General features: G+C 44.9%; 2 protein-coding genes across 4 annotated transcripts; both read right to left on the bottom strand.

Moving 5' to 3' along the window:
* Positions 1-24242: 24242 nt before the first annotated feature.
* LOC145352909 (histone H4 transcription factor) lies at positions 24243-49912 on the bottom strand. Its single transcript, XM_080203209.1, has 10 exons — positions 49718-49912; positions 48527-48753; positions 47522-47524; positions 44547-44658; positions 41396-41548; positions 37963-38040; positions 33443-33563; positions 29707-29845; positions 27697-27821; positions 24243-26035 (listed from the first exon to the last, which is right to left on the bottom strand). The coding sequence occupies exons 1-10, from the start codon at positions 49899-49901 to the stop codon at positions 25522-25524; spliced, it is 1656 nt and encodes a 551-aa protein (XP_080059335.1). The 5' UTR covers positions 49902-49912; the 3' UTR covers positions 24243-25521.
* A 7754-nt stretch (positions 49913-57666) lies between these two features.
* prdm15 (PR domain containing 15) lies at positions 57667-122904 on the bottom strand. 3 transcript variants are annotated; one of them, XM_080203406.1, is made up of 25 exons: positions 122792-122904; positions 107148-107190; positions 104240-104333; positions 102832-102985; positions 101268-101420; positions 100244-100343; positions 98392-98505; positions 95520-95618; positions 92115-92324; positions 88682-88829; positions 86989-87107; positions 85622-85716; positions 82322-82409; positions 80273-80440; positions 79163-79251; positions 76887-77018; positions 75847-75981; positions 72283-72452; positions 69505-69584; positions 67757-67876; positions 66431-66562; positions 64830-64913; positions 63779-63954; positions 61991-62242; positions 57667-58578 (listed from the first exon to the last, which is right to left on the bottom strand). In XM_080203406.1, exons 2-25 carry the CDS (start codon positions 107182-107184, stop codon positions 58012-58014), a joined length of 3516 nt encoding a protein of 1171 aa, XP_080059532.1. In that variant the 5' UTR covers positions 107185-107190; positions 122792-122904; the 3' UTR covers positions 57667-58011. The 3 variants fall into 3 exon arrangements, with proteins under 3 accessions (XP_080059532.1, XP_080059533.1, XP_080059534.1); XM_080203407.1 differs by having other exon boundaries at positions 61991-62239; XM_080203408.1 differs by having other exon boundaries at positions 88697-88829.
* Between the last annotated feature and the right edge of the window lie 6537 nt (positions 122905-129441).

Genomic DNA, 129441 nt, shown 5'->3' with positions numbered 1-129441 from the left:
GTAGGGCTCAATGGGCTGAATGGCCTCCTCCTGCACTGTAGGGACTCTATGAATCTTAAGCCATTCAGTTGAATTCAGCCGCTACACAAAAAACAAATGGCAGTGGGAGTGTTGGAGTGGGCGGAGAACACATTCCTGCCGACCCTCTGGATGGTGGGCGCTGAGCTCGTAATCCGAAAAATTCAAGATGGCAGGTTTCCTTTCCTAAAGTGCATTCATGAACCAACAGTGTTCTCCCCGTGTCTGTATGGGTTTCCTCCCGGTGCTCCGGTTTCCTCCCACAGTCCAAAAGACGCGCTGGTTAGGTGCATTGGCCACGCTAAATTCTCCCTCAGTGTACCCGAACAGGCGCCGGAGTGTGGCGACTGGGGGATTTTCACTGTAACGTTGACGTAGGCCTACTTGTGACAATAATTAATAAACTTTAAACTTAAAATCAAACTGTCTGCCAATGTTAAAGACCCGGTTCTCAATTGAAGGGAAGTGCCTTGGACTAGACACCAGCATCCACTCAGTTGCACCTTAGCACGTGTCAGGAGAAAAAAGACAAAGAAAGTTTGGAGCTTTCCTGCCGTTACTCTGGTGGGATCTACCAGTCTTGCCAACGGCTCACCTCCGCCATGGGCTTCACGGCAGGAAGGGGCGCATTCAACTGGAACCACCATTGACAACAGGGCGACCAGAAGATCCCGTTGCCAGCCAATGACAGGCCGCACCCCGCCACTCTGAAACATGTGGCGGGGTGAGCTGTAAATCCCACCAATAGAGCAAAGATTCCCGACCCCACCCGCCAGTGGGATCTTCCGGTCCTGCCAAAGTTCGGATGTCAAACCATATCTGCTGTACTGGGGCCAGAAAATCCAGGCCATAGAATCATAGAGCAGTAAGATTGGCCATTCAGCCCATCGTGTACACTGAAATCTAACTGACAGTTATGGTGTTTACTATTCCATTCAAATTAGTAACAAACTAGAGAAGACTGCCGAACAAAGGACAGTACAGCTCAGGAAAAGGCCCTTCAGCCCCCCAAGCCTGTGGTGATCCCATTGTCCAGTCTCGACCAACTGCTGGTATCCCTCCATTCCCTAACTGTTCATGTGCCTATCCAGATAAGTCTTAAATGTTGCTAACTTGTCTGCTCCAACCACCTCACTTGGCAGTGCATCCCAGGCCCCCACCACCCTCTGTGTAAAAAACACCCCCGGAACATCTCCAGTGGACCTTTCCCCTCTTTAAGAACATAAGAACATAAGAAATAGGAGCAGGAGTAGGCCATCTAGCCCTTCGAGCCTGCCCCGCCATTCAATAAGATCATGGATGATCTGTCGTGGCTCAGTTCCACTTTCCCGCCCTCTCCCCATAACCCTTAATCCCCTCTCTTATCAAAAACCCATCAACCCGCTTCTTAAAAATATTTAGCGAGGCAGCCTCCACCACTTCAACGGGCAGAGAATTCCAGAGATTCACCACCCTTTGAGTGAAGAAGTTCCTCCTCAACTCCGTTCTAAACCGCCTCCCCTTTACCTTGAACTTGTGCCCCCCTTGTAATTGTCATTTTTGCCCTGGGGTAAAAAAGCTTCCAGTTGTTCACCTTATCTAAACCCCTCATAATTTTATAAACTTCTATCAGGTCGCCCCCCCCAAGCCTCCAGGGAGAACAATCCCAGTTTAACTTCACTGACCACCTTGATGCGCTGACAAAGGGTCATCTAGACTCGAAACATCAGCTCTTTTCTCCCCTTGCAGGTGCTGCCAGACCTGCTGAGATTTTCTCTTTTGATCTACGTGACACGGCCAGCTGTTAAACCATAAAGAGGTGTAGATAAGGAACTTCCTGTACTTAACACTGGTTGCAAGCTCAGAACAATTCTAAAACCACACAACAGAAAGAAGAAATGATAAATAATAAAAAAAAATGAGACTGAGCAATAACCAACCACAATGAGAGGATGTAAACACAAACTGAGTAATGTTGACTTCAGCAACTTTACACACAAAATCCATAGCTGGAAATTAAATTGAGATCAAGTCTTGATATGTTTGGATTTAAGACATCAGCAGTACATGGTGTACTTTCCTCTTTTATAGAAAAATGAGTTATGGTCAATCAATAGACTTTACCAATGTACAATGGTAAATAGTACATTGCAATTATACCATTACAATGCAGTGTAAGTTGTACTAATGTCGCACATATTCATAGGGACAGGAAAAAGTATAGGCCCCTCCAGCCTGTTCTGCTATTCAGCTCCACGAAGGTTGATCCGCCCCTCAACTCCAGCTATCTGCTTTTCATGCAGATACCCTGTTACAGACTTCCGCCAAACTCAGCACTGAAGATCTGAATCATCCAGGGACTTTTGGAGATTGGAGCCAAGCGCCCTGTACACATGTGCTTGCGACAAGAATTCACTTGGAGGCAAGCTTCTTTCTTGTGAACTAGACAAGAGGACAGTGGGCATGGATTGTTTGGTAACAAGAAAGAAATGGCACTAAGGGACACCAAGAGGCAGTGTACCCACTGGCCAGGGTCATATGTCAGAATCTGCTGGCGAGAACTGATCTGGAAAGTCCACAACAGAACAGAGCAGTGTTATTGTTAGCTCTGTACAGCCAGGGCCTGATGCTAACAGCCTACAAAAGAATCAGGAACAAAGCAGTATAATGGGCAACACAGTGGTTAGCACTGCTGTCTCACAGCGTCAGGGACCTGGGTTCGACTCCTGGCTTGGGTCACTATCTGTGTGGAGTTTGCGCGTTCTCCCTGTGTCTGCGTGGGTTTCCTCCAGGTACTCTAGATTCCTCCCATACTCCAAAGCCGTGCAGGATAGGTGAATTGGCCATGCAAATTGCCTCTTGGTGTCAGGGGGATTAGCAGGATAAATGTGTGAGGTTATGTAAATAGGGCCTGGATGGGATTGTGGTCGGTAGAGATTTGATGGGTTGAATGGCCTCCTTCTGTTCTGTAGCGATTCTATGATAATAACGATTTCTTGAGGCATGGTTTTGCTTATTCTGCCAACACAAATCATAATGCAAAGCTGATTTATATTACATGTGGGGAAATACTGTATAAATTCCATATAAAGTATGCATACTTTATAAAGTAGAAATTGTTGTTCCCTTTACAGTTATTATTCTTATGAATTGCCATGATGAGTGCAAGATGAAAAGCTTCAACAGTATGTTTCCTTTCTTCAGCAATGCTCAGGTTAAATAACTATTGCACCATTATTTTGTTTGCTTGTGAAAGGAAAATCTATTATCCACTGGGTATCTTTTTAGATGTTTTCACATAAAAACAAGTTTTGGTCAAAGTTTCTAAATTAACAATTTATTTAATTTTAATTGAAGTTCTCTTGTGTTTATAACTGGGTGAAAAGATGCTGGCAATTTAAGAGCGGGAAACTCCCATAATTGTGAAGTTTTACATAAAAGGTATAACACAGAACCAGGACATTCAGCCCAGCTGGTCCATACTGGTCTTTACACTCCACATGAGCTCCTTCCCAGTTTATTTCACCCAATGCCAGACGGTGGTGAATCTATGGAATTCTTTGCCAAAGAAGGCTGTGGAGGCCAGGTCAGTGAGACAGAGATAGATAGGTTCTTGATTAATAAGGGGATCAGGGATTATGGGGAAAAGGCAGGGGAATGGGGCTGAGAAAAATATCAGCCATGATTGAATGGCGGAACAAACTAAGTAGGTCGAGTGGCCTAATTCTGCTCCTATGTCTTATGGTCTAACCTTTTCAGTATATCCTTCTCTTCTGGCCTCCCTCAAGTACCTAACTACTCTCTTACCCATCTTTAACACCCCTTACAGTAGCCAATTCTACGCTCACAACTTTCTGCCAATGCGATCCTCATCTGCTGTTCTCCTACAATATGCACTTTCTATTTAAGGGTTTGCTGGACAAGTCAGGAACAGGAGGCTCTGCCTGACTTCACCTGTCCTTACACAAGGATGTGGTCAGAATTGGACTAGTTCAACTCAGATCATCAGTCATGCACTGGTCCCATGGCTTCCCATTCAGTTGCTCACTGGATCAATTTATTGACCCAGGAGGGAGCCTCACATATCCTGTGATGAAATGCAAACATACACTCGATAACCGTGAAGCAAACAGACAAATTAAAGAAAGACTTATCTTGGACCTTTTGCAACTTCAGGATATTGCAAAGCACTCAGTGACCAATTAAGTCTTTCTGAAGCAGAGTTACTGTTGCAATGGAGCAGTACAGCAGCAACACTGACAAGGACGCTCCTGCAAGTCACAGACGAACTTATTGACAGGGGCCACTGGACAAGGATCAGGAGCTGGACTACATGATGGCACAGTGGATGGCGCTGCTGCCTCACAGCGCCAGGGACCCAGCTTCGTTTCCTGGCTTGGATCACTGTCTGTGTGGAATCTGCACATTCACCCTGTGTCTGTGTGGGTTTCCTCCAGGTGCTCTGGTTTCCTCCCACAGTCAGAGGTCTCACAACACCAGGTTAAAGTCCAATAGGTCTATTTGGTAGCAGGAGCTTTCGGAGTGCTGCTCCTTCATCAGGTGAGTGCAGGATTTGTTTCGCAATCAGGGTACATACAGACACCGACTCAATTACAAGATAATGGTTGGAATGTGAATCTTAACAGGTAATCGAGGTGCAGACAACGTGAGTGGAGAGAGAGGGTTAAGCACAAGTTAAAGAGGTGTGAATTTGCATTCCCTTTTTGTTTTCCTGAAGAACCTTTTACCAATGTTTTGTTTGCACTTCTGTCCCACGGTCCTGATCTACGGACACCTGGTTCAGAGAGGGGCGGGTCGGGACGGTGACCTCCTCGTGAACCTGCTCCTGGGCCTGGTAAAACGCGCTATTAACAGGTCCAGACAGCGGGTGATCGATGGGGGTCATCTATCCTGACTGTCTGCCCCGCTATCACGGGTATGTTCGTGGGCAGGTGTTCCTGGAGAGGGAGCATACAGTGTCCACAGGCACACTTGACGCCTTCCGCGCAAGAGCTGGAGTGCGTTATAGACCCCGATAATCACATTTTGATTTGACGTTTTAAGATTCCTTTGCACTTTGTTTCTGTTAAGGCTGTTCCCTCTCCTTTTGGAGAGCTGCCTCTTTTACTTTGTCCCTGAGTTAATTTGAGTTAGTTTACTCAGTTTGCCCTTAAAAAAAAGAGGTGCGAATTGTTTCAAGACAGGGCAATTAGTGAGATTTTGCAAGCCCAGGCAAGTTGTGGGGGTTACAGATAGTGCGACATGAACCCAAGATCCCGGTTGAGGCCATCCTCATGTGTGCGGAACTTGGCTATTAGATTCTGCTCAGCGACTCTGTGCCGTCATGTGTCCCACAGTCTGAAATAGGTGCTGGTTAGGGTGCATTGGCTATGCTAAATTCTCCCTCAGTGTACCCGAACAGGCGCCGGAGCGTAGCAACTAGGGGATTTTCACAGTAGCTTCATTGCAGTGTTAATGTAAGCCTACTTGGGATTAATAAATAAACTTTAAAACTTAAACAAACATCAATCTGTGCACAGCAAGCTGCCACAAACAACAATTTGAAAATGGCTAAATAATCTGTTTTTGTGATGAGTTGAAAAGTAAATATTGATCAGGACAATGAGAAGATCCCTCCTGCCCTTCTTTGACGGAGTACCATGGGATATTTTATGTGCACATAACAGGACTGACATGTTTAACATGCCAGCTCAGATACGGCACCTGTGACAGTGCAGCTCTCCCTCAGCACTGCACCAGTCCGGATTCTCTACTCGAGTCTCGCACTGATGTGAGATTGCACACCAAATCACTGCAGGAGAAAGGCAATCCATGCAAGTAACAGCATGTCTGTGAACTACATTGATGTTTGAGAGCAAGCAACACAACTGGTTTTAAACTGCATCCCTGCTACTCCATTTCATAGGGAGGATTCATCCAGCTGGGAAATGTGCATGCAAAACACTGCCACTCCTGAATATATAATTACACTTTTCACCAGCATGTTGTCATGCTTTCTCATTTAAGTTTTTCCCCTAAACTCTTTTCTCTTATACGTTGACTCAATGCCCCAGGCTGCTGTTTGTGTGTCCCCTGTCCACCTCTAAGTCCTGTCAACTATTACAGCTGACAGCAGCAACATAGACAAAGTTATTCCTGCGAGTCGCACATGAATTTACTGACTTAGCGGCTGCGTCCCATCCTAACTCCTGCCTTACAATGCCCTTCACACCCCTCACCTCTGGCTGAATGCTGATCTTCTGACCTCCACTGTTGTTGGGTGTCTGCTAGTCTGTCTCTGAAACATGCCCTGAAACACTGCTTGGTGGTCAGTGCCAGGGTGCCTGGTGGGCAGTGCCAGGCTTCTGGCTGGTAGTACCAAGGTAGCACTGCCCAAGGGGTACTCTCTTCGCCCTGACCTCCGGGGAGGGGGGGGGGGGGCGGTGGGCGGGGGCTTTAGCAGCTGTGGTATGACCGGCAAGGCCATCACGTCTGGTCCCCATTGCTGGGGACCTGCTATGATTCTTGTCAGAGAGAACCTCTCCCGGCGAGGCCGCAGAGGTAATTGAGTCCCGGGCTCACTAAACACATGCAAAATAGATTTAATTTTAATTTAAATAATTTATTCCGCCTCACACCAGAAACGGGCAGTTCTGGCACGAGGCTGACTTCGCCGGATATCCAGTGCTGGTAAAATCGGGGGGGAGGTGAGAAATCGGACACAAACCTGATTTCTCGGCTGCCACACGATCTTACCAGCTCACCCCGCCCATTGGCTGGAGGGATGTGATGGTAAGATTACCCCCTCCAATTCCCTGCCATGTTCTCAACCATCAAAAACCTGCTGAAGACCCTCCCATTTAACTGTGCTTTCTGTCACATCTCCAAACACCCTGCAAATCCCTGACGTTCATTCTTCCTTGTCCTCAGTAAATTCTCATGGGATGATTTTATGTCCTTCACGGCCTCACTCCTTCCCCTCCCCTACAACTTCTCCCATCCCTGCAATTCTCTTCAATCTCCTCTTGTGCTACCCTCACTTTTTCACTCTGCCATTGGCTGCAGGGCTTTCTGTTCTCTAGGCTCTGGAATTCCCTACACAAACCTCCTCTCTTCTCCATCTCTTCTCTCTCTCTGTCTGTCTCTCCTTTAAGACTCTGTTGAAAACCTACATCTGGGATCAGGCTTTTGGTCATCAGTCATAACTTCTCCTCTTTGTCTCAGTGTCTACTGGGGGAGACAGTGGCATAGTCACATCATGTCACTAGACCAGGGACCCAAGGCAAGAGCTGAGGACCAGGTTCAAATCCCACCAGAACAGATGATGAAATTTGAATTCAATAAAAATCTGGAATTAAAAATCTAACATTGATCATCATAAAAACTCATCATTTTCGGTAAAGGAAATCTGCTATTCTTACCTGGTCTGGTCTACATGTGACTCCAGGTCCACGGCAATGTGGTTGATTCCCAAATGCCCCCTGAAATGAAGGGCAGTGAGTGATGGGCAAGAAATGCTGGCCTGATGTGTAATGTCCACATCACAAAGAATTTTTTAAAAAATATGCTGTGAATGCTAATGGAAGAGATAGTTGGAGTGAATATATTCTGCTTGCTCGTGTTCTTGACTTAACTTATTCCACACTCCCCACTCGGTATTAGTACCCTCTGGCTCTGGTTTCGCCACAACTGAACAGTGATAATAGTGTCAAAGTGTGGCTGGAGTTCAGTTTAAGTGAGCATTTTATTTATTCGTGTTTGCCAGTGAGATAATGCATCAACTGAACTTTAGGCAACAGATTTTCTGAAGGTAACACAGTGGTTAGCGCTGCTGCCTCACAGCGCCGGTGACCCGGGTTCAATTCCGGCCTTGGGTGACTGTCGGTGTGATGTTTGCAACTCTCCCCGTGTCAGCATGGGTTTCCTCTGGGTGCTCCGGTTTTCTGCCACAATCAGTAAGATGCGCAGGTTAGATGCATTGGTCAAGCTAAATTGCCTCTTTGTGTCAGGGGGACTAACTAGGGTAAACGCATGGGATAATGGGGGATAGGGCCTGGGTGGGATTGTGGTTGGTGGAGACCTGATGGGCCAAATGGCCTCTTTCTGTACTGTAGGGTTTCTATGATTCCAAGATGACTTCCAGATACATATTTACTGCATCATCAAGGACCCCCTATTTCTTTGATTTGATTTATTATTGTCACATACATCAGTGTACAGTGAAAAGTGTTGTTTCTTGTGCGCTATACAAAGCATCTTGTACGTAAATAAGGAAAGAAGAGGGTGCAGAATGTAGCATTACAGTCATAGCTGGGGTGTAGAGAAAAATCAACTTAACAGGAGGTAGGTCCATTCAGAAGCCTGATGGCAACAAGGAAGAAATTGTTTTTGAGCTGGTATGTGACCTCAGACTTCTGTATCTTTTTCCTGAGGGAAGAAGGTGGAAGAAGGAATGTCTGGGGTGCGTGGGGCTGCTTTGCTGGGGCAGCAGGAAGTGTAGACAGTGTCTGCCTCCATATCATTGCCTTACTGGGTCCCTGTTAATAAGTACATAAGAACTAGGAGCAGGAGTAGGCCATCTGGCCCCTCGAGCCTGCTCCGACATTCAATAAGATCATGGCCGATCTTTTTGTGGACTCAGTTCCACCTGCCCGCCTGCTCACCATAAACCTTAATTCCATTACCGATCAAAAATTTATCTATCCTTGTTTTAAAAATATTCAATGAGATAGCATCAACTGTTTCACCGAGCAGAGAATTCCACAGATTCACAACCTTGCGCACGAAGAAGTTCCTCTCAACTTACTCCTAAATCTGCTTCCCCTTATTTTCAGGCTATGCCCCCTAGTTCTAGTTTCATTGCCAGTGGAAACAGCTTCCATCATATCTATTCCCTTCATAATCTTACATGTTTCTGTAAGATCTCCCCTCATCCTTCTGAATTCCAGTAAGTATAGCCCCAGTCTACTCAGTCTCTCCTGATAAGCCAACCCTCTCAACTCTGGAATCAACCTAGTGAATCTCCTCTGCACCCCCTCCAGTGCCAGTATATCCTTTCTCAAGTAAGGAGACCAAAACTGTACACAGTATTCCAGGCGTGGCCTCACCAGCACCTTATACAGCTGCAACACAACCTCTGTTTTTAAACTCCATCCCTCTTGCAAATAAGGACAAAATTCCATTTGCCTTCTTAATTACCTGCTGCACCTGCAAACCAACTCCTTGAGATTCCTGCACAAGGACACCCAGGTGCCTCTGCACAGCAGCATGCTGCAATATTTTACCATTTAAATAATAGTTCATTTTGCTGCTATTCCTACCAAAAAGGATGACCTCACATTTACCAATTTTGAGCTCCATCTGCCAGACCCTCACCCACTCACTTAGACTATCTATATCCCTTTGCAGACATTCAGCCTCCCCTGCACACTTTGCTCTAGCACTCATCTTAGTGTCATCTGTGAATTTTGACACTACACTTGGTCCCCAACTCCAAATCATCTATGTAAATGGTAAACAATTGTGTCCCAACATTGATCCCTGAGGCACATCACTAGTCACTGATCACCAACCAGAAAAACACCCATTTACCCCCACTCTTTGCTTTCTGTTAGTTAACCAATCCTCTATCTATGCTACACCTTGCACCTTTATCTTATGTAGCAGTCTTTGGTGCGGTACCTTGTTAAATGCGTTCTAGAAACCCAGATACACCACATCCACAGATTCCCCATTGTCCACTGCACGTGTAATGTACTCAAAGAACTCCACCAAATTAGTCAAACATGAACTTCACTTCATGAACCTGTGACTTACCAATGGGACAATTTATATCCAGATGTCTCACTATTTCTTCCTTGATATAGATTCAAGCATTTTCCCTGCGATAGAAGTTAAGCTAACCAGCCTACAGTTACCCATCTTTCATCTACCTTCTTTCTTAAACAGTGGCATCACATTTGCTATTTTCAAATCTACAGGAACCACGCCAGAGTCTAGCGAATTTTGGTAAATTACCACCAGTGCATTTGCTGTTTATCCCACCATCTGTTAGTGCTGGAATGCATTCCATCAGGACTAGGAAACTTGTCTACTTTCAACACCATTAACTTGCCCAAAACTACCTCTTTTGTGATAATGATAGTTTCTAGGTTCTCACCTGCCATAGCCTTCCTGTCATCAATTTTTGTCATGTTATTTGTGTCTTCCACTGTGAAGACCGACACAAAATACCTGTTTAATGCCTCAGCCATTTTCTCATTTCCAGTTATTACATCCCCCTTCTCTTCCTCTAAAGAACCAATATTTGGTTCAGCCACTCTTTTTTGTTTTTGATATTTGTAGAAACTTTTGCTATCTGGTTTTATATTTTGAGCTAGTTTAGCCTCATAATCCATCTTACTTTTTTTATACCTTTTTTTGTGGCTTTCTTCTGACCTTTAAAGATTTCCCAATTCTCTCGGTTTCCACTAATCTTTACCACTTTGTATGCATTTTCTTTCAATTTGATACCCTCCGTTATTTTCTTACATATCCATGGCTGATTATCTCTTTTTCTGCAGTCCTCCCTTATCGCTGTACTACATCAAACAAAGCAACGAAGGTCAGGAGGAACAGTAATTGGAAAGGCTTTTGCAGAATCAAAGTGCCTTAAACAATCTTGGAAATTGTTGGTTAAATCACCTGGTCTCTAACAAAACGATATCAGGCATTGAGTAATATGTGGTTTAAACATTTGTTAATCACTGGAAGTGAACTCAGCCTGAAGGTGACTTATACCTTGGAATTCCAAACAATGTGAATAATATTAGCAATAGTTAACTGTGGTTGTGATGATAAATACATAGACTTGAGTAGAGTATCATAGAATCATATCATAGAATCCCTATAGTGCAGAAGAGGCCATTTGGCCCATCAAGTCTGCATTGACCCTCTGACAGAATATCTTACCCAAGCCCTCTCTCCCACCCTACCCCGTAACCTCATACATTTTCCATGGGAAGTCCATGTAACCTAAACATCATTGGACACTAAATGGCAATTTAGCATGGCCAATCCACCTAACCTGCACATCTTTGGACAGTAGGAGGAAACGGGAGCACCAGGAGGAAACCCACACAGACATAGGGAGAATGTGCAAATTCCACATAAAGACCCAAGGCTGGAATTGAACACAGGATCCTGGAGCTATGGGGCAATAGTGCTAACCGCTGTGCCATCCTGCCTTACTTTGACTATTATAGTTAATCCTGGTCTGTACTTTAAGATTTATACATTAAGGAAATGTATGTGGTGGGGGCACATTGTGATGTCACTTATTTGGATAAAGACTAACCTAGGCATAATACTCACCAGCACAACCGCAGCTAATAAATCATCTTGTCAGGAGTCTAACTATTGCTAATGAACCTCACAATGTTTAGAATTCCAAAGCATACGCCATCTTCCAACTACGTTCATTTTCTGTTATTAATAAATATTCAAACCACATATTACTCACTGCCTTATCTTTTAGCAGTTAACTTTCATTTATTCTGCACTTAGAAAGCACTGAGGTGGCATGGTGGCACAGTGGTTAGTTTTGATACCTCACAGCGCCAGGGACCCAGGTTTGATTCCCGGCTTGGGTCACTGTCTGTGTGGCGTCTGCACATTCTCCCCGTGTCTGCATGGGTTTCCTCCAGATGCTTCGGTTTCTTCCCACAGTCTGAAAGACGTGCTGGTTAGGTGCATTGGTCATGCTAAATTCTCCCTCAGTGTACCCAAACAGGCGCCGGAGTGTAGCAACTAGGGGATTTTCACAGTAGCTTCATTGCACTGTTAATGTAAGCCTTACTTGTGACACTAATAAATAATCTTTAAACAATTTATGTTTGCTAAAATAAAAAACAGAAAAAGCTGCACACTCAAAAAGTCAGGCAATATCCGGGTTAACAGATCGGATTTTCCTGCGCGCTTTGGGACTAAATGATGGTCTTGGTTCTGCTCTTGCCGGCAGTGAGACCTGCTCAGCAACATCCTTAGTAAATGTCATAAACAACATCTTGTGTGATAATGACAAATCTCTTCCCCCACTGCCCCCCCCTCTCGTCCTCCTTCCCCTGTCGGTAGTCTTTAACCTCGCTGCATTGGGGTGTTTGTCCACAGGCCTCTGAAGGCAGTAAGGCAGGTTAATAGGGTGATGAAAAAGGCATATGTCACACTTGCCTTTATCAATCGGGGTAAAGATTACAAAATCGGAGAGATTATGTTGGAGTTGTAAAGAGTTTGGTGACACCACAGCTGGAGTACTCTATGCAATTCTGGTCACCACATTACAGGAAGGATGTTAACGCACTGGAAGGAGTGCAGAGGAAATTTACCAGGATGCTGCTTGGGATGGAATATTTAAGTTGCCCAGAGAGGATGGATAGGCTTGGGGTGTTTTCCCTGGAGCAGAGAAGACTGAATGGTGAAAATAAAAATAAATTACTTCAGATGCTTAAACAAAGGAGAAAACGCTGGAAAATCTCAGCAGGTCTGGCAGCATCTGTAACGAGAGAAAAGAGCTGATGCTTCAAGCCAAGATGATCCTTTGTCAAAGCTAAAAGGCATAAAATGGAAGATATTTATACTGCAGTGGGAGGGAATGAAAAATGAGTCATAATCACAAAAACAAGGGGAAAAGACTGCTATCCACAAACAGAATAAAGGATGTGAATGGCCAAAGGCAGAGAAGCTGTAAGCTGTGACAGATAAAGATGTTAGGGGACAGAAATAGAATGTAGAAAAGGAGAAGCGGGGGTGGGGGGGGGGGAGAGAAAAGATATGGGAAGGGGGATGAAGTAGGGTGAAGGAAAGAGTAGCGGGGGGGGCGGGGGGAAGGAAAATGAAGAAAGACCGTAAAGAAATGAAAAGTAAAGAGCAGTAAAAGAAAAGAAAACAAAGAGGGTGGAGATGGGGTAGCGCAAATCATCTGAAGTTATGCTGGAATCTGAAACCAAAAAAGGGAAAATGTTGAATGGCAACTTGATTGAGGTGTTCAAGATTATGAGGGGCTTAGAGAGGGTGGATAGGGAGCAGCTGTTCCCCTTATTTGAAGGGACAGTTACAAGGGGACACAGGTTAAAAGTGAGGATGGGAGGTTATGGGTGTTTTTAAGAAAAACATTTTTACCCAGAGAGTGGTGACGATCTGTAATGCGCTGCCTGTGAGGGTGGTGGAGGCAGGATGCAGAGAGTGGGGGTCAATGGGTGCTATTCGGATTGGCGGTTGGTGACTAGTGGGGTGCCCCAGGGGTCGGTGCTGGGGCCTCAGCTATTTACCATTTATATAGATGATCTGGAGGGGGGAACTGAGTGTATGGTGTCGAAATTTGCTGATGACACCAAGATTGGTGGAACGGCAAATTGTGCGGAGGGTGTGGAGAGTCTGCAGAAGGCTGGGTGAATGGGCCAGGAACTGGCAAATGGAATTTAATGTTGGCAAGTGCGAGGTGGTCCACTTTGGTAGGAATAATGGTAGGAAGGACTATTACTTACGTGGTGAAAAACTGCAGCAGGCGACGGTGCAGAGGGACCTCGGGGTCCTTGTGCATGAGTCGCAAAAACCCAGCTTGCAGGTGCAGCAGGTGGTCAGGAAGGCTAATGGGATGCTGGCCTTCATAGCGAGGGGGATTGAATATAAAAGTAGGGAGGTCTTGCTGCGGCTGTATAGGGCATTGGTGAGGCCGCAGCTGGAGTACTGTGTGCAGTTTTGGGCGCCGTACTTACGCAAGGATATTTTGGCCTTGGAGGGAGTGCAGAGGAGGTTTACTAGGCTGATGCCGGAGTTGAGGGGGTTGAGCTATGAGGAGAGGCTGAATAAACTAGGCTTGTACTCGTTAGAGTTTAGAAGAATGAGGGGAGATCTCACTGAGACATATAAGATGATGAATGGGATGGATAGGATAGAGGTGGAGAGACTCTTCCCGCTCAGAAAGGACAGTAGGACTAGGGGGCACAGCCTCAAGATAAAGGGGGGGCGGTTTAGAACAGAGTTGAGGAAGAACTTCTTCACTCAAAGGGTGGTGAATCTCTGGAATTCTCTGCCTGTTAAAGTGGTGGAGGCTACCTCACTAAATATTTTTAAGACGCGGGTTGATGGGTTTTTGATAAGAGAGGGGATTAAGGGTTATGGGGAGAGGGCGGGAAAGTGGAACTGAGCCACGACAGATCAGCCATGATCTTATTGAATGGCGGGGCAGGCTCGAAGGGCTAGATGGCCTACTCCTGCTCCTGCTCCTATTTCTTATGTTCTTCACATCCTTAAAAATGTACCTGGATGAGTACTTGGAACATCAGAACATTCAAGGCTATGTGCTAAGTTCTCTGAGAAGCTGGCTGGGCCACTTTAGAAAGTGGAGGCAATCAAGCATAGTTACCACTGGGGTCCAGATCTAACCAATGTAAGGACTGCAAGTTTTGTACCCTAAAGATCATTAGTGAATTGATTTAAAAAGCCCAACCAATCTGTTACAGGACTGCTGCGGGAGAAATGGTGAAAATTGTGTAGGCATTCTGCAGGTTCTTTGTTTGCCTGTTTGGGTCAGTCCCACAAATGAAACATATTTGGAGCCTGAAAGATACTGACTGGTTGCTACAACAATTAAGCTTACAGTCAGCAAGCACTCCATCCTGCTAATCAGAGTCTACCTTTAAACAGTACCCAAGACCAGAGCAGAGAGCTGGGCAACATTAAGATCAGTTGGTTACTGGACCACCTGATCATTTCCTTCACTGTGGGAGAAGGATGCAGTTCTAAGAAATGTTGCTGTTTGAATCGAAAAGACTGCTAACTTTGGTACAGCGGTTAGCACTGCTGCCTCGCAGCTCCAGGGACACAGGTTCAATTCCCAGCTTGGATGACTGTTTATGCTGAATCTGCACATTCTCCCCACATCTGCTTGGGTTTCCTTTGGATGCTCCAGTTTCCTCCCACAGTCCGAAAGATGTGCTGGTTAGGTGCATTGGCTATGCTAAATTCTCTCTGTGTACCCGAACAGCGCCAGAGTGTGGCAACTAGAGGATTTTCACAATAACTTCATTGCAGTGTCAATGTAAGCCTACTTGTGATACTAATAAATAAACTTAAAACCTCCAAACATGCCTGAGGTAAAAACTGCAAGATTTGTCACAGGATAGGCACTGTACATTATTTCAGCGTGTATAAGTTAGTATTCCTTTAAGCTTACAAGATCTAATTCCGATATATTCACCCCTAATGTAGGAATGTATGGATGCCATCATCTCATCTGAGAACACCACCCGCCAGGTACACGGTACACACTCTTGTGACTCGGCCAACATTGTCTACCTGATTCGCTGCTGGAATGGTTATCCCGAGGCATGGTACATTGTCATGGTGTCTGCATGGTCTTGCCAATGGATGAATGAACACCGCTCGACAATCACCAGGCAGGAATGTTCCCTTCCTGTTGGGAAACACTTCAGCAGTCAAGGGCATTCAACTTCTGATCTTCAGGTAAGCGTTCTCCAAGGCTGCCTTCAAGACACATGACAATGCAGATAGCCAAAGTTCCACACACGAGGATGGCCTCAACCAAGATCGTGGGTTCATCATGGCAACCCCCATGACTTGCCTGGGCTTCCAAAATCTCACTAACAGTTCTGACTTGAGACAATTCACACCTCTTTAACCTGTACTTAACCCTCTCTCCACTCACATTGTCTCTTACTGTTAAGACTCGCATTTAAACCATTTACCTTGTAATTGAGTTTCTATCTATATATGCCCCGTTTGTGAACCCAACTCCCACTCACCTGATGAAGCAGCAGTGCTCTGAAAGCTTGTGCTACCGACTGAACGTGTTGGACTTTACCTGGTGTTGTGAAACTTCTTACTGTGCCTACCCCAGTCCAATGCCAGCATCTCCACATCAGAGGCAAATTAGTTCAGTTCAAATGATGACCTTTTTTCAGAAAATGGAGATATTCTCACTTTAAAACAGGTTATCTAGTCATTATTACATTTGTGTGGTGAAACATCTCACAAACAGTAAACATTTTTTCTGGTATATCACAGCTTGGTATAGCTCCTGCTCTGCCCAAGACCACAAGAAACTACAAAAGGTCATGAATGTAGCCCAAACCATCATACAAACCAGCCTCCCATCCATTGACTCTGGCTACACTTCCCGCTACCTCAGAAAAGTGGTCAGCATAATTAAGAACCCCACGCACCTCAGATATTCTCTCTTCCACCTACTTCTGTCGAGAAAAAGATACAGAAGTCTGAGGTCATGTACCAACAGACTCAAGAACAGCTTCTTCCCTGCTGCCATCAAACTTTTGAATGGATTTACCTTACATTAAGTTGATCTTCCTCTACACCCTAGCCATGACTGTAACATTACATTCTGCGCTCGTTTCCTTCTCTATGAACAACATGCTTTGCATGTGTAGCGCGAAAGAAAATACTTTTCATTGTATACTAATACATGTGACAATAATAAATCAAATCAAATATTGCTCTGTATAAATTGTCTACTGTGTTTGCTCCATTAAGTCAGTGACAATGCTTTAACAGTACTTCATAGTTTGTATTAAACCAAAGGTTGTCTAAGACAGACTTCTCTTATTGTGGTGACTTTCACCACCAGTGGATATCTTCTTCAAGTGCTAGCTTCAAAGAAATGTCAAGGAATCTTTTACATTAACCTCCTCTGACAGGTCCTCAGCACTGCACTGGAGCATCAGTTTTGGTTTCAATGCTTAAGTTCTGGGGCAGGACTTACAAACTAAGGGTCTTCTGGCTTTGCAACAAGCGTGCTACCGAGGGAAAGCTGACACTCAAAGGTACTTTAGAAATGCAAGTTATTATTTAAATGAAACTTGAATGAAACTGTGTTTTAAATAATAGTTGTCACATTATTAGCGGCAAGGGAAACCCATTTTAGGGATCTCCCCATGCTGCAGGAATGAGAAAAACCACACCTGACCATTGATGGTAACTGGCTTAGTTCCCTTGGATGCTGTTAAAATCACAAGCAGAGTTTGAACTACAAATTGGCCTTCATCTGTGTACGTGGCTACAGTCACGTTGGTTCTGGATTGGAAGAGAGGCATACACAAAAGCAATCCGGACAAATGATGACATGCAAGATATATTGTTCAGACATGCCCATAACAGCATCACCTAAATGGTAAATGAAGCTTTAAGAACTTAAAAATAAAAAAAGTACACAAAATTAAATTTAACTCTGACGGAAAAAGTGTGACACATGCAAAATGAAAATGAGTGATTGGCAAGTGAGGCAGAGGAAATGAATGAGGATGCAAGCACAATATGCAAGTCATTTAATACATCAGACAGCAACAAATACAAGAAAAAAAACACATTTTATTTGAAATATAAAAACATGAGAAATTTATGTAAACTTCTGTAAAAAAATCTGTATTAATTTAACTAAGTCAACGCACAACATTTGATTTTATGATCCAATTTAATGTAACATTTCAGATAACAGTAATAAAGTGTGGGATATGAAGATTATGTGGAGCGGGGGTAAGATTTATTCTCCCAATGTTTATTATAAAAGGGGTGTGCACAAAGAACTTCAAGGACAAAACAGGGAAGCTTCCCTCTTGCCTTAATCGCAGCAATCCAGAGATCAACAGATTAGTGACCTACAACGTTCCTTTCAATCAATTTGGCTTTTCCATGTTTCATGTTCTTTTTGCAGTAAAAGGGGCACGTTACAAGCTCATTACATTACACAGGCTATGCCAATACTGTACTGAAGACAACTGATTGCTGCAATTAATTAGCCAGCAACTCCATCACACTATGTGGTGACCAGGCTGCCTGAAGACAAACTAAATAGACCTTGGTCTTCATCTTGCAATTTCTTTTTCGAATTCAGTTGCCAAACTGTACAAGATTTTTTTTTACAGCAACACTGTTCTACTCTCGACTTAATGTAGATCAAGTCTGTAAGAACATGAAAGCAAACTGAACACATTGTTGGCACCAGATGATCTTTCATTTGCCTCCCCTAATTTTCTCTCTTGTATTTCAAAATACTCTCTCTCCAAAATACTTCAGGAGCAGAGGTACATTAAATGGACAAGGAAAATGAGAGAATACAGTATTACATTCTGCAATTAAAAAACTTTTACATTTCTAACTATATACATCTGCAATATGCACAAAATGATTTGCAAACACAAGCGTACATCTGTACTATAAAAGCACCAAAGATCTTAATGGAGAAACTAAGATACCAAAACATATGATTATTTGAAGTAATTAAAAACATGTAAAACATTTTTATTCGACCACTGTATGCAGCTCTTGTGGACACATGACATGGCTTTTCTATCATTGACAGCCTTTCTTTCTGCGTTGATCCAAGGGTCATATCGGGGGGCGGTAAGAAAGTTAGGGTGAATTTCAGAAATAACCATTTGGCATGTTAATGTAGAAAGCTGTGTAAACATTTTTATATGGGATAAAATTACAATCAGAAGTCAAGGAATTTCAGGAACATCCAAACTCATCAGCCATCGGAATCCATTTAAAATGCTGCATGTGTATGCAGTTTTGCATACAAATGGACATTTAAATCGGACAGCATTAACTCCAGAGTCAGATGTGCACTGAATCCAAGCCTCGCACTGCTCAAAGCCTGGATGTTTGTGTGACATTGAACCTGTGGGAGGTGTAAAGCTGGGTTTCATCAAATTGGACAGACCAATGTGATAACATTACAACTGGCAACTTCACTTTGCAAGCAATTCTGGTTTCCCAAATATTTAATGAGACGGGTCAACAGGAACCATGAAAAGAAACTGCAGAAATTCACTTGAATTTTAAACTTAAATGCTGAACAACATCAATACTTTAGAAACACACCCTAAATGTATGAAAAATAGACTCTGCAGACTGGTGTAGTACCATATACGAGTAGAGATCTCTCCCAAAGATTTGTAGTCAGTAATGTAAATCTGGTGTTGCGTGTGCACCGTGCATTGTACAGCCATGAGAAAGAGGCTTGAGTGCAGCTATAGCCTAACTCTATATTAAAAGTAGAAGATTAGACATGGCAGAAACTACTTCTGAACTCTTCTCCAAACTGCCAATGACATACAAGATGACAGATGGGTTAGTCAGGGCTTGCAATCCAGACAGTGCCATCAAAGTTGAACTGCAGCTAGCAACTGTTCATTATGAAGCAGAAAAAATTCCCAATGAATCCCTCAGAAGAACAGACACATGACCCTAAGTGAGATTCATTCACAATTACAAGAGTATTTTCTAACTCTCACATGCATGGTTAGGGTGCATTGGCCATGCTAAGTTATCCCTCAGTGTACCCGAACAGGCGCCAGAATGTGGCAACTAGGGGATTTTCACAGTAACTTCATTGCAGTGTTCATGTAAGCCTACTTGTGACTAATAAATAAACTTTGACTTTTGGTGAAAGGTCCTGCTAACACATGCAGTAAACCACTTGACACCTCCCGAGCAATCAAGGCCCCGTTAAAACTCAATGCTTTAAGGCAGGAAGCTAAGGGTACAAAAATTCCAAAATGAGCTTATCCCTTGGCAGTGAGGAGTTAGAATATAAATACCCCAACTCTAGGCATTTCCTTCACAGTACAAATCACATTTAAATTAATTTTTAAATAGAGAAAGCATAATGAACAAGTAATTGCATTAAAAAAATCTGCTTTACCAGTCGTGGCTCTTCAAAATACAGTAAGATAAGGTATAACATTTCCCATTAAGCACTCAACAGTACTTTTGCTGCTGATATAATGAACCCTGAGCACTCCTAAAATGCCAGGACTCGAGGAGCAGGAGTAAGCCATTTGGCCCTTGGCGCCTACTCCACTATTGACAAGTTCTGTTTATATAGTTCAACTCCACCATTCTGTCTGCACCCCACCACCCCCCCAAACAGTTAACCCTCAACACTGTCTATCAAAAATCTAATTCAACCTTGAATAATTTCAATGGCCCACTGCGTCGAGTGTATTTTTTAAAGCAATCATTCTTAGGTTAAGGGCATTGCTAATAAGTTTGGAATTTATTGTTCATCCCTCAATATCCTGGTGGTGACCTGACTGTACACATGGCTAGCAAATTCCTCCATGATTCTGGCAGAGACTCAGGTGGAAGTAAAAGTACTGAGTGGGTTTGTCAGTTAAAGTTGTGTCTAATAATAGTAATATTAATAAAGTAAACATTGATTTATCAAAACATTTATCAACAGTGAGTGTCTCTAGCTAATAGAGACGTTGTTATTAGTGTAGACTGTTGCCCCAATCAAAAGCTATGACAAATAACACAGTATTAAACATTTGGTGTACAAGTCTGCACTTGCCGAGCTGCGTGGCTGAGTGTACACAGGGTGGGGGAGGCTTTCTGCTGGGACATGCGGGCCCGTTTAAAATACCAACCCACCTTGGTTAACTCCAGATGAATCATACTTATAGCAGTGCTGTCACCAGACCGATTGAGCCCACTAACCGCAATAAGACAACAGTAAAATCATAATGAGGCCAGTGTAGCACACAGCCAAATGTTCCCCATTCACAACTGCAAAAATACATTGTAACCCATGCGAGGTGGGAGGTCCCACTCACCAGTAAAGCTCTAAGGGCTTGACTCATCACAAGCTTCCTTTTCAATTCCAGCAATTTAGGCCCTCATTATAAAGTTTTCATGTTTAGAATATCAGACTTTAGTTTTACAATACTGGGTGTGTTCCACAGATCAAGAGGACACAGTGCAGACAAATTAAACTAGCACTACGAATACTTTACCACAATCCTGGTGATAAAACACAGTTTACAACTTGTTCAAGTGACAGGATGTTCCATTAAAACATAAACACTCAATGTCAGTTCACAGTTTACAAATCTTCCATTTGATGGAACGTTTTACAGGCTCATTACTTATGACTTTCACAGGCAGCAGTTAATATCAGTTAATGTGGAAGGCACCAGTGTGTAATCTTGTCTGTTAACCAGACCCAAGGCAAGTAAAAATGTCAGAAATGGCTCTGCCACATTGTCCAGCTTATAAACTGCTTTTCCTTTCCAGTAAGCTTTTTTTAAAATTTCTAAAGTGTAAACCAAAACACCAAATATCTGAAGGAAAAAAAAAACAGAACTTTGTTCCGCTCACACTACCCTACACCACCATTTATTTCTGCCTCATTGCGAGAAAACTTCCACTGAACCTCAAAATCCCACTCCTAATCTGAGCTACTATCAGATTCTGGGAATTTGGCAACTTCCCTTGGAGAGGAGATCTAACCCTGCGTTTAAAGCTGTGCTGGCAGTATGAAAGAGGAGTTGTTTATCAGGGTTTCTGTGTGATCTGCTGCATTATCAGGACAAAGCGGCGCTGCCAACATTATGAGTGGGAGGAAGACATCCATTTGTGCCAAGTGTTATTGTTTGATTTACAGAAGGTGCAGTTACTGAGGGCTCTGTAACGCAACACTGATTAGAACACTGGGGCTTCAGCCTAAGTTGTATATAAATCCAGACTGGATGTCACGAGTCTCATGCTTTGTCCTCCATACATGCTCTGACAACATGGAGGGGAGGGGCCCCAAAATGGGTAAAACTGCAATTGGGCCCAGTATAGACTCTCCAGCCTCTGTCCAAGTGAACTGACCACACAATTCTGATTGAATGAAGTAAAACAGGTCTCACTGGAGCCTCAGTGAAAGTGGTCTCACAACGCAATGGGGCTGCTCTGGTCCAAACTGAAAATTATTCACTTTTGGAATCTGGAGTTTGTGAGTAAGACAGGCGTTTATTGCCCACCCCTTGCTGTATAAGTAACTTGCTGGGCCATGTCAGCTAGCAAATTAAGAATCAAGCACTTTATTCGGCTATCCCTCTATTCGAAAATAATGTCTCCTCAGGTTCATGATTTTCTGCCAGGGGTCTTTATTTGAATAAAGAGCTCAATTCTCGACCCACAAATCTTGGGCTTCAACTGGGCAGGACGTCCCACCAGGTAATGGGATCTGCATCTGAAGTGCAGGATCTGCTTCCTTTTCTTTCCTTCTCTACTGCCATTTTGCCTGATCATTAAGGCACTTCGACTCAAAAGCACAAGGCAGCTTGGTGGACAACTTGTCACCATTTTGGACAATTGCTAAGCAAGCCCCTCCCAGTCATTAATCTCAAGGCAGCCTGCTTCAAGAGCTCCAGCATCCCAGAAACATTTTCTTCCTCCTCCCCTGGCCAGTTGAAAGTTGAAAGACAGGACTGGGCGGAGGAGATATTTATCGGGCATCTGGACGGTGTCTAATCCATCTGTGTTTGGGATCTGTCTAATCCATCTTGCGCACGGATATTTTGGCCTTGGAGGGAGTGCAGAGGAGGTTCACTAGGCTGATATCGGAGTTGAGGGGGTTGAGCTATGAGGAGAGGCTGAATAGACTGGGTGTGTACTCGTTAGAGTTTAGAAGGATGAGGGGAGATCTCATCGAGACATATAAGGTGATGAAAGGGATGGATAGGGTAGAGGTGGAAAGGTTCTTCCCGCTCAGAAAGGACAGCAGGACTAGAGGGCACAGCCTCAAGATAAGGGTGGGGGGGGAGCAGTTTAGAACAGAGTTGAGGAGGAACTTCTTCACTCAAAGGGTGGTGAATCTCTGGAATTCTCTGCCCATTGAAGTGGTGGAGGCTACCTCGCTAAATATATTTAAGACATGGGTAGATAGGTTTTTGGTAGGCAAGGGGATTAAGGGTTATGGGGAGTGAGTGGGAAAGTGGAACTGAGCCACTTCAGATCAGCCATGATCTTGTTGAATGGCGGGGCAGGCTCGAAGGGCTAGATGGCCTACTCCTGCTCCTATTTCTGATGCTCTTATGTTGGTTTTGCAGCAGTTTTTCCTGAATGCTAGTGCAGTTGATTTCAAGAAGGGTACTGGAGTTTGTTCAAGTCCATCCACTGAATCCAATGAACACAGCAAAAGCAAGGCTTATAGAACTTCTCTAGTGTCACAAATTCAGGGTCTAGATTCACTGCAGTGCAGGAGTGTGGTGACAACAACTGCTCTGGATTGATTTGTGGAGATCTTTACTATCAAACATTCACTGTCAGTTTGTAGAAGACTAAGCTGGCACAGCAGACACAGCGTTGGATCTCTGTGTCAATGGTAGCCTTCAGAGAGAGGTGGCTGCCAAGGTATGGGAACTGCTCAACATATTCCAGAGTCTTTCCATCTACAGACATGGAATATTTGACTGACCAGTTGTGAGCTGATGTTCGGGTTTTGTTTTGGCAATGTTCAAGGACAGACTGAGTTTCTTGTATAGTAACAAGTCTCACAGCACTAGGTTAAAGTCCATTAGTTTTATTTGCGATCTCGAGTTTTTGGAGCGCTGGTCCCTCATCAAGAGTCACCTGATGAAGGAGCAGCGTTCTCAAAACTCATTCCAAATAAACCTGTTATACTTTAACCTGGTGTTGAGACTTCTTACTGTGCTGGCCCCAGTCCAATGCCACCATCTCTACATCAGAGTTGCTTGTATGCTGGGATAGTTCAGTGCCACAGATGGAGGCAGTACTGTGGTATAAATGGGGCATTAGTCTAAGCATCACAGCACAGAACAGTTCATTACTGTCTGAGAATGCAGGCTGCTCATCAAATACAGCAAGAAGCTTACAGCTAATCCCTACTGTTGGAAAGTTCTCAAAAACAAAAACCTGCAAAGATTTAGAAACTCATGCCCTTTAGTTTTATTTACTTGTTGGAAGAACAACAAAAGGTGAATCTGAGTCACACTCAGGTGAGGCACTTCAAGAAGCCTTTCTAAAACCTCATCATAAAAAAAGACTTTAAAAATATTCTAATTTCATCAGAATGGAGGAAAAAGTGATTGGGATTAAAGGCAAAGCTGGTTTCCATATTGTCAAACTGAGATCACCACACAGGGGTAGGTTCACCACACACTGTAGGAACTCAAAGACCATCGCAAGAGAAGTGAGGGCACTGCCCACTCACCACCGAGTTACCTCTGGAATAATCAGTCAGCAAACTTTCTCTGGCGGGTCTAACAGTAAAAAGTCTGACAACACCAGGTTTTAGTCCAACCTATTTATTTGATAATATACTCCAAAACCTAGTGTTGTCAGACTTTTTACTGTGTTTACGCCAGTCCAACGCCGGCACACCCACATCGGGTCTAACAGTGCCAGGGGCTGAGCCCTCAGCCCATCTGGCAGCCGGTTTCAACTTCAAGCGGTGATCAGGAGAACAGATCTTTCACACTTGACCCAATGTCAAGAGTCATAGCTATGCCGCGCCTTCGCAATTATGATTTTAAAGAGGGAAGGTGAAAAAGATATTGCTGAGGGACACAGCACAGTAGATACAAATCCACGTTCACATCAACACTGACTCTTCAGCCTAAAGAAAGACATCTCAAGAGAAGTACAGCATTAAAAAATATCTATATGGGATAAAATAAGCTTGTGTCAAGATGTTATACAAAAAAAAGTCCAGAGCTGGGAAGGGCAATTGTGAACAGACACCTGAAAGTATTTCTTTACAAAGAGAGGTCAAAAGATGGAGAAGGTTGACAGGAAGAGCGTCTGCAGCCAACACTTCATTTTAAAACAGCTGGATATTAAATAATAAAACAGGCTCCTATCATTTCCTTCTTTGGCTTAATGTTCATTATATTTCTGTGAACTGACTATGGAAGCTTTTCAACCAAAAGGTGATACATAAATGCAGGTGGTGGCTGGCTGCTTTCCTGGCTGGGAAAAGCCTAGACACCGGAACTCATCTTGTAATCCCCCAAGTCTCACTGTTATGATCGCAGGTCAAAGCTCTTCTGGGGGCACTGGACCACAGTCAAAGAAAAAGGCAGTGTTAGGGAAACATTATGCCATGAAGGCTCTATCTGAATTATGTTTTTTTTGTTTATAAACGACAACAGTCTTTTGGAAAGTGGATCCATACAACCAGAGCTGGTGCTCCAAAGCAGTTAGGTTTCCTCCATCTCCACTTTGGTGTGCCATAAGGAAGGGAACCACAGGTAAAGGTCAGAGACGAAACTGTCCCCATCCACTCCTGAACCTTATAATAAGCTCATTTCCCCGTATTACATAAATCTCTACACTTATTTTATCTTCGGTTCCATTGGTCTGTTCAGGCCTCGCATGTTTGTGGTGAAAAGGGCTACGGGCCTGCTGCCCAGCCTCCACACTACCTAGTACAAGACCGATGGTCTACATGGCCTGCCTTTGCCATGGGAACATGCTTCACAGAACAAATGCCAACTTTATCCAGAAGGCAAAAATGAGAATTTGATCCAGTGCCCAAATTCTCTAAAGCATCTGAACATGCAACACCAAAAGTGTGGCCTCTTAATTCTGATGATGTAGATTTGGCAGGACCCGGTCATATTTTAACTCTAATACTCCTACCCCAACTTTATTTAGACAACTATTCTTTTAAGAGGTGAGATCAGGGTTTGACTGATTTGCCATTAGCAACCCTGACTATCCAATTATCTGGATCCCAAGACCTCGAGCTACTTTCTCTAATGTTTCAACAGGGTCACGGGAAGAAATGTCTTCATTCCTTTCAGGAGCGGTGGGAGGCCTGGCTGCTGACTGGGCTACGTTACCGAGGACAGAGAAGAACGGAGAGTCATTGCCCGAAATCCCTGCATCCTGCTCTCTCATTTCAGGGGGCTCTGGAAAGTCACACTGCGTTGGATGAAGGGCCTTTGGTGAAGGTTTGGCTGGCGGCTTGGTGGTTTCCCTAGGTCCGGCACGCCTCACTCGGGTGGCAGCAGCAAGGTAATCCTCCTCCTCCTTCCCTGCTTTGCCGAGGGCAGGTTTTGCAGAGAGAGTCTTACGGCGGGATTCCGGTACATGGAGACACACTTCTGTCCCCTTCCTCCGGGGTCCACGCCTCTTCTCCAGGTCCTTGATGATCTGTTGCGTCAGTTCAACCGTTTCATAGCGGACCATGTGCAGCTGTAAATACCCATCTGTGTGCTCTTTGTATCTAGACGGTTTAAAACAAAAAAAATGTGTGGGGTCCATTTTCATCACCAGACATAAATATTTAATTTGAATGGTAGAAGGGTGCAGTGGTCTAGGTGTGGACCTGTCACCTCTTGAACTAGGTTCGAATTCAACACGAGTGGATGGAAATCATACTGCAAGTGAACTGGGCAACATCAATTTAGCACAGCATAAAATGGCACTCAGAATGCCTATTTGGGCGCCGAAAATGGAAGAGTGCTAACACTCTTCACAAAGTGCAGAGGGGAAATCCGAAATTGAGTGAAGGAACTGAGTTTTTGCTCTGCTACGCCCATTGAGCAGATTCGGTCCAGTTCCCAATCTCTTTCACATGCAATCTAGAAGGCAGAAGAATTGGAATCTGTTTGGATCTGAACCCAGGTAGCAGAGGTGAAAGGTCATTGATTAAACCAATGCAACCCCCAACAGATCACATAAGAAACCTTTTAAACTGAGGAATTAAACTCTTTCCATTTCATGCCTTTACTACGCAGGCCAGAGAAAGCTGAGCAGCAAGGTATGATGTGTTGCTCCCTCTATTTTGCCCCAACATGTGCCAGTCATCTTCTAATTACACCAGTGCTAAGCATTAGTAATGTAATTTCCTGTTAGAAAAGCTTTTAACCAACCAATTTTTAAGTGATGAGTAATTATTGATGGGATTAAGGAGATTCTATAATAATGAGGTTACACAGGTAAAAAAATACATTTCTCCTGAAAGCTTAACCGATGTGTTGGAACAAAAAAAGGGTGACAGAAATCCTGCAGACATCCACCGATGCTCAGTGAAGTATTATTCTAGCTGTTTATAGGCTGGCCAACTATCTGAACTCACTTCACATTGTATCTGTCCTGGTTATTAGATAGCTCCCACTTGCCATCTTGTTTTATACAGCCGTTTATACAATGATGGGATTTCAGTTTCTCATTTTGGTAATTAGATTACTTGCTCACCCTCATAGGGAGTATTAATGCTCCAGAATCTACATCCAGAACGTTTCTTGGGCAAAGAAAACTAGATTCATACCAGACACATTAACTGAAACGGATCAAACAGTCAACCTCTTCTCTACTTAAGGTGGATCTCTCTCCCTGATGTGTCACAAAATCTGTCCTGTCTGTTTTTCATAGAAGCACCACTGACACCCATGTATCAGCTTGGTTTGGCTGGCAGCTGTCCTGCCTCTGAATTGGAAGGTGTAAATCCCACCCCGCACAAGAGCATGTCACATGTGGGGTAAATCATTCACTAAATCCAACTTTAGGATCATAAGTAGTGGAAAATTGATCCTAGAAGTAGGAAAAGGAACAGCAAGACATGGTCGCCTTAGATTTAAATTTAAACCAAAGCAAACCAGACAAATGGTAACCAGAGATAGGATCCTTCAGCGGAACTTCCAGCCAAAGATTTAACCAACTATTTTCTTTCAGATGCTATCTACCCACTGTGTTCATGCACACGTGCAAACGTACACCCAGACTGCATTTTACAAATCACTCTTTGAATTTTTTTGATCACTGAGGATGGAAGAAGAAATCAAACATTTTAGCTTTCCTATAGCCAGTGTGCAGTTTTACTGCATTAACAATAATCAGTACGTGTCAACACCATATGGCTCTGGGGAAATCATACCATCCTACCTGAATCGGGCATGTCCAGAAGGCCACTTCAGCTGGTGCATCTTACGCAGGTGCATTGTTAGAGTGTAGGCCCAAGAAAAACACTTGGCGCAGATGTGGCACTTGTATCGAGGTTTTGTTTCTCCCTGAATAGGAGAGAGACATCAGCAAACCAAGCTCCCATTGTTTTCTTAATTTCGACGTGGACATGCCAGTGTTGGACTGAGCCAGGCACAGTAAGAAGTCTCACAACACCAGGTTAAAGTCCAACAGGTTTATTTGGAATCACGAGCTTTCTGAGCACTGCTCCTTCATCAGCTGAGTGGCTCTGTGTCGATATGCACCATCTTCTTGGAGGTCCTCTCCATTTTGAACCGGCAGCTTGCGGTATTGATGGTAGCCATGATGTGGAGATGATGGCATTGGACTGATGTGGGCACATTTTGTGCCGATATGCACAATCTTCTTGGAGATCCTCTCCACTCAGAGCTGGCCATTCGCCTGAGGAATGGACAGCGCTCCAAAAGCTTGTGATTCCGAATAAACCTATTGGATTTTAACCTGTTGAGATTTATTACTGTTTCTTAATTTCAAAATAATTTGAAAATAAAAAGCAACATTCATTTAACATCCAAGTGCCATTATATAAACACTTTGTCACTGTCCTCCTGGGAGCTATTTTTCACCAATGAGGCAGTCATGCTAGGAACAGCCAATATAATACCCCATTTACGTTTCAGTGGTTAAACATATGTTGTGAACTCACAGCCTATGTTCCAAACCCATCAATCGCACAGTTGGTCAGAAGTAACAAAAAAGAAAAGGACCCCATAATTCTGTCCATGATGTCCAGAAAATGTGTACACAGTCCTTCAATGTGGAAACCCACCGAGATTCAGAGAAAATATAGTCATTGGTATGAATAAAACCAGAAGGGCTCCACGCTGTAATCAAAATGACATTGGAATCCCAATTCCTGAAGTCCTGCCTCCAAACTCAGCAGCCATTTCAGCCTCAGGAGGAGGAACCAGGGCAGGTTGCGCTTTGCACATCCAGCTGTATGTGCACGGCAGCACAGTGGTTAGCACTGCGGCCTCTCAGCGCCAGGGACGCAGGTTCGATTCCTGGGTTGGGTCATTATCTGTGCAGAGTCTGCATGTTCTCCCCGTGTCTGTGTGGGTTTCATTTGTGTGCTCCGGTTTCCTCCCACAGTCTGAAAGACGTGCTAGTTAGGTGCATCGGCCACGCTAAATTTTCCCTCAGTGTACACAAACAGGCGCAGAAGCGTAGCAAGTAGGGATTTTCACAGCAGCTTCATTGTGACATTAATAAATAAACTTAAACCTTTGTAAAAGAATCTTAAGTGCAGGAGGCCATTCGGCCCTCGAAGCGGCACAGACCACAATCCCACCCAGGCCCCATCCCCGCAACCCCACACATTTACCCTGTCCACCCCCTGACACTAAGGTCAATTTAGCATGGCCAATCTACCTAACATACACATCTTTGGACTGTGGGAGGAAACTGGAGCACCCGGAGGGAACCCACGCAGACACAGGAAGAATAATGCAAACTCCACGCAAACAGTGACCTGAGGCCAGAATTGAATCCGGGTCCCTGGTGCTGTGAGGCAGCAGTGCTAACCACTCTGTCACTGTGCCGATCCTTTAGAACTGTGCTGTTAATTCTATATTTCCTCTGCCAAAATGCATCACTTCACAATTCTCTGAATTAAATTCCATCTGCCACTTGCCTGCCCATTCTGCTAACCTACTCATGTCCTGTTGCAATCAACTGATCTCATCCTCAATGTTTGCCACACCTCCAAGTTTGGTATTGTGAGCAAATTTTGAAATTTCATTCTCTATTGGTAACAAAGATTTGGAGGAAGCCAAAAACAAAGGAACAAATGAAAAGTGAAAGATGAAAAGAGTGAGGAAAGAGTCCCAGACCACTTGCCAGAAGCGAGTTCAAACTCTGAAGTATGAGAAAATGAAATCTTCATAGATTAGTTGTCACTTGGTCACTCACCTCATGTATTCTCCTGTAGTGCTGTTTAAGGGTTTGCACACTGCGGGCGCTAAAGTTACAACCGTCAGAGCTGCAGTGGTACGTAGGTTCATCATTGTGTGTTTCAATGTGTTTCCGCAGGTCATACAGATTCTTAAAACTGGAAGTGAAGGAAACGAAAAATGAGTGAAGTAACTTTTAAACGGAAGAAATTTTAAGAAAAAGCCAGTGTCCTTATGATATATTAACCTGACCAACTTCTGTATGCAAGAGGTGTCTAGATATACCACTTGGGACAAAAGGGATTAAAAGTTATGGGGAGAAAGCAGGATTAGGCTTTTGAGTTGGATGATCAGTCCTGATCGTAATGAATGGCGGAGAAGGCTTGAAGGGCCAAATGGCCTCCTCTTATCTTCTATGTTTCAACTCTCAGCTTACGCATAGAATCCCTAACTCTTCCAAAAAGAGATTTAATTATTACTGCTCTCAATCTGCAAGCCTCAAAATCAGGGATACTTTTTTTTTCTATTTGTTCACAGCACATGGACATCACTGGCTTAAGTCAACATTTATTCCCCCTTCCTAACAGCCCTCGAGAAGGAAGTGAGAAGCTGCCTTAAAGGTCACTAAAAAAATTAATAAAAAGAGCAACGGTAAAGTCTGAAAGAAAACTAGTGCAAAATATAATCAACAGGGAGCAAAAGCTTCTAGAAGTATAAAAGAGGAAGACAGTAGCTAAAGTGAATGTTGGTCCCTTGGAAGATGAGGCTAGGGAATTAACAGTTGAGAATACAGAAATGGCTGAGACACTAAATCAATATTTTGCCTCAATTTTCATGGAGGAGGGTACAAGTACCATCTCAACAGTAACAGGCAATGTAGAGGTTATAGAAAGAGAGGAACTCAGAACTATCTTCATTGCAGTACTGTTCTTTGTTCACTAGAGAAAAAGTACTAATCAAACTATTGGAATTGAAGGGCAAGTCCCCAGGGACTGATGGCTTACATCCTAAGTCCTTAAAGAAAGTGTTGTTGGAGGATCCGTTGGTTACAATACTCCAAAATTCCCTGGATGCAGAAAAGGTTCCAGTGGATTGAAAAAATGCTAATTCAAAAAGGCAAACTGTAGGAAACTATAGGCCAATTAGTTTAACATCTGTCAGTGGGAAATTGTTAGAATCCATTATTAAGGAAGTAATAACAGGACAGTTAGAAAAATCAACATACAATCCATCAGAGTCAATATGGCTTTATAAAGATTAAATAATGTTTGACTAATTTACTGGATGTTCTTTGAAGATGTAACAAGCAAGGTGGATAATGGGCATCCTGTAGGTGTAGTATATCTGGACATCGGCAAGACACTTGCTAAGGTAGCAGACAGAATTTTAATACATAAAGTTAGTTTACATAGGATTAGCGGTAATTTATTAATTTGGATAGAGGATTGGTGGAGATGCTGGCGTTGGACTGGGGTGGGCACAGTAAGAAGTCTCACAACACCAGGTTACAGTCTAAGAGGTTTATCTGGGATCACGAGCTTTCGGACTGCTGCGCCTTCCTCAGGTGAGTGACTCGGATGAACGTGGATAGGTTAAGTGAATGGAGCAAAATTTGGCAGCTAGAATTTAACGTGGAGATTAACCATTTCAGTGAGAAAAATGGAGAGAAACTTTGGGATGCTTCAATGCAGGGGGATCTGGGTGTACTTGTGCATGAAAATGCAGTAAACTAGTATGCAGGTATAGCAGGTACTAAGGAAGGCAAATTGAATTTTGGCATTTATTGCTAAAGGAATAGAATATAAAAGCAGTGAAGTGTTGCTGCTACTGTACAAAGCATTAGTGAGACCACACTTAGAATATTGTGTACAGTTTTGGTCCCCTTACTCGAGGAGAGATGTAGTTGAATTGGAGATGATTCAAAGAAGGTTCACTAGACTGATTCCAGAGATATGGGGTTTGTCTTAAGAGGAGAGATTGGGCAGTTTAGGCTTATACTTCCTGGAGTTTGGAACAACGAGAGGAGGTCTGATTGACGTGTACAAGATGATAAGTGGGATTGGCAAAGCAGATACGGAAAGAATGTTTCCTCTCGTAGGTTAATTTAGAACAAGAAGTCATAGTTTTAGGATACGGGGTGGCAGATTTAAAAGTGGTAGAGCATGGTGGATGCCAGGACATTGAGTACATTTAAGGAAGAGGTGGACAGACTTTTAATTAGTAAGGGTTTGAAGGGTTATGGCAAATTGGGCAGGAAAGTGGAGTTAAGGCAAAGCTCACAACAGCCACAATATTAAAAGGGGGAGCAGAACTGCTGCAGTCCACATGGTGCAAATACACCCACAGTTCCAATAGGTACCCCACACACAAATTCAAATGGCCCCTTGTATTTTTACTTTTTTACTGTATCCATGAATTAATTAAAATATACAAAGAAAAATAGTAAATCTGGCTAACAACATGCAAAACAGGGGTATGGCAATATCACATAAGAACATAATGTAGTATACATAACATAGTGTAACTGCTGAGGTTTTATGTTAAAATGACAATTACGATGAAAGAGAAATATTTTTTGAGCTTCTGCTCTGCTCAAAATGAACCCATGATTACTCTATCAAATAATGATCATGACTTACTCTCTGATCTTAATGACTAAATCACAGGTAAACTATCTTTAGGCTATTGCATAATCCACTGAGCAACTGTCCAGGAAACTGCTTACTACAGAGTTCATGTCAAGGGAATCAATGAAAACATAAAACCTAACTAAAATGGAGCATAGAAATGGAAGCTTCTGTGTTCATGGGTAATTGGATATTCCATTAAAATCCCAATTAGGTGCAAAAGTTGATCTTGCCATGCCTTGCTGCTCTATCTTAACATCATCTCTAGAACAAGCTACAGCTAGCTCTACTGCACCATTCTTAGTTGATGCATATTAGCTGATAAAATTTAATAGACCAAAAACCTTTCAATCGTGCCAGCACTGCTAGGCAGAACTGGCTCTAAACAGCTCATGTCAGGTGTAGATTGGAGAGATTGGGACTGTTTTCTTTTGAGAAAAGAAAGCTGAGAGGAGATTTGATGAAAGATATTCAAGATCCTGAGGGTGTGGAAGAGGTACATAGTTAGAAACTGTTCCCATTATGGCTACAAGTGCAGGTCAGAGGCTAGGAATCCAGTGGCATGTCATTCACCTCGTGATTCCCCAAAGGCTGTCCACCATCTACAAGGCACAAGTCAGGAGTGTGATGGAATACTCTCCACTTGTCTGGATGAGTGCATCCCCAACAACATTGAAGAAGTTCACCACCATCCAGGACAAAGCAGCCTTATTGACTGGAAGCCTTCCACAAACATTCACTTCCTCCAACACCAATGAACATGGCAGCAGTATGTACCATCTATCAAGGCTCCTTAGACAGCACGTTCCAAACCTACAATCACTACCATCTCGAAGGACAAAGGCAGCAGATACTTGAAAATACCACCACTTGAGTTCCCCTTTAAGCACACCATTCTAACATGGAACTATACCATTGTTCTTTTACTGTCGCTGGGTAAAAGTTCTGAAACTCCCTCCCTAACAGGTGTACCTACATCTCAGAAACTGCAGTGATTTAAAAAGGCAGCTCACCTCCACCTTTTGAAGGGCAACTAGGAATGGGCAAATGCCGTAGATGAATTTTAAAAAAAATGAACAGCTTGTTTACAAAATAAAGTTGCAATTTGAGCATCCACTACAACACTACCTGTTCTCACAGAAGTCACACCCATATGGCCTCTCGTCACAATGGCGAAATTTGATGTGTGTCCTTAATGAGGAGAAAGTAGTGCAGGTCATGTCGCAGAGTGGACACTTAAACTGGTTCACTGGCAAATAGAAGCACAAGTCAATCTGTTAAAGAAACTAACTTTGTCACTGGGTACAAAATATGAGACAAAATCTTATTCTGCCCCTCTTTTCAATTTCTTTCCCTTCTTAGCTTCTCTCTGTCCCTGTTCACTGCATGAGGTGCCAGAGTTTAGTTTCTAGCTTCGACTATGAAACAAAGGATCTGGGATTCTGAAGATATGCAGACTGGCAAGGGGAAATGCGCAAACCTTTAGTACAGCAATGCATTGATCCTTTGACTGCATTTCTGCACTGAGAAAAGTTGTTTAACAAAATGACCAACTCCAAACTAAGTTCTAGATCCAAATGCATCTCATGGTCAACAAAACTTGCCACCTCCCTCTCTCAATGCTAACAAGGTTGGAGAGAGAGCAAAGGTGTCAATTTTGTACCTCTGATGGTATCTAGAATGCAGTTTCCATCAGGACTGGTAAAACATTAGCCACCTTTCATACTAAATCTGTCATAGCATATTTCAGCAAAACGGGGGTAATATTCCCTGGCATCAAAATCCAAAGCTTAAAAGGAAACAATCAGGCTGACACACCAGTGAAGTACTGAGGGAGTGCTGCACTGTCTGAGGTGCTGTCTTTTGTATCAGGTGTTAAATTAAGGTTGTGTCTGCCCTGGCAGGATACAAAATGTAAAGCCATTATTCAAAGAAGAGCTGGGGATAGATTCTGCCCAGTACTTATCCCTCACCTAATGTCATTAAATACAAATGATCTCATAACTGTATTGGGACGTTCCTCGTGCAAAAGAGCTGCTGCATTTACTACATAACAACTTGGCTGAGAAACACCCCCAGATCATGAAAGGTATAATCGAAAGTCTTTGTCTTATTTTGGTAGCTCTGTATTCCATGATGCAGAGTAAGGTTTCAATCATTTTGGCCCATGTTGGAACCAACAACGTAGGAAAGATGGACAAGAGGTCTTGTTCTGAGAGTATCAGTAGTAAGGCACTAAATTAAAGAACAGGACCCTCAAGGGTTATTTTCTCTGAGTTATTACCCAAGCTGCATGTAAAATTACACAGGAATAAGCAGGTTAGGGAGGTGAATACACAGCTGAAAGAGTGGTGTGTGAAAGAGGGATTCCATTTCACAGGGCACTGGCACAGGAAGGAAATATACCTGAACAGGACTGGAATTGGGACCTGTGCAGAAAGAAGAGATAGGACAGCAGGAAGAACTTTAAACAGAATGTCTTAGAACAACAAAGGAGCCAGCCACATTAGATTTAATCATGGGGTATGAGCAAGATTTAGTTAACAGCTTAGTGGCACATCAACATTTATTAACAATATTGCGACCTGTGTAAAAAATGTTCAATGCTGTGGGTGGAAAGGAGAAATCTGAAACGGCAACTAAGATTCTTGATTTGACTTCAATGGGATGAAGGAGAGATTGTCCACAGTTCAGGGATAAAATCAAGAGAAAATGTTCAAAATATAATCTATTGTGATACAGAATCAATTTATACTGACAAGTGGCAAGAGCTGTACTTGCCATGGATATTGAATCCATACAGTGCAGAAGGAAGTCTTTCAGCTCAATGAATCTGCACTGACTCTCCACAACAGTGCATCTTAACCCCAACACTCCCAATCCTATCTCTGTAACCCCAAACATCTAGCCTCCACATCTTGGGACACCAAAGGGCAATTTAGCAAGGCCAATCCACCTAACCAGCACATCTTTGGAGTGTGGGAGGAAACCCATGCAGACACAGGGAGAATGTGCAAACACCACAGTCACCCAAGGCTGGAATCGAATCTGGGTCCCTGGTGCTGTGAGGCAGCGGTGTTAACCACTGTGCCGAATAATTCAAGAGGTAATAGATAGCACAAAACGAAAAATAAAAACATACAAGGACGCCAAAAAAACTCCAAGCTAATGGGAAATACACAAAGAACTTCAAAGTCTGACAAAAGAGATAGTACGAGCTACAAATGGGAATAGGGAAAGAGACACAAAATTAACACAAAAGATGATTAGAATATATCAGAGGAAAGAATTGCATTTTTAGAGCACCTTTCACAATTGCAGGATGTCTCAAAGCACTTTACAGCCAGTGAAGAGTTTTTGAAGTGTGGTCACTGTTGTAATGTGGGAAACATGGCAGCAAATTTGTGCACAGCCAGAAGGCAATGTGAAAATGATTAGATAATCTGATTCAGTGATGTTGATTGAGAGAAAAAACATTGGCCAGGACACTGGGGTGAACTCCTTGATCCTCTCTGAAATACTGTCACGGCAGAAAGGGAGCAAACTTCATCACTAGGTTCAGAATGGTTTTCTGTAACAAAATATCTTCAAAAAACAATAAAAGTGCAAGCCATATTTGATTGAGTAATGAGTGAGATTTAATTAACAGTCCCCACCCAAGGGGGGGCAGGCATTTAACATCTTGACAGTGCAGCACTTCCTCAGTACAGAACTAGAGTGTGACTCCGCACGTTTGTTCTTAAGTCCTGGAGTGGGGCGTGAACCTACAACTTCCTGATAAAGGAGCATACCTAAGGATAGGGACTTTCCATAATTAATGTCGGCAAAAATAGTAACAAGAAGACAAGAGTGACAAATCCTCAGGACCAGATGAGTTCCGTCCCAAAACTTTAAAGGAAGTAATCTTTTAAAGTTTTCCCAATTCGGGAACAATTCCCTTAGATTGGAAAACTGTGTGTGTCGCTGCACTATTTAAGAAGGTGAAAGGGGGAAAACCAAGGAATTATAGAGCAGTTAGCTTAACATCTGTTGTCTGGAAATTGTTAAGAGGCTATAATTAAGTTTTTGGGATTGGACCAAGGGGACATATCCCCTTTTCTTCTCGCTCTGCCACTTTTCTTTCCGCTCACATCCAACCCTTGCCCTTATATTATTTCGGCTTGTTGCCTTCTTGTCTCCTGAGCCTTTTCCATTGTTTTATATATTCTTACTCCTGTTAGTTTTCTCTTATGCAGGGTGGTGAATAGGTGATATAGGGTGACAGAATACCTTGAACATTTTCATCTGAACAGAGGAAGCTGGCATGAATTGAATTTTCTGATAAGGTGATGTAAGGGATGTCATCCATTAACTCTGCTTCTCTCTCCACGAATGTTTCCAGATCTACTGATTATTTCCCACATTTTCTATTTGTGCTTTATGACTAAAGTCATGGACAGAGGCATGTCTGTGCATGTTATTTATAAGAACTTCTAACAGGCATTTGTGATAAATATCCTCATCAGTGGAAGCTCATGGAATGTTTATTTATTTATTGGTCACAAGTAGGCTTACATTAACACTACAATGAAGTTAGTATGAAAATCCTCTCGTCACACTCTGTCGCCTGTTCCGGTACACCGAGGGAGAATTTAGCACGGCCAATGCACGTCTTTTGGGAGGAAACCAGAGCACCCAGAGGAAACCCACGCAGACACAGGGATAAAGTGCAAACTCCACATCGACAGTAACCCAAGGCTGGAATTGAATGCATGCCCCTGGTGCTGTGAGGCAGCAGTGCTAATCACTGTGCCAACCTGCAATTAGTTAGGAAATTGGTGCAGCTGCAGGAGGGAGAAGAAGCGTAACAGGCATGCAATCTAATTGGCAGAAAATGACGAGTGATGTCCTGCAAGGAATGTGTATTGGTGCCTGACTATTAACCATATTCATTAACAATTTAGAAGGGATACAATCACATATACAAATTTGCCAGTGAAAATAAGGACAGGTGGCATTGAAAGCTGCGTAGATTTAAGCATAAAATTACAGAGTTATTAATAGATTAGGTGATTTGGACAAAACAGTGGAAAATGGATTTCAATAGGGGCAATTGTGGGGACCTAAAAGGATATATCAAATTACTTCCTAAATGGTGAAAAGCTAGAAGCAACAGAGCAAATGAATGAATAAGCAGATAATTTCTTACTTTTGCATTGGCTGATGGACAATGTTGGCGAAGAGATTGAAAGAATTGCCCTGTTATCCTCCAAAACGTCCCGTGGGAATTTTTACATTCACCCCAGCAGACAGAGGGGACTTCAGTTTCATGCTTCACCCAAAAGGCAGTACCTCGGGCAATACTCCATCAGCAAGGCACTGAACTGCCAGTTGAGGTCATGCCGCAATTTCTCTGCCTTCCGAACATTTATGACAAAACCGCAGGGCTTGGCAGAGAACGAGTGTTGATTTTTTTTTCAGATTGTTTGCAACCTATACAGACTTGTTTCCCTTAAGAGTATCATTATCATAGTCGGAGAGCTGAGGACAGTATTCTGTTACAAAAACATGACCTGTGACCTTCAGAGCACTGAATAACAGAATGCAATAATACACAGTAACATCATTTGTCCTTTGAAGCCTCGAACGAATACAATGATGCACCCTACCGTGATTTCGTACATGGTCCCGTAGGAGCCTCTCATTGGCGAACTGCTTATCACAGTGCTGACAGGGAAAGGTCTTCTCTAAAATTAAACAGATGTTAATTATAATTTAATATACCTGTAAACCACTGCAGAGTTCAACAATCATTCTTAATGTTTATCTTTTTAATTTTCAGGACTGTTGTTGAGTAACTGTCTCAGCCCTCATGTTAACAAACTGCATTTTTGTTCCACTCCCTATTCTCACAGCAGTGAACAATCTTGTGACACTCCCTACACATGAACATTTGAATTAGGAAGAATAGGCCACTGAAGCCTGCTCCATCATTCAATACGATTATGGTTGATTTGATAGTAACCTCAACCCCACACTTCTGTCGACATCCAATAGCCTTTCACCACCTCAGAATCATAGAAACCTACAGTATGGAAGGAGGCCATTCAGCCCATCAGGTCTGCACCAACAACAACCCAGGACCTAGACCCGTAACCCCACAAAATTACTCCGTTTATCCCACGAACACACACATCCCAGGACAGTTTAAGCATGTCCAGTGCACCTAACCTGCACATCTTTGGACTGTGGGAGGAAACCAGACCATCCTGGGGAAACCTATGCAGACAAGGGGAGTGTGTGCAAACTCCACACAGACAATGACCCAAGCCAGTAATTGAACCTGGAGCTGTGAGGGACCAGTGCTGACCAAAATGCCATCGTGCCACCTTGTTAGTCAAGAATTGATCCTGTTCAGACTTAAAAATACTCAAAGACTCTGCTTCCACTGCCTTTTAAGCAAGGGCGTTCCAGAGAGACACAACCCTCAGAGAAACAAATTCTCCTAATCTCGGTCTTAAAGGAGTGACCCCTTATTTTTAAAACAGTGACTCCTAGTTTTGGTAACGGTAATGTCATTTGAATGTCAAGGAAGGATGGTTAGATCTGCTCTTACTGGAAATGGTCATTCCTTGTACATGTATAGCAAAAGTAAAAGCATTAAGGATGCTGCATTTGAGTTCCACCCCAGGACTTGAAAGCAAAGGAAGGTGTGCTCATATATGGCCAAGATGAGCATCAACCTGCAAAATCCTTCCAGTATGTCAATGGTAAGCAGTAAGAGTGGGAGTGTCAGCTGGCCAGCTATACTTGGTGTGGAATGTCATCCCTCAAGCTATAAGCTTCTGGTCACAGATTATGGACCTGTTCCAGGAAAATCCAGCTGTGGGGAGATGAAGTCTGCCTTATGCACCACTAAGTGTGGGATGTGAAACAACAGCAACATGTTTTTAATTAATAAAGTTAGGGAGGAGCTGGTATACACCAGTGAAGGGAGACAGACAGGAAAGTGACGTTCAGCATAATCAAATGTGTAGAAATCAAAAGTGAGGCTAACGTGGAAAACATTTACTGTGCAAAACCAGTGGGGTTGGGAAGTCAGGGGAATATGCGTCAAAAAGTTTAGATATACTTGGAGTAACAGCTTTATGCATGTTTCCTATGGTACAGACTGCCACCTAGTGCTGTGTGAGGCCACAGAAATATACTCCTGATACAACAGAGATTGAACTGTTGAAGAGAGAAAAGCCAGATCACTGAAGTCCTAAGGCATTATGACCACAAACAGCAGGAACACTGTGCTACTTTCTAGACTCTTAATCTCAGAAATATGCCAACTAGAAGTTGACCCCACAGGCTGATAGAATGGGGTGAAGGAGGTTCATGTGAAGCACAAAGCCAAGCATAGCTGGGCTGCGTGAGTGCCCCATTTCTGTGCTGCAAATTCTATGCAACGCCACTGGCATAGCCATGACTCAGTGGGTAAGCACTTTCACCTGTGTGCCAGCAGATTGTGGGTTTAACCCACACCCCAGAGGTTTAAAGGCAAAAACCTAGACTGACACTCTAGCACTGAGGGTGAGCTACCCGCTGGAAAGACTGACATAAATCAAGGCTTGTTTGCTTTTTCAGGTGGACATAAGTGATGGCATTGCACTATTCTGAAGGCAGACAGGCAGGTTTCAATATTAATCCCTCAGCATGACAGCAGGGAGGTCAAAAGTTAGTCAGAAGCTTTTTCCCAGAGTGGAAGAGTCAATTACTAGGGTGCATAGGTTTAAGGTACGAGAGGCAAACTTTAAAGGAGATGTAGGAGACAAGTTTTTTTTTACAGAAATGGTGCCTGGAACTCGCTGCAGAGGGAGCTAATGGAAGCAGATATGATAGTGATTTTTAAGGACTTTTATTTGACAAATACATGAATAGTCTGGGAATAGAGAGATTTGGTCCCCTGAAGGGTAGGGGGTTTTAGTTCACAAGGGCAGCATGGTTGGTGCAGGCTTGGAGGGCTGAAGGGCCTGCTCCTGGGCTGTAATTTTCTTTGTACTAAATTGGCTGTGAAGAGCTTTAGGATGCTTTGAGTTTTTGAAAGGTACCTGTTATATGAATCCATTTTTCTTTCTGCTGTCATTGTAATGTAAGAAATGCAGCGGCCAATATGAGCACAATAAGATTCTATAAATAGCAGCAATATTGCAAGCAGATAATCTGTTTTTAGCGATGTTGATAGAGGGTCAACATTGGCACATTGATGCGAGGTCCCTCCTCTTCTACCAAACAGTGTTGTGCGATCTTTTATCTGCACCTGTTACGTTTCCTACATTACAACACTGATTATGCCTTCAGAAATTCTTCACTGGCTGTAAAGCACTTTGAGATGCCCCATGGTGACAAAAGGAGCTGTAAAAACCAAGTCAGCCTTTCAATAATGTAACAGCAGCAAACAAACTCTGACAGGGCAGCATGATGGCAGTGTGTGTGGAATTTGCACGTTCTCCTGGTGTCTGCATGGGTTTTCTCCGGGTGCTCCAGTTTCCCCACATAATCTGAAAGGTGTGCTGATAAGGAGCATTGACCCGAAAAGTGCCGCACTGTAGCGACTAGGGGAATTTCACAGTAATTTCACTGCAATGTTAATGTAAGCCTTAATTCTGATTCTAATAAATAAACTTTAACTTTATCTACATGGACCAGCAACGACAGCAATTTATGGTGCGCACTCGCTTCACCAACAGATGCGTTAAAATATCACAAATAGTATGCTCATCTCTTCAAACTTCAGCTGGGTTCTTTCATCAGAAAATAACACAATATAAAGACCCAGTACCTATTGTACCTCACCCTCATCGGGGGATGTTAGAATGGATGGGGAAAAAAAGATTCTGCAACACGCCAAGTGGTCATTCTTCATCTATAAAATTGTTGTTGTCAAGAGGGTACTCCACCCCAGGAAACTTCTCATCTGGTTTCCTAGTCTCTGTATACGTCACTTCCCCATGTTGGTGCTAAGTAGCAACCGACCAGAAGCTTTACTGAGGCTCTCCAAAACAAGGCACTAAAGTGAGTACACTAAAAGAAAATTCAATTAGAGCAACCACATACGTTCATTGGAGGTCTGCCGGCGGACATGGTCATAGAACTTGGTGTTGTTAGAGAACATTCCTCCACAGTTGGGACAAGAAACAACCTTCTCCTGTGTGTGACTCCGCAGGTGCTCCCGAAGTTTAAACTTGATTTTAAATGTAGCGCCACAACCTAGTGCATGAACAAAATAGAAAATTTGGTTTAGAAAGAGTTAGTTCATTAATTCGTGGGGGCAGGCAGCAGAACTAAAATGTAAATATGTTCTTATAATCTTACAGCACAGGAGTGAGCCATTCAGCCCCCACTGCTTGTGCCAGTTATTCCATAAGACCATAAGACATAGGAGCAGAATCAGGCCACTCAGCCCAGCAGTATGCTCCGCCTTCAATCATGACTGATATTTTTCTCATCCCCATTCTCCTGCCTTTTCCCCATAATACCTGATCCTCTTATTAATCAAGAGCCTATCTATCTCTGTCTTAAAGGCCTCCACAACCTCCTGCGGAAAAAAGTTCCAGATTCACAAATCTCTGGCTGAAAAAATTCCTCCTCATCTCTGTTTTAAAGGATTGTCCCTTTAGCCTGAAGTTGTGCCCTCTGGTTCTAGTTTTTTTCCACTAGTGGGAACATCCTCTCCATGTCCACTCTATCTTGGCCTCGCAGTGTCCTTTAAGCTTCAATAAGATCCCTCCCTCATCCTTCCAAACTCCAATGAGTACAGACCCATGACCATGTTGGGAAAAGGGAATGAAGAACTCTGCTCAGGCATCAAATACGTTAACCCCCACAAAATGTTCTTCCTGCTATCACCTGGGTCCAGTTAGTTGCACTTTTGCTTCAGATGGTTAAATTCCATTCTGGGATGCCAGCACACAATGTAAGTGGACAGTCCAATGCAATAACAAGAGATACTGCATCTATTTTGTCAATAGCACTATTTAAATTTAAACAGGCCATTTGCAATTGAGAGGGAAAAAGACATATGTACAGGACTTCCTCATCCCAAAGCAGTTTACAACTAATGAAGTACGGTCATTGTAGGAAATATGACAGGCTACTGGACACAGCAAGATCCCACAACAGCAACGTAATAAATTACCAGATTGTTTTAAGGAGTTTTTTTTTTGCTGGGCATATATTGGTTAGGATAGCAGGACAACTCCCCAGCTCTCTTGTGAGGATACCTCATGGAGTCTTTCATTATTTACTATTTAAGCAAATTACTTAAAACTCGATAATTTTAATCTTGAGTGTTACAATTGCCACAGACAAGACCACGGAGGCAAAGGGAGTTGGTTACGGTGGGCTTGATTTGCATGCCACTACACAACGCTATGGGAATGGAGGGATCGCATGGGCTGTGGGGATGGGGAGGGTTGCAAGGCAATCATTCCCCAGCTGCCATAGTGCGTATTTCATTCACCCCGGGTAAGAGTCTCACCAATGTGGAACTGGGAAACAGGTCACTGCAGGGAGTTGTGACCCAGTGAGATAAAAACAAAAGCAACAGCAAAGTATTGTGGAAATACAGGAAGTAGTTGAGGCCAAAACATTGTAATTTCAAGAAGAAATTAGATATAATTCAACGGTAAAGGGATCAAAGGATATGGGGGGTAAGGCGGGATCAGGAGATTGAATTTGATGATCAGCCATGACGATGGAGCAGGTTTGAAGGGCTGAATGGCCTACTCCTGCTTCTAGTTTGTCTATACAATAGACCTGGCAGCGTCTGTGGGAAAAGCATTTACCATTTCACTCTCCTCAGATGCTGCCAGACCTGTCGAGTATTGCTGGCACTTTCTTTGTTTGTACTGTAAACAATTGGTAATCTCAAGCTATCAAATTTAAAACAAAAAAACTTAAATGAACCAGACAGCAGACAGGTTCAGAGGACAGTTTCGAGTCCTGAATTAAAATGACAACTTTGTTACTTTCTGGTCTTTCTAGATTTTCAGAAGGCGTTTGACAAAGTACCTCACAAGAGGTTATTGCAGAAGGTCAAGGGACATGGAGTTGGGGGTAGGGTGTTAGCATGGATAGAGGATTGGTTGTCAAATAGGAGGCAGAGAGTGGGGGTCAACAGGTGCTATTCGGATTGGCGGATGGTGACTAGTGGAGTGCCCCAGGGGTCGGTGCTGGGGCCTCAGCTTTTTACCATTTATATAGATGATCTGGAGGAGGGAACCGAGTGTAGGGTGTCGAAATTTGCTGATGACACCAAGATTGGGGGAAAGGCAAATTGTGCGGAGGGTGTGGAGAGTCTGCAGAAGGATCTAGATAGGCTGGGCGAATGGGCCAGGAAATGGCAAATGGAATTTAATGTCGGCAAGTGTGAGGTGGTCCACTTTGGTAGGAATAATGGTAGGAAGGACTATTACTTACGGGGTGAAAAACTGCAGCAGGCGACGGTGCAGAGGGACCTCGGGGTCCTTGTGCATGAGTCGCAAAAACCCAGCTTGCAGGTGCAGCAGGTGGTCAGGAAGGCGAATGGGATGCTGGCCTTCATAGCGAGGGGGATTGAATGTAAAAGTAGGGAGGTCTTGCTGCAGCTGTATAGGGCATTGGTGAGGCTGCAGCTGGAGTACCATGTGCAGTTTTGGGCGCCGCACCTGCGCAAAGGTATTTTGGCCTTGGAGGGAGTGCAGAGGAGGTTTACTAGGCTGATACCGGAGTTGAGGGGGTTGAGCTATGAGGAGAGGCTGAATAAACTGGGCTTGTACTCGTTAGAGTTTAGAAGAATGAGGGGAGATCTCATTGAGACGTATAAGATAATGAATGGGATGGATAGGATAGAGGTGGAGAGACTCTTCCTGCTCAAAAAAGACAGTAGGACTAGGGGGCACAGTCTCAAGATAAAAGGGGGGTGGTTTAGAACGGAGTTGAGGAGGAACTTCTTCACTCAAAGGGTGGTGAATCTCTGGAATTCTCTGCCCGTTGAAGTGGTGGAGGCTGCCTCGCTAAATATTTTTAAGACGCTGGTTGATGGGTTTTTGATAAGAGAGGGGATTAAGGGTTATGGGGAGAGGGCGGGAAAGTGGAATTGAGCAGCGACAGATCAGCCATGATCTTATTGAATGGCGGGGCTGGCTCGAAGGGCTAGATGGCCTACTCCTGCTCCTATTTCTTATGTTTTTATGTTCTTATGCAATTATCTGCATCACCCAGTTACCTTTCCAGCAGCACAAAATAGCTTCATTTTTGTTAGGAAGTGTTTCTTTGTCCGAACACTGTCCATGCATGTCCACATGCCGGTAAAACCATTCTGGATTGTCAAATGTACTCTAGAAACAACAAGAAAAATCAATACACAAGTAAAAGAATTCAATTAAGGGTTTTAAATCAACGATGTAATGCAATCAGAGCTCAAAACCTTCCGAGATTCCACATCAATAGTTCACATGCTAGAAATTCCAAGTAGGTTAAAGACAATTAACATAATACTTCCTAAACATAAACTAATCTAAACATAATGCTTCCACCTTTTCTTAATTCATTCACGGGATGTGGGCTTCACTGGTTGGGCCAGAACTTTTTGCCCATCTTTAATTGCTCCTGGATTGAATGGTGCTGGGCCATTTCAGAAGGCATTTTTAAAAGTCAACAACACCTGGACCTGGACTGACACGTAGGCCAGACCAGGTAAGGATGGCACATTTGCTTCCCTAATGAGCATTAGTGAAGCAAAGTGTTTTTAAAACAATTGACAGTAGCTTCATGGTCATTATTAGACTTTTACTTCCAGATTTTTTTAAAAATTGAATTCAAATTTCACCATCTGCTGGGTCCCCACAGCATCACCTCGATTCTCTGGATTACTGGTCAGCGACAATACCACGACACTTTATCATTGCAGGTTTTTGCCTTCGTTCACAATGAGTTACTTCTGAAGTTAAGCAGGCAAATTTGACATCCAATTATTGCGTTTTCTTCAGCACACCTCCCAGAATTTTCTCCTCCCCTCTCCTAAAGGCACAGATTGTGACAGTGTAGTTTTATAATCTTGGCTGCCATCAAGCTTCCCTCCCCCATGAGGCCATACATGGCCTAGGAATCTAACCAGCAATAGACAACAGGATACTGGATTGTGTCACAGCCAAGCTCATGTCTGAATGTTTCTGATATACATCGTGAATCACTGGTTAGCAGAAGCCTTGGCTGCTAGGTTTTTAATTCATTCATTCATTCTTGGGCAAGGCCAGCATTTATCGCCCAGACCTGGTTGCCCGAAGTTTGATACAACTGAATAGCTTGCTTGGCCACTTCAAAAGTTAAACACATTTGCATGGGACTAGAGTGACGTATTGGCAAGAACAGGTAATGACAGCAGGTCTTGCCTTTAGGACAGACAAGTGGGCTGTTAATCTATTTATTATCGTCACAAGTAGGCTTACATTAACACTGCAATGAAGTTATTGTGAAAATCCCCTAGTCGCCACACTCCGGTGCCTGTTTGGGGAGAATTTAGCATGGCCAACGCACCTAATCAGCACATCTTTTGGGCAGTGGGAGGAAAACGGAGCTCCCGGAGGAAACCCACGCAGACACGGGGAAAACGTGCAGACCCTGCACAGACAGTGACCAAAGCTGGGAATCAAACCTGGGTTCCTGGCGCTGCAAGCTAGCAGTGTTAACCAATGTGCCTACAATGCGACAGCTTCAATATCACTTATACTGATAATCAAAGTTCCACTTGGGTTTTGAGGCTCTAAGGAGTATTGCGTCGAAGCTCAGCACTCCTACCCATACTGGATGACAGTAACGGTGTTACCATGTGACCTCTCCTCAGCTTTGGATGGGAAGAAAAATAAGTGCCAGTCAGGACTCAAGTATGGTTTTTAAAAATTTATTTGTGATATGGGCATTGCTGGCTGGCCTGCATTTACTACCCATCCCTAGTTACCCCAGGGTAGCATTGCTGTGGTTCTGGAATCACATGTAGGCCAGAACAGGTAAGGATGGCAGATTTCATTCCCTAAAGGACATTAGTGAACAAAATGGGTTTTTCCGGCAATGCTTTCATGGTCATTGGTAGCTTCTTAATTAAAAATTTTTTTATTTGAATTCAAATTCCACCATCTGCCATGGTGAGATTCGAACTCGGGTCCCCAGAACATTACCTGAGTCTCTGGATTAATAGTCTAGCGATAATACCAATAGGCCATCACCTCCCCTGTTTTTTCAGTAATGTCCCTTGGAAATTCAGACAGCATGAAATGTCAGAGATGACATGATCAGGTCCAGCTATAATAGCCTGCTTAGTTGTATCGCCTGTCAGCAATGTTTCACTTGAGTGAGATTCCAATAGGTGACTCATGTCTGTAGAACAGTGCATGAGCAAGTGAGCATCCCTGCGGTGATTGTCCCTTTAAGGGCAACACAGCAGAGGAAGGATCACATGGTCTGTGTTCTCCTTAAAGGGACAATCACCACAATCTCCTAATTATGGAAGAAAATATAAGGAACAGTCCCAGTTTTAATACTTTCATGTGGTATTGTAGGCTAGTACTTGTTGCCCCTTCTCAATTGCCCTTGAACTGAGTGGTTTACTGGGTCATTTCAGAGGGCATTTAAGAGTCAGCCACATTGCCGTGGATCTGGAAATAATATATAGGCCAGACCAGGTAAGGATGGCAGATTTCCTTCCTTAAAAGGCATTAGTGAACCAGATGGGTTTTTCCAACAATCGAGAATAGTTTCATGATCACCATTACTGTTAGTAGCTTTATATTCCAGATTTATTATCGACTGAATTCAAATTCCACCAATGGCCATGGTGCCCAGAGCATTAGCCCACACCTCTAGATTACTCGTCCAGTGACATTACCTCGAAGACAACATCTCCACAACCTTTTGCAGGGAATTTCACCGTGCGCCCCACAAGTGGGGATTTGACCCCATCACTCCTTAGCTCAAAAACTGTTCCATTACCAATGGGTGGATGCACCAGCGCGGCTAGGTCAATGGGGCCTTGAAAAAGAAAGTGACAGGGCTAAAGTCTGTCACGTTTATTAATGAGAGTTAAGGACTGAGGAAGAAGCAGGAGGAGGGTTAGGAAAAAAAAAGTGAATTTGAGTCAAATTAGGTACAGAAAAAGAAATAGAGGGGAAGAAACATCAAGAGGGAGGAAAAAAAAGGCAAAAGAACCTGCTACTTCCGAGAACAACGTACTACCTGCAGGAATGAGCCCCCACAGTTTTAATTGTTCTCTTTCAGGGCCTGAGAGATTGCAGGAAGGTAAATCTTAGCATTAAATGGATCCTTTAATTTTTTATACCCTAACTAAATGTCATTTTATTTTAACAGCACAATTGCAGCAATTTCATAAAACTCACGGCAATGTTGAGGGCGAGCTGCAGTAATCCAGAGGTGCAGCTAATGACAAAGCAAATCATCCAGCAAATTCAGGAGATTTGAAACTCCTGGGTATCTCTTATGAGCCACAAGAATGCTGACACTACAGTTAAGAAAGCCCACCAACGTTTCAACTTTCTCAGATGGCTAAGGAAATTTGGCATGTCAGCGACAACTCTCACCAACAACTCTCACCAACTTTTACAGATGCACCATAAAAAAAGTTTTCTGATTGCTCCTGCTCTGTCCAAGACTGCAAAAAACTACAAAAGGTCATGAAAGTAGCCCAATCCATCATGCAAACCATCCTCCCATCCATTGACTCTGTCTACACTTCCCACTGCCTCAGCAAAGCAGCCAGCAAAATTACAGACCCCACGCATTCCAGAACTTTTCTCTTCCACCTTCTTCCTTTGGGAAAAAGATACAAAAGTCTGAGGTCATGTACGAACTGACTCAAAAACAGCTTCTTCCCTGCTGCTATCAAACTTTTGAATTAAATTGATCTTTCTCTACACCCTAGCTACGACTGTAACATTACATTCTGCACTGTCTCGTTTTCTTCTCTACGTATAGTCTGTTTTGGCTGTATAGTGCAAGAAACAATATTTTTCACTGTATGCTAATACATGTGACAATAACAAATCAAAGCAAAAAAATCAAGTTTGATTTTTTTTCTTATAAACACCCTAAAAACAGCATGCGCATTTAACTCAACGTTAATTTCCAGAGACTTCTGGTTTACAATTTATAAAAGAAGATGAGGTAGAGGCATTAAGAATCTAAATCGATACTCACGTCACAATGCTCCCATTGGCAGGTGAAAGACTCTGCAATCTCTGGAATCAGGTTCTGGTTCTGGCTGTCCAGGGAACACACCGGAAGATCGGGACGCAGACGCTGCAGCTCTGAGCCAAAGTATTTCAGCTTGGCGTGATAGCTGTGGAAGTTTACGTGAACCACCAGCTCATTGGGGCCTTCCACAGCCAGGAACCCACAGCCCCGCCACAAGCACTGGTACTCATCTGAAAGGGGAATTTCAGAGTGAGAGTGTTTGTCATTTACTGTAAAAAAAAATTACAGCACAGGAACAGGCCCTTCAGCCCTCCAAACCTGCACCAACCATGCTGCCCATTTGAATTAAAACCCTCTACCCTTCCAGGGATCATGTCCCTCTATTCCCACCCAATTCTTGTATTTGTTGAGAGGCGAAGAACCCATGCCTCCAGAGCGAGACCTAAACGCAGCATCTTAGACCTCTCCACCACTGTGATGCACCGCTCCGCCATCCTCGCACACCACTCCGCCAATAGTTCCACCTCTTATTAAGAGTCTGGGAATTGTGGTTTGTTTGCTTTTGGTGTCCTAATCCTTGATGCTCTCCTGACTCCAGGAAAACACACTGCTGCTTGGGGTATTGCACACTTTGCCACAAAGCTGTTGGCTTAGAGAAGACAAGAGCAATGTGCCATGTTGAAGTCTCTCAAAGCACTTCAGACGACGATTCCTGTTTTGAAACACGAAGGCTGTTTCTCTTCAGGTAAGAGTCTTTCGTTGGATATTTAAGGCTGTCCCAACTCTCTCCTCTACAGATCTCTACCTGTGTCAGGCACTGCTTCACCGACTCACCACACTCCAACCACTGGAGTTCAAAGACTTCCCCAGTGTTACTCCCTGCCAATTCCTTCAGAGGAAGTAACTGAACTCTGCTCCGTGTATCTTCCTAACACGGGGTTAGGATTATTCACATGTCTGCACGTGTTCCCTCCCACAGTGCAAAAGACATGCATCAGTCATGCTAACTTCTCCCTCAGTGTACTTGAACAGGTACCGGAGTGTGACGGCTAAGGGATTTTCACAGTAACTTCATTGCAGTGTTAATATAAGCCTGCTTGAGACACTAATAAATAAACTTTACGAGGATTAAAAAGAGAGAAAACTAGAAGAGAAAAGAAAATAAGTTAAAGGATGATCTCAAAGGCTTTTTACCTAAATCTCCAAAGCTGTCATACTCATTGACGTGCTCTTTCAAGTGTGCAGCGATGTGGTCACAGAATTCCTCCATCGTCTTCCCGACAAAGACACAGCCATCCCACTCACAGGGCAGCACCAGTCCCAAATACTTGATGCTCTTTCCAGGGGCCATCTTCCAACCAGCTCCCACTGGGATCATTCCACCATTTAAGATGTTCTTTTCAACCAATACTGTAAAAGACGGAAACATTCAAAGATTTTCCCAAATCAAAACATTTTTCAAATGGCAAAAGAAATCATGGAAGCTCGAGTGAGAGTAGCCCCTCATCGTCCCCCGTTGTTGCGTTACAAAATCCAAAAGTGCATTTGGTCCTGTTAATTGAATATTTTCTGACAATGGCAGAAAAGGAATAAAAGCAAGTCATTTAAGAATGCCGGATAATTAGGGAATGTGGGAGGTAAATACATTTCTGGGAAATCAGGAAGAGCCTTCAGATGATATTAGAAGAGATTCAGCACAGGCCTGGTAAGCTTCAAATACTGGTATTAAGAGATTCTGAAAGGATTTCCGGCATAGAATATACAATATTGTTGGGATTGAAAAACATGTGCAAAATGCCGAGCTGGGGATTAAATTAAATTCCAGAAAGGATCACTTCCAAGTGCAAATGCAATCATTTTTCATTTTAATACAATGCCTCAAAGTGCTTCATACAATGAATTTTTGGTGTAAATGGACAAGCACATCAGCAATGCCCGCAAGCTGCCACAGATGAAGAACAAATGATGGCAAGTCATGTTTGCAGCTTTATAGAACCTTAGTTAGGCCATATTTGGAATATAGTGTACAAATCTGATCACCACACTAGCAGAAGCAAGTGGAAGCTTTGGACAAAGTACAGAAAAGATTTACCGGGATGTTACCTGACGTGGAAAGCATTAGCTAAGACGGAAGGTTGGAGAAACTTGGTTTGTTCTCACTGGAGCAACGGAGGTTGAGGGGTGACTTGATGCAAGTCCACAACATTATGAGGGGCATAGACAGAGTGGATAGTCAGAAGCTTTTTCTCAGGGTGGAAGGGTCAATTACGAGGGGCATAGGTTGAAGGTGCGAGGGGATAAGGTTTAAAGGCGATGTTTGAGGCATGTTTTTACACAGAGGATGGCGGGTGCCTGGAACTCGCTGCTGGGGGAGGCAGTGGAAGCAGATACGATACTGACTTTTAAGGGGCGTCTTCACAAATACATGAGTAGGATGGGAATAGACGGATATGGTCCCCAGAAGAGTAGGGGGTTTTAGTTTAGTTAGGCAGCATGGTCAGTGCAGGTTTGGAGACCTGAAGGGCCTGTACTATAGTTTTCTTTGTTCTTTTTATTAATCAGCTTTCTTTCTGTACAGTTGGTTGAAGATGGAACATTGGCAACGGCACTAAAGGACAGAGAGTTCTCCTAAACAGTGACTTGGAAATATAAAATATATATGATATTGGCATAACTTAGTGATTCGGTTGGGTCCTCAGGTGAACATCTCCTCTCATGGACAGCACCTCACAAATGTGCAGTGAATGAGCTCTGCATGGGTTTCCTCCGAGTGCTCCAGTTTCCTCCCAAGATGTGCAGGTTAGGTGGACTAGCCATGCTAAATTGTCCCTTAGTATACCAAAATATACAATTCAAATGAGTGGGATTGCGGGAATAGGGCCAGGGTAAAATGCTCTGTGGGGAGAGTCGGTGCAGATTCGATGGGCCAAATGGCATCCTTTTGCATTGTAGGGATTCTATAATAACATTTAAACATGGCAATGATTAGGCCATTGTATAGTGGGGACATGAAAGCCAAAAGAAAATGCAGTCTAGGATCTAATCAGTAGAAAGGGATTTAAGATGAACTACGTTTAGTGAAATAAAAACAGAAAATTTTAGAAATACTCAGCAGGTCTGAGTGAAACAGATCTAAGTTCCAGGTCAAAGACCTTTCCTCAGAACATCACTGACCAGAAATGTTAACCCTGTTCCTCTCTCTCTGACAAAGGGCCACCCAGACTCAAAGCGTTCGCTCTATTCTCACTCCACAGATGCTGCCAGACTTGCCAGCTACTCTTATTAATTCAGATTTCAGGCATCTGCAGCATGTTAATTGTGTAGTTCCAGTGGAATGTCAGGGAAATAGCTGTGTTTTTAAAACTACGAAGAGTTTCTCTTCCTGATATATAACCTGCAACATTCCAACAAATTCTAATTCCAACAAAACATAATCGATTTGAAATGTTATCCACAATGTTTCAATCCACTCAAAGACTGTCCGGTTATTAAATTTCACCAGCAATTATCAAGTTTCTAAACCCTTGCACCATAACCATTCGCAAGCCCACGCGAACATCCTCACCCCCAACACAGTCTCACCCGCACTCCTGCACCCTGCACATACCCCACCCCCCAGTCCTACACCATCCTGCACTCCTACATCCCTGTGTCATCCCCCGACCCCAAACCCGCTCGCGACCCTGAATATTAACTCAAACTGTGATCCTGATTTTAAAATCAACGACTGGCTCCAGATCCTCAGCCCATGGAGCTGTCGCTGGAAGGTGCCCCCATCTCGGTGTCTCTCCCCCAGGCCAGTCCTGCCCCCATCCCGGTGTCTCTCCCCCAGGCCAGTCCTGCCCCCATCCCGGTGTCTCTCCCCCAGGCCAGTCCTGCCCCCATCCCGGTGTCTCTCCCCCAGGCCAGTCCGGCCCCCATCCCGGTGTCTCTCCCCCCCTAGCCCGGTCTTGCCCTCTCCCAGCCCGGACACTCACCAGGCCCGGGCCACTCTCACCTCACACACAGCCCGTCACTATGGCAACTGAGACACCCCCTCCCCGGCCCCCGCCGCCCCTGGAGCCGCAGCGCGCGCCCTCTCCCCACCCCCAGGCCCAGGCCGCAGCGCCTGCGGGCTTGCCGGCCATTCCTCCCCTCGGCCCGCTGCTAGCCCCATTCCTCTCCACCCCGCGCGCCCGCTGCTCACCCTCGCATTTGCCGCCTTAATGACGTCCAGCCGCCGCTCCGCGCCCATTGGTCAGATCGCCTCGGGATAGTGCGCATGCGCAAAGCACTCACCCGTGCCGGCAACATTTCATTCAATAGGAACACGTGGCAGTTGCGAGTGACCGGCCAATGACAGGACTGGACATTGCCACACATAATGGCCTGTGCTCGCCATGTTCATTAGGGGCATAAAGGAGACATCGCCATTTTTGTTGAGGGCATAACGGAGAACGCTCTATATTCCCTGCATGAGGATAGGTCGCCATCTTTGTTGGGGGCATAAGGAGTTGTATCTCACACAAGGGATATGCCAGAAGCCATCTGTTGTGATTATCCCTCTCTCCATGGGCACTTGTTGTACCTGTTAACACTTGATTACCTGTAAAGACTCACATTCCAACCATTCTTCACATTCCAATGTGTAATTACCTTGCAATTGTGTCTTATTCTATACATATAATGTTTGTGAACTAGCCTCCACTCACCTGACGAAGGAGCAGCACTTCGAAAGCTCCTGATTCTTAATAAACATGTTCGACTTTACCCTGGTGTTGTGCGACTTCCTTCTGTGCCCACCACAATCCAACGCTGGCAATCTCCACATCATGGAATGCCCACAGTGCAGAAAGATGCCATTCAGCCCATCAAACAACAATCCCACCTAGGCCCCATCCCGGTAATGCCATACTAGTTGCCCTGACACTAAAGGGCAGTTTAGCATGGCCAATCAACTTAACCCACACATTTTTGATATAAGTTTTGAAAAACTTGATAAGTGCGTTTAGGATCTGAACTCAAAACATCAGCTTTTTTCACTCCTTATAGATGCTGCCAGACCTGCTGAGATTTTCCAGAATTTTCTCTTTTGATATCTTTGGATATGTTGTGTTCTTCAAAACTTAAAGGGTTTAAAAAGAATTATTTTTTGAAATATTCAAATATACAAATAACATCTTCAAAATAGGTGAATTACAAAAAAATGTTAGAAATAGTCAACAGATTAGGCAACAACATCTATGGAGAAATAGAGTTAATATTTCAGATCAATGACCTTATTGGTGGCGGCATGGTGGCACAATGGTTAACACTGTTGTCTCACAGCGCCAGGGACCTAGGTTCAATTCCTACCTAGGATCACTGTCGGTGTGCAGTTTGTATGTTCTCTCCATGTCTGTGTGGGTTTCCTCCAGGTGCTCTGGTTTTCTCCTACAGTTCAAAGATGTGCAGGTTAGGTGAATTAGCTGTGTTAAATTCTCCCTTAGTGTACCCAAACAGACGCCAGAGTGTGATGATTAAGGGATTTTCACAGTAACTTCATTGCAATGTGAATGTAAGCCTACCTGTGACACTAATAAACTTTTAAAAATTCATTTAACTAGGTGGGTGAACATTACAAGTATAATAGGTTTTAAGCAAGTAGAACAGGAGAATGTGGGGAAAACAAATACAAAGAGATATCTGAATCATCGATAGTTACAGGTGAGGTGCCTGAAGATTGGAAGGTGGCTTTGTTTAAAAAGGGCTGCAGGGAAAAGCCTGGGAACTACAGGCCGGTGAGCCTCACATCTGTAGTGGGTAAGTTGTTAGAAGGTATTCTGAGATACAGGATCTACAGGCATTTAGAGTGGTATGGGCTGATGAGGAACAGTTAGCATGGTTTTGTGAGTGAAAAATCATGTCTCACAAATTTGATTGAGTTTTTTGAAGGGTAACAATTAATGTAGATGAGGGCAGTGCAGTTGACTTTGTCTACATGGACTTTAGCAAAGCCTTTGACAAGGTATCGCGTGGTAGGTTGTTGCATAAGATTAAATTTCACAGGATCCAGAGTGAGGTATCCAAATAGATACAAAATTGGCTTCTTGACAGAAGTGGTTGTAAAGGGTTGTTTTTCAAACTGGAGGCTTGTGATCAGTGATATGCCTCAGGGATCAGTGCCAGGTCCACTGTTATTTGTAATTTATATTCATAATTTGGATGAGAATTTAGGAGGCATGGTTAGTAAGTTTGCAGTGACACCAAGATTGGTGACGTAGTGGATAATGTCCACTATGAAGAAGATTATCTCAGATTGCAATGGGATCTTGATCAATTGGGCCAATGGGCTGACGAATGGCAGATGGAGTTTAATTTAGATAAATGCGAGGTGATACATTTTGGTAGATCGAACCGGGGCAGAACTTACTCAGTTAATGGTAGGGTGTTGGGGAGAGTTATAGAACAAAGAGATCCAGGAGTGCATGTTCATAGCTCCTACTACTTTGGAATAAAGTAGGCTAATGGCCTAGCAATAATAATTATGTTCAAGAATTAGGTCAGATGTCAGGAAAAATCTTCAAAAGAAAAAGGACAGTAAATGTTTGGAATTAAATGCCACGCTTGAAAACACTTGAGCAAAAAAAGATTGACAATCGCATGCAGTGCTGAGGAAGTGCTGCACTCCCCGAGGTGCGATTTTTACGATGAGACATTAAAAATGTTGCCAGCACTGTCATGTGGACATAAGATCTTATGACAGTATTTTGAAGGGGGGAAAGGAATTATCCCCATTGTCCCAGCCAATATTTATCCATCAGTCAACATTGGGAAAACAGATAATCTGGTGAATGCCATATTGCCTATTGTGGGAGCTTGCTCTGCACAAATTGGCTGCCAAGTTTCCTACATCACAACTGTGACTACAAAATCCTTTGTCTGTAAAGCACTTTGACATGGGTGGTGGTTGAGGAAAGGTGCTTTACAAATGCAAAACCTTCCCCTGTGCTCGACTGATGGTAAAATAGAAAGACTAGACTTGTAATTATATAATGTCTTTCATGATTGTGGAAGTCCTGAAGAACTTTACAGCCAAGTAAGTGACCTTTACAGACAATACTGGGATATAGGAAATGCAGCAACCAATTTCTGTACAGCAGTGAGATAATGATTGCATCATAGAATCCTACAGTGTAGAAGGAGGCCGTTCAGCCCAACAAGTCTGTACTGACAACAATCCCACCCAGGCCCTATCCCCATAACCTCATGCATTTCCCCTAGCTAGTCCCACTGACACTAAGAGTCAATGTAGCATGGCCAATCCACCTAACCCGCACATCTCTGGACTGTGGGAGGAAACTCACACAGACACGGGGAGAATGTGCAAAGTCCGCACAGGCAGTGACCCAAGCCAGGAACCAAACCCAGGTCCCTGGAGCTGTGAGGCAGCAGCGCTAATTGACACTGTGCTGCCCCATGGGTCAGATGCAAGATGGTTGATGGCACCCATGGGACTAAACTCCAGTGGAGACCATTGCTTTCAACGGTGGGCCAATGAAAAGATTGTCAAAAAAACCTAGCATTTGCCCCAATGCCATTTTCTCAAACTAACCCAGGAAGTAGAACACTCATGTACCAGCCTAATGTTTTTTAATGGAGACACCTTACTGCTGAATGTTTTCTTCAGTTGAATGACACATTTTCCTCAGTTTAATGAAAGTGTTTGGCAGATCTTCGCTGTTTCTCGAGAAATAGTCAAGTAACTAATTTACTTTTTGCTGTCTCTGTCTCACTCTCTGCGTAGGGAGTGAAAAATCACTGAAGACAAAGCAATCTATATATAATTGTGCGCACGCATGTGTGGAATCAGAGATAGTGGAAGAGGCAAAGCCCCAGGTTTTCAGATCAGTATTATCTCACAATAATGTGAGCATGTCATGTTAAACCAATGAGTGCTAGCTTTTAACATCATTCCCATTCCAAAAATATCTAGACTGCAGCATAAGAAAGAGACACAAGATGAAATTTTACGGGGTTATTTTCCTAAGGATCTAGCTAGCATGAAAATCTATTTTTCGGATAAGTTTTCACTCCCAGTCTTATGCACTGTCTCTGAAAAGATGGGCTAGTCAGTTTCTAGTCAGAGAGGTTGTGGGCAGGGCTTAATTCACCAGCCAGCCTGTAGAGGGAGGTGTTGTGCATGTGCAGACCTCTGATGCTGCACATGCGCATTAGCAGCAGCAGGGGTCTGACAGACAGAAAGACTGGTCAGGCCTCTGCTCCTGCAGGCAGCCTCAACTACAATCCCACCTCCCCCCCCTGAAATTGCAGGATCCCATGGCCTGAGATGCAGCCCCCGCTGCCCAGACTCCCTCCTCCACCGACTGTAGGCATGAGTGGCAACGGGGGACTCCTCTTCTCCCATCCTCCATTGGCTGGCCCCCACAGTCCCCAAACCCTATTGGCCTACCCTCTGGCACTCCCCATTGGCCTCGCCCCAGCACACCACCCCATTGGCCCCACCCCCTAACACTGCCCCCACAAGCCCCGTTCCCCTGGCACTGCCCAGTGGATGGTGCCAAAATGCCCCATGGGCATTGTCCAGGTGCCAGGCTGGCAGTGCCAAAGTGCTAGGGTGGCACTGCCTGTCTGGCACTGCCCAAGGAGCAGCTCCCCTTGTCCTCGGACTCCCTGGTTGGGGGCTCAATGGTCTCTGGTTCACCGACGAGGCCAACGCGACTGTTCCCCATTCATGGGAAGCAGGTGTCTTCCTCACTAGCCGGGCTCACTAAATACATGCGAAACACTATTTAAATATATTTAAATAAATTACTCAGCCTCTTGCCCATTCCCAGTGAGAGACTGACCGCGCCGGAAATCCGGGTGTCGTAAAATCGCGAGAGACGCGAACATCGGTGCCATTTGCGCTAGCCACATTATGCCCGATTTTACGACATTTTCCGCCACAAAAACGGTGGTAAAATTCCGCCCGCAGCGTAAGTGAGGAGGTAAAGCAAATCGCACAGACCAAAGGGAAAGACAAACCACGCCGCAATGAGGCGGAGCTGGATGTCGGGATGCTGCGCCGACCTCTCCTGGCTCGTGTTATGAGGTGGTCACAGAATCATAGCCACATTTCGTCTGGCACTTCAGAAGTCCATTTGTTTCTTTTTTTTTTCAGGATTTAATTAAAAAAAAACGTTCACTTTCAACTGCTAAATATCACACTCAAGACACGGTTTATGCCACATTCACACATGTACCTCCCACGCTGGGAAATTACGGAGTGGGGTAGAGTAAAGGTGGATGGGATTTTGGTGCCGCAGAGTCCGACGGCGCAGATCGACTCCAATCCACAGCGCACTGTTGCAAAGACAAGAAGTGTCAAAGACGTTTACACTTCCCCGTGTGAAGGTGCTGAACGTCAGTCACAGTCAGCCTTGCTTTGGGTGTTTCTGATCAGGTGGATTGGGGAGGGGGGAATTCTCTTCACTTGTCTGTGTGTGGTCGGAGTGGGCAGTAATCCTCTAATAGTTGTATATCTGCTGTTGGGCCTGTTGGGATTGCGACGCCTGAATCTGAACTTGCTGCTGCTGCTGCTGCGGTTGCGATGGCGGCGGCTGCTGCTGCTGTTGCGGTGTCGGTGCCGGCTGAGCCTGCAGGATGTGGTGCGTCCCGTCGGTGGCCGCTTGCGGCACGGCCCTCCAGGTCATGGTGTGCTGCTGCTGCTGCTGCTGCTGCTGCTCGCCCAGCGCTCCCTCCACCGGGGCGATGGAGTTGACGAAGGTGGTCAAGTTCATGGACTGGGCCAGGGAGTGGGCCTGCGGGGTGGCCGCCGGCTGCGCCTCGATCTGGATCTCCATGGGCCGGCTGTGCACCACGGTGGAGCCGCTGATGGAATCGAAGCTGACCGTCAGGATGGAGTCGAGCTGCATCTGGCGGTCCTGCAGCGTCAGGTTGGTCACGGTGATGGGCTGGAGGTTGGTGAAGTGGGTGCCGGCCACTGTGCTGATATTGGGCGAGACGGCGATGTTTGTAAGCCCGGCAGAGCTGGTCGCTGTGGTAGCGTTGGAATCTCCGAGTGTCACAACCACCTGGAACAAAACGAAAAAAAAATATATTTTTTTGAACGGTGAGTTTTTTTTTTAAAAGTGGTGATGAACACAAATTACACACATGGGAACAAGCTGCCAGAGGTAGTAGTTGAGGTGGGTACAATTTTATCTTTTAAAAAGTGTTTAGATAGTTACATGGGTACAATGGGTAGAGAGGGATAGGAGCCAAATGCGGGCAATTGGGATTAGCTTAGGGGTTTTGAAAGAAAAGGACGGCATGGGTGAGTTGGGCTGAAGGGTCTGTTTCCATGCTGTAAATCTCTACGACTCTATGATACACCAGAAATAAAGAATGTGCATTTATAGGGCACCTTTCAAGACTACCAGTCAATGAAGATCTTTTCATGTGTGGTCCTGCAGTAGGAAATTCAATGGATGGACTTAAAAGATCACAACAGACGAGTAGTTCTTCCTGGTGTCCCAACCAGTACTTAACCAGTGATTGATATCACTAAAAATGGTTATCCGGTCATTAACCCACTGCTGTGAGGAAACTAGATGCTGCATTTCCTACATCACAATAATGTCTCTAATGATGGGCTGTAAAGTGCCTTAGGACACTGTCGGTCATGAAAGACGATATATAAATCCAAATCTCGTCTTTTTGGTTTTTCAGCCGAGCACAGGAGAAAGTCTCACGTGCGTAAAGCACTTTTCTCGACCACCATCCGTGTCAAAGTGCTTTACATGATGTGGAGATGCCGGCGTTGGACTGGGGTGGACACACTAAGAAGTCTCACAGCACCAGGTTAAAGTCCAACAGGTTTATTTGGGATCATGAGCTTTTGGAGCACTGCTCCTTCATCAGTACTCACCTGATGAAGGAACGGCACTCCAAAAGCTCGTGATTCCAAATACACCTGTTCCAACTTCAACCTGGTGTTGTGAGACTTCTTAAAGTGCTTTACAGACAAAGAATTTTGAAGTCTTCATTGGAATATAGAAAACACAGCAGCCAATTTGGAAGCCCTCATGAACAACGTGGCAAGGGCCAGATCATCTGTTTATGTAATGATTAATGATTTTATTTTTCATGGGACATGGGCATCGCTGGCTAGGCCAGAATTTATTTCCCCAACCCCCTGATTACCCTCGAGAAGACAGTGGCGAGCTGCCTTCTTGAACCGTCACAGTTCCTGTGGTTTGGGTACTGTTAGGGAGTAAGTTGCAGGATTTTGACCCAGTGGCAGTGAAGGAATGTATTTCCAGTCAGATGGCGAGTGCCTTGGAGGGGAACTTCCAGGGGATGATGTTCCCAGGTATCTGTTCTGCTCTCCCTGTTCATCTGGACGGTAGTCATTATGGGTTTGGAAGGTGTTGTCTAAGATCTTTGTGAGCTTGTGTCGTGCATCCTACAGATGATACACATGCTACTGTGCATCAATGGTGGAGAGAGTGTATGTTTGTGATTGTGGTGCCAATCAAGCAAGCTGCTTTGTCCTAGATAATCTTAAGCTTCTTTGTGTTATTGGAAATGCACTCATCCAGGCAAGTGGAGAGTATTCCATCACATTCCTGACTTACGCCATGTAGGCGATGGACAGGCTTTGGGGAGTCAGGAAATGAATTACTCGCCATAGGATTCCAAGCCTCTGACCTGTTTTTGTAGCCACAGTATTTATTTATATGGCTAGTCCAGTTCAGTTTCTGGTCAGTGGTAACCCCAGGACGTTATTAAATATTAGCCAAGACACCAGGGATAACACCCCCTTCCCTTCTTCAACATAGTGTCATAGGATCTAATGCCCAATGGACAGCGTTAACATGCCCTTTAAAATCTCATCTGAAAGATAGCACCTTCGAGGGTGCAGCACTTCTCAGTACGGTGCTGGAATATCAAAGGAGTCTCTCCATCAAGTAGCCAATCTAACTAGCGTATCTCCCCATCCGGGACACAGTTTAAAGAATGGGTCTCTCTGTCAGGATGCCTCTTTAAACAGATAGGGCAAGATTTCCCAGCCACGCTCGCCCAAGGCTGGAAATTCCCATCCGAGGTCAATGAACCATTGCACGCTCCACCGAATATTCTGTCCCAACCGCTACAATTCCCGCTACGGGTACGACAGAAAATTTTGCTCACGGTCTTTCCATCAGGAACACAGTTTAAGGAGATAGTCTCTCCATCTGGGTCCCAGTTTAAAGACAGTCTCTCCCTCAGTTTAAAGAGAAAGTCCCTCCATCAGGAAACTAGCTTAAAAATCAGGGACTCTGTTTAAAGAGGGGGTCTCTCCTTCAGGAACTCTGTTTAAAGAGGGGGTCTCTCCTTCAGGGACCCTGTTTAAAGAGGGGGTCTCTCCTCCAGGAACTCTGTTTAAAGAGGGGGTCTCTCCTTCAGGAACTCTGTTTAAAGAGGGGGTCTCTCCTTCAGGAACTCTGTTTAAAGAGGGGGTCTCTCCTCCAGGAACTCTGTTTAAAGAGGGGGTCTCTCCTCCAGGAACTCTGTTTAAAGAGGGGGTCTCTCCTCCAGGAACTCTGTTTAAAGAGGGGGTCTCTCCTTCAGGAACTCTGAGGGGGTCTCTCCTTCGGGAACTCTGTTTAAAGAGGGGGTCTCTCCTTCAGGAACTCTGTTTAAAGAGGGGGTCTCTCCTTCAGGAACTCTGTTTAAAGAGGGGGTCTCTCCTTCAGGAACTCTGTTTAAAGAGGGGGTCTCTCCTTCAGGAACTCTGAGGGGGTCTCTCCTTCAGGAACTCTGTTTAAAGAGGGGGTCTCTCCTTCAGGAACTCTGTTTAAAGAGGGGGTCTCTTCTTCAGGAACTCTGTTTAAAGAGGGGGTCTCTCCTTCAGGGACCCTGTTTATAGAGGGGGGTCTCTCTTTCAGGGACCCTGTTTATAGAGGGGGGGTCTGTCTTTCAGGGACCCTGTTTATAGAGGGGGGTCTCTCTTTCAGGGACCCTGTTTATAGAGGGGGGTCTCTCTTTCAGGGACCCTGTTTATAGAGGGGGGGTCTCTCTTTCAGGGACCCTGTTTATAGAGGGGGGGTCTGTCTTTCAGGGACCCTGTTTATAGAGGGGGGTCTCTCTTTCAGGGACCCTGTTTATAGAGAGGGGTCTCTCCTTCAGGGACCCTGTTTATAGAGGGGGGTCTCTCTTTCAGGGACCCTGTTTATAGAGGGGGGTCTCTCTTTCAGGGACCCTGTTTATAGAGGGGGGTCTCTCTTTCAGGGACCCTGTTTATAGAGGGGGGTCTCTCTTTCAGGGACCCTGTTTATAGAGGGGGGGGTCTCTCTTTCAGCGATTCTGTTTAAAGTGGTATTTCTCCTTCAGAGGTTCTGTTTATATAGGGGGTCTTTCCTTCAGCGACTCTGTTTAAAGAAGGGATCTCTCTCTCTCACAGCATATCCTGATTGTCACAGATGGATTCTGACCTGGTTTCTCCCATGGTATCTCACTGACCTGACTCATGTTCTGTACTGCTGAATCTGTCTCGTCGTCCACAGTTGCTGTGAAGCCGGTTTCTTTATCTGTGTAAGTATACATAGCAGCCTCTTCAGCAGCTGTTGCTGATTCATCATCTTCCACTTCATCCCCGTCTTCCTCTTCCTCCATCTCCTCCTCTTCCGTCTTCCACTTTTTCCTTAGTCCTCGTTCCACTATCTTCACTTGGTCCATTTCTGCCAACTCACTCTCATGTAAGCTGATGTCCTGCTGCACCGAGAAAGGGTAAGACATGTCAGCTGAGGGCCAATCCTCACACACACATGTGCCAGGCAATAAGCAATGGCTCCAACACTCAGAATGCCACAGCACAGGAGTCCATTCAACCCAACCTACCTGTACCAGCTCTGTGACCACTCCCCAATTCTTTCTACACAGCCTTGTAAATCTTTCCTTCTCAAGTATTTATCCAATTTTCTACCGAAAGTCGAACTGGGAAAAGGTAACAACAGTTTGGGTGCCTATGGGGAAACGGTGGTGAGGTGGTTATCATTTCATTGCTGTGATCTGCGTTCAAATCCAGCCTCCACAGGAGATAACAGCAATCTTTCGACTGGTTCAATTCCTGAAGGTTCTGACCCTTAGAAACAGGTACTAGCTGCCAATCCCAGTTCATCAAACTTCCTTGATTTTGTACTCTATGTTGCAATTTATGGAATCATAGAATCCCTACAGTACAGGAGGAGGCCATTTGGCCCATCAAATCTGTACCGACCATAATCCCACCCAAGCCTTATCTCCCCGTAGCCCCAAACATTTACCCTGTTAATCCGCATGACACTAAGGTCAATTTAGCACGGCCAATCCGCCTTACATTTTGGAGTGTGGGAAGAAACAGGAGCACCCGGAGGAAACCCACGCAGACATGGGGAGAACATGCAGACTCCACAATGACAGTCATTCAGGGCCAGAATCGAATCCCTGTCCCTGGCGCTGTGAGGGAGCAGTGCTAACCACTGTGCCGCCCTTGGTATCAATCGTATCAAAAGGAGTTCCTGCACATGAAGAAATCTGATAGATTTCCTCTCAGCCTTCTCTGTTCTAATGAAGAAACTCAATGTTTGTGGTATCTCACCTTTCAAATTCATCCCTACCACTACAGCTTATATGGTTTCAAAATGAAGCAGACTTACTCCTTTGCACTATTTCAAAGGACGAGTACTCAATGATAGTGGATTAGAAGCTTCTGTAACGCATCAGTTGGTGTCCAGTCAAGCTATGGCCAAATACACAGCTAGTTCAGCTATTCCACAGTGTATTTGCTCTACTCGTTTTTCCAGCTACACAACGGGATTGTCACTGGGCTATGCTGTCATGGACACAATGTTTCACTGAGTGAATACCGAAGATACGGTAGGGGGGAACGTCCCTTTAACCAACGTGCAGTCTACAACCCTCAATATGGATGTTGAAGTGTCCATAACCCTTCTCTCTGCTCCCATCCGCCTCCCACGCCCCGCTTCCACCCCTCCCTGCCCCCTGCGTTCACCCCTATCACATTCCCCCTCCCCCAACCTACTGCTTCCGCCCGTCCCCCACTCAGCCTGCCCCATGCTTCAACCACCCCACCACTCCTTTCTGTCTCCTGCTCCCACACCCCCTGCTCGTGGCCTGACTGCACCCTCCCCCACCCAACCCCCAACCCACCGCTCTACCCCCCGCTCCCTCCTCATTCTCCAGCAATGGGCCGGCCGTCCCCATCAGCAGAGCCCCACTCCGCCCAGTCCGTCCCGGAACACCGCTCACCTCGGGGTGTTTGCGCCGCATGTGCCTGTTCATCGAAGCTCGTGTGGAAACCTTGGTGCCGCACAGATGGCAGTTCTGGGCCTCCACCTTCTTGTGAGTCAGTTGTATGTGTTTGAAGAGCATGTACTCGGTGACAAACTTCTTCTCGCAGACACTGCAGGTCCACTGTTTCCCAACTGAGATAGTGAATGGTGGATGGTGGGGGGAGAGGGAGGGAGCAAAGCAGAAAGGGTATGAAAGTGGCATTGCCGCTGATTGAAACTGGTGCCAACAAAATGACTAATTAATGAGTAAGTGAGGAGGGGAACACTAGAAAACAATATGACCATGGTCTGTTATTTTAATGCAATTTCCTGGACTCATTCCTGTGAATCCACAATACATTCTATAGATAAATAACTTGAACACACATTGGATTCCTGCTCGTAACCTAATCCCAGGTTTTACTTATTCTACATGTACACTATCTGTACCATGAGTCAAACTCCCAGCCTGTAATTCACATAACCTATAATTTAGTTACTGTTTATTCTACATTTAATCACCATCCTAGAGCTCAGGGGGTATCATAGCCTCTCTACATTGCAGATGGAGGCCATTCAGCCCATCGAGCCTACTCCAACTACAAACCCATCCAGCCCCTATCCCTGTAACCTCAGGTGTTTACCCTAGCTAGTCCTCCTGACTCTAAGGGGCAATTTAGCATGGCCAATCCACCTAACCCGCACATCTTTTGACTGTGGGAGGAAACCGGAGCACCCAGAAGAAACCCACGCAGACATGGGGGGAACGTGCAGCCTCCACACAGACAGTGACCCAAGCCGGGAATTGAACCCAGTCCTTAGCGCTGGGAGGCAGCAGTGCTCACCATGAGCCACTCTTCCATTCAGCCCATCACGCCTGTGCTAGCCACAGTTTGTCCCAAACTGCGGCTCTTTCCCCACATCCACACTCAGCGCTCTCTCATCTCAAACATTATTTCTCCTTCGTTAACTTTCCCAGTGACTGAAGCACCTGCTTGAATGTGACTGGTTCAGTTTGGCAGACACACCTGTATGAAGGAGTTTATGGTTCTCCATACTGTTCCGCTCACTGAACGTTTTCCCACACAGTTCGCACATGAAGTCCTTCACACCTGTAGAGAATTTTTAAAAGATGTACACATTAAAAATACAACACAATGGAGTAGTGTCTGTGAGCACACATTACATGGAGTAATACTAGACCAAGTAGCACGCGTGGAAACCTGTGATTCTTTTCAACGCACTCTAATTCCAATAATGTCTTAAGACCTAAGGGAATCCCCTTAGGTCTTAAAATCCTCATGCTTGTTTTTGAATCCACCCATCACTTTGGCCCTTCCTAACTTTGTAATCTTCTCCAGCTCTAAGATTTCTATGTTCCTCTAATTCTAGTCTCCTACACACCCACAATTTTTATTCATTCCGCCATGAGCAGCCACGCCGTCAGCTGCCAGGAATTCACTCTCTAAATCTCTCTGTCTCTCTTCTTCTTTAAGATGTTCCTTAAAATCTCACTCTTTTGACCAAGCTTTTGGTCGCTTTTCACAACTTTATTTTGACAATGCACCCACAAAGCATGCTGGGGCATTTTTTTTAATATGGTAAAAGCCTTGTTAAGCGTCCTGGAGTGAAAAACGATGTGGTGATCCTCTATGCCATCTGATCTCTAATATATATGTATCAGGCATAGATAAGGAATGGTGATGCTCTCCATTATAAAACAGTCAAGTCTCACCTGGGAACAGTTCTCACGTGGGATAGGAAGAGTGAGGGTTGACCGGGGATCAATTACTGCCTCCACTTCAAAAGAACTTCACTATGTCCAGCCGGCACGGTGGCACAGCGGTTAGCACTGCTGCCTCACAGCGCCAGTGATCTGGGTTCGATCCTCGGCTTGGGTCACTGCCTGTTTGGAGTTTGCACGTTCTCCCCGTGTCTGCGGGGGTTTCCTCCGGGTGCTCCGGTTTCCTCCCACAGTCCAAAGACGTGCGGTTAGGTGGATTGGCCATGATAAATTGTCCCTTAGTATGTGGGGGAGTAGCTAGGGTAAATGCATGGGATTATGGGGATAGGGTCTGGATGGGATTGTGGTCGATGCAGACTCGATGGGCTGAATGGTCTCCTTCTGCACAGTACGGGTTCTATGATTCCACGTCCTCAGGGCGATAGGTTCATTTAATAATTTTAAACCCAAGATTGGGATATTTCTGGCTGACAAGAGTATAAAAATATATAGTGTGGGACTTTCCAGCCATTGGGATTTTCTGGTCCTGTTGCAGTGAGCGGCGATTTGGCTGACCGCCAAGTTCTCTGTCCTTGCTTGCAGTGACAATGGGGCATGAATGGCCATAAAGTCAGGGCAGGTAGATAGAGTTCAGGTACAGATCAGCCCCAATCTTACTGAATGGCTGAACAGACTTGAGGAGCTGAATGGTTGACTCCTACTCTTAGTTAGAGAAGATTCCCCTATTCATTCAACACAGATTTCAAGCAGGACAAGCACTAGAACTCTGATGAACCCAGACTCAGGTAGACCTCCCTGAAGCAGGAGGTTCACAGCACTCTGATGCTCAAACAGATGGAAGTCATCCTCCCTTGATCTTCGCATCGATTCTGTGTCAGTAGTTACCCGTGTGCCTCTTGTAGTGTTTGAGCATGTTGACCTTCTGTGCAAACTTCCGATGGCATTCCTTGCACTCGTACTCTTTGATCCCCTTGTGGAGTTTCATGTGATGTCTTAGGGCATGCTTGGTTTTCATCCCTGGACAAGGAAAGGCAAAGAGACAGACATTATTGCAAAAATTAACAAGCCTTGATTAAGATGGAAAATCAGAACTCCCCAGTGTAGATGAATAGGACAAGGAACAGGATTGTGTATCTGGTGGTAAAGTAACAAAATTAAATTTTATTTATTAGTCACGAGTAGGCTTACATTAACACTGCAATGAAGTTATTGCAAAATTCCCCTAGTCGCCACACTCCAGCACCTGTTCGGGTCAATGCAGCTAACCAGCACAGCTTTCAGAATATGGGAGGAAACGGGAGTACCCAGAGGAAACCCACACAGACATGGGGAGAAGATGCAGACTCCAGACAGACAGTGACCCAAGCCGGGAATCGAACCCGGGTCCCTGGCGCTGTGAGGCAACAGTGCAAACCACTGTGCCACCGTGCCGCCTCATGATGGGAATGGGGATGATGGATTATCGAGGTATTAATACATTTGTTTCATTCAAAAGAGAATTTGATTTGATTTATTATTGTCACGCATTGGGATACAGTGAAAAGTATGGCAAAAAGTAAAAACGTTAAAATAAAAAGTAAAAAGCAAGAGAGTACAGTAATCTTGGCTGTGGATGGAGAGAGGAGCCTGATATTGAGGCAGCTATGCATCAGTTGTGAAAGGGATTAACTTGATGTCTTTATTTGCCTTTAGAAGGTATTAGTTACAATTTCTAGTAATCCAAGGTGACAGCATGGTCAGAAGAGGACAAGAGCACAAGAGCTACAGAGAGAGAGGGAAGCAGAGAGCCAGAGAGAGACAGCACAGGAGTGTACAAAGCACTTTGGGGAACATTAACATCTTGAAAGGTTCAAGATGTTTACACCTCCAATATTTTATTTATTTATGAGTGTCACAATTAGGCTCACATTAACACTGCAATGAAGTTACTGTGAAAATCCCTGAGCCGTCACACTCCAAAGCCCGTTCAGATACACTGAGGGAGAATTTTAGCATGGCCCATGCACCTAACCAGTATATCTTTCGGACTGTGGGAGGAAACCAGTGCACCAGGAGGAAACCCACGCAGACACAGGGAGAATGTGCAGACTCCACACAGGTAGTGATGCAAGTCAGGAATCGAACCCGGGTCCCTGATGCTGTGAGGCAACAGTGCTAACCACACCGTGCCACCCTAATATTAATAGTGAGAAAGCGACTTGAGTCTCTCACCTTTCCCGCACTCTGCGCACAGATAGTCTCGAACATTGTCATGCACCCTCATGTGTTCCTTCAGCATGTCCCGCCGGGCAAAAGACTTCCCACACTGTTCACAGGTATGACTCTTCACTCCTAAACAGCGAGAAGCATGATAAAAAATATGACCAGGGAAAGAAACACAAGAAAAGCAAAGCCACTTTCTAATGCCTGTCAACATACAGTGACTGGAGTCAATTTACTACCACAGTTTGACCGATCTTTGTCGCAATAAAATCCAAAGGATATTTTGAGGTCAACTGTATTAATGGGAATGGGCCTTTTCTGTAAGTTAGTTGTGGACTATACTATAACATAACCCAAATTCTCAGGATGTGGGTCAATCATGCTTTACCATGGATGGCATTGAGCTTCTTAAGCACTGGGGCAGCTGCCATTTCTTTTCTATAAGGCACTTCCCAGAGCAACCTGAGACCGATCTAACTCAAAGCACACTGGCAGTCTTCAGGTAGAAAGAGTAATTAATTAAATCTGTAGCTTTGCCTGTATTCCCTCTGCATCCAGCAATGGATGCCAGTACTGCCTTAGAACAGCTGGCAACCAATGATTGCACAGGCAAACCCCACCCGGCTTTTGTTTGCTGCTTCCTCACTGGATTAAAAATACGGTAACTCATCCATCCCCTCGTGTGAGAATCCACAGACTTGAGAAGCCTCTGACTGTTGAATTTGTTACATTTGCACAGGCGACCTAAGTGTCTTAGAGCAGCAATGATGGGGAAAGGTATGATGTGGAGATGCTGGTATTGGACTGGGGTAAACACAGCAAGAAGTCTGACAACACCAGGTTTAAGTCCAACCAATTTATTTGATAGTAAACTCACAAGCTTTCGAGGTTTCCCTCTTCGTCAGGTGAATGGAATTATGGTATGTTATGGAGAAACATATGTTAGAGATACGGCAAAGATTCCATATTCCGAGAGCAAATTAGAATGAAAACAAATGGCTTTCCCCAGCCATTGGGGAACTTGACAGCTTCCTTGGTAGCAGGATTGGCAACCCATCTAAAACGCCCTCGACATTGGCTGGACCGCAAGATCATGCTGGTTGCTAATGGTGAGTTACCACTGCCACCGGAAAATATGCCAAGGGAGGCTGGAAAGTCCCGTTTATTTTTATGAATAACTTCAAACACGTGCCCACTTAAAACACAGAGTCTTGTGAAGAGAGGAATCCCAATTAGGGAAAATAAATCAGAAGTCTAACCTTGATTGTATTTTCAATACAATTATTCCTAAATTATATTATATTACGGCAGGCAATGGCCTAATGGTCTTACCACTAGATTATCAATCCAGAAACTCAGCTAATGTTCTGGGGACCAGGCTTCGAATCCCACCACGGCAGACGGTGGAATTTGAATTCAATAAAAAAGTCTGGAATTAAGTATCTACTGGTGACCATGAAACCACTGTCGATTGTCGGAAAAAACCCACCTGGTTCACGAATGTCCTTTAGGGAAGGAAATCTGCCATCTTTACCTGGTCTGGCCTACATGTGACTCCAGAGCCACAACAATGTGGTTGATTCTTAACAGCCCTCCAAGGGCAATTAGGGACGGGCAATAAATGCTGGCTGGCCAGCAACAACCTCGTCCCACGAATGGATGAATGAATGAAATTTTAGGGTGGGGGGGGGGGGGGGTCAAGGTGGGTTTGGTGGAATAGGAAGAGTTCAGATCATTTGGATAGTGTAATGGTTTACCTGTGTGGATTATTTTGTGACGTTCCAAGTTCCCTGTACTGTTAAAGATCCTTCCGCAGATATCACAGGGATGGATGTACCTGAAACAGAAATTCAACCACACAATTCAACAAAGGGACACGTGGACCCAGTCAGGAACAAAACCCGCATGTTACAGACAGCTAAGAAACAAGATCCAAGCTTTGGAACTGGCTATAACAAGAAACATTCTCACCGATAAAAAAGACATGGAGACACTGGAGAAGGTGCAAAAGCAATTAACTGGAGAGATAGCAGAACTGAGAGGTTATAACCATCGAAGATGCCGGCACTCTTTTCACCAGGAAAGCCTGAGAGATAATCTGATAGAGAACCTTAAGATTATGAAACAGTGCAATATATTAAAATGGAGAAGGTGTTTTCCCCTTGCAGGTGAGGCCAGGGTGGCCACCAGTGTAAAATAACCATGAATAAATTCAATAGGAATTCAGTAGAAACTTGTTTACCCAGAGAGTGGTTGGAATATGGGACTTGCTGGCATAAGTAGGAGTGAATAACACTGATGCATATGGGGGGAAGCTAGATGAACATGATGAAGATGGAATAGAAGGTTATATTGATGGGATTAGAAGAAAAAGGGTAGGGGAGGAGGCTTGTGTGGAGTGGTAACATAGGTTTTGATTGGCTAGGTCTATTCCTGCTGTGCCCAAGACTGCAGGAAACTACAAAGGGTCATGATCAAAGCCCAGTCCATCACGCAAACCAGCCTCTCATCCGTTAAGTCTGTCTACATTTCCTGCTCCTTGGAAAAGTAGACAGCATAATCAAGGACCCCACGTATCCTGGACATTCTCTCTTCCACCTTCTTCCATTGGGAAAAAAATACAAAAGTCTGAGATCACGTACCAACCGACTCAAGAACAGCTTCTTTTCTGCTGCTGTCAGACTTTTGAATGGATCTATATTATATTAAGCTGATCTTTCTCCACACCGTAGCTGTGACTGTAAAACTACATTCTGCACTCTCTTCTTTCCTTCTCCCCATAAACAGTATGTTTTGTCTGCGTAGCGCACAAGAAACAACACTTTTCACTGTATCCCAATACATTTGACAATAATAAATCAAATCAAATACTCTGCAGGTTTGGTGTCTATTCTCTTCCAATTCTCACTACAGTACTTGTCGAGATATATTTCTATGACCATCGGTCATCCTCTGTATCTAGCTCAAATGGCCATGTGTCTGGATAGTGACTGTCAGCCATTCAGGCACTTTGGTGGGATGGTAAGGCTGATGACAAGAAGTTGTACCACAGTAAAGGTCTGCAAATTTAAGAGAAGAGAAAAAAGCAGAGACCTTCAAGAATTGACAAATCTCCCACCTCATGGACCTGGGCTACAATGCTTTCTAAAGGGTCTGCTGAGAAAAAAAACAAAGCCACAGCATGGCAGGATTATTTAAACTCTCTTCGAGGAGTTTCAGCCCATGGCTTGGGCTGAGTTTAGGACTTCAGCGTGTAGGGAAATCACAGGATTCAATTAGAAGAGGAGTGTTTTGCAGATCAAGATCATAACCCACTGTAGGTCGTTAAGAGCATCCAGCCACTCGATGAAAAACTATCTGGTTATTAATGCATTACCATTTGCTTTGCACAAATTGGCTGCGACATTTCCAACACCAGCCACTCCACTTCAAAAAGACTTGGCGCTTAGGGACATCCTGCCCTTGTGAAAGCTGCTGTACTAATGCACCATTCTTTAAAACCTACCAGGCCTCCTTTCTGTGGAGGTTGACCAGTTAGTTTTTCTCTTGGCATTTAACGGGGCAGCATGGTGGCACAGCGGTTAGCATTGCTGCCTCACAGCACCAGGGACCCGGGTTCAATTCCAGTCACTGCCTGTGTGGAGTTTGCACATTCTCCTGGTGTCTGTGTGGGTTTCCTCCGGGTGCTTCAGTTTCCTCCCACAGTCCAAAGATGTGCAGGTTAGGTGGATTGACCATGCTAAATTGTCCTTTAGTGTCAGGAATAGCTGGGGTAAATGCATGGAGTTATGGGGATAGGGCTTGGGTGGGATTGTGGTCAGTGAAGACTCGAAGAACCAAATGGCCTCCTTCTGCACTGTAAGGATTCTATGATTTTCTTTTTTGTGTATGTCCAAATTGGAATACTGTGAAAAGTATTGTTCCTTGCGCGCTATGCAGACAAAACATACTGTTCATGGGATCTCATTACCTGGAGCTGGAAATGAAGCCAATTCAAAGACCAAATCAAATCCTGTCCTCTTAGAGTTCCATACGCATCCAAACTTCCAGAAGGCCAATTTCCAACTCTCTCCCTCCCAGCCAATTAAAGGATCAACTATTGACCAATACAGTATTGTTAATAACTCAGCAAGCAACCTGCTACATTAGGGGGAGAGTGAGAGGGAGAGATCTAGGTATCAATGGGTGATTGGGATGGAATCCTTGGCATTCAAGTTCAAATACCTGTGCAAGCTAAAGCCTTATCCAATAAAGTGGTCCCAGATGAACAAGAAACAGCACACTGTAAAGTTCGAACAACTTAGACTCCAGGAGTAATCCTCTGCATGCCCTGTCCCCCTGAGCCTTGACTGATGCCAAGCAGCAGTTAAGTTCTCCAGAGGCAAGGTCAGGAAAGTGCCGCTGCAGGGAGAGAGTGTGTGCATCCTATATCATCAGATCCTACCTAAATGGGTAGTGTAGCACTTTTGTTGGAGACCCTCAGGTATAATGACAGATGTCCCCCGCCAATACAAGCACACACACACACTACTCACTTTTGGACGTTGGGGTCAGAGTCCGGCAACTCTTCCCTGTGGATGACCATGTGGGCGTGATAGGTGGCCTTCAGCGCAAAGCGACGATTGCAGATTGTGCAGCCGTAGCCCTTCTCCTTGTGAATCTCCATCAAATGCTTCAAGTACTGACTCCCTTTGGCAAACGTGGCCTAGAACAGGAACAAAACGATCAGGGTTTAGTGAGATCCAGGTTTGATCATTATGTCAGGATTCCTACGTAGCCACCTGAAATTTAATCAAATGAGCAGCATATCAGAATGCCATACGTGCATACATGTGTGTGCGCTGGCTGGAGTGTGTGCAATCAGCTGTACTTGTACAGTCCTGGAGATTCACAGAATGGAAACAGGCCCTTCAGCCCAATTTCTCCATGCCGCCTTTTTTTTTAAGCTAGTCCCAATTGCCGGCGTTTGGCCCATACCCCTCAATACCCATCTTACCCATGTAACTGTCTAAATGCTTTTTAAAAGACAAAGTTGTACCCCCTCTACCACCACCTCTGGCAGCTTGTTCCATACACTCACCACCCTCTGTGTGAAAAGTGCCTAAATTCAATACTTATACATCTGTCTACACACAAAAAGCAAGGTATCCAAACAGAAAATACTAATTAACTATAATTTACAGATAAATCCAATCAGGAAATACTTTAGCAATCTGTTACAAAACCCAAACTTACTTCATGGGGAGTGTGGACGTCATGAACTTCAACTTGGAGCTTTTGGACATGCACAGACCAACATTCTTATGTTTTTTTTAAGGTCCAGTAAGCTTATTCATAAGAACATAAGAACATAAGAAATAGGAGCAGGAGTAGGCCATCTAGCCCCTCGAGCCTGCCCCGCCATTCAATAAGATCATGGCTGATCTGTCGTGGCTCAGTTCCACTTTCCCGCCCTCTCCCCATAACCCTTAATCCCCTCTCTTATCAAGAACCCATCAACCCACTTCTTAAAAATATTTAGCGAGGCAGCCTCCACCACTTCAACGGGCAGAGAATTCCAGAGATTCACCACCCTTTGAGTGAAGAAGTTCCTCCTCAACTCCGTTCTAAACCGCCTCCCCTTTATCTTGAGGCTGTGCCCCCTAGTCATAAAAGAAGTGTGAAAACCCAGGTCAGGGAGAAGTGAGGCACCATAAAAGACTAGTGCCCTCGGCAGGAGACAGCGCAAGGGGGTAGCGCGAGGGCACAGAGCGAGATCTTAAAAGGAAGTTCCAGCTAGGGGACAGAAACAGGTCCCAATTAAGTTAAGGAAAGGGAGAGTTGAAATTGTGCTTGTGAGTTGGTGTTTGAGTGTAGACTCGGGAATCCAGGGGAACAGAATCTCGGGAGTCAAGATTGAAACACTGCAAGGTGGGTCATTGTTGAAGCTGTCCGGCTTGGACTAACCTTTGGAGAGAATTCCAAGGCAAGGGGTGGGGTTTTCTGGAACCACACGACATGTTTCTCAGTGACGGGAAGGACGCGCCATTGGCTGGATCTTCTGGTCCCACTGCTGTCAATGGGATTTCCATCCCATTGGAATCCATGCCCCGCTGTCGGAAAACCCGTGGTGAGGATGCATCATCAGTGGGAACGGAAGATCCCGCCGGTGTGAACAGCCAGAAGGTCTCACCCAAGATTTTTGAAGGTGACGATTGACACCCTTGTGCAAGAAACAAAATTTCAGTGAGGTTAGTTGACTCACAGGGTGAAATCTTGTCAAAAATTGGGTGAGTACTGGTTCCGGCTTTAAAGAAAGGCAGTGTTTCCAGCCAATGGCGCTGGTGTGTTTTTGGGCCAAATCTTATGTCTCATCAGCGATAATTTTTACGCCCATGAGTTTCGCACCGCTTCAGCAGTGCGTTCCCTCTGATTCACCCACCCTGCAAAGACCTAACTGCCACGAGCACTGGGACGCTCCACATAAACGGCTCCTCAGCACTTGTTCCATTATGAATGCAGACGGCAGCCAAGAAGATAGCACCGTGCATTTGGAAGGGGGACCTCACCAGGATGCTGGATGGAGTAAAGCAGAGACGGGGCACACTCCAGCCCCTGCTCCAGGAGCCGGCCTTCCAGCGCAGTCACCACCCCCTGTCTAGGATGCAGTGGCAGCCCTGGTCATTGCAAGCATAGTCCAGAAGAGGCAGCAATGTCAGAAGAAGATGAACGATTTTCTTCTCTCAGCCAGGATACATGATCCACCCCCAACCTCCCACTGGACCCTCTCGTACCCCCAAATCCTTTGTCTTACTCAACTACGTTGGCCTTTGCCAACATCAGGCATCAAGTGCACCCTCCCACAATCACCATGTTCTCCCCAGTAGCTGCTATGCTCCTCACACTCCAGCTCCCAACTCAGCCCCATGCCTGCCTCACCTCATCACCATCTTAAATGTCAACACTCCTACCTACATTCTTCCTCTCTGTGTCAGTGCAGGACAAACTCAACCACAACAAGCATGAGTGGGCACAGCCAGCTGGAGTCATGCCCAAGTTGAGAACTTCTAAGGAGCGAGCCCTCGAACTGGTCAGAGGAACAGCATGCTGCACTGCTGGTGAAGTAGAGGCAGCAGAGAAACGTGAGAATTCTCATCACGTACGCTGTCATTCCTCATGTCTCAAATGAGTAATCAATGTTCCCTCTGTATCCCCTGTAATGCACTGATGCCACGTCCATTCTCTAACAGGCCGGTCAGGAGGTGAATCCATGGACTCTATCTTGGTAGCGTCTGCCAATTATTTTGTAGCATAGCATGTTTGACCACAGCTGGCTTATTAATTCACATGTTCCTCGTACTCACCCTGAATGTTGGAGAATAAGATAGTTATTGTACATTGCTTTGATTTTTTGACCTTTTATAGTAAGGTTTATTTTTATTCTCTCAAAACTCATGGAATATTGCAGCTTTCCTCTCTGAAAAAATGTCTTAAATCTCAAACTCTTATTGATTGCTAACCGGATCCTGCCAACAACTTGGGAGTTTGGCCAAGGATCATAACATACATGAAAACAACTTCTTCACACCTTCAACATGGTAAAACATACCACAAGGTGCATCAAGCTGTGCTGGTTAGGTGCACTGGTGATGGCAAATTCATAGAATCCCTACAGGACATAAGGAGGCCAAAGATGTGCAGGTTAGCCAGACGTGCTAAATTGCCTCTTAGTGTCGGGGGACTAGCTAGGGTAAATGTATGAGGTTACGGAGATAGGGTCTGCGTGGGATTGTGGTTGGTGGAGGCTCAATGGGCTGAATGGCCTCCTTCTGCACCTTAGCGATTCTATGATTTTATGAAACTCTCCCTCAATATCCCCAAACAGGCACTGGAGTGTGTCGACTAGGGGATTTTCATCGTAACTTCACTGTAGTGTTAATGTAAGCCTACTTGTGACTCTAATAAAAAAAAACAAAAGGGATTATCAAATAACGTTTCACAGCGAGGCACGTAAGGAGATTAGCAGGACAGGTGACCAAATGTTCAGTCAGAAAGTCATGTTTAAAGGAGCATCTCAAATGTCCTTCAATGAGGAATCTCGATATCAGAGAAAGGCATACCTGGCATTTCTTGCAGCTGTATTTATGTGGGATGGGTTCGCTTACTCCATCTGACATTTCCTCTGTTTCCTCCACCATGATCCCAAGTTTGCTGATGAATTGCTCCCGTTGCTGCTCATTCATCAGTGGAATGTCCTGTACACAAGACAGAAGGGGACGTTACACGAGGAGCTTATCTTCTGGTAAGCTGGGAGGGTCACTCTGGGTACTGTGTGATTCCCGCACTTCTGGATCAACCCACACACCTGACTTCGATCCTGCTCAGAAAGGCACCTTATCTCGTAGTTGTGACTGCAGAAGGGTGCAACCGTACTAGTTTCCTGGCACAGTTGCCCAGTGTTTGTGTCTCCATCAAGAGGTGATGGGCAGACAGAACCGGATACTCTGGTAGCACTTGGTGATACCTTTGTAAAAGCAAGACCTTGCTTCTGATACAAAGCTATATTTGTGTGGAAGTGGCGTAGCGGTATTGTCGCTGGACTCGTAATCCAGAGGCCCAGGGCAATGCTCCGGGAACCCGGATTCGAATCCCACGCGGCAGATGATGAAATTCGAATTCAATAAAAACTAAATCAGGAATTAAAAGCCTAATCATGAGAATAAAACCATTGTCGATTATTGTAAAGACCAATCTGGTTCCTTTAGGGAAGGAAATCTGCCATCTTTACCAGGTCCTGCCTACATGTAACTCCAGATCCACCGCAATGTGGTTGATTCTTAAATTCCTCTGAAATGGCCTAGCAAGCCAATCGGTTCAGGGACAAATAGAATTGGGCAATAAACGATGGCCCAGCCAGCGACACCCCCTCCCGTGAATTAATTTAAAAATTAATTTACAATCAATATTTATTGCACAATAAATGGTGAAAGGTATCCAATTGGAAAACCAATTAATTAATTTACCAAGAAATCCAACCAACTACAGGAAACAGACACATAGGCCATTGGAAATAGCTAGCATCTTCAGGCCAATGTTAACTGCAATTTTTGGATCAACATATTGTAGTACCTCTTAGCTCTAGTCTTTTAAAAATACATACCTTAAAATGGACGTGAGTGTGATCTCTCAGGACATCTACACGGTAGAATTTGCGCCCGCAGATCTCACAGGTGTACTTCTTGTCCCCATGTGTCAGCAAGTGTTTATTCATGTTGCTTCGACAAGAGAATACCTGCCAACAAAATGTAAAACAGAACGCAGGTCATCAATATCAACAGGCATCAAGGGGGAGTAAGTGCTTTCTTCCAAACTTCAAAATCATTTTCTGCCCACATACTAAATGGGAAATTCATCTTGTAGCCTTATCTGACTGACGCACAGGTTAGGTGGATTGGCCATGCTAAATTGCCCCTTCGTGTCAGGGAGGCTAATACGAGGGGTTATGGGGATAGGAACGAGGTGGGATTGTTGACGGTGCAGATGCGATGGGCTGAATGGCCTCTTTCTCATAGAATCGGTATAGTACAGAAGGAGGCCATTCAGCCTGTCAAGTCTACACCGTCACCAATCCCATCCATGCCCTTTTCCCTGTAACCCCACGTACTTACCCCTGCTAATTCATCTGACGCTAAGGGGCAATTTAGCATGGCATATCCACCTAATCTGCACATCTTTGCCAGGAAGCCGGGTGCTGAGCTTTAGGGGCGCAATTGTACAGGCAACTCAGGAAGTCTGTCATTCCCGATCAACTGGTGCAACGAGCCATAAAGGTCACCCCAAGTGATTTCCCTCCCTCGCCATTTACCTGCCTTTCCAAATGTCTCCATTGTGCAACATTCTAAAGACTGGTGTGCGGGGCGGGGGCCATTCTCCCAGCCCGCTGCACTGCTCTAGCAGCTTAGCAGGCCGGAAGACAGTGCGGAGGAAATTTAGCTGGCTTCCCGCTGGGTGCAATAGCCTCCACAGAGCTCCGGGTCCCGGATTTCCGGCAGCGTCAGTTCCACGCTGATTTCTGGAGCAGAGCCTCTTCAAATATTTAAATTTTCATTTTAATCTCATTGGTGGGACTGGACTCACTAGCGCGTTTCGCGCCCCCCCCACCCACCCGCCCCACTACCCCCTTCTCTGCCAGGAGTGGTTCACTCTAGTGGGGTTTTCAACAGCTACCCACTACCGGCTAATTGATGGCCCGACCCTGCTGGAGTGAAGGACAGCTTGAAGATCCCCCAGGAGCCTGGAGGTGAGCGGTCCCTGGGCATTGCCAGCCTAGCCTGGTACCCTGGCACTGCCTAAGGGGCAAAGTGGCAGTGCCCACAGGGCACCTTGGCACTGCCCACCAGGCATCAAGCAGTACAAGGGGGTGAGGCCGGGTGGGAGATCGGTGGGAATGGGGGGGTGCGGCGGGGAGGGTAAAGTCCCTCTGCCAATGGTCCCAACTGTGGAGTGGCGGCGATCGGGGCTTGTCATCGGGCTGGGGGGAGGGACTAGCCTGCAAAAATCTGGAAGGCCAGCGATCACGATGGCCCATCGGGTGAGGTGGGGGCTACAGGGGAGATCGAAGCCGGCCAGGAGAGAGGTGGGAAAGCGGGAGATTCGGGGCTAGCCTGCGGGCGCCTAGAGGGCCAGCGATCAGAGCGTGGGTCAGAGGGGCAGCGTTGCAGGATCACTGCAGCGATCACGAGGCTGGCAGTGCGGAGCTACTGCACCTGCACCGATCTCCACTATGACAGATCGATGCACGCACAATGGCCCACTCAGCGCTATGCTGCCCGCCTCTCCAGCGGGAATAGCCCCGGACCCTGGATTTTCAGCGTGAATCTCACTAGGGTACTCTGTGATGCAAAGAGTGTGGGAAATTCATTTTGGAAATTCTGCTAAAAAAGAACAACGGGAGTTACTCCGGAATTCGACACTTAAGAGTGTTTTTGGCAGAATCTCGGCCCAGCTGTCAGTGGGGAGCAGCAATCCAGACAGATCAGTAACTGCGTAAATGTCAAATGAAGTGTTCACTGATGTTCTCTAGGGAAGGAAATCTGCCGTCCTTACCTGGTCTGGCCTACATGTGACTCCAGAGCCACAGCAATGTGGTTGACTTTCAACTGTCTTCCGAAATGACCTAGCAAGCCACTCAGTTCAAGGGTGACTAGGGATGGGCAATAAGTGCTGGCGCAGCCAGTGACGCACATGTCCCATGAATGAATGAATGCTCTCGGTCTCATTCACACTGTAATTCTGAGGGAGAGTGAAATGTTTTAAGAGTTTATTGGGTGGGTCAGTGATGGAGAACGGGGATGGTTGAGTGGCGAGAATGACGCAACAACATCCAGATAAAACTGTTTGGAAGAACAAAAGAAATCAATCCAACATTGTTCGTACCTTTCCACACACGGGACACCCTGACGGTTCCTTTTTGTACTTCACCATTCCATTGCTCTCACTTTCATCTTTTTTTGCACGTTTGCCACCTATTTAAAAAAAAATTGGAAAGGTTAACTTGAAAATAAAAGTGTCTTTCCATCAGACATGTCCAACGTAGCAATGGTTTGGATAACACCAACATAATGATAACCATCCAGTGTGCAGTGAACTGAAGTGTACAATGGTGATGGGAGGGTAAATTATTCCCACTAGTCTGTCAATCAGTAACATGTAAATTTAGGGTTAATACCAAATCCTTAAAATAAATCAGGTGCCCCTTTTTACGAGAGCCAGGGTATGCAGTACGGACAGAAGCTTGCCTGAATTTTGCAGCTCTAACAAAAGGAATAACTTAAGCAGAATTACAGTGTGCATGAGACCTAGAGGTTCATTCATTCGTGGGGCATGTACATTGCTGGCTGGGCCAGCATTTATTGCCCATCCCTAGTCACTCTTGAACTGCATGGCTTGCTAAGCCATTTCAGAAGGCAGTTGAAAGTCAACTGCATTGCTGTGGCTCTGAAGTCACATGTAGGCCAGACCAGATAAAGACAGCAGATTTCCTTCCCTAAAGGACATTAATGAACCAGATGGGTTTTTCCGACAATCGACAACGGTACAAAAGTCTGACATCATGTACCAAACAACTCAAGAGCAGCTTCCTCCCTGCTGCCATCAGACTTTTGAATGGACCTATCTTGAATTAAGTTGATCTTTCTCTACACCCTAGCTATGACTGTAACATTACATTCTGCAATCTCTCACTTCCTTCTCTATGAACGGTATGCTTTGTCTGGATAGAGCTCAAGAAATAATATTTTTCACTGTACACCAATATTTGGGACTATAATAAATCAATCAGCTCCTGGACCTGGGTTTGATTCCTGTACATTCCCGCGCTAAGTAAAGAGGATGTCCAGATTTGACCTACTTACTAAAACCACAAAAGAAAGCAACCAATGTTTCTACAACCAGGTCTGGAGTGGTGTACAAATGCATACTCTTGCCACAGATCAACACAACAGCCCACAGAAAAGCAGCAGGGGCCATCCACATGCCACAGTGTACCTTCCGTGTGACGCCTCTGGTGGTCCAACATGACGTCCTTCCGGTAGAACATCTTTCCGCAGGTTTCACAGGAGAACTTCTTGTCCCCGTGTTTCTTCTTGTGTTTCGAGAGGTTACTGTTGGTTGAGAAGAACCTGAAGCACATGTCACACTGGAATGTTTTGTCGTCTGAATAAACAAAAGCACACAAAGGTACACGAGGAAATAAATAAATTGGCGGCAAGACAGATTGCAATACAGGCAAGGATGTTTACGATCTGGAATCAAACAATCCAAAAGGAGGACAATTGGCTCATCGTGTCTGTGCTGGCTCTTTGAAATATATGTCCCACTTACCTTTCTCTTTCTGCATAGTTCTGTAATTTTCTCCCCTTCCAGTATCCATCCAATTCCTCGTTTCACAGTCACTATTAAATGCGCTTCCATCACCCTTCTAAAGCTTAAGTTTATTTACTATTGTCACAAGTAATGCAGTTACTGTGAAAATCCCCTAATCGCCACACTCCAGCACCTGTTTGCATACGCTGAGGGAGAATTTAGCATCCCCAATGCACCTAACCAGCACGTCTTTTGAAACCGGAGCACTCAAGAGACACGAGGAGAGCATGCAGACTCCACACAGAAGTGACCCAAGCCGGGAATCAAACCCGACAGCGGATTCGAGTTTAGACAGTGCATTAGAGATGATGAAAAACAACCATAAAAAAAACCCACTTCCTTCCAATTGCTTTGCCACTTATCTTAAAGCTGTTTTTTCACTGAGTTAAAGTAAATACCGAAAGATCCAGACAGATGAGGGGAGGGTTTTTTTAATTGCAGAGTGAGTTATAAAGATCTGGAACACGCTCCCTGAAGGGGTATCAGAAACTGATTCAGGCATAAACTTCAAAAGGGAAATGGATAAATACTTGAATATGAAGAATTCTTCTGATAGACCCCATAATTATGAATAAGAAAGGGGAGCCTCGGATGTTATGAGAAATGTTACAATTGGTCATTTTGATGAGGATGATGATAGATTTAAGTTGGCTGATCCCAGTCAGTGTAATACTTGAAAGGACTCTCAGAACTCCTGCCTGGAATGTGAATCTCAGGAATAACAGCAAAATAGACCATTATGTAAATGACACAAAGTTGCAGCATGCTGCTGTGCAGAGGGACCTGGGTGTCCTTGTGCAGGAATCTCAAGAAATCGGTTTGCAGGTGCAGCAGGAAATTAAGAGGGCAAATGGAATTTTGTCCTTCGTTGCTAGAGGGATGGAGTTTAAAAACTGGGAGGTTGTGTTGCAGCTGTATCAGGTGCTGGTGAGGCCACACCTGGAGTACTGTGTACAGTTTTGGTCTCCTTACTTGAGAAAGGATATCCTGGCACTGGAGGGGGTGCAGAGGAGATTCACTAGGTTGATTCCGGAGTTGAGAGGGTTGGCTTATGAGGAGAGACTGAGTAGACTGGGGCTATACTCAGTGGAATTCAGAAGAATGAGGGGAAATCTTATAGAAACATATAAGATTATGAAGGGAATAGATAAGATAGAAGCAGGGAAGTTGTTTCCACTGGTGGGTGAAACTAGAACTAGGGGGCATGGCCTCAAAATAAGGGGAAGCAGCTTTAGGACTGAGTTGAGGAGGAACTTCTTCACACAAAGGGTTGTGAATCTGTGGAATTCCCTGCCCAGTGGAGCAGTTGAGGCTACCTCATTGAATGTTTTTAAGGCAAGGATGGATAAACTTTTGAGCAGTAAAGGAATTAAGGGTTATGGTGAGCGGGTCGATAAGTAGAGCTGAATCCACAAAAAGATTAGCCATGATCTTATTGAATGGTGGAGCAGGCAAGAGGGGCCAAATGGCCTACTCCTGCTCCTAATTCTAATGTAAACAACCAAACCCACTCAATTACTTTTTTGATATTGCTAAATCTTTGGAGTACACCACGTGGGGACAGAGAGGGGTAAACACTGGACAAAGCTTACGTGTAACTGATGTACCCAAACAACAATGCTTTTCTAACAAGGCCATCCACTTCCTCTAATAACAAATTAACTCTTTTACCTGTTCGGCAGTTGTGAAACTCCAGGGCAGTCCTGATACGGAAAGCTTTTAGGCAGGTGTTACACTGGAATAGGTAGCTATCGTCCACCTGGGGAAAAAAATAGCAGCCACAATATCATACGCATGTAACTGATCCACAATGACTGGTATATTGTTTGCTAACTAGCAAACCTGATAATTAGCACAGTAAAGTTGCACACAGTACAACTGGTGGATTAGTTTGGTATATGTAATAACAGTAAGAAGTCTCAACACACCAGGTTAAAGTCCAACAGTTTTATTTGGAATCACGAACTTTCAGAGCGCTGCTCCTTCATCAGATTCCAAATAAATCTGTTGGACTTTAACCTGGTGTTGAGGCTTCTTATTGTGCCCACGCCAGTCCAACGCTGGCATCTCCACATTATGTAATAACAATAAGATGTGTGGTATAACTGGAATACAGTGCAATATCTGTATGTAATAAACTGCATATCTAAAAATCAATTGCAATATGTAGGATATAATAGAGATGCAATGCTATGACTGTTTTAACAGCTAGTGTGGTTATCTGGATAAAACAATGGGCTAGATTTCAAAATGGAGTGTATAAATAGTATTGCCTGTTGGAACACTGACCTTACAGTTCCAAAATGTGTCAGTGTGAGGGACTGGCATAGAGGTATTGTTGCTGGACAATTAATCCAGAAACACAGGGTAATGCTCTGGGGACCTGGGTTCAATGCCAATCACGGCAAATGGTAAATATGTGAATTCAATTCTTTAAAAATCTGAAATTAATTGTTGATTATCATTAGAAATCCATCTAAGTTTATCATAAAATCAGAGAATCCCTGCAGTACAGAAGGAGACCATTTGGCCCACTGAATCTGTACCGACAACAATCCCATCCAGGTCTAACCCCTGTAACCACATGTATTTACCCTGCTAATCCCTGTGACATTAAGGGGCAATTTAGCATGGCCAATCCATCTAACCAGCACATCTTTGGACTGTGGGAGAAAACCGGAGCATCTGGAGGAAACCCATGCAGACACGGGGAGAACATGCAAACACCAAACAGTCAGTCACCCGAGGCCTGGCATTCTGCGGCGGCACTCTAACCACTGCGCCGCCCATTTTAGGGAAAGAAATCTGATTTACTTACAGGTGACTCTAGATTCACAACAACATTGTTGACTTTTAAATGGCTAGCAAGCGACACAGTTGTGTCCAACCATTACGAGAAAGGGATTAAACCAGACGGACCACCAAGAATCAACTTCAGCACCAGAAACAGCAACATCAATCCCAGCCCTGTCGACCCTGCCAAGTCCTCCTTTGGGCAGGAAGACACGACCCTGAGGATGATTGCCTAACAATAGTCACGTTAATGGAATCGTACCTTACAATGTTCCAGACACCACCATCCCTGGATATGTCCTGTCCCACCGGGAGGACAGATCCACCAGAGGGGGCAGCAGTGTTGGGAGGGAGTTGCCTGGGGAGTTGCCAACATCAACTCCAGATCCCATGAGTGTCGATTCCTACCTATGCTGCCACCGTGTTTCCCATGAAGGAGAAGGTCGGGAACAGAATATCAAAGGAAAGCACTACTTTAGAATCATAGAGTCATACAGCACAGAGGCCATTCAGCCCATCCTTTGTAAAAGCTGTCAGATTTGTTTCTTAAATCCAATTCTTTATGTTATGCTTTTTAGAAAAATTCAGGACGTATGAAACTGGATTTTATATTTGGGTTGATAGTAGGTGAACATTGATGGCAACAGGTAGCGTCAAAGATAGATAGGATTTCTGTAGCTCGCCTGGGAATTCTTTATGAACCATTGTGCAGCTACGTTTTGCTCTGCGTCCATCCCATGCTAATGAAAGACTTGTGCATGCTGAAAGTGGCAGTGTAGAGGGGGATTGATCAGGTATTGACATTGCTATCTGCTACCCAGTGGCTGCTGTTGAAAAGTCCACTTGTGGATGAGGTGAGGAGCAGACTCCTCATTCAATGTCTAGACTTGTGATGCAAAAACCACAACACCATGGCACCCAAGAACAAGCAAGTGTCCTGATGCCATACCCCAACAGAGGGCATCCCTACCAGAGTAAAAGGGCAGAAGTTTTGCTTTTGATGTAACTGAGGGGGGAGGAACATTTTGTGCATTTATAAAAAGCATTTCCAGATTAGCGTGACACTGTATTTACACTTATGGAAAATATCCATCTGACAGCAGTCATTTTATTGCCTCAATCATTACTTGAGAAAGGATATACTGGCAGTCGAGGGAATGCAGAGGAGATTCACTAGGTTGATTCCAGAGTTGAGAGGGTTGGCTTATGAGGAGAGGCTGAATAAACCAGGGCTAATTTTGCCCAATTTCCTTCAACACATGCTTAGCCAAATTCTCAACCTCCGCTGTGCTGTTCTACAGAGATGCCAAGCAGATAGTTCCTCCAAGCTCATCTCTAAACCTCAACCATGATATCTACTCATACATCGCACCGTCTACGACTCAAGATTAGCCCCCTCAGGATCTCAAACCTATGGAACTCCATCCTCCGTGTCATGCGTGACTCCTTCAGTAACACTCTCGCCTCTAAGCCCAAAGGTTCAAGTTCCACTCCAAAGACATGAACAGAAAAAGAATAGGCTGTCACCCTAGTGCAAAGGAGCACTGGGGTGTCGGAGGTCCCATCTTTTGGATGAGATATCAAACCATCTGACTCACTTCAGTGGATGTCCTATTGCCCTGGTCAATTTTTATTCTTCAAGCAACAGCACTACAACGGCTAATCAAGCCACAATCACGTTGCTCTTTGTTGATGGGAGCTTGTTATATGCACACTAACTCCCATGTTTTCCTACATTACAACAGTGACTACACTTCCAAAGTACTTTAACAGCCAGGAAACATTTTCAGATGTCCTGAGGTTGTGAAAGGCACTTTATAATTGCAGGTCTGTCTCCCTCAACCTTCGATTCGTTGTGCAATCCAAGGACTTTTAAGATCTACCCAAACTACTTCTCGATTTGCCTCATCTTCGCCCTTACTCTTCACAATGCTGTGATGATCTTCGATCAAGCTTTTACACTCGGAAACTAAAGGCTTCTTCCTGGTAGGTAATTACAAGCTCAATACAAGAGATCTGAGGTCCGCACTATTTCCCCTCCTCGTGTTGCATGACACAGAGAAAAGGAAAGGGATGTTACGTTCTTACCCAAGCCAACTAACTAACTAGTAAAATTTGCTTACATTCCTGTGGGAAATTCAATTATGGGGCAACTTGTATCAGTGATTCAGTTCTCACCTCGTTCCTGCTGTGCTTGTAGGAGACGTGTTGTTTCAGACTTTCCTTCCGGCTGAACTCTTTCTCGCATTCATCACACTTGTAAAGTTTATCGCCTGTTGACAGAGGAGAATCAAATGAACAGATCCTGATCCTGTTATCAAAGGGGCAAACGCAGCATGTGTCAACTGGCCTCAGCAATAGTATAGGGAAGCTCGATGGGTCTCTACCCTTTCGTGACTTGACAGGATAAATCAATATCTGTTGGTAATGGTACATAAAGAGCGCAGTAGGTCACTGTGCAATAGTGATTTTAGGTAGAATTCTATGACATGTATGAAGAAGACTGTAACAGGAATTTTACCCTGCATCTAACTCTTGCTAAAGATGCTCTTAAAATGAATGTGGAAAGAACTTTGTTCCATATTTCATAGAATCCCTACAGTGCAGAGGAAGCCATTCAGGCCATGACTCTGCACGCACTCTCTGACGGAGATCTAATCTAAACCCTCTCTCCTGCAACCCCACATATTTTCCGTGGCTCATCCATCTAACCTACACATCTTGGGAAACTAAGGACCAATTTAGCATGGACAATCCACCTAACCTGCACATCTTTGGACTGCGGAACAAAACCGGAGCACTCAAGAGGAAACCCACGGAGAGAACGTGCAAACTCCATACAGACAGTGACCCGAGGCCAGAATTGAACCCAGGTCTCTGGAGCTGTGAGGCAGCAGTACTAACCATTGGCAGCCCCTTGTATCTAACCCAGACAATAGTTGGGAGAGCTTTCCTGTTCCTGACCTGGGGACATATGAGAAGGTTGTGAAGTTTAGTCTCTCTGCATTCAACCCATGTTGTAGCTCGCCTGGGAATTCTTTATGAATCATTGTGCAGCGACCTTTGCTCTGTGTCTAGCCCATGCTAATGAAAGACTTATGCATGCTGAAAGTGGCAGCGTAGAGGGGGATTGACCAGGTATTGACACTGCTGTCTGCTATCCAGTGGCTGCTGTTGAAAAGTCTACTTGTGAAGAGCAGACTCCTCATTCAATGTCCAGAGTCGTGGTGCAAAAACCACAAAACCATGGCACCCAAGAACAAGCAAGTGTCCTATGCCAAACCCCAACAAGGGCATCACCGCCAGAGTAAAAGGACAGAAGTTTTGCTTTTGATATAACAACTAGGGGGGAAGAACATTTGTGCATTTGTATAAAGCATTTCCAGATTAGCGGGACACTGTATTTACACATATATATTTACACATATTAGTGGGACACTGTATTTACACTTATGGAAAATATCCACCTGACAGCAGTCATTTTATTGCCTCAAGCACTTGTTTCTTTTAAATAACAGGGCTTGATGTTAAGACGGTGGTGTTACCATGGGAACGAATGTGTCTCTTCAGGTTGCTGCTGTTGTTGAAGAACTTGTTGCAGAGGTGACATTGGTAGACTCGCTGATCACCCAGACCCCTCAAAATCTTCCTGCGTGTGTCAGGCCTGTGGGATGGTACATGAATACACACATTAATCCCAGTGACACTGCACTGAATCACAAGAAAGATCTAGATTAAGAAATGTTACTGGTCTTCTCCCATAGAACCACACGGAATTTATAGCACAGAAACAACTCCAACTATCCCTTCCAAACCCGCAAAATCTACCACCTAAAAAGGCACCAGATTCAATGGAATACACCCCTCCCACCTGCAAGAGGTCCCCTCTGAGCTCCACACCATCTTGATTTGAAACTATATCGCCGTTTCTTCACTGTCGCTGGGTCAAAATCCTGGCAATCCCCTCTGAACTGTGGGCTCAAGGGAGTGGTTCAACACCACCTTCTCAAGGACCATAGAATCCCTACAGTGTAAAAGGAGGCCATTCATCTCATCAAATTTGCATTGAACCTCTGAAAGTGCATCTTATCCAGGCCTGCACTCGCCACCACTCAACGCCACTTCCCTCCCTCCAAGCTCAACCCTGCAACCTCTTTCATTCACCATGGCTAGTCCGCCTACCCTAATCCACCTCAGAATCCCTACAGTGCAGAAAGAGCCAATTCGGTACATGGAGTCTGCACTGACTCTCCCAAAGAGAATCTCACTCAGGCAGTCCCCTCCGCCCTATCCCCATGCAATTGCCATGGTTAATCCACATAACTTACACATCGATGGAGTGTGGGGGGAAACCGGAGCGCTCGGAGGAAACCCACAGAGATAGAGGGAGAACGTGCAAACTCAACAACGGAAGTCACCCGAGGCCGGAATTGAACCCGGGCCCCTGACTTTGTGAGGGAGCAGTGCTAACCACTGTGCCACCATGCTGCCCCAAATTAGGGATGACTAAGGAAAACAATACCTCAGAACAGCTTCTTCCTTGCTGTCATCAGATTTTTGAATGGACCTAACTTGCATTAAGTTGATCTTTTTCTACACTCTAGCTATGACTGTAACACTACATTCTCCATTCTCTCATTTCCTTCTCTATGTACAGAACACTTTGTATAGCGCACAAGAAACAATACTTTTCACTGCACTAATACATGTGACAATAATAAGTCAAATCAAATCAATAAATGCTAGCCTAGCCATCGATGCCCAACTTCCTCGAAAGAATAAAAAAAATGTTGGTGCTTATAAGACGAGGATTGGACCCTTCAGCCCTTCCAGCCTATTCTGCTATCCCAGGGAATCATGGCTGATCTGTATCCTCACTCTATTCATCTGCCTTGGCTTTGCTGAGATTTAAAATTATTAACTGAGCTAGTACCTACTGCTTTTGTGAGAAACATACCACACTTTCACTGCTCTTCTCCTCGAAGATATGCTTCCCAGCTTCTCCCCTGAATGGTCTAGTTCCGATTTTAGGGCTAGGTTCCCTTTTCCTGGATTCCCACCTCCCTGATGCATCCCCTGAACAAGGACCCTGTGCCTGATGTTGTCCCAAAATTCCCCAGAAAGTCTTTCCATCGCAGGAAAAAAATTCTACGGCATCCAGTGGTACACAGGCTGTTGGAAGGTAGCGGGTGAGGTGAGGGAGAAAGCAGAGAGGCAGCAAGTAAATAAAATCTTCACCTTCTTGGGACTTGCCTCAAACTGGGACGCACATGACGGCCATTTCTCAATATTTTTCCGTGATTCAACACTTCACCCAATTTTCCTTCACATACAGGTGCTTCCGAAGGTACAACGGTCGAAGGAGTTTTGACAACACTCGCAGACACTGCAAGAAAATGTGGGGAAAAAGAATTAGAGAAAGAATAGTGTGTGATAGGTCATAAAGCTATAAGTTCCCCACTGGAACCCGGATTCTACTCTTGTCAATGAGTAGAATCACAGAACAATCTAGCACTGACTAAAGCCATTCTGCCCATCATGTCAGCCTCTCTTGTCTGCTCCTTCGCCATATCCCTGCATTTTTTTCTTCAAGTACTTACCTGAATCTCTTTAAGACGATTGTTGAAACTGTACCCTCCCACCCTATCTGGAAGGGCATTCCAAATCCTAACTGCTCATTGAGTAAAATACTTTTTCCCTGATGTTGCCTCTGAGGCTTTTCCCAGTCATCTTAAATTTACACTTCCTTGGTTGTCAACCCTTCAAACTTCTCCTGATTTACTCTTTCTAAACCCTCTGGATTTTAAACACATCTATCAAATCTCCTCTTCACATCCTCTGTTCCAGGAAGAACAATGCAACTTCTCCAAGTAACCATTCCAGTAAATCTCTTCTGTGCGCTCTGCAAGACTATCAAGTCCCTCCTAAAGTGTGGTGGCCAAAACTGGGCACAATGCTCCAGCTGGTGGGGTCAAACTAGTGTTTGATACAGGTTTAAGTATGCATAATACCCAGGTTAAGGTCCATAGCAGCTCCACTTGCTCTCTCCCCTTTCCAAGAAACCAAGTCTGCCATCGCTGCTTTAACATCCACCTGAATATCAGGGAGTAGGGATTTCCCTTGTGATGTGCACGCACGACAGAAGAAACTGAAAGTGACCAAATTTCCTGGCTGGCACTTTGATGGCCATACGGGTGCAATCGATGCCACCCTGGATCTGGAGCACCCTGCAATTGCAGCAAAGCCCGCTCAGCTTGGCTGACATGGGCCATCCTGAGATGAATGAATATTCTCATCCGCTGCTCAGTCACAAGCTTCACACAGTTGTGGGCAGTTGACCGTGAGACTCCAGAGTCCAGAAACGTTGTGGAGGTATAGAAGTTTGGAGCCACAGTAACCTTTACAGCCAACCTATGCCATAGGCGGAGGCCACCTCCGACTCAATCACCTGGGTGATGGTCATTATGGCTTTCCTTCAAAAACTGTAGACTCCTGTGGCAGTGGACCACTGCCACGTCCAGATAGTTTAACCACTGTCTATACACCCTGGCAGTGGGATAGTGGCTTCACCTGCGGGAATATCCTTCTTGCCCTCCCTGCTGAGCCTGTGCCAGCGCCTCTGCCCAAGGATGATGATACCTGCGACCAGGCCTCCTCTCTCTTTGTCCCCTGTCCTGCTCCTCAGAGAAGGTGTCCCCTGCTGAGTTGACTAGACCCATCTGCAGCTTTGCAAATGGGGCTGAGCCGTGCGCAGACGTTAACAGAGGGACTCAGATCAACGATGCCAAGAGACAGCACTATCCTGTAAGCTCCACGGTATAGTGAACTATTACAGAAAAAACTCTCTCCAGACACAAAAGCACCACCATACCTCACTTCCAGAAACTCCTAATTCCTCGCTAAGCCTTTGCTCCAGGCCTCCCTTTCATCAGTGATATCATAGAATCCCTACAGGAGGAGGCCACTCGGTCCAGTGAGTCTGCACTGACTCTCTGACAGCATCTTATTCTGGCCCAGCCCTGTCACCTCAAACATTTACCCCACTAATCCCCCTAACCTACACATCTTGGGACACTAAGGGGCAATTTAGCATGGCCAAGCCACCAAATCTACACATCTTTGGACTGTGGGAGGAAATCAGAGCACCTGGAGGAAACCCACGCAGACACAGGGAGGTGCGCAAACTCCACACAGACAGTGATCCAAGCCCGGAATTGCACCCAGCTCCCTGGCGCTGTGAGGCAGCAGTGCCACCATGCCTGCCCTTGATTGAAAAACATTCAAAAATGGTTGGTTCGCCTGCCCGTGTTGTTCAGGCAACGAGCTTAAAACTGCACGGGCAACGTAACATACTGGTCAACTGGGGAAATAATCCCCTAAACTAGCTTAAATAAAAGCAAATTGCTGCAGATGCAGGAATCTGAAACCAAAGGAGAAAATGCTGGAAAATCTCAGCAGGTCTGGCAACATCTGTAAGGAGAAAAAAGAGCTGACATTTCGAGTCCAGGTGACCCTTTGTCAAAGCTTTCACAAATCCTGCTGCGCAAACTGGCAGCTCATAACAGTGATTGAATTCCTAAACTACTCTATTGGCTGGAAAGTGCATTGGGACGTCCTGAATGAAAGGCTCTGTACAAAGCAGGCTATTGCCTCTTTCGATGAAGATAGGATATTTACTGATGGGTCAAGTGATCTTTTCCATCTCCTTCTTTCCAAGTGAATGCTCGGTACCTGCATATGCACGTTTATAAGTAACAGTGCCTTTGGAAATGCGCTGCCCCCTTAATACTGCACTCTGATTTCAACCTAAATTATTGGTTCAGTTCCTGGAGCAGAAACCCTTTTCACACAAGGAATAGATAATGATTCAGGGTGACACACTCAGATGACAGGACAACCACGGACAGCTGCAAAATCAAAAAAAAATATTATCAAGGCTGACCTCTAGCTGCAGAAATCCACATCTTGACCTGAGCACTAACGGGGAGTAACTCGATGATTTCACTGAGTCGAGATTACTATGATAAGGGAAAGGATAGCAATGCTTCAAGCAGCGATGCACTTTTAAGTGCTGTTGAGGTTCTGCTGTGCAGACAGAGCTCTATGCTGCGTCTAATTGGTGACACACTCAAATTTCTGACGCAGTCAGAGACAAAACAATGGGCGGAGGGACAGAAATGCATTCCCAAGTATCACAACAGGAATGCCAAAAAAAATCGGAAATGACCCATGTGTAATCGCGATGCATATTATCAAAAAACTTATAGTACGTACTTCTCGCTGCACAACTTGACTTCCTGTTGTACATCACATGTTAGTCACATGTTAATAACAGCATTAGTCAACTTTCACCCCCTCATTATAAATTCCTCTCGCCACTTTTAGAATGGACTCAAGCCAGTGTAAAATTGTTACTTGGTTGACACAATCTGGCAGCTGCTTCCCACAAACTACCTTCTGAAAATTATTTTCCCAGTAACTAAAATTCCTAATGTTCAAAGTAAACGTGCAAACAATATATTTTTTTAAGAATCGGATGGTTAAAAGTTCTGCAATATCAAGATTGCATTACTGAAAGCAAAATATCACTATTGACGGGCCCCCATCTCACCAGCAGTTCAAACTGCATTCTTCCTGCAAAATAAGACCCACAGAGAGTTGAAGTCCAAACCTGTGGCTTGATTCGGGTCTGGGGGCAACGGTTCAGGCTCGTCCCTACGTAGCTTGGGCTTTCGAGGCCTTCTGCCCCTTGGCTTCTGTTCCAAATTTGCAGCAACTTCAATGATGGCCAGGTCGGAGCTGAGAGGAGCCGTGTCTTTAGCAGGAGTCGCCGGGTGGGCTGGCATTCCTTGAGCCTGCTCCAAGTGACTCATCAGATGGTCTGCAGCAATCCAAATTTTAAAAACAAAAATGCTATCTTTAAACAATGGACAAGAGCGCTCACTGCCAAAGCAAAGGTGGTTATTGAATAAGCCATCATCTTATCATAGAGGTCAGGTGAAAAAGGGTCATGAACACTGTTGATTTAAAATTGGAGTAGAGCATGCGAGGACAATGCAGCAGGTCTGTCAGGACCTAAATACCTACTGAAGTTGATGCCAACTTTGTGCAGGTGATGGTCCGTCTTACATCCTTCCCTTACTTTTCTTTCCCTTTCTGTTGATATCCAGAGAGGTGAGATTCAACATCGGCTATTTTACATGTTGTTCAAAGTCACAGTCCACCCTGCTGTGTTTTTCCTTCATTTTCTGTTTTTAATTGCCTGATCCAACACCAAATATTAATTTCAGAATGATACCCCCCATCAGTCCAAAACTGAATTCAGCTCTGGATCCTACCTAAGGTGCCACGGAGCCCACAAGGTTTAACATTACATACCATACTGATCTAGGCTTGGATGTGACAGGCCATTCAGCCCATTCCACTTATCCCTCCTCAGGTTATGGGGAGGTAATGGCCTAGTGGAATTATCACTAGGCTACTAATCCAGGGGCTTAACTAATGTTCCAGGGATTTGGGTTCAAATCCCGCCACAGCAGATGATGGTATTTGAATTCTATTTTAAAACATCTGGAATTAAGAGTCTAGTGATAAGCATGAAACCATTGTCAATTTTCAGAAAAACCCACCTAATGTCCATTAGGGAAGGAAATCTGCCATCCTTACCTGGTCTGGCCTATACGTGACTCCAAAGCCACAGCAATGTGGTTAATTCTCAATTGCCCTCTGAAATTGCTGAGGGAGACACTCAGTTGTATCAATCACTCAAGAAGGCAGCTCACCGTCACCTTCTCAAGGGCAACTAGGGATAGGCAACAAATGCTGGTCAGCCAGCGACACCCATGTCCCACAAATAAATTTTAAAAAATTACAATCATTTGACTCTTGAATGATCCAAGTCCTTCTGAACCAAATATGCTAGCCAGCGGTCAATCCCAGTTATTTATCATTCTTTATGTAAAATGATGAAATGCTTACAACAAAGTAGGCTATTTAGTCCGCTGTGTCTTGGTAACTCTTAGGCAGAGCTAATCATTTAGTCCTACTCCCTTGCACTTTCTCCATAGCCTTTTAATGTTTTCCAATTATTTATTTCCTTTTATGAATTAGATCAGCTCCCACTACCCTTTCAGTCATAGATTCCAGACTGTAACATCTCATTGCATAATTTTTTTTCCCATCCTGTCGCCATTAGTTCTTTTGCCATAGAAGGTGGGCAGAGGTAATGTTTTTGCCCACTTTATTTTGTCTATTTGTGAACAATGAATCTCAAAACCTAATGGATGGATCGTAATGAAACATGGTACACAGATAATGTACGGTCCAAGGAACAAGTGATTAATTTTGGGGAAGATGCTGATTTGAATCCTAAAGATTTTTTTGAAGGATCTGTTAACATTAGGAGACAGGACGAATTGACTTCTTTTTAAGCAGTATGTTATATATTGTCTCAGCTACTGTGGTGGAATTTATGTGAATCTATTACTTATGTGGCGAAAAACTGCAGCAGGCGACGGTGCAGAGGGACCTCGGGGTCCTTGTGCACGAGTCGCAAAAACCCAGCCTGCAGGTGCAGCAGGTGGTCAGGAAGGCTAATGGGATGCTGGCCTTCGTAGAGAGGGGGATTGAATATAAAAGTAGGGAGGTCTTGCTGCAGCTGTATAGGGCATTGGTGAGGCCGCAGCTGGAGTACTGTGTGCAGTTTTGGTCGCTGCACTTACGCAAGGATATTTTGGCCTTGGAGGGAGTGCAGAGGAGGTTTACTAGGCTGATGCCGGAGTTGAGGGGGTTGAGCTATGAGGAGAGGCTGAATAAACTGGGCTTGTACTCGTTAGAGTTTAGAAGAATGAGGGGAGATCTCATTGAGACGTATAAGATGATGAATGGGATGGATAGGATAGAGGTGGAGAGACTCTTCCCGCTCAGAAAGAACAGTAGGACTAGGGGGCACAGCCTCAAGATAAACGGGGGGGCGGTTTAGAACGGAGTTGAGGAGGAACTTCTTCACTCAAAGGGTGGTGAATCTCTGGAATTCTCTGCCCGTTGAAGTGGTGGAGGCTGCCTCGCTAAATATTTTTAAGACGCGGGTTGATGGGTTTTTGATAAGCGAGGGGATTAAGGGTTATGGGGAGAGGGCGGGAATGTGGAACTGAGCCACGACAGATCAGCCATGATCTTATTGAATGGCGGGGCAGGCTCGAAGGGCTAGATGGCCTACTCCTGCTCCTATTTCTTATGTTCTTATGAATTTGTCACAGCTGACAAAGCATGGGCAGAGTTTTCAGAGCAGGTTGTTGGATGTGGACTGGCCCGAAGCCTCCTCAGTGAGATGGAATACAAAGGTTTCTTGGTGCAACTCTACAAGGTACTGGTGATACCACATCTGGAGCGCTGTGAGCAATTTTGGTCCCCTTATTTAACAAAAGATACAACTTAGTTGCAGGCAGTTCCGAGTTCACTAGGATGATCCTTGGTATGGAGAGATTGTCTTGAAGAAAGTTTAAACAGGTTGGGATTCTACTTATTGGAATTTAAAATAATGAGAGGTGATCTCATTGGACCATGTAGGATTCTTAAGGGCCTTGACAGGGTAAATGCTGAAAGGATGTCTTCCCTCAAGGGAGAGTCAAGGACCAGAGGGTCTCAGAATAAAAGGTGCCAATTTAAGACTGAGATGAGGTGGAATTTCTTCTCGGACGGTTGCAAGCCTTTGGAACTCCTTGCCACAGAGAGCTGTGGGGGCAGAGCCATTGTATGCATTTAAGGCTGAGGTAGATAGATTTTTGGCTAGTAAGGGGATCAAGGGTTATGGGAAAAGGGCAGGAAAGGGGACATGAGGAACACTGGATCAGCCATGATCCCCTTGAATGGGGGAGCAGGTTTGAAGGGCCGAATGGTCTGCACCAATTCCTATTTCTCGTGGCCTTATCCCAGCATCCACGCTGTCAAGCCCCTCAGGATTTTTGTACGTTTCAATCAGACAAACTCATGCACTTATTCAGAAGCAATGAACACTGTTTCACCAATTCCTGGGGCCGTCTACTCATTACGTCTGGCAAAATGTAGCTGCTCTCACCTGTGAGAAGTTGAGGTTCCTGGAACACAGCAGAACAGACTTTACAAGGCCACTGGTTTGGGTCCACAGCAGCAACGATGAAAGTTTCTTTATCTTTGACTGCAAGTACAGCAAAATAAAGCATAATAGAAAATATCAGACCATTAAACACTGGGGAACGAGGGGTGGGGGGAAACAAGATTTGTTTTGGTCACCATGTGTGTAATGGATCAACAACCACTTGTATAACACAGCACGGTGGCACAGTGGTTAGCACTGCTGCCTCACAGCGTCAGGGACCCAGGTTTGATTCCCGGCTTAAGTCACTGTCCGTGTGGAGTCTCCCAGTGTCAGTGTGGGTTTCCTCTTGCTCCGGTTTCCTCTCACAGTCTGAAAGGCGTGCTGGTTAGGTGCATTGGCCATGCTAAATTCTCCCTCAGTGTCCCCGAACAGGCACCGGAGTGTGGTGACTAGGGGATTTTCACAATACCTTCATTGCGGTGTTAATGTAAGCTGACTTGTGATACTAATAACTAAACAAACTTATTTATATACTACTCACATTGTGTACTCCCTGTGAAAGTTCCCTAATGGAAGAGTGCAGGCTTAAACGTACCAGGTGCATAGAGCAAAGAAAATTACAGCACAGGAACAGGCCTTTCAGCCCTCCAAGCCTACACCGAGCATGCTGCCCATCTGAACTAAAACCCCATATCCTTCCGGGGACCATATCCCTCTATTCCCATCCTATTCATGTATTTGTTCATTCGCCCCTTAAAAGTCACTATCGTATCTGCTTCCACTACCTCCCCCAGCAGCGAGTTCCAGGCACCCATCACCTTCTGTGGGGAAAACTTGCCTCGTACATCTCCTTTACACCTTGCCCCTCGCACCTTATACCTGTGCCCCCTAGTAATTGACTCTTCCACCCTGGGAAAAAACTTCTGACTACCATTAAATATAATGAAACATCCCAAGGTACTTCATGTTCAGAGAGAGAGAATCCTAGACTCATTTCAGAAATGGGTACTACAGGAGAACTAGAGTTTCTTCTGGAATGGATAAGCTCTTCCTCCAGGTAGCCTTCTCCATCTGGGGGTGAGTTGGTAAAACAGCCTTTTTTCTTGTATGATGGTTTTAGCACTGTTGCATTCACTGCAAGCAACATTCAAAAGGTTCCTTATCCCCAGAGGCCACTAGGATCAAAGGACTCCCTTACAAATGATAAATCGTTGCTTACACCGTCCTTTGCTTGCACCATATTCAGCTGTGGGATGGTGCCACGGATAAAATTCAGGGATATTCCCCCTTCTCCTCATGCTCCAGCGGGAAATAAAACATAACACCACCGTGAGGAGGGCAGTGTCCCAGCAATCAATGCATGGGTGAAAGGGTCACTTGGCAATCTGCCACATTAACCCACTATGTAACAAATGATAGGTGCATAGTCACTTGCAATGATTCAGGATACAGTGTGCCGAGCTACCGGAGAAATAGCGGCTGAAACAAAACACTGTTTGAGATTGTGGCTGTTGGAAAAACGCTCTTGAGCAAATATAACAACAACGTGTATTTGTTTAGCGCCTTTAATCTACTAAATGTCCCAGGGCAGTTTGCATGAGTATTACTGAACAAAATTCAACACCAAGCCGCCAAAGGAGATAATTAGGTTGGGTAACCAAAAGCTTGGTCAAAGGGTTGGGAAAGGAGTTCTGAGTCACAGTACTCCAGCAAAGTCATTGGAGTATTCAAGTGCAATTAGAGTTGGGCAATAAATGCCGACCAAGCCAGAGACATCCTCACCCCGTGAGAGAATAAACTCTAAATTTAACTGCATTAGACCCAATGTCCAGGTGCTTGATTTTGATAAGGGGGTATCCAATTTAGAGTTATTTTCCTTAAATAATGGCCATGAAAAGAACATGTGTTCCATCAGGCCAGCCTCACAGTAATGATGGTCAAAGAACAGTACAGCACAGGAACAGGCCCTTCAGCCCTCCAAGCTTGTGCCGATCAAGTTGTCCTATCTCGACCAATCGCCTGTATCCCTCTATTCCCCATCTGTTCACGAGTCTATCCAGATAAGTTTTAATTGTTGCTAACGTATCTGCCTCAATCACCTCAGTTGGCAATGCATTCCAGGCCTCTACCACCCTCTGTGTAAAAGAACATCCCACGCACATCTCCACTGAATCTTTTAGTCAGCCAGGGCATCATTTGCAGACATTTATCTCCCCTCCTCTCTCCATCCCATCATATTCAATCCAATCCCATCCCATTGCCCAACCATTTAGTGTGCTGATATGTGTGACGGTAGTTTGCCCAGGCTAATGGGGAGTAAAGGATCAAGGTAGCTGTTGAGGTTAAACAGAGCCATTGCCTGATGCAATTTCTCAAAGCCATTTTGGCTTTTTAGCTAAGATGAAGCATTAGATCAAGCTCGGGAAAGGGGTGCAATGCCCCATCCTGTCGGCTTGGATCTTGTTTGATCGAGACCAGATGGATGCAAAGTCTTGTCTTGCCAGTTTGGATCATGTTTGTCCCTCTCATGGGGACCATGAACTTGATTCAATTTGAATTTGATTTTTCTGATGGAATAAAATTTTATAAAAAAAATTTAATATCCCCAAGCAGACCAAATAAAAACAAAAGAGAAACCACCAAATCAATCATTCAGGGGCAAAATACCGCAGAAACTTGCGCTCCGATCTCCTTAGGCTGTTGGGATAAGTCCAGGTCATCCTGAAGACCGTGTGTTATCCATAAAGCTACTCATCCTGTTCTAAGCCTCCCCATCCCACCCCTCCCACTCCACCCCAAGCACATCCTCATAACCAAAGCAGCTTATCTTGGCTCCTTCTGCTGAACAGCATTGCGTTGAAAAGTTACTCACCCGGAGTCGGGATTGGAGAAACTGCAGCGTCTCCGCTGGTATTTTCACATAAAGATGTTACATATTGGATCTTTGGCATAAGTTTAGACTCGTCGATTTCACACTGCCTCTCATCTAGGGAAAGGGGGAGAGATTACACATGATAGATGTAGTATTCTCTCAGGCCTGATCTCTGTACCAGTCACAGCATAAATGCAATTCACAGACGTTTATGGAAATAGGCCCTTCGACCCAACTTGTCCATGCCGCCCCTTTTTTATAAACTCCGAAGCTCGTCCCAGTTGCCAACATTTGGCCCATATCCCTCTATACCCATCTTACCCATGTAACTGTCCATACGCTTTTTAAAAGACAGAATTGTACACGCTTCTACTACTGCCTCTGCAGCTTGTTCCAGACACTCAACACCCTCTCTGTGAAAAAATTGCCCCTCTGGACACTTTTGTATCTCTCCCCTCTCATCTTAAACCTATGCCCTCTAGTTTTAGACTCCCCTACCTTTGGGAAAAGATGTTGACTATGTTGACTATATTGACTGAGTTATGGCATGAGTAGTTCTTATCAATTAAAGTTAGCCATGTATCTAACCCAAGTGTAAGTTTTACTGGCACACTACTATGGAGTGGATTCTAAATAATGTTAATAATCGACCCTCCCACATTACTGGGTATAGGGTCATACACAGCGAGAAGTTCAGTTTAACCACCCCTGGTTTATGCTGAGCTTGTGAAACTGAAATCATTACCCCCTAGGCCACAAAGGACCAAGTATAGTGATACTTAGTGCCTGAGGGACACTAATATCCAAGAAACCCACAGCTCAGCATGCTACTGCAGGAGAGATGTCAATCTTTTCAGCACAGAAACCAGTCAAATAGCTAAGCCAATGCCTAATAAGTAGAATCATAGAAACCTTACAGTGCAGGAGGCTATTCAGCCCATCAAGTCTGTTCCGACAACAATCCCACCCAAGCCCTATCCCCTCTAATTTACCCCACGAATCCCTCTGACCTACGCATCCAGGAACTAAGGGGCAATTTAGCATGGGCAATCAACCTAACCCGCACATCTTTGGGGAACGGAAGGAAACCAAAGCACCCGGAAGAAACCCCCGAGGAAAATGCGCAGACTCCACACAGACAGTGACCCAGGCCAGGAATCGAACCCAGGTCCCTGGAGCTGTGAGGCAGCAGTGCTAACCATTGTGCCACCGTGCCACCCCAATGGAGCTAAAGGGATATGGAGGGGTGGGATGGAATCAGGATATTGAGTTTGATGATCAACCATGATCAAAATGAATGGCCGAGCAGGCTTGAAGGGTCGAATGGCCTACTCCTGCTTCTAGCTTCTCTGTCAATGTAACATTTAAACAGGTTACTCAGCCCAGACTATATTGGTGTTTACCCTCCACGTGATCATACTGTGCAATTTTATATATTTTATATTTAAGGGGGAAGCGGCTCGAAGGGGTAGTGTTTTGTTACAGGCAGTCAGTTTGTCTGATGGGAATGCAGCAGATGCTGAGAAAGCAGGATAATTACCCCTGGAAGTATTTATTTAGCAGAAGGCGGTGGTTTTTGATTGAAGTAAGAAGGTGAGTTAGAGATTCAATCCTGTGACACTCAAAATGGGAGGAGCCGAAAAGCAGTTTTATTTTCATTTTAAGAAGGGCAGTTGCTGACCACAGCCCTCCCCCCACCCCGACCCCTGACCCCACTCTTTTACACCATCAGAACGTTACCATTTGGGTTACAACGAGAAGGGTCAGGCAGCTCAGAAAGAGAAGAACGCAGACCAATCTCTTTCACCGCCCGGTCCCAGCAAGTCCTGGCCGACGTATTCCCATTCCTTACCTTTCACTGGCTGCGCTGCTTGTTTGAGCATTAATTTATTCATTTTCTTCGCGTAGAACACGGCATACCAGACCCGAAGCTCCGTACCAGGCTGGATATCCTGCGAAGGAGAAGAGAAGCAACCTGAGACTAATAGTAAAACGACCCAGGCCCAAGTTCACCCACAGCTCCCAGTATAGTTGGTTTACCTCATTTACTGAATTACATTTCGAGTGATTACAATCTTGCGTCTTTGTCTTTTTTAAAACTATGGAAAGCATACATTGATGTCTCATTCATCAAGTCTCTGAAACCAGGGAGTAAGAATTCTTCCAGTCATAGAATCTCTACAATGCAAAAGGAGGCCATTCGGCCCATCGAGCCTGCACCAACAAAAATCTTACCCCAAGCCCTATCCTCGTGACCACGTATTTACCCCGCTAATCCCCCTGACAGTAAGGGGCATGGCCAATCCACCTTACTTGCTCATCTTTGAAGCGTTGGAGGAAACCGGAGCACCCGGAGGAAACCCAGGCAAGTCATGGGGAGAATGCGCAAACTCCACACAGGCTGTGACCTGAGGCCGGAATTGAAGACATGCCCCCAGCACTGAGAGGCAGCAGTGTTAATCACTGTGCCATCATTCATTTTAACCCTTCATACGAAGGAATGGGCAGGACAAGAACATCTCACCCATCAATGGTGTCCTAAACTGTCACGGGGCAATGAGGCATCCTGGCCAACCTCTCCCAACAGTGCTCCCAACAGTCAGTCATGTAATCTCCTGCTCAAAGCCAAATATAAAGGATCGAAAAAACCCTCGGCCAATTGCAGAGGGAAGACAAAAGTGAGAAATTTCTCACTGCACCCCAAAGGCGATCACAGCTGCCATGAGGTACCACCCAGGATCCCACCTACACCCCGGGGAACATCCAAGCTAGCACCAGATCTCATCCCACCATAACCTTTCATTCTCCTTCAATCTCCTCAAAGTTCAGAGCAATGCCAATGTTTCGACACTGAGGATTACTGGCCATCTCTGTACCTGTAACGTGCTGAAGTAAACATCGTGGCTATGCTGATAGGCCGTGAGATTTTGATGTAGATAATCTGTTGCCGGTCTCACAAATGTCATCCAATTGCAGTCCTCTTCATTCGCAGTGTCAAAGCAAACATCAGGTCCATCTTTCTGGAAAACCTTTGTCCATCCAATTAAAAACACCGAGAGATTATCAGAAATACAACTCTCAAAACAGCACTTAATACAGCAGGGAAGCTGAAGCCTTACAAAGATTTAGAATATTCTAAATGTTTCTAAAATTTAGAAATTGCTAAATTTTGGGCCCTGTATTTAAGGAAGGATGTGCTGGCCTTGGAGGGGGTCCAGCGTAGGTTCACGAGAATGATCCCGGGGATGAAAGGCTTTGATACATGAGGAGTGTCAGAGGACTCTGGGTCTGTACTCGATGGAGTTTAGAAGGATGGGGGGAGGGGATCGCATTGAAACTTACAGAACACTGAAAGGCCTGGATAGAGTGGACATGGGGACAATATTTTCATTAGTAGGACAGACTAGGGTCCAAGGGCACAGCCTCAGAGTAAAGGGACAGTCCTTTAGAACCAAATATGAAAGGCTTGATGCACGAAGAGTGTTTGAGGACTCCGAATCTGTATTCGATGGAGTTTAGAAAGATGAGGGGGGAATGTCATTGAAACCGGTGGTGATTTTTTTTTAAAATTAATTTGTGGGACATGGGCATCACTGGCTGGGCCAGCATTTATTGCCCATCTCTAGTTGCCCAAGGGCAGTTGAGAGTCAACCACATTGCTGTGGCTCTGGAGACGCACGTAGTCAGGAGCTTTTTCCCAGGATGGAAGAGTCAAGTATTAGAGGGCATAGGTTTAAGATGCGAAGGAAAAAGTTTAAAGGAGAAGGTGTGTTTTTTTACACAAAGGTGGTAGGTGATTAAAACTCACTGCCGGGGGTGCTGCTGGAAGCAGATACGATAGTGACTTTTAAGGGGTGAGTTGACAAATACATGAATAGGATGGGAATAGAAGGATTTTGTCTCTGAAAGGACAGCGTGTTTTAGTACAGTCGGGCAGCATGGTCAGTGCAGGTTTGGGAGGCCGAAGGGCCTGATCCTGTGCTGTAATTTTCTTTTTCTTTATTCAGACCAGGTAAGGGTGGCAGATTTCCTTCCCTGAAGGACATTAATGAACCAAATGGGCTTTCCAACAATCGACAATGGTTTCATGGTCATCGGTAGATTCATAACTCCAGATATTTTTACTGAATTCAAATTCCACCATCTGCCGTGGTGAAATCCGAACCTGGGTCCCCAGAACATTAGCTGAGTTTCTGGTTTAATTTTCTAGCAATAATACCACTAGGCCATTGCCTCCCCTGAAGGGGATGCTTTGGGACATCCTGAACCGAAGTTGTGAAACTCAAGTTCTTATTTTCTCCCAGGCTACAGGACGACGGCAGTGCCCCCTACAGCTACGATTAATAAACTCATCACAGACCGGGAAATAAACCCTGAAGCATCACTCACTGAACAAACTCGAAGAGCCAGCGGCGGAGCAGATCCCAGGTTCAAACTTACCTTCAGAGGAAACGCAACTTCCTTTTCCAACTGGGGCACCCTTTTGGCTTCAAACGGTCCAAACTGCGTGCGTTTTACCAGGGGAGACAATGCAAAGACCCCTTCGCTTCCATCTTCCAGCAGTCTGATCTCCAAACTGGATGGCAGGGAAGACCTAAACAAGAGGAAAGTTACAACCTTTGTCATCGCACAAAAAAAAATCGGCTTCTCACCACTGAGCAGAAAAAAAACAAGTCTGAGGTAAATCGGCCATCCTAAAAAAAATTGCCCCTCAGTGTCAGGGGGACTAGCGAAAGGTAAGTGGAGTTATGGGGATAGGGCCTGGGTGGGATTGTGGTCAGTGCAGTCTTGATGGGCCAAATGGCCTCCTTCTGCACTGTAAGATTCTATGATTGGTCATTTTTGTCTGCAGTGTGTTTTAAATAAGTCACATTTCTTCAGCATCTCTGGCTCTGAAGGCCACAAACGTAGGGTGGTTAATTTTAACTGGGGGAGTCAACACAGACCACACAGAGATTCATGATGTGCTTGAGTTGAACCATTACACCATGGCTTCTCCATTAAATTAGATTCTCCTTTATCTGCACAGGAACATCCACTGATGTTAAAGTGGGTGAAGATGTTGCCACGTGGGAGACTGGTGTGAGTCAACTCATCCTAATGTCAACCCCATCCCTGCACCAGTTCTCACGGGGTAAGGTTAAAATTAAGCCCAAGATGTGGAAATATTAACTCGATTGAACCGTCTCACGGTCTCTGTTTAACCTTGTGTTTAGAGTAATATTGGAGTGGTCCAGCTCAAAAGGAACAAGACTGAGTACCTTAAGATAAACACAAAATACTGCTGGAATCTGAAACACAAACAAAAAATGCTGGAAAATCTCAGCAGGTCTGACAGCATCTCTGGAGATAGAGAGAGAGAGAGAGAGACCCTTCATCTAGACTCGAAATGTTGGCTCTACTCTCTCTCCACAGATCATGTAAGACCTGTTGAGATTTTCCAGCATTTCTCTGACTAAGTATCTTAACATTTTCTCTGCTGGCAAACAAAATCTATAAGTCCGTTGGGTTATGGTGTATAAATCTGCCCCTGGCTTTTGATAGGCCAGCCAACAAGGAATGTATAGGTTCTCAACTCTCAGTAAAATAGCTGCCCAGTAGTTGCCTCAAGATTTGCCATTACTCCAAGGCAGAATCATAAAACAAGACAGAATGAAAAACTAGGACAAGGTAGAGATGTGATCAGATTGAAATTCCATTAAAACATTTGATTATAGATCAAAAAATATCTTCCAAAATTCAAAAATTTAAAAGCATGGAATAAATGAGGAGAAAGATTGACATTTATTTTCAAAGCAGACATTTGCCATTTCTTTCTCCATTTCGCAAATTCCCCGAAGTTTCTTACCGCGCTCGACTCAAAACGAAAGAATCGCTGACTGTCACCAAAGGTCCAATCTCTGGACACTCCGAGTCATGGTACTCCCCACAGTCATCACACCCTGCCAATAAAGGAAGTGACAATGTTTTCTGAATATTCGCTCATCCATACCACAGTTTGAAGTCAATCTTGCCAGCAAATTCCTCAACAATACTGATCAGTGAGGAGACCCTCTCCCCCACCAACCCCCACCACCCTAGCCCTGATACACACAGGGTACCGATGGATCAAACCGGACAGGAGTGAGACACCAGCTGTAAACCCCCAAGCGGAATCATCAGCAACGAGTTACAGTCGGCTCAACGCCAATGACTCCTTTGCAGCAACCATCACTTTCCTACTTGGGCTCTTAGAATCTCTACAATGCAGCAGGACATTCAACCCATTGAGTCTGCACCAACTCTCTGACAGAGTATCTTACCCAGGCCTTCGCCCCACCCATGACCCCACTCATTTACCATGGCTAATCCATCTAACGTACACATCTTGGGACACTAAGGAGCAATTTAGCATGGCCAGTCCACCCAATCTGCACATTGTTGGATAGTGGCAGGGAGCCGGAGCACCCAAAGGAAACCCACACAGACATGGGGAGAATGTGCAGACTCTGCACAGACAGTGACCTGAGGCTGAATTGAACCTGGGTCCCTGAAGCTATGAGGCAGCAGTGCTAACCACTGTGCTGCCCCCACACACCTTATGGTTGTAATTTTATTTATCTGCAAAATGCAGCAAATCTGAAATAAAGTATCAAAAAGGTGGATTGGCCACATTAAACTGCCTCTTTGTGCCCCAAGATGTGTAGATTATATGGAAATACTCAGCAGGTCTGGTAGCACCTATGGAGGGACAGGATTAAGTCCTCAAGCTCACCATCACCTTCTCAAGGACAATTAGGGATGGACAATAAATGCTAGCCTAGTCAGTGATACCCACATCCCATTAAACAATTAAAAATAATGTGATCCTTCTTCAAAAGTCTACGCCAGTTCTGAAGAATAGTCATATTCAACTCTAAACGTTAACTCTGTGATCTGGACAAGTTGCACTTCAGTCTGATTTGGACAGGGTGAGTGAGTGGGTAAATGCATGGCAGGTGCAGTCTAATGTGGATGAATGCAAGATTATCCACTTTGGTAGTAAAAGCAGGAAGGCTTTACATTAAGAAAGGGAAGGGCAACGAGATTTTGGTGTCCAAGTACATCAGTCACTGAAAGTAAGCCGGTAGGCTCAGCAGACAGTGAAGGTGGCAAATAGTACGTTGACTTTTATAGCAAAAGGATTTGAGTACAGGAGCAGGGATACATGGCCTAGCTGAGACCACACCTGGAATAGCGTGTGCAGTTTTGGCCTCCTTGTTTGAGGAAGCATATTCTTGCAATGGAGGGAGTGCAGTGAACCAGACTGGTTCCCGGGATGGCGGGACCGACATATGAGGAAAGATTGAGTCAGTTAGAGTTATATTCGCTAGAGTTTGGAAAAATGAAGGGGGATCTCATAGAAACTGATATATTATAATAGTGGGGGAGTCCAGAACCAGTGATCACAGTGTGAAGATAAGGGGTAAACCTTTTAGAACTGAGATGAGGAGATAATTCCTCACCCAGAGGATGGTGAGCCTGTGGAATTCTCGACCACAGAAAGCAGTTGAAGCGTAAACATTGTATATTTTCAAGAAGGAATTAGTTTAGCTCTTGGGGCTAAAGGGATCAAATGATACGGGAGTATATTTTTCAGCTCTCTCCTACCCATCACCTCCCTCAACACAACTCAGTCAGTGGACTGAAGGACCTTTTACCCTTGCATCAGAAGATAAAACCTATCGGAGTGAACTGTGATCTAAACCTCTGCTTCAACAAGCTTTCTGCAGTTTTTTTTTATGTGATGGTTTTTTTCAAATACTGCCTGAATAGCACCCAGAAACAATGGTGAGGTTAGGGTCTGGATGGAGTGGCTGGGGAGAATCTCTTCCCAGTCCTGAGTGGATCGTCTAGGAGAGGGCACAGGTTTAAAATAATTGGCAAAAGGAGGAAAAAGCGACACGGGAGAAAACATTTTCACGCAGCAAGTGGCTCAGGTCTGGAATGCACTGCCTGAGAGTGTGGTCAAGGCAGATTGAATCGAGGCATTCAAAATAGAACTACACTGCTATTTGAAAAGGAACAGTCTGCAGGGTTAGGAGGAGGAGGCAGCAGAATGCCACTAGGTGAACTGCTCACTCATAGGGTTGCCGGCATGGTGACACAGTGGTTAGCACTGCTACCTCACGACTGAAGGGACCCGGGTTCAATTCAGGCCTCGGGTCACTGTCTGTGCGGAGTCTGCACATTGTCCCTGTGTCTGCGTGGGTTTCCTCCGACCCTCCCAAGACGTGCAGGTAATGTAGATTGACCACGCTAAACTGTCCCTTAGGGTCCCAAGATGGTGTAGGTTAGGGGGATTAACCAAGGGAAATGTAAAGGGTTACAGGGATAAGGTGAGAAGAGAGGCTGGTTAAGATGCTCTTTCGGAGAGTCAGTGCAGACTTGATGGACCAAGTGGCCTCTTCTGCACTGTAGGTTCTCTACAAAGTAGCCGGGATTACCTCCTCCTGCACCAAAACAATTCTGTGACTTGCAGAAGTCCCACATTACAGATGAAGTAAGCATCTCTCCCAATCCCAGGCCCTGTGCTCGGAGGAAGCCTGAAAATGCTAATGGGACAGTGGGAATAAACTGTGGGACTTGGTTATCTCATCCACTAAATTGTAACATTTTAGTCTGTGCAGATTATTCCAAATGTGTCTGCCAGGACATTCAGCAAACAAAATTTTACATATTTACTTGGCAAAAGTATTTTTTTTTGCATATTCATGCACAAATGTTCCAATACTTACAGACAAACAATCTCTCATCTGTACCATCGCCTGCCATCTAGATCTGTGGGAACAAAAATTTAAGAACACAAGAGTTATCCAAGGCAATGTTTTATTTTCAAATTTCTGCGTGTATGGAACCTTCATAAATACCAAGACATCCCCAGGGCCCCACAAATATCAGGTTGGGCAGTGCCTCCAAACACTGACACCACCATTCCTAATATCACATGCAATCCCTGTCAGTGTGGTTTTACAAACCTCCCCGCCGATCCCAACTCTGTTGTTGTGCCCCTGGAAATAGTGCCACAATCTGACAGACCACTCCTGTGACCCTTCACATACTTGCACGCTCCTGGTGCACCTCTGTCCTGTTAAGGCTTGCACACTTTTGGAGATGACCTGCAATTATCAAGCACTGGTAATTCTTAGCAAACTGCAATTCTGGAATTCATAAGAACATAAGAATTAGGAGCAGGAATAGGCCAGCTGGTCTCTCAATCATGCTCCGCCATTCAACAAAATCATGGTTGATCTTTTTGTAGACTCAGCTTCACTTAGCTGCCCAAACGCCATAACACTTAATTCCTTTACTGTTCAAAATCCATTGACTCTGTCTACACTTCCCGCTGCTTCAGAAAAGCAGCCAGCATAATTAAGGATCTCATACAGCCCAGGCATTCTCTCTTCCACCTTCTTCCAACGGGAAAACGAAACAAAAGTCTGAGGTCACATACCAACCGACTCAAGAGCAGCTTCTTCCCTGATGCCATCAGACTTTTGTATGGACGCACCTTGGATTAAGTTGATCTTTCTCCACACCCTAGCTATAACTGTAACACTGCATTCTGCGCTCTCTCATTTCCTTCTCTATGAACAGTATGCTTTGTCTATATAGCGCACAATAAACAACACTTTTCACCGTAATACATGTGACAATAATAAGTCAAATCAAATCAAATTCAGCGAGGTAGCCTTAACTGCTTCACTGGGCAGGGAATTCCACAGATTCACAACCCTTTGGATGAAGAAGTTCCTCCTCAACCTGTTTCTCCTAGTTCTAATTTCACCTGCCAGTGGAAACAACCTCACTGCTTCTATCTTATCTATTCCCTTCATAATCTTACATGTTTCTATAGGATCTCCCCTCATTCTTCTAATTGTAATCTTCTAATTCTGTATTCTAAAAATCAAAGGATGTTATCCGCACAAAGAAAATGGTGCTACAACTGCTGAAAACTTGATTTGATTTATTATTGTTACATGATACAGTGAAAAGTATTGTTTCTTGATTGCACTACACACAAAACATACTGTCCACAGAGAAGAAGAGAGTGCAGAATGTAGTGTTACAGTCACAGAGTCAATGGGTGGGAGGTTGGGTTTACATGATGGGCTGAGCTTCGTTCACAACCCTTTGTAGTTTTTTGCGGTCTTGGACAGAGCAGGAGCTATACCAAGCTATGATACAGTCAGAAAGAATGTTTTCCGAGATGCATCTGTAAAAGTTGGTGAGTCATAGTGGACATGCAAATTTCCTTAGCCTCCTGAGAAAGTACAGGCGTTGGTGGGCTTTCTTTACTATAGTGTTTGTACAGAGGGACCAGGACAGGTTGTTGGTGATCTCGACACCTAGAAAGCTGAAGCGCTCAACAATTTGTCACTTTGTCCCCATTGAGTAGAGAGGGGCACGTTCTCCTTTATGCATCCTGAAGTCAATGACTATCTCCTTCATTTTGTTGACATTGAGGGAGAGATTATTGTCGCCGCACCAGTTCATCAGAATCTCTATCTCCTTCCTGTACTAGCTGATAGAAGACAGAGGGTAGTGGTTGATGGGAAATATTCAACCTGGAGTTCAGTTACAAGTGGTGTACCTCAAGGATCTGTTTTGGGGCCACTGCTGTTTGTCATTTTTATAAATGACCTAGATGAGGGTGTAGAAGGATGGATTAGTAAATTTGCTGACGACACCAAAGTCGGAGGAGTTGTAGGCAGTGAGGATGGATGTTATAGTTTGCAGAGGGACATAGATAAGCTGCAGAGCTGTAACGAGAGGTGGCAAATGGAGTTTAATACGGAAAAGTGTGAGGTGATTCACTTTGGTAAGAGTAACAGGAGTACAGAATATAGGGCTAATGGAAGGACTCTTAGTAGTGTTGACGAGCAGAGAGGTCTCAGGGTACACGTGCATAGCTCCCTGAAAGTTGGCACCCAGGTTGATAAGGTTGTTAAGAAGGCGTACGGTGTGTTAGCTTTTATTGGTAGAGGGATTGAATTTCGGAGCCGTGAGGTCATGTTACAACTGTACAAAACTCTGGCGCGGCCGCACTTGGAGTATTGCGTACAGTTCTGGTCGCTGCATTACAAGAAAGATGTGGAGGCACTGGAAAGGGTGCAGAGGAGGTTTAACAGGATGTTGCCTGGTATGGTGGGAAGGTCTTATGAGGAAAGGCTGAGGGGCTTGAGGTTATTTTCAATAGAGAGAAGAAAGTTATGAGGTGACCTACTTGAGGCATACAAGATGATCAGAGGATTGGATAGGGTGGACAGTGAGAGCCTTTTTCCTCGGATGGTGATGGCTAAGATGAGGGGACATAGCTCTAAATTAAGGGGTGATAGATATAGGACGGATGTCAGAGGTAGGTTCTTTACTCAGAGGGTAGTAAGGGCGTGGAATGCCCTGCCTGCAGCAGTTGTGGACTCGCCAACTTTAAGGGCGTTCAAATGGTCAGTGGATAGGCATATGGATAACATGGGAATAGTTTAGGTTAGAGGGTCATTAGATTGGTTCCGCTGGTCGGTGCAACATCGAAGGCCGAAGGGCCTGTACTGCGCTGTAATGTTCTATGTTCTATGTACTCTGTCTCGTTATTGTTTGAGATCCCACCCACTATGGTGGCGTCTTCAGCAAACTTGAAAAAAGTCAAGCTGGAGAGGAATTTGGCCACACAGTTATAGATGTATAAGGATTTTAGTCAGGAGCTGAAAACACAGCCTTGTGGGGCACCGATGTTGAGAATGATGGTGGAGGAGATGTTGTTGCCTATCCTTACTGATTGCAGTCTGTGGGTTAGGAAGTCTTAGATCCAGTTGCAGAGGGAGCAGCTGAGGCCCAGGCCACAGAATTTGGAGATGATTTTTATAGGAATAATGGTGTTGAAGGCAGAACTGTAGTCAATAAATAGGAGACTGACATAGGTGTCTTTGTTATCTAGGTGTTCCAAGGTTGAGTGTAGGGCCAGGGAGATGGCAGGTCCTGTTGTGATGATAGGCGAACTGTAATGGATTCAGGCAATCTGGGAGGCCAGAATTGATTCGTGCCATGACTAGCTTTCAAAACACTTCATAATGATGGATGTCAGAGAACCTGGACGGTAGTTATTAAGGCACACTGCCTGGCTTTTCTTTGGTACTAGGATGATAGTCATCTTCTTGAAGCCGGCAGGGACCTCAGCTTGGTATAAAGAGAGGTTAAAGATGTCTGTGAATACCCCCGTCAGCTGGTCTGCGGGATGTGAGTGCATGTCCAGGTACCCCATCCGGGCCAGCTGCTTTCCGTGAGTTGACTTTTGAGAAGGCGACGGTGACCTTGGATACAGGTTCATCCGAGGCTTCCAGGGTGGAGGGCATGCTCTCACTGGCCTCTTGCTCAAAATGAGCATAGAATGCATTCAGTTCATCGGGTGCAGGGAGGGGTGCATTGCTGCCAACGATTCTACGTGCCCTCATCTTGTAGCCTGTTATGTCTTGCAGACCTTGCCATTTACGGTGGGAGTCTGTATGGCTAGCCTGGAACTCTAGTGTGGTCCGGTACTGTCTTTTGGCATCTTTGATGGATCTCCATAAAACTTGCTTGATAGCAGCATAAATGACACATTAGAAATGGTGTTAGCCTGCAAATATAGACAGAAACCACAAAATCTCATGGCAGATGGATGAAAATTTGATGAAGTTGGAAAACTGAGCAAATCCTTCTTGGGCCTCAGGTATGCTCCTTCCTCTATCATGCTACCGTCAACAAATCCATGAAATATAACCTCAGTACTGTACCGGGGAGCCAGTCCAGATTTTGTGTTCACATTTCCAGATAAGCATTCAACAACACCACTGCCTGTTTACTCTGTGGCGAGAGTGCTCTCAATGTACTCATCCATGGCTGACATCAGGCAGCTCAAACACAGAATAAATACACTCTGTAGGTGTAAATGATGCTGATATTCTGAAAAATCAAACAAAATGAAAGCTGCAAATAAACAGGTCAGCAGCTGTCAAAAGCACTGAGGTCCTCCATCAGTCAATTATTCATTTCTAGTCCAGTTTTTTGGCATTGAAGGCTTTTATTTTTCGCTTCACTGGGAAAACAGCCCATGGTTAGCCAAAGGATGCAAGACCGAGCTCAGGTTGCTAGTTTCATACTCTTGGACCTCAGGTATGCTCCTTTCTCCATCCCTCGTACGGTCAGTAGCTCGACAGGTTTAGTCACTGATTAGATGGGCCTCACACAGAAAGCCAGCAAGGTTCCGGTTCTGACTCAGTGCTAAACTCCCTCACAGCTTTGTCTTTAGCCTTGCAGGAGCTGCAAGATAGAAGTGAGTAGGGCTATCATGCTATCCTCAATAAATCCATGAAATATAACTCTAGAACAAAGAAAATTACAGCACAGGAACAGGCCCTTCAGCCCTCCAAGCCTGCACCGACCATGCTGTTCATCTGAACTAAAACTCTCTCCTCTTTCAGGGACCATATCCCTCTATTCCCATCCTATTCATGTATTTGTCAATACACCCCTTAAAAGTCACTATTGTATCTGCTTCCACTACCTCTCCCGGCAGCGTGCTGCAGGCACTCACCACCCTCTGTGTAAAAAACTTGCCTTGTACATCTCCTTTAAATCTTGTCTCTTACCCCTTAAAGCTATGCCCCCAAGTAATTGACTCTTTCACCCTGGGGAAAAGCTTCTGATTACCCACTCTGTCCAAGCCCCTTGTAATCTTGTAGACTTCTATCAGGTCGTCCCTCAATGTCCGTCGCTCCAGTGAGAAAACTAAGTTTCTCCAACCTCTCCTCAAAGCTAAAGCCCTCCATATGGCAACATCCTGGTAAATCTTTTCTGCGCCCTCTCCAAAGCCTCCACGTCCTTCTAGTAGTGTGGCGACCAGAATTGGACACTATATTCCAAGTGCGGCCTAACTAAGGTTCATTAAATCTGCAACACGACTTGCTAATTTTTAAACTCAATGCCCTGGCTGATGAAGGCAAGCATGCCGTATGCCTTCTTGACTACCTTCTCCACCTGCATTGCCACTTTCAGTGACCTGTGTACCTCTACACCCAGATCCCTCTGCCTATCAATACTATTAAGAGTTCTGCCATTTACTGTAAATTTCCTGTCTGCATTAGAACTGCCAAAATGCACCACCTTGCATTTTTTGAACCTCAGAAAGAATAATTACTTGGGAAACGAGTGGTCATGGCTCAAATACAAGTTTTTGTTTTCAGGAGCGAAAGGGAGTATAAACAGCAAATGAAAACCACAGGAAACGTCTGCAGCAAGTGGTCAGAAAAATATTGTCTGACTGATAGAAGAACTGTTTGTCTGGTACATCTCCTGCTCCTTTTAATTTGTGCGTTCTGCAGAAGCTGGTAACTGCTGGACATTACCCTGTATGGAGGCACTTCAGGAGGATGTAGTTATAATTGCAACATGCCTGGCCAAAACTGTTCCAATACAGCTACAACAGTGGCATCTAGTTGCAGTGTGGAAAATGGTCCAGGTGTATGTCCTGTAGACAAATCCAATTCAGCCAAATACCATTCCATCAGTAAAGAGATGGTAGGGGTTCAACGGTGGTTTCAAGCAGCATTTGCTTAGCAATAACCTGCTCACCGATACTCAATTTGGATTCTGCCAGGGTCACTCAGCTCCTGACCTCATTACAGCCTTGGTTTAAATATGGACAAAAGGGCTGAACATCAGAGGCGAGAATGACTGCCCTTGACATCAAAACAGTATTTAACTGAGCATGGCATCGAAGAACCCTAGCAAAACTGAAGTCAATGGGAATCGGGGAGAAATCTCTCTGCTGGTTAGAGTCATGCTTGGCACAAATGAAAGTGGTTGTAGTTGTTGGAAATCGATCATTTCAGCTCCAGGACATCACTGCAGGAGTCCCTCAGGGTGGAGGCCCAACAATCTTCAGCTGCTTCAACAATGACCTTCCTTCCATCATAAGGGCAGAAGTAGGGATGTTCACTGATGATTGTACAATGTTCAGCACTATTCACAACTCCTCGGATACTGAAGCAGTCCATGTTCAAATGCAACAAGACTTGGACAATATCCAGGCTTGGGTTGACAAGTGGCAAGTAATATTCATGCCACACAAGTGCCAGGCAATGACCATCTCCAACAAGAGAGGATCTAACCATTGCCCCTTGGCATTCAATCGCATTACCATTGCTGTGTCTCCCGCTATCAAATTCCTGGAGGATGTCAATGACCAGGAAATGAACTGGACTAGCCATATAAATACTGTGATTACCAAAGCAGGTCAGAGGCCAAGAATTATGCAGCGTCCATCCCCTCAATGTCCAGAAAGCACTCAGTCCAGAGTGTGATGGAATACTCTTCACTTGCATGGATGAGCACAGCTCCAATAATATTCAAGAAGCTTGACACCAATCAAGACCAAACAGCCTACTTCCCTTAGCATCCCCATCCCTAAATTTTCATGCCCTCCACCATCGATGAACAGTGGCATTATTGTGCACCATCTACAAGATGCACTGCAGGAACATTCCAAGGTTCCTTTGGCAGCAGCTTCCAAACACACAACTACTACCACCTAGAAGGGCAAGAGCAGCAGATACCTGGGAACACAGCCACCATCCCTCCAAGGAACTCACCATCCTGGCTTGGAAATTTATCATGTTCCTTTGCCATCACTGGGTCAAAATTCTGACCTCCCTCCCTAACAGCACTGTGGTTATACCTACATTACATAGGCTGCAGTGGTTCAACAAACCCTCACCTTCTCAGTGGCAATTAGAGATGGGCAATAAATGCTGCCCTAGTCAGTGATATTCCATATTCTATGAATGAATTTTTAAAAATTGGTAATGTGACTCCACTCGTGATTATACAAAGTCAGGATATTAGGGAAAACTTGAGAAGAGGCAGAGAGAGAGAAAACTCTATCCATTAAATGTTTTCAGCTTACTAATGCCTGCTACAGGACAATCTTAATGAAGCCAAATTCAAATTTGATCATCTATTGTGGTGCAATTTGAGCCTAAAAAGAGTATTGCTCTAACTCAGTGGGTTACCAGTTAAATCATTAAGATCATTTATTTAAGGTAATTTATTAGTCATGAGTAGCTTACATTAATACTGCAATGAAGTTACTGTGAAATTTTCCGAGTCACCACACTCCAGCGCCCGTTCGGGTCAATGAACCTAACCAGTACATCTTTCAAAGTGTGGAAGGAAACCAGTGCACCTGGAGGAAACCCATGCAGACACTGGGAGGATGTGCAAACTCTGCACAGACAGTGACCCAAGCCGGGAATCGAACCCAGGGCCCTGGCGCTGTGAGGCAGCTGTACTAACCACTGTGATACGGTGCTGCCCCATTACCCTTTAGCGACAGGGATTAAGGCACAGTCTCCTGGAACGATTTCCCCCATTTTGGACAACGTGGGATGCATTGTAAGTAAGAAATGGTAAACTTACTTTCTCTTTCAAATCATCAGGAGACTATTCTGAAAACTTGCAGCATTTACTGCCTTCATTTCAAATTTCCAGTAACATAAAGGTTCCACATTCTGAATCCTATATCCCTTTTAAGATATTTAGTGCACGGTCTGCACTAATTTACGAAGGCATGTCTCATGTTTCATTAGTATGACATGAAGTGATTTCCTACATTCTTCAGTCTACACATAGACTTGTTCTCAGAATACCACATCCAATACATTTATGAAGGTTAGAACAACAACGACTTTAATTTTTTATTATGCCTTTAACTTAGTAAAAACATGCCCGGACACTTCACAGGACTATTATCAAACAAGATCGGGTTGTGAAACTGTGGAATTCCCTGCCCAATGAAGCAATTGAGGCTACCTTGTTGAATGTTTTTAAAGCAAAGATAGATAGATCTTTGAACAGCATAGGAATTAAGGGTTATGGTGAGTGGGCAACTAAGTGGAGCGGAGGCCACAAAAAGATCAGCCATGATCTTACTGAATGGCAGTGCAGGCTCGAGGGGCCAGATGTTCCTAGTTCTCATGTTCTTAAGTTGGGATTATTGACCATGGCGCAATGAAGATCGAAGTGATGTTTGATAGAGATGCATGGACAGGAAAGGATTACAGGGATATGGGCCAAATGCGGGCAACTAGGACTAGCTAGAAGGGTCTGCTTCTGTGCTGTATTGCTCTATGACTACAAGTGGCGAATTTTCCCATTCCATCTGCTTCGATTCGGGCAGACCACGGAAAGGTCCGTTGACCCCGGGCAGGATTTTCTGGTTTTGGGGCAAACGCAGCTGGAAAATCCCGCCCTATGACTCTAAACAGGAGTCAGCCATTAAGCCATTTGAGCATGTTCGAACATCCAATGAATCTTCTTTGACTCAGGAATGGCTCCAGTGGACTGGGGAATTGTAAATTTTATACCCTTATTCAGGACAATTTATCAAAGATAAACCCAGCAACTGCAGTTCAGTCAGTTTAACTTCATTGTGAGGAAGCTATTAGAAGCAATAATTTGGGACAAAATTTGAACATTTGGACAAAGGTGGGCTAATTAAAGAAAGCCAGCACGGATTTGTTAGGGGCAAATCATGTTTAACTCACTTGCTTGCATTTTTTAATGAAGTAACAAAGAGGGTGAATATGGGTAAGGCTGTTGATGTGGTGTACATGGACTTCCAGAAGGCATCCGATAAATTGGTTGTGAGCAAAGAGCTATGGAATAAAAGGCACAGTAGCCACAAAGACATGAAACTGGTTGAGTAACAAGAAATTAAGCAGCGTAAACAGCTGTTTTTCAGACTGGAGGAAGGTTTACAGAGAGGTTCCATAGGCATCAATGTTGAAAACCCTGCTCTCGCTTATGTGTACCAATGGCCTAGACCTTCATATGTACAAGTCACAATTTCTAAACTTGCAGACCATCCAGATCTTGTAAATATTGTGAAGTATGAGGAGAATAGTGCAAAACTTCAGAAAGACAAAGACATTGCTGGAAAAGTGGCAGATGGAACTTAATGCTGAGTGTGAAGTGATTGGTTACGGTAGAAAGAACGGGACAATACAAGATACAGGTATAATTTTAAATGGGGGTGCAGGAGCAGAGCAACCTGGGGGTATATGTGCACGAGTTATTGACTGGGGCAAACATTATGTTAAACTTGTATTAAACACAGGATTAGCCTCACCCGGAGTACTGTATTCACTTCTAGGCACCACACTTTAGAAAGGACATGAAGGCATTAGAGAATGGTTTTAGGGGTGAGGAGCTTCAGTTAGGTGGATAGGTTAGAGAAATTGGGACTGATCTCCTTGGAGAGAAGATTGAGAGTGACCTGATAAGACGCATTCAAGAACATAAGAACATAAATATATTTAAGTCACGGGTAGATAGGTTTTTGACTGACAAGAGAATTAAGGGTTATGGGGAGAGAGCGGGAAAGTGGAACTGATCCACTTCAGATCAGCCATGATCTTATTGAATGGCGGGGCAGGCTCAAAGGGCTAGATAGAACATAGAACATTACAGCGCAGTACAGGCCCTTCAGCCCTCGATGTTGCGCCGACCAGTGGAACCAATCTAATAACCCTCTAACCTAAACTATTCCCATGTTATCCATATGCCTATCCGCTGACCATTTGACCGCCCTTAAAGTTGGCGAGTCCACAACTGCTGCAGGCAGGGCATTCCACGCCCTTACTACCCTCTGAGTAAAGAACCTACCTCTGACATCCATCCTATAATTACCACCCCTTAATTTAAAGCTATGTCCCCTTGTGTTAGCCATCACCATCCGAGGTAAAAGGTTCTCACTGTCCACCCTATCCAATCCTTTGATCATCTTGTATGCCTCAATCAGGTCACCTCGTAACCTTCTTCTCTCCAATGAAAATAACCTCAAGCCCCTCAGCCTTTCCTCATAAGACCTTCCCACCATACCAGGCAACATCCTGGTAAACCTCCTCTGCACCCTTTCCAATGCCTCCACATCTTTCTTACAATGCAGCGACCAGAACTGTACGCAATACTCCAAGTGCGGCCGCACCAGAGTTCTGTACAGTTGTAACATGACCTCACGGCTCCGAAATTCAATCCCTCTACCAATAAAAGCTAACACACCGTACGCTTTCTTAACAACCTGGGTGCCAACTTTCAGGGAGCTATGCACATGTACCCCGAGATCTTTCTGCTCGTCAACACTACTAAGAATCCTTCCATTGGCCCTATATTCTGTACTCCTGTTATTCTTACCAAAGTGAATCACCTCACACTTTTCCGTATTAAACTCCTGCTCCTATTTCTTATGATCTGGAATGCACTGCCAGAGAGTGTGGTGAAGGCATTCAAGAGGGAACTGCACATTTATCACGGCTAATTCACCTAACTTGCGCACCTTTGGACTGTGGGAGGAAACCGCAGCACCCGGAGGTAACTCGTGCAGACATGGGCAAAACGTGCAGACTCCGCAGACTGTGACCCAAGCCAGGAATTGAACCTGGATCCCTGGTGCTGAGAGACAGCAGTGCTAACCACTGTGCCACCCTCTGGAAGTTCTGGGAAAAGTCAGCTGATGTTGGCAGCATTGGCTTAAGAGAAACACAGTTAACATTTCACGTCAAATATGCTTCCTCTACACTATGTGAAGTTTGCACGTTGTCCCTGTATCTGCATGGGTTTCCTCTGGGTGCTCCGATTTCCTCCCACAGTCTGAGAGATGTGCTGCCTAGGCATGTGGACCCGAACAGGCGCTGGAGTGTGGCAACTAGGGGAATTTCACAGTAACTTCATTGCAGTGTTAATATAAGCCTTACTTGTGACTAATAAATAAACTTTAAGTTTACTTTTTTAATTTGCACCCTTTACCTGGTCTGGCCTATATTGTACCTCCAGATCCACAATAATGTGGCCATACCCTCCAAAATGGCAGAGCAAGCCACTCAGTTCAAGGGCAAGTAAAGATGGAGAGTCCTTGATCAAGGAGAAAATAGCGAGGCATCTTGAGGGGAATTGTTTGATAGAGCAGACGCAGCGCGGTTTCGTTAAGGGGAAGTCATGTCTGACGAATTTATTGGAGTTCTATGAGGATGTCCCTAGGGCGGTGGATAGAGGAGAGCCGGTGGATGTGGTGTTTCTTGATTTTCAGAAGGCGTTTGACAAGGTGCCTCACAAGAGGTTATTACAGAAGGTCAGGGGGCATGGAGTTGGGGGTAGGGTGTTAGCGTGGATAGGGGATTGGCTGTCAAATAGGAGGCAGAGAGTGGGGGTCAATGGGTGCTATTCGGATTGGCGGTTGGTGACTAGTGGAGTGCCCCAGGGGTCGGTGCTGGGGCCTCAGCTATTTACCATTTATATAGATGATCTGGAGGAGGGAACCGAGTGTAGGGTGTCGAAATTTGCTGATGACACCAAGATTGGTGGAATGGCAAATTGTGTGGAGGGTGTGGAGAGTCTGCAGAAGGATCTAGGTAGGCTGGGTGAATGGGCCAGGAAATGGCAAATAGAATTTAATGTTGGTAAATGTGAGGTTGTCCACTTTGGTAGGAATAATGGTAGGAAGGACTATTACTTACATGGCGAAAAACTGCAGCATGCGACGGTGCAGAGGGACCTCGGGGTCCTTGTGCATGAGTCACAAAAACCCAGCCTGCAGGTGCAGCAGGTGGTCAGGAAGGCGAATGGGATGCTGGCCTTCATAGCGAGGGGGATTGAATATAAAAGTAGGGAGGTCTTGCTGCAGCTGTATAGGGCACTGGTGAGGCCGCAGCTGGAGTACTGTGTGCAGTTTTGGTCGCCGCACTTACGCAAGGATATTTTGGCCTTGGAGGGAGTGCAGAAGAGGTTTACTAGGCTGATACTGGAGTTGAGGGGGCTGAACTATGAGGAGAGGCTGAATAAACTAGGCTTGTACTCGTTAGAGTTTAGAAGAATGAGGGGAGATCTCATTGAGACGTATAAGAGGATGAATGGGATGGATAGGATAGAGGTGGAGAGGCTCTTCCCGCTCAGAAAGGACAGTAGGACTACAGGGCACAGCCTCAAGATAAAGAGGGGGCGGTTTAGAACAGAGTTGAGGAGGAACTTCTTCACTCAAACGGTGGTGAATCTCTGGAATTCTCTGCCCGTTGAAGTGGTGGAGGCTACCTCGCTAAATATATTTAAGACGCGGGTTGATAGGTTTTTGATAGGCAAGGGGATTAAGGGTTATGGGGAGAGGGCGGGAATGTGGAACTGAGACACGACAGATCAGCCATGATCTTATTGAATGACGGCGCAGGCTCGAGGGGCTAGATGGCCTACTCCTGCTCCTATTTCTTATTTCTTCTTATGTTCTTATGAGAACATTTGCTGGCTTTGCCAGCGCTGTCCACATTTCAGAAAACATTGAAAAAAAGTTACATATTTTTGTTTTGAAAGGTTTGATAACTTCCCAAATAATCCAAAAGAACCACGTGCGCATTTAAAAGTTGAGTACAAAGCCTGATGGGAGACTACCCCCTTCAGGTGGTCCCACACCATCCCTTCACCAGAATTCAAGTTGGCCAACGTCACCTCCGACCTATAATTCCAGGTGCAGCTTGTGTTGTTGCAAAGGTCAAGTCACTTTCATAGAATCGTAGACTCCCTGCCATGCAGAGGGAGGCCATTCGGCCCATCGGGTCTGCACTGACCCACATATATTTAAGGACACATCGGCTCATATTTCGAAGCGTCACAATAGCTTGCACTACTAAAGTCTGCGTGAATGAGTTGCACCAGACAGGTTAAGAGAAGTTTCCTGATTCCAATACTGCAGGAAGCAAGGATAAGCAACACTGCAGCACACAACAGCCCTGAATCTATCTACACTGACATCATTGAAGTTGCAAACCCTATTCTCACTGTCTAAAAAAAATTACTTTATTCGGGCTTTATTAGGGAATGACAAAAATAGCTTTGATTTAATGAATAACTCCTAGCAAAAAGACAGAGGCCTAGATAAAAAGGCTTGATGATATTTGCCAGGGGTCCCACAGCCTGGTTGAGACCCAACTGAACCTCCATCCTCTCAAGAGATCTCGCTGAGGAAAAATAATCACACCGCTTCAAATTTCAATGGGTTTACGTGATGCCTCAGTTCTTTAAGGGGCCGCACGGTGACACAGTGGTTAGCAAAGCTGCCTCACAGCGCCAGGAACCCGGGTTCGATTCCCAGCTTGGGCGACTGTCCGTGTGGAGTTTGCACATTGTCCCCGTGTCTGCCGTGGGTTTTCTCCGGGTGCTCGGGTTTCCTCCCACACTCCAAAGATGTGTGGGTTGACCATGCAAAATTACTCCTTCGTGTCAGGGGGACTAGCTAGGGTAAATGCATGAAATTACGGGGATAGGGTCTGGTTGGAATTGTGATCTGTGCAGACTCGATAGGCCGAATGGCCTCCTTCTGCACTGCAGGATTCGATGACTCTAAGATGACCAGACCCAACAATGTCACCTCCAATACTGTCCAGGCCTTTCAGCCTAATTGTGAGCACAGCTCCTTCCCTCTCCAGCAGCTCATGTCAACACTTCCCACATCGTGTACAGTATTTCACACAACCGCCTATCTCCCCAACTCCTCCTTTGAAGAAAGTACAGACACTGCTGCAATCTGAAAGATTGAAAACACCGACAAACCAAAAATAAAGTTTAAAAAAAATACGCTGGATTTTGTTGATGCAAGGAATTTGTTGGAGATGGGGAAATTCCAATTTGCTGCAAAAATAACTCTTGATGGGAAAAGCAGTGTCTCTGATAAATGTTGTGGAACTCAGATACTGACCATTATTATTGTGGGGAAAGCAATGTGTTTGATAATAAATGTGGAGCTGAGATATTGTCCATTATTACTCACACACTCTCCTACCTCCTTCCCCTCCCAAAGTTGAAAATATACGCACTGCTGCAATCTGTAAGATTGCAAACAATGGCAGACAAAAATAAAGTTTCTTTTCAAATTAAGATGGATTTTGCTGATGCAAGAAATTTGATGGAGATGGGAAATCCAAATTAGGTGCAAAAATAACTCTTAATGGGATGTTAGAATGTTGCAGAGCTGAGATATTGCCCATTATTATTATAGTATTAAAATGTGGTAGAGCTGGGATATTGTTCATTATTGTTATGGGAAAAGCAGTGTGTTTGATAATATAATGTTGCAGAACTGAGATATTGTTCATGATGATGATGAGATCACTGCTGCTTTCTCTCTGAGAGCAGGGCTGAATGGGAGCTGCTGTATTTGCTGTGGATGTGTATGTGTGTGTGTCTGTGTCTGGTTAGGATTAGCCAGGCTGGCTCCATGCCGCTGGGTCTGGGTGTATTTGCTGTGGATATCTGTGTATCTGGTTAGGGTTAGCCAGGCTGGCTGTGCTGCTCCACGTTGCTGTGTCAGGGTGTATTTGCCATGGATATCTGTGTCTCTGGTTAGGGTTAGCCAGGCTGCCTCCATGCTGCTGTGTCTGGGTGTATTTGCTGTGGATATGTGTGTGTGTCTGGTTAGGGTTAACCAAGCTGGCTCGGTGCTGCTGAGACTGAGTGTATTTGTTGTGGATATCTATGTGTATGGTTAGGGTTAGCCAGGCTGGCTCCATACTGCTGTGTCTGAGTGTACTTGATGTGTCTGGGTGTATTTGCTGTGGATATGTGTGCGTGTGTCTGGTTAGGGTTAGCCAGGCTGGCTCCATGTTGCTGTCTGGGGGTGTATTTGCTGGGTCTGGGTGTACTTGCTATTGGTGTGTGTCTGGTTAGGGTTAGCCAAGCTGGCTCAGTGCTGCTGTGTAGGGATATATTTGCTGTGTCTGGGTGTATTTGTTGTGGATATCTGTGTGTGTCTGGTTAGGGTTAGCCAGGCTGGCTCCATGTTGCTGCGTGGGGGTGTATTTGCTGTGGATATGTATGTCTGGTTAGGGTTAGCCAGGCTGGCTCAGTGTTGTTGTATAGGGGTATATTTGCTGTGCGTGAATGTATTAGCTGTGTCTGGGTGTATTTGTTGTGGATATCTGTGTGTGTCTGGTTAGCCAGGTTGGCTCCATGCTGCTGGGTCTGGGTATATTTGCTGTGTCTGGGTGTATTTGCTGTGGATGTGTGTGTGGCTGGTTAAGGTTAGCCAGGCTGGCTGTGCCGCTCCATGCGGCCGCTGCCTGTATCGAGCCGGGTTTTAAGAGCGATCCATGTGCAACATTGTAACAAAGAACAGGCGGAATGGCGGCCGGGAATGGAAACATTGTATCGATCCGGCTGTAACCTTCCCCAATGTAACCAGCCCGCAACAATTGCCACCTCTGGCCGGCCGGCGGGCTGGCCGTGCTTCCGCGATCCCTTCCCCGCCGAGTCCTCTCTGTCCTCCCCGCCCGGCCCCCTCTGCTCACACTGAAGGGGCTGCGGCACATACCTCCCTCCGGGGCCCGGGCCGAGCCGGGCCGCGCCGGGTTTTGCCCCCCGCTTTTTCTCTCTCTCTGATTACTTTGCAGGTTCGAGTCTCGGCGAATCCTCACTCCGGGTTCCCGGCCGCTCCCAATTGCGCAGGAGCGGAGTCCGGGCCGCCTCCTCCTGCTCCTGCACCCCCCCTCCCCTCGTCACCCCCTCACTGCCTACTGGGACTTGTAGTCTTTCATTCGCCCCCTGTCAATGCAGCCAGACAGAGCGGAGGGCAGCAGCGGACTACAACTCCCTTCACACCCTCTGCCCACAACCATCTTTACTCTGACAGGAGCTAGGTATTTTTATTTATTATTGTCACAAGTAGGCTTGCATTAACACTGCAATGAAGCTACCGTGAAAATCCACACTCTGGCGACTGTTAGGGTACACTGAGGGAGAATTTAGCATGGCCTGTGTACCCTAACCAGCACGTCTTTCAGACTGTGGGAGGAAACCGGAGGAAACCCACACAGACACAGGGAGAACGTGCAGACTCCACACAGACAGTGACCCAAGCCGGGAATCGAGCCCAGGTCCCCGCCCCTGTAAAACCATAAGAACTAAGAGCAAGGGTAGGCCATCTGGCCCCTCGAGCCTGCTCCGCCGTTCAATAAGATCATGGCCGATCTTTTTGTGGACTCAGCTCCACTAACTGACCCGCTTTCCATAACCCTTAATACACTTATCGTACAAAAATCTATCCATCCTTAAAAACATTCAATGAGGTAGCCTCAGTTGCTTCACTGGCAGGGAATTCCACAGATTCATAACCCTTTGTGTGAAGAAGTTCCTCCTCAACTCAGCCCCAAATCTGCTCCCCCTTATTTTGAGGCACTGCCCCCTAGTTCTACTTTCACCCGCCAGTGGAAACAACTTCCCTACTTCTATCTTATCTATTCCTTTCATAATCTTATATGTTTCTATAAGATCTCTCCTCATTCTTCTGAATCCCAATGAGTATAGTCCCAATCTGGTGTTTTTACCCCAGTGAAGCAGCAGTGCTAATCACTGTGCCACCGTGCTGCCTCTCAGAGTACAGAGGGCAGGCCAACTCAACTGGCTCTGCACAAGAACCACTTTGCCTGCTGCCACTTTTCCCCTGCATTCCCCATCACCCCTGCTTAGCATAATTATCCAATTCTTTTTTAAAAGCCACAATTGAAATTTCCCCCTCGTGGAAAAGCAAAACGCTGCAGGTGCTGGAAATCTAAAATAAACAAAAACTCAGAAGATTTCCAGATGAACTCAGCCGATCTGGCAGCATCTGTGGAGAGAGAAAAACACAGCTAACATTTTGTGGAGATCCCATGTGACTCTTCTTCCTCCACTGCCCGCTCAAAGTAGTGCATTCCCGATACTGAACAAAGTTCAGATTCCTACTGAATAAAGAACAATACTGCACAAGAACAGTCCATTCGGCCCACAAGCCTGCACCAGTACACAGTTTCTCTCCCTCTATTTGCCTCCCGTTCATGTGTCTATCAAGATACACCTGGAAAGTTGCTAACGTGCCTGCTTCCACCACCTCCACTGGCAGTGTGTTCTAGGCATTCACCACCCTCTGTGAAAAACTTTCCCCTCACATCTCCCCTAAACTTACCCCCTCTCTTTTTGAATCTGTGCCCTCTTATAGTCAACCCTTCCACCCTGGGAAAAAGCCTCTGACTATCCACTCTGTCTATGCCTCTCATAATTTTGTAGACTTCTATCAGGTAGCCTCTCAGGCCCTGTCTTTCCAGTGAAAACAATCCAAGTTTATCCAACCTCTCCTCATAGCCAACGCCCTCAAGATCAGGCAGCATCCTGGTGAACCTACTTTGCACCCTCTCCAAAGCATCCACATCCTTCTGATGGTGTGGCGACCCGAACTACTCCAAATGCGGCCTAAGGTTTTAAGCAAGTATAACTTCCAATTTTTATACTCGGTGCCTCGGTCAATGAAGGCAGGCATGCTGTATGAATTCTTGACCACCTTATCCATCCGTGTTGTCACTTTCAGGGATCCAGGGACCTGTACGTCCAGATCCCTCTGTATGTCAATGATCCAAAGAGTGCTGCTATTTACGGTATAATTCGCACCTGAGTTTGATTTTCACTGCCTGAAACAGCCACCATTAGTTCCTAAGAGTAAAATACTGAGGATGCTGGAATATGAAACGAAACAGAAAATCTTGGAAAATCTCAGCAGGTCTGACACCATCTGGGGAGAGAGAATAGGCCTAATAGTTCAAGTCTGGATGACCCTTCGACTCTGATCTGCTGGGATTTTCCAGCATTTTCTTTTTATGCACCAGTAGTTCTTCTTGCCTCGTGTCCCCTGGTTCGGAATCATTCTGCTAGTGGGACCAGTTTCCCTCTATCTATTCTGTCTGATCCCTCATGATTCTGAACACCCCTACCCCTACCTATCAAATTCTTTTGTGAGTAAAACAATCCCAGCTTCCCCAATCTATCCTCGAAACTGAAATCTCTCATCCAGGAGCCATTCCAATAAATCCTTTTTACGCTCTCTCTGATGCCGTCACATCCTTCCAAAAGTGCAGTGCACAGGCTTGGGGTGCAACACTGCAGTTGGGGCTGAACCAGTGTTTTATAAAAATTCATCATGACTTCACAGAATTGTTGCAGCACAGAATTCTGAGACATTCTGAAATGCAGACTGTCTGCACCGGCTCTCCAAATGAGCATTTCATCCAGTGTCATTCTCCCCGACCCCCACCTCCACCTCCACCTCCCCCACCCCCAACCTCTCCCCGTAATCCTGCAAATAGTTTATTTTCAAATATGTAAGAACTACGAGCAGCAATAGGCCATCTGGCCCCTCGAGCCTGTTCTGCCATTCAATAAGATCATGGCTGATCTTTTCATGGATTCAGCTCTGCTTATCCACCCACTCACCATAACCCTTAATTCCTTTACTGTTCAAAAATGTATCTACCCTTGCCTTAAAAACATTCAATGAGGTGACCGCAACTGTTTCAATTCAAGGAATACCCTCTTGAATGACTCCATTGAACCTGCAATTACCGCCATACTCTCAGGCGGATTCTAGACATTTACAACTCGCTGTGAGAGAAAGCTTTTTCTCATATCACTGTTGCTTCTTTTGCCAATTATTTTAAACATATGCTCTCTCATCCTTTCATGAGTGGGAACGGTTTTCCCCTATCTACTGTGCCAGATCCTTCATGTTAAACACATCTATCTAATCTCCAAACATAATTGCTTGTCTATATTTATAAAAGCTAGGATTTGTAAACTTTATTAACCACTTTCTCAACCTTTTTAAAAAAAAATTCCTTTCTCAGAGTTACAAAGCCAATGTGCAGAGTGGACAGGACAAGCCTCGAATCCATCTCCTTGCTTCTCCAATTCAAATTGAATTGAATTCATGGTCCCCAAAAAAAGGGACGAGATCCAAGCTGACAAGAAAAGGCATTGCATTTTGATGGCACAGTGGTTAGCAGTGCTGCCTCGCAGCACCAGGGACCCAGGTTCAATTTTAGCCTTGGGAGACTGTGTGAAGTTTGCACGTTCTCCTCGAGTCTGCTTGGGTTTCCTCCCACAGTCCAAAGATATGTAGGTTAGGCTGATTGGCTATGCTAATCTGCCCCTTTGTGTCAGGGTACTTGTGGAGATGGGGCCTGAGTGGGATTGTGGCCAGTGCAGGCTCAATATGCACTGTTGGGAATTTACAATCTCATGTCTGTTCTTAGCCAAAAGGCCAGCCCCACCATCTTTGATAATTTGTGCTCATAAATGCCCAGGTCTGGGGCCAGGTTTTACGCAGATTAAGGGAGCCAGCTACTTCTCCCTTATTCTCATTGCCCTTGGGACATTTTTTATTAAAGGGAAGGAGAATTCATGGCCCCTGCTGCCAATCCATGCCAGAAGCTTCTCTCTGCTCGCCCCCCAGAGGCAATGCAGAGAACACAGGATGTGAATGTTTGGTGACACGGAACATGATGGGAAATGTAGTCCTACCACTTAAGTGATCTAATGTTGAAGCCGGGGTGGGGTGGGGTGGGGTCAGTGAGGTGGCAAGGAAGAATCTAAAACAAAACACTGTGAATACTGGATACCTGAAATAAAAAATAAAATGCCCGAACCTTCAGTGGGGCAGCATGGTGTCACAGTGGTTAGCAGTGTTGCCTCACAGCGAAAGGGATCTGGGTTCAATGCCTGGCTTGGATCACTACCTGTGTGGAGTCTGCACGTTGGCGTGGGTTTCCTCCAGATCTCCGGTTTCCTCTCACACTCCAAAGATGTGCGGGTTAGGTGGATTGGCTGTTAGGGTCAGGGAGACTAGCTCGGGTAAATACATGGGGTTATGGGGCTAGGACCTGGTTGGGATTGTGCAGACTAGATGAGCAGAATGGCCTCCTTCTGCATTGTACAATTCTACGATTCTATGAAATACTCAGTAGTCAGATAGCACCCGTGGCGTGATAAACTGGGTTAATGTTTCCAGTTGACAGCCATCATCTAGGGTTGACGACTGAGATTAAAAATATTCATGGTGGTTTCCTCAAGTGAGCAGCCAAATGCTTCAGCATTAGTTTGCAACACATCTACTCTCGTGACGCACTGCCTTCCTATAGAAAGCATAGGGACCCATTTCAACTTGATAACAGATAGCCAGTCATTTTTCCCCCATTTTCAATATTTTATCCCATTTTTATATCTGGCAAAGAGAAATGCTCAAAAGCAACGACAGAAAAGAACCCAACCTTTTTTCATGCCCCGTGATTTTCCCCAGGATTGCACAAAGCTATCCTGGAGTTTTATCTTCAATTCCCAGAGATTGGCAACCTTACTTTATTTACTAGATCAACTATTTACTAGATTATCTACTTTAATTACTAGATTCAAATTGCCTCCACGACAACATCAACTGGCTTTTAAACGATTAGAACATGGTTGCATTCGGACTTTCCTACGCAGGAATCCTACTTTGATCTGCAATATTAATGGGAAATGATCAGCTATGGGGAGAAACTATAGGACTCAGTTTGAGAGGCTGAATGAAAGGTGGGAAAAACTTGCATTTACATAGTGCCTTTCACAACCAGCGGATGTCTCAAGTGCTTCACATCCAATTTAGTACTTTCAAAGCATCGGCGTTGTAATACAGGAAATCACCGACTTTTGTATGTATGAAAAAAGCACTATCATTGCAGACATTTTTTAAAATAATTTATGGGATATGGGTGAACCTAACATTTATTTCCCATCCCTAATTGCGCTTGAGAAGGCAGCGATGAGTTGCTTTCTTAAACCGCTGCAGTCCCTGTTGTGTAAGTACACCAACAGTGCTGTTGGGGGGGGCTGTTCCAGGATTTTAACCAACAACAGTGAAGGAACTGTGATATATTTCTAAGTCAAGATGGTTTGATTTGATTTATTATTGCCACATTTATTAGTATACAGTGAAATGTATTGTTTCTTGTGCGCTATACAGACAAAATACACCATACATAGGGAAGGGGGTAGAGAGTGCAAAATGTAGTGTTACAGTTAATAGCTAGGGTGCAGAGAAAGATCAACTTAATGCAAGGTTAGGTCCATTCAAAAGTCTGATGGCAGCAGGGAAGAAGCTGTTCTTGAGTCGGTTGGAAAGTGACCTCAGACTTTAGCACCTTTTTCCTGAAGAAGGTAGAAGACAGAATGTCTAGGGCGCGTGAGCTTCTTAATTATGCTGGCTGCTTTGGCAAGGCAGTGGGAAGTGTTGACAGAGTCAATGGATGGGGAGCTGGTTTGTGTGATGGTTTGGGCTACATTCATGACATTTTATAGTTTCTTAAAAGGTCTTGGGCAGAGCAGGGGCCATCCCAAGCTGTGATACAACCAGAAAGAATACTTTCTATGATGCATCTGTAAAAGTTGGTGAGAGTCATAGTGAACATTTCTTTAGTCTACTGAGAAAGTAGAGGCATTGGTGGGCTTTCTTAACTATAGCGTCGGCACGGGGAGACCAGGACAGGTTGTTGGTGATCTGGACATCTAAAAACTTGAAGCTCTCGACCATTTCTACTTTGTCCCTATCGCTGTAATAATAAGTTTCACAGCACCAGGTTAAAGTCCAACAGGTTTATTTGGTAGCAAAATCACTAGCTTTTGGAGCACTGCCTCTTCGTCAGGTAAGTGGGAGTTCTGTTCACAAACAGGGCATATAAACACACAAACTCAATTTACAAAATAATGCTTGGATGTAAGTCTTAAAGGTACAGACAATGTGAGTGGAGAGAGTGTTAAGCACAGGTTAAAGGGATGTGTATTGTCTCCAGACAGGACAGTTAATGAGATTTTGCAAGCCCAGGCAAGTTGTGAGGGTTACAGATAGTGTGACGTGAACCAAAGATCCCGGTTGAGGCTGTTCTCACGTGTGCGGAACTTGGCTATCAGTCTCTGCTCAGCAACTCTGCATTGTATGTTATGAAGGCCGCCTCGGTGAATGCTTACCTGAAGATCAGAGGCTGAATGCCCGCAACACGCTGGCAGGGCCAATCGAGGACCCCACTAAACAATCCAATCGATAGCAGTGATGGACAGTGTGTACTTAATCAATGAGAGCTGATCACCAACACTTACTGGAAATTCCTTGTTCATGGGAAATGATTG

This window comes from Carcharhinus amblyrhynchos, chromosome 15 (genome assembly GCF_965287045.1).
Source record: "Carcharhinus amblyrhynchos chromosome 15, sCarAmb.v2.hapA, whole genome shotgun sequence".
Taxonomy (NCBI): Eukaryota; Metazoa; Chordata; class Chondrichthyes; order Carcharhiniformes; family Carcharhinidae; genus Carcharhinus; species Carcharhinus amblyrhynchos.
Note: the sequence above shows the minus strand (reverse complement) of the source record. Positions and strands in the feature narration are given on the sequence as shown.

Excerpts from the sequence above, each read along its gene's own strand:
- prdm15 (XM_080203406.1), bottom strand. The coding sequence starts at position 107,184 with ATGGCAGGCGATGGTACAGATGAGAGATTGTTTGTCT. Across the intron at positions 69,585-72,282 it reads TCTGACCCCAACGTCCAAAA|GTACATCCATCCCTGTGATA; the intron begins GTGAGTAGTGTG and ends TTTCTGTTTCAG. Across the intron at positions 67,877-69,504 it reads TCACAAAATAATCCACACAG|GAGTGAAGAGTCATACCTGT; the intron begins GTAAACCATTAC and ends CTCGCTGTTTAG.
- LOC145352909 (XM_080203209.1), bottom strand. The coding sequence starts at position 49,901 with ATGATCCCAGTGGGAGCTGGTTGGAAGATGGCCCCTGGAAAGAGCATC. Across the intron at positions 29,846-33,442 it reads TGTGACTTCTGTGAGAACAG|TTTTAAGAATCTGTATGACC; the intron begins GTAGTGTTGTAG and ends CTTCACTTCCAG. Across the intron at positions 27,822-29,706 it reads ACTACAGGAGAATACATGAG|GGAGAAACAAAACCTCGATA; the intron begins GTGAGTGACCAA and ends TCTCCTATTCAG.